Source organism: Salvelinus alpinus, chromosome 29, assembly GCF_045679555.1.
Source record: "Salvelinus alpinus chromosome 29, SLU_Salpinus.1, whole genome shotgun sequence".
Lineage (NCBI taxonomy): Eukaryota > Metazoa > Chordata > Actinopteri > Salmoniformes > Salmonidae > Salvelinus > Salvelinus alpinus.
This window is the reverse complement of record NC_092114.1, coordinates 31722025-31866203: the sequence shown is the minus strand read 5'-3', so window position 1 is coordinate 31866203 and position 144179 is coordinate 31722025. Positions and strand designations below refer to the sequence as shown.

At 44.8% G+C, this 144179-nt stretch overlaps 2 protein-coding genes and 2 long non-coding RNA genes across 7 annotated transcripts; all 4 read left to right on the top strand.

The window, feature by feature from the left end:
- The first annotated feature begins 33701 nt into the window (after positions 1 to 33701).
- On the top strand, positions 33702 to 87272 carry arid1ab (AT-rich interactive domain 1Ab). Of its 2 annotated transcripts, none has more exons than XM_071373584.1 (19): positions 33702 to 34920; positions 51155 to 51382; positions 53694 to 54368; positions 54536 to 54652; positions 71907 to 72147; positions 72378 to 72464; positions 72703 to 72873; positions 74366 to 74684; positions 75576 to 75736; positions 75921 to 76021; positions 76300 to 76509; positions 76737 to 76941; positions 79345 to 79477; positions 79695 to 79852; positions 80105 to 80369; positions 80598 to 80694; positions 80902 to 81742; positions 83531 to 83661; positions 83904 to 87272. In XM_071373584.1, exons 1-19 carry the CDS (start codon positions 34000 to 34002, stop codon positions 85791 to 85793), a joined length of 6951 nt encoding a protein of 2316 aa, XP_071229685.1. In that variant the 5' UTR covers positions 33702 to 33999; the 3' UTR covers positions 85794 to 87272. The 2 variants fall into 2 exon arrangements, with proteins under 2 accessions (XP_071229685.1, XP_071229684.1); XM_071373583.1 differs by having other exon boundaries at positions 75921 to 76030.
- Positions 87273 to 97216: 9944 nt separating this feature from the next.
- Positions 97217 to 99625, top strand: LOC139558447 (uncharacterized). The gene is made up of 3 exons (XR_011671582.1): positions 97217 to 97354; positions 98571 to 98676; positions 98993 to 99625. It is a non-coding gene; the product is annotated as an uncharacterized lncRNA (long non-coding RNA).
- Positions 99626 to 99800: 175 nt separating this feature from the next.
- Positions 99801 to 100708, top strand: LOC139558448 (uncharacterized). Its single transcript, XR_011671583.1, has 2 exons — positions 99801 to 99892; positions 100028 to 100708. It is a non-coding gene; the product is annotated as an uncharacterized lncRNA (long non-coding RNA).
- A 1100-nt stretch (positions 100709 to 101808) lies between these two features.
- LOC139558445 (palmitoyltransferase ZDHHC18-B-like) lies at positions 101809 to 115243 on the top strand. 3 transcript variants are annotated; one of them, XM_071373580.1, is made up of 10 exons: positions 101809 to 103068; positions 104421 to 104581; positions 105952 to 106101; positions 106461 to 106598; positions 106721 to 106772; positions 107004 to 107106; positions 107775 to 107887; positions 108120 to 108213; positions 109887 to 109997; positions 112017 to 115243. In XM_071373580.1, the coding sequence occupies exons 1-10, from the start codon at positions 102818 to 102820 to the stop codon at positions 112437 to 112439; spliced, it is 1596 nt and encodes a 531-aa protein (XP_071229681.1). In that variant the 5' UTR covers positions 101809 to 102817; the 3' UTR covers positions 112440 to 115243. The 3 variants fall into 3 exon arrangements, with proteins under 3 accessions (XP_071229681.1, XP_071229682.1, XP_071229683.1); XM_071373582.1 differs by having other exon boundaries at positions 101817 to 103068; positions 109948 to 109997; positions 112017 to 112152; XM_071373581.1 differs by lacking the exon at positions 109887 to 109997 and having other exon boundaries at positions 101811 to 103068.
- Positions 115244 to 144179: the final 28936 nt, after the last annotated feature.

The window sequence follows — 144179 nt, the reverse complement described above, 5'->3', positions numbered from 1 at the left end:
AGAGAGGGGGACGAGTGGAAAACGGCGTTTAACACTCCGTTAGGGCATTTTGAATACCGGGTTCTGCCGTTCGGTCTCGCTAATGCTCCAGCTGTCTTTCAGGCATTAGTTAATGATGTACTGAGAGACATGCTGAACATTTTTGTTTTCGTTTACCTTGACGATATCCTGATTTTTTCACCGTCACTCGAGATTCATGTTCAGCACGTTCGACGTGTACTCCAGCGCCTTTTAGAGAATTGTCTCTACGTGAAGGCTGAGAAGTGCGCCTTTCATGTCTCCTCTGTCACTTTTCTCGGTTCTGTTATTTCCGCTGAAGGCATTCAGATGGATCCCGCTAAGGTCCAGGCTGTCAGCGATTGGCCCGTCCCTAAGTCACGTGTCGAGTTGCAGCGTTTTCTCGGTTTCGCTAATTTCTATCGGCGTTTCATTCGTAATTTCGGTCAAGTGGCTGCCCCTCTCACAGCTCTGACTTCTGTCAAGACTTGCTTTAAGTGGTCCGGTTCCGCCCAGGGAGCTTTTGATCTCCTCAAGAAGCGTTTTACATCCGCCCCTATCCTTGTTACTCCTGACGTCACTAAACAATTCATTGTCGAGGTTGACGCTTCAGAGGTGGGCGTGGGAGCCATTCTGTCTCAGCGCTTCCAGTCTGACGATAAGGTCCATCCTTGCGCTTACTTTTCTCATCGCCTGTCGCCATCGGAACGCAACTATGATGTGGGTAACCGCGAACTGCTCGCCATCCGCTTAGCCATAGGCGAATGGCGACAGTGGTTGGAGGGGGCGACCGTCCCTTTTGTCGTTTGGACTGACCATAAGAACCTTGAGTACATCCGTTCGGCCAAACGACTTAATGCACGTCAAGCTCGTTGGGCGTTGTTTTTCGCTCGTTTCGAGTTCGTGATTTCCTATCGTCCGGGAAATAAGAACACCAAGCCTGATGCCTTATCCCGTCTCTTTAGTTCTTCTGTGGCTTCTACCGACCCCGAGGGGATTCTCCCTGAAGGGCGTGTTGTCGGGTTGACTGTCTGGGGAATTGAGAGACAGGTAAAGCAAGCACTCACTCACACTGCGTCGCCGCGCGCTTGTCCTAGTAACCTTCTGTTCGTTCCTGTCTCTACTCGTCTGGCTGTTCTTCAGTGGGCTCACTCTGCCAAGTTAGCTGGCCACCCCGGCGTTCGGGGTACGCTTGCTTCTATTCGCCAGCGGTTTTGGTGGCCTACTCAGGAGCGGGACACGCGTCGTTTCGTGGCTGCTTGTTCGGACTGCGCGCAGACTAAGTCAGGTAACTCTCCTCCTGCCGGTCGTCTCAGACCGCTTCCCATTCCTTCTCGACCATGGTCTCACATCGCCTTAGACTTTATTACCGGTCTGCCTTCGTCTGCGGGGAAGACTGTGATTCTTACGGTTATCGATAGGTTCTCTAAGGCGGCACATTTCATTCCCCTCGCTAAGCTTCCTTCCGCTAAGGAGACGGCACAAATCATCATTGAGAATGTGTTCAGAATTCATGGCCTCCCGTTAGACGCCGTTTCAGACAGAGGTCCGCAATTCACGTCACAGTTTTGGAGGGAGTTCTGTCGTTTGATTGGTGCTTCCGTCAGTCTCTCTTCCGGGTTTCATCCCCAGTCTAACGGTCAAGCAGAAAGGGCCAATCAGTCGATTGGTCGCATATTACGCAGCCTTTCGTTTCGAAACCCTGCGTCTTGGGCAGAACAGCTCCCCTGGGCTGAGTACGCTCACAACTCGCTTCCTTCGTCTGCTACCGGGCTGTCCCCGTTTCAGAGTAGTCTTGGCTACCAGCCTCCTCTGTTTTCGTCCCAGCTCGCCGAGTCCAGCGTTCCCTCCGCTCAGGCTTTTGTCCAACGTTGTGAGCGCACCTGGAGGAGGGTCAGGTCTGCACTTTGCCGTTACAGGGCGCAGACTGTGAGAGCCGCCAATAAACGTAGGATTAGGAGTCCTAGGTATTGTCGCGGTCAGAGAGTGTGGCTTTCCACTCGTAACCTTCCCCTTACGACAGCTTCTCGCAAGTTGACTCCGCGGTTCATTGGTCCGTTCCGTGTCTCTCAGGTCGTCAATCCTGTCGCTGTGCGACTGCTTCTTCCGCGACATCTTCGTCGCGTCCACCCTGTCTTCCATGTCTCTTGTGTCAAGCCTTTTCTTCGCGCCCCCGTTCGTCTTCCCCCCCCCCCCCCCCGTCCTTGTCGAGGGCGCTCCTATTTACAAGGTACGAAAGATCATGGACATGCGTTCTCGGGGACGTGGTCACCAGTACTTAGTGGATTGGGAGGGTTACGGTCCTGAGGAGAGGAGTTGGGTTCCATCTCGGGACGTGCTGGACCGTTCGTTGATTGATGATTTCCTTCGTTGCCGCCAGGGTTCCTCCTCGAGTGCGCCAGGAGGCGCTCGGTGAGTGGGGGGGTACTGTCATGTTTTGTCTTTGATCATGTCTTGTCCCTGTGCTTCCCTCTGCTGGTCTTATTAGGTTCTTTCTCTTTCTCTCTCTCTATCGTTCCGTTCCTGCTCCCAGCTGTTTCTCATTCTCCTAACGACCTCATTTACTCTTTCACACCTGTCCCCTATTTTGCCCTCTGATTAGAGTCCCTATTTCTTCCTCTGTTTTCCGCTCCTGTCTTTGTCGGATTCTTGTTTGATGTTTGCTGTTCCTGTGTCCTTGTTTCGCCCTGTCGTGTTCTTTGCCTTCTTCAGATGCTGCGTGTGAGCAGGTGTCTATGTCAGCTACGGCCAGTGCGTTCCCGAAGCGACCTGCAGTCTGTGGTCGCGTCTCCAGTCGTTCCTCTCTATTGACGAGAGGATTTCAGTTTCCTGTTTTGGATTTACTATTGATTATCCAGGAGAATCATTATTTGTTTAATACTGGAATAAAGACTCTGTTACTATTACGTCGCTTTTGGGTCCTCATTCACCAGCATAACAAATATGACATTTGAAGTGTCTTTGTTATTTTGGAAATGCAATGTAAATTTGTATTGTTTATTTCACTTTTGTTTATTATCTACTTCACTTGCTTTGGCATTGTTAACATATGTTTCCCATGCCAATTAAGCCCTTTAATTGAAATTGAAATTTAATTCAGAGAGAGAGAGAGAGAGATGCCCTAGAGTACATGAAGATGTCAAAACAGAAGGTGCCCCATTGACACACACACGCACGCATGAGTCTCTCTCACACACACACTTCTTTATTTTTATTCTTTATAATTCAATAAAGTAATATGAGATATGTATGTAAAACATTTACATTTGACATTTTAGTAACTTAGCATATGCTCTTATCCAGAGTGACTTACAGAAAGTGCATTAATCTTAAAATAGCTTGGTGAGACTACATATTACAGTCAAATATACAAGGTACGAACATTCCATTCCAGCTAAACAAAGGATATATAGCGTTTTGCAACAACAACAAAAATCTATGAATAAAATAATCTGGGAACAGTAATATTTTACACACACATGATGGTACCCATAAGCATTCATTTCTGATGAAAAAATACAAATCTGAAAAAATGTGTGGATATAACATTTTGGAAAGAAACTCTTCAAGATACGCAGGCAGCTAATTCTGGAACAGAGAGCCTCTGGTCAATAGAAAGTGGGCCTTCTACTGTCATACTGTGTCATCTACCACGCTAGTGAACAGTTTAGCTACCTCACTCGTGGAACAGCACCGCCTCAGACACAACAAAAACCTGCATCCTTTGGAGGAATATAACAGAACACTGAAAATGTCTGTAGCCACTTGGTTGGAATCACAGATGTTGGGTTATTCTATGGAGAACCATTTGTTTTTTGGGGGGACAAATCATCACACAAATCAGCCTCAGAAATTCTACTCTCACTTTCTGATAGAATCAGAATAAAGGATCATTTTCAAGGTGAATCGGATGTTGTCTGACAGCTTTTATAATACATATGTGACAGGTTCACACATCAAGAAGAGTTGCTAGCTAGCATAAGCTAATGTATGTCTCCACAAGTCACCACTAAGATGGTGACACACTCTCACCATCCTGACAGGGCCTGTCAACTTAGCTGTGGATAGTTTCACCAAGTAGAACAGACTTGTAAACAAACTGGTCTGTCCCTGTTGAAATAACATCTAGCAGAGACGCAACATGTCCGATGGTATGGCCTATGTGAGAAAGACCCTTTCTCCACCCATTGAGAATAGCATGTGGATGAATTACATGTTGGGGAAAAAAAGAATATCATGTTGATAATCATAAACTATGATGATACTACTAGGTGCTGAGGAGAGTACAACGAACATGTGATACATAGAAACCAATGTCTGCCGCTCTCCTTTCCACTTTCTAAGTTCTTACAGGGGTATCAATACCAGTACTTCTCTGCGATGCCCTGAAAATTGTTCTGTGTATACTGAAGTCTTGCAAACACTTCAACGTAGGACAAATAAAATGTTTTCGTTTTATTCAACTATAAGGTTTCCTGTGGACTGGCTGGCATTTGATCATTTGTTTTATAGGAAAAACCCACAGCTGCCCACTCTGTTTCAAGGTTTGGTGACATTTTCATTGAATTCTCCCTGTCCAAACCAAACGGCCCCGTCCGCCTCTCTTTGTTTACTACTGACTCACTGCCCAGACCTGGAGAGACCCAGGAGGAACACATCTGTACAAACCAGGAAGAGATGAAGGGTTTAAATAGGAAGGGTCCAGCTTAGAGGTGGACTACATCAGAGCAATGTTGTGTGTTCAACAGCTGAAGTAAACAAGGGGTTACTGTGGCACAGATGCTTAGATGTATTTGTTGCATCAGTAACATAGACTCATTTTGAATCTGATAGGCATACGAGGGGCTTGTTCAAAGGATACTATGTTTATTTTCTGTTGTCATCCTTATAAAGATGATTTCTAGATAATTCCCATATATATCCAGTTTCTAGGCATCCTTTCAATTACAATATGAATGGAAGTTACATGATTTTTAGATCAACAATCCCATTGATGATTGCTTGCTCACCAGTGTCCTCATGCGATGCTTGGATGCCCACTTCTGGTAGGATGGAGGTGCCCAGTTGCCCTCCTTCCATTCAGACGAATCTCTTTCCTTTCACCCTGTCTGCAAACTGTGCCATGAATATCAAAAGTCATGAATATTAACAGTGTGAATTAAATGAAAACAAGGCTTGTGAATGAATCAAATAATGCAACTCTACTACTCAAGGATTACAACAGGATATTTTATTCATGAGTCTGTAAACTCTCAAAGGTTCAGCGTCAAAAAGACGAGTACTCTCAAACACAGTCAGATAATCCTATAGATAGATTCCAGAAAGGAGGTTTTCTTATGGTTGAACAACCAATGACTTCAGATGGCTCGGTGTTGTTTTGAACATGACAATACGCAATCAAAGCACCGATTTCAAATGTAGGCTACATTTCAGAGGCAGACGTTTGAGCTTCATGGAGTTCTGTTGGTACCATGTAACCTTGCATCATATCGGACCGGTACAGGGATTGTCATTGTTAAAATGTTGTAAATATTGGAAACATTGAACTGTTGAGCCTTTGATAATAAAATGCTTTATCTTATAAAGTTGTATCCATTAATGCACGTGAGAAAGTTTATTGATTTCTTTTACCCCCGGGAGAACAGGGAGGGAGGGAGGGAGGGAGGGAGGGAGGGAGGGAGGGGGATGTGTTGCACATTACAGACAATTATCTTCTCTGGTTCTGAGAGTGTACATCTTGAAAAGCCCATTCCGAGTTCAGAATGACATGGGTTAGTTCTCTCTCATTCATGTAAAGAATCCCCATCTCTCTTTTTCACTCTCATTTTTTCCAACCCCCTCTCAGATCCACTCTCCTATTTTGTCTTCAACACTTCAGTCCCTCGTTGGCCCTTGAGTTAGCTGGGTTGGAGGCCCTCTTCTGGGTGCTGATGAAATTACCCCTACTACCACTCTAAAGCCGAACATCAATCATGAAAAAAAAGGAGAAAAGCCCAGTGTGAGAGATGCTAGATTGGAGTGGTAGTTGTGTACTGCTCCTGCGTGGTAAAGCAGGTGGCTCTGAATCCATTCTATGAGTGTTGGGTCTGTGAAGTGAAGGGGTAGACTTGCTTTTCCAAACTCATGGGTCATTACACACAGCCACTGTAGGAAGAGAAGAGGGACTTCAGCCCATGCGAACATGTGAAGCCTGTACAGTCTGGTCCTGGATCTGTGTGTTTACCATTGGTTAGACAGTAAGTGATGGAGGTTAACATAGCAAAATGGTTAGTTTAAGACCTAGCAAAATGAAAGAACGGCAGCCCACTGGGAGGTAAGAGCGATCAACATTACAGCATCTTCCCTCTGTTTCTCCTAATGGTTACACTGAACATGACACACATATCAAGACACACGTAACAGATCAGTTTGAGTTTGAAGATAAAAAAAGGAAAAGTGTGTCTTTGCCTTCCCTTTGTCAGAAGTCCATTGAAACAGCATGCCCCCTGCTTGCCTGGCTGTAGTGACTGGTTGTTTAATGAGTCTTACTCTCTCTCTCTCGCTTTCTCTCTCGCTCTCTCGCTTTCTCTCTCTCTCTCTCTCTCTCTGTCTCTCTCTATCTGACTTCTCTCTCTCTCCTCTCTCTCCTCTCTCTCTCTGTCTCTCTCTCTCTGTCTGCCTTCTCTCTACATTTACATTTACATTTAAGTCATTTAGCAGACGCTCTTATCCAGAGCGACTTACAAATTGGTGCATTCACCTTATGACATCCAGTGGAACAACCACTTTACAATAGTGCATCTAAATCTTTTAAGGGGGGGGGGGGGTCAGAAGGATTACTTTATCCTATCCTAGGTATTCCTTGAAGAGGTGGGGTTTCAGGTGTCTCCGGAAGGTGGTGATTGACTCCGCTGTCCTGGCGTCGTGAGGGAGTTTGTTCCACCATTGGGGTGCCAGAGCAGCGAACAGTTTTGACTGGGCTGAGCGGGAACTGTACTTCCTCAGTGGTAGGGAGGCGAGCAGGCCAGAGGTGGATGAACGCAGTGCCCTTGTTTGGGTGTAGGGCCTGATCAGAGCCTGAAGGTACGGAGGTGCCGTTCCCCTCACAGCTCCGTAGGCAAGCACCATGGTCTTGTAGCGGATGCGAGCTTCAACTGGAAGCCAGTGGAGAGAGCGGAGGAGCGGGGTGACGTGAGAGAACTTGGGAAGGTTGAACACCAGACGGGCTGCGGCGTTCTGGATGAGTTGTAGGGGTTTAATGGCACAGGCAGGGAGCCCAGCCAACAGCGAGTTGCAGTAATCCAGACGGGAGATGACAAGTGCCTGGATTAGGACCTGCACCGCTTCCTGTGTGAGGCAGGGTCGTACTCTGCGGATGTTGTAGAGCATGAACCTACAGGAACGGGCCACCGCCTTGATGTTAGTTGAGAACGACAGGGTGTTGTCCAGGATCACGCCAAGGTTCTTAGCGCTCTGGGAGGAGGACACAATGGAGTTGTCAACCGTGATGGCGAGATCATGGAACGGGCAGTCCTTCCCCGGGAGGAAGAGCAGCTCCGTCTTGCCGAGGTTCAGCTTGAGGTGGTGGTCCGTCATCCACACTGATATGTCTGCCAGACATGCAGAGATGCGATTCGCCACCTGGTCATCAGAAGGGGGAAAGGAGAAGATTAATTGTGTGTCGTCTGCATAGCAATGATAGGAGAGACCATGTGAGGTTATGACAGAGCCAAGTGACTTGGTGTATAGCGAGAATAGGAGAGGGCCTAGAACAGAGCCCTGGGGGACACCAGTGGTGAGAGCACGTGGTGAGGAGACAGATTCTCGCCACGCCACCTGGTAGGAGCGACCTGTCAGGTAGGACGCAATCCAAGCGTGGGCCGCGCCGGAGATGCCCAACTCGGAGAGGGTGGAGAGGAGGATCTGATGGTTCACAGTATCGAAGGCAGCCGATAGGTCTAGGAGGATGAGAGCAGAGGAGAGAGAGTTAGCTTTAGCAGTGCGGAGCGCCTCCGTGATACAGAGAAGAGCAGTCTCAGTTGAATGACTAGTCTTGAAACCTGACTGATTTGGATCAAGAAGGTCATTCTGAGAGAGATAGCGGGAGAGCTGGCCAAGGACGGCACGTTCGAGAGTTTTGGAGAGAAAAGAAAGAAGGGATACTGGTCTGTAGTTGTTGACATCGGAGGGATCGAGTGTAGGTTTTTTCAGCAGGGGTGCAACTCTCGCTCTCTTGAAGACGGAAGGGACGTAGCCAGCGGTCAAGGATGAGTTGATGAGCGAGGTGAGGTAAGGGAGAAGGTCTCCGGAAATAGTCTGGAGAAGAGAGGAGGGGATAGGGTCAAGCGGGCAGGTTGTTGGGCGGCCGGCCGTCACAAGACGCGAGATTTCATCTGGAGAGAGAGGGGAGAAGGAGGTCAGAGCACAGGGTAGGGCAGTGTGAGCAGAACCAGCGGTGTCGTTTGACTTAGCAAACGAGGATCGGATGTCGTCGACCTTCTTTTCAAAATGGTTGACGAAGTCATCTGCAGAGAGGGAGGAGGGGGGAGGAGGGGGAGGAGGATTCAGGAGGGAGGAGAAGGTGGCAAAGAGCTTCCTAGGGTTAGAGGCAGATGCTTGGAATTTAGAGTGGTAGAAAGTGGCTTTAGCAGCAGAGACAGAAGAGGAAAATGTAGAGAGGAGGGAGTGAAAGGATGCCAGGTCCGCAGGGAGGCGAGTTTTCCTCCATTTCCGCTCGGCTGCCCGGAGCCCTGTTCTGTGAGCTCGCAATGAGTCGTCGAGCCACGGAGCAGGAGGGGAGGACCGAGCCGGCCTGGAGGATAGGGGACATAGAGAGTCAAAGGATGCAGAAAGGGAGGAGAGGAGGGTTGAGGAGGCAGAATCAGGAGATAGGTTGGAGAAGGTTTGAGCAGAGGGAAGAGATGATAGGATGGAAGAGGAGAGAGTAGCGGGGGAGAGAGAGCGAAGGTTGGGACGGCGCGATACCATCCGAGTAGGGGCAGTGTGGGAAGTGATGGATGAGAGCGAGAGGGAAAAGGATACAAGGTAGTGGTCGGAGACTTGGAGGGGAGTTGCAATGAGGTTAGTGGAAGAACAGCATCTAGTAAAGATGAGGTCGAGCGTATTGCCTGCCTTGTGAGTAGGGGGGGAAGGTGAGAGGGTGAGGTCAAAAGAGGAGAGGAGTGGAAAGAAGGAGGCAGAGATGAATGAGTCAAAGGTAGACGTGGGGAGGTTAAAGTCACCCAGAACTGTGAGAGGTGAGCCGTCCTCAGGAAAGGAGCTTATCAGGGCATCAAGCTCATTGATGAACTCTCCAAGGGAACCTGGAGGGCGATAAATGATAAGGATGTTAAGCTTGAAAGGGCTGGTAACTGTGACAGCATGGAATTCAAAGGAGGCGATAGACAGATGGGTAAGGGGAGAAAGGGAGAAAGACCACTTGGGAGAGATGAGGATCCCGGTGCCGCCACCCCGCTGACCAGAAGCTCTCGGGGTGTGCGAGAACACGTGGGCAGACGAGGAGAGAGCAGTAGGAGTAGCAGTGTTATCTGTGGTGATCCATGTTTCCGTCAGTGCCAAGAAGTCGAGGGACTGGAGGGAAGCATAGGCTGAGATGAACTCTGCCTTGTTGGCCGCAGATCGGCAGTTCCAGAGGCTGCCGGAGACCTGGGACTCCACGTGGGTGGTGCGCGCTGGGACCACCAGGTTAGGGTGGCCGCGGCCACGCGGTGTGAAGCGTTTGTATGGTCTGTGCAGAGAGGAGAGAACAGGGATAGACAGACACATAGTTGACAGGCTACAGAAGAGGCTACGCTAATGCAAAGGAGATTGGAATGACACGAACTACACGTCTCGAATGTTCAGAAAGTTAAGCTTGCGTTGCAGAAATCTTATTGACCAAAATTATTAAAATGATACAGTACTGCGGAAGTGGGCTAGCTAGCAGTGGCTGCGTTGTTGACTTTGTTTGAGAGTGTCGCTGGCTAGGTAACCTCGGTAGCTAGCTATGTAACCTCGGTAACTGGCTCGTTAATTAGTATAAACTACACAATTGTCTTAGATACAAGGACAGCAAAGACAACTATGTAGCTAGCTAACACTACACTAATCAATCGTTCCGTTGATCCGTTGAATGTAATAGTTTCTACAGTGTTGCTATTCGGTGGCTAGCTGGCTAGCGAGCAGTGTTGACTACGTTACGTTACGTTAAAAGGACGAAAAATAGCTGGCTAGCTAACCGAATTAGTCTAAACTACGCAGTTATCTTAGAAACAAAGACAGCAAAGACAACTATGTAGCTAGCTAACACTACACTAATCGAGTCGTTCCGTTGAATGTAATAGTTACTACAGTGTTGCTGTTCGGTGGCTAGCTGGCTAGGTAGCAGTGTTGACTACGTTACGTTAAAAGTTACGTTAAAAGAACGAAGAATAGCTGGCTAGCTACGCAATTATCTTTGATACAAAGACGGCTAAGTAGCTAGCTAAGATTAAACAAATCAAACCGTTGTACTGTAATGAAATGAAATGAGAATGTGAAAATGTGATACTACCTGAGGAGCGAAGCGGAAGGTAGCCCTCTCTCTCTCTCTCTCTCTTTCTCTGTCTCTCTCTCTCGCTCTCTCTCTGTCTTTCTCGCTCTCTCTCTCTGTCTTTCTCGCTCTCTCTCTCTGTCTACCTTGTCTAGCTCTCTCTCTCTAGCTCTCTCTCTCCTCTCTGTCTCTCTCTCTCTCTCTGTCTGCCATCTCTCTCCTTTCTCTTTCCTCTATTTGTCTCTCTCTGTCTGCCTTCTCTCTCTCTCTCTCTGTCTCTCTCTCTCGCTCGCTCTCTCTCTGTCTTTCTCGCTCTCTCTCTCTGTCTTTCTCTCTCTCTCTCTCTGTCTGCCATCTCTCTCTCTCTCTCTCTCTCCTCTGTCTCTCTCTCTCTCTGTCTGCCTCCTCTCTCTTTATCTACCTTTCTCACTTTCTCTTTCTATTTCTCTCTCTCCAACTCTCTCTTGTTTATTTTAGTCCTGGTCTGGAATAGGGAATGAGGCTGATTACACTTCCAAGATTGACAATTTTATGCTGCCGAACTAAAAAAGAACCCTCTGAATTAGTGAGATAATTGTGGCAGACTCTTCTAATGGGCTGTCAGTGATTACCACCCTGCTCAGCCAATCAGCTGTCAGACATACAAAGAGGGGGGAGAGGAAGGGAGGAGAGAAGGGGAGTGAGGAGTGATGCGTGCTGAAATGAAATGACAATCATATTAATCTAAATTAGTAAATTAGCGTGAGTAGCTCATTGTCACAACTGATAAATATGGATGCGTCACCAGCAACCTGGAAGCTACGACACAGTGCTGACGGATGGATGGAGACACTTAGATCAGGGAGCAATAATGACAGACAGACACATAGATAGAAAGAGAGGGAGGAGGAAAGGAGTTGAGAGATGGAGATAAATTGCATGTGAGTATAGCGGATGGTGACATGAGACAGCCATGAACAATTAAATAATCCATTCCATTCAGTCCAAGAGTTGCCATGGCCATGGCTGTTGCTGTTCCCTTCACTCTGCTATATTGGTCAGTTCGCTGGTGAGAGGCTTTTGAAGTGAATGATTGTGACACCAAGTGAAGTGTAATTTTATGTCATGAATATGCAGCATACAGTATAAGAGATATGTTGGGGTCGTTCTTGAATTGAGGTGGAAAACACTTTAAAATGACAAATAGTTACACATCATACATGCTTTGTTTATATTGAACTGTTTACCAATGATAAAACATAATGTAAGTCCTTTATACTGCAAAACCTTATGTTTATGAATTGCTTTAAGTACTTAAGGTAGGTAAATTGGCTTGTCCCAGTAGTGATGTGTAGAGTTGTAGTGACATGTTTTGGAGATTTTGTGATATCTATCAATTATTTTGAATATTAGAAAGTGAACAAAATTATTTAATATAATATATTGTATAATGAATAAATAAGGTTTATTCAAATACATTTTTTTACTAGTATGTCTGTCTCTCAGTTTTATGTAATCGGTGTTACTGCCTTGAAAATCACTCATTACAAAGATATACAAGGACCTTGAGCATTCCCTTCAGTGGCAAACCGTTATCGGGGGAGCTGTCTACATTAAAGAACATTATTAGCTAATTGCACCTTGTTCGCATGTCATACATTTTAGGATTCCATTGATAATTTGGTGTGTCTATGGCTGCGTTTACAGAGGCAGCCCAATTCTGAAAATGTACCCCCCACTAATTGGTATTTGACCATTCAGATCAGCTCTTTTGACAATAATTGGAAAAAAAATCTGAATTGAGCTGCCTGTGTAAACGCAGTCTAAATTCAAAGTGTCACTTGGTGTTACTCTATTTAAATGAAGGGAAATAACATTGTGAGACAAATATTTAATCATATCACTTAAGTAAATTATTGAAGCAGCTGTGGCCTTTAAGAAATTCCTCAATAACCAAAAATGTCTCATTGGTGTTACCATCATTGATGTTAATACTCCTACTGGTAAAAATAAAGAGCGTCACACACCATATATAAACTCCCAGTAATTTATTGGGTGTGCGACTCTCTTTATTTTGATAGTTTATAGTTTATTCGCCGTTAGTCAGCACCTCCACACAAAATAATCGTTCTGGGTGTGTGCCAGGTCATGTTTTTTTATAATACTCCTACTCTTGGCACAATGTTATCATAAAGGTACAAATGATTTAGTCATGAAGCTACCATATTAGTTGATTTAGACTGGGAAGATGTACCCAAATACATTTAAATAAAAAAGGATCCCAAATGCCACCGCAATTCATGAACCCATTCAGGACCCACTGAAAACACTGAACAGGGTCAAATGTGTGTGTCTCTCTCTAACGCATGCACGTACGCACACACACACACACACACACACACACACACACACACACACACACACACACACACACACACACACACACACACACACACACACACACACACACACACACACACACACACACACACACACACACACACACACACAAACCTTGTGAGGATACACAATTCAGTCCTATTTTTCCTAACACCTAACCTGTACCCTTACCCTACCCTTAACCCTAACCTTAACCCTAAACCCCCTAGACATAACAGAAAGAGGAGGAAGGGAAGCGCTACTAAGGTCCACAATAGTACATTTTGGTAGATAGAAGGTGCTCTTTGGTAAAAGGGGTAAATCGGTCATCAAAAAGAAAGGAGGACCAATGCACTCTTCATATAATTAATTAAAATGCCTTTATTAGTATGGCATGTTCAATAGAAACAACGTTTTTTTTAAACCGACGCGTTTCGGCTGCATGGCCTTCGTCAGGGAGTAAAAAAAAGAGAATACATTGTCCTCTTTTGAACAGCTTTTCCAATTAGCCCTAATTGGAAGAGGGAGTGGTTACAAAATTGATTAGACACACCTAGTAAGCAATACTATACACATTAAAAGGTGAAATACTGTGTTACCAACATCATGCAAACAAACAATTCATTTCATGTATTGTGTGTGTGTGTGTGTAATATAATATTATGTTATCATAAAAATACAACTCCAAGCTAGAAGTATCAGAACACTAAAAGGTAGTTCTAACCTTAAATATGACTGGGAGAAGTGTCAAGAATAAGAAAGCAATATATTCCATAGTACACTAGAACACAGCAAAACATGAACAACAACAGTCTAAACATAGCTGAGGGCAATTGAGCAAAATGTCCACTAGATGACAGCAAATGGACCCATCACAACCCTACAGGAAAGGTGAGAAATCCATATCTTAATTTAAACCATTTAAACCCCTAGAAATAGCATTTGACCTTGTGGGGGCCAGCAAAATGTCCCCAATCTTCCCTAACACCTAATCCCAATCCTAAACCTAACCCTAACCCGTGCCTGTACCCTTACCCTTACCCTAACTTTAAGACTAACCCTACCCTAACCCTATTAACCCTAAACCTAACCCTAGCTAATAACCCTAACCCTAAACCCAATTCTAACCCTAGCACTAATTCTAACCTTAACCCTAAACCCTCTAGAAATAGCATTTGACCTTGTAGGGACCAACAAAATGACCCCAGTTGGTAAAATGTGTGTTTGTTTAATATTCTTGTGGTCCCCACAAGTATAGTTAAACACACACACACACACACACACACACACACACACACACACACACACACACACACACACACACACACACACACACACACACACACACACACACACACACACACACACACACACACACACACACACACACACACACACACACACACACACACACACACACACAGTCCTCCCCCTTTCACAGCATTTCCCCCGGCCATGCGGAAGCAGGTTTTAAATCAAGGCAGAATTCCCATAGCTGGACCATTCATTTGTCTGCCAGCCTGTTAGGAGGAAGCATAAAGAGAGGGATCGTGTGTCGGTAAATCATGTGACGTGGCTGTATTTATGCCCACAGCAATGAGTTTAACAAGAAGAGCAGTCCTTCAGGCAATATTCCTAAGTGGCTCTTGGGCCCTGCCTCCCCTCCCCTCACACACACACACACACACACACACACACACACACACACACACACACACACACACACACACACACACACACACACACACACACACACACACACACACACACACACACACACACACACACACAATACATGAAATGAATTGTTTGTTTGCATGATGTTGGTAACTTATACCTTAAAAAAAAAATAATAATAATAATAAATAATCAAGAACCTCAGATGTTTTTATGTGGCCATTTTCTGTGAAGCAATGCAGCTTGTAGAATGGATGTATTTCCAAACTTGTGCTACATACCCTTTGTCACTAGATGGGAGTCCTGAGTTGCTGTTCTGTTTCAAAGGGCCTGATTCTGTGTCCCACACTCTTCCCCTTCACAGATTTAATTACTGTGAATAAAAGGGAGTAGTTAGTTAGATCCATTATGGACCATCATCATTGCTCTGCTTAGCTGCATAGACCGATGCACGCTCTCGTTTTACTGTCAAAGCTTTCCTCAGATTAAGAATTAGGAATAGACTGGTGGTTAATTCATTAAAATGAGCCTGCAATATAGCAACACTAAAAATAGCACCTGTCCCCTTCCTATACACTCCCAACCCCCTCCTCACAGATGTGTCCTTTCTTTCGTTCTTTTGTTCTTTTCTTGTTCAAATACATCTCCGTCAAAGAGATAATGCTATTATGAAAATGTTCTAGAACAAAAAGGGGAACAAAATCCAACATATCTGCTACCTCCCCCATTTTAATATCCAGAAGTGTGTAAAAAATATATTATCTCACAGTTCATTTTCCACAATAATACTGTATATGGGCTTTATTCAAGGTGTATTCTTGGATTGATTAATCGAGCATAACCGTGATTCTGAAATACATGACATTACCATAACCATCATTACCATAATCTGCATAGTCAAAGTGAATTTGTCTTTTTACACTAATGTGACCTGCATCAACAATTATAAAAAGACAACGAAAGAGGATCTGTGCTGTGTATAGGTTATCAGTCTATGAAGTAAAGCACACATCATCATAATGACACTGCACCACAGTGTAATACCACAGCCACAATGACATCGGGATTAGCTAGTGTCAGAGTCTTATACATGGATTCAGACTGATGGAGTCATAGTAAGTCACAGTGGAGTTACAGTAAATGTGATCATCAGTGCCTATGAGAACTGGGTGAGAGGGACATGTGTGACAGTAGCAGAGACCAAAAGAGCATCGCAATTATTCAAACCGCATCTCATAGCCACTTTAATAACTCTACCTACATGTCCATATTACCTCAATGACCTCGACTAACCCGTGCCCCCGCACATTGGCTCTGCACCGGTACCGTCTTTATATAGCCTCGCTATTCTTATTTTACTGCTGCTAATTATTTGTTACTTTTATTTCTTATTTTGTTAGGTATTCTTTGACGGAGATGTTAAGGGCTTGTAAGTAACCATTTCACTGTAAGGTCTACACCTGTTGTATTCAGCGCATGTGACAAAAACTATTTTATTTGATTTATATCTAATGTGCTAATGTAAAGCAATGATTTAATGTGCGCAGGGAATGGATTGTAAAGCATGGGGTTGTGCATGGGTTGTGAACGTTTGATACTCTATTTCAGTGTGGCCACAGAACACAATGGGATCCAAGTTTGCTGTCTATATACTCCATACAATAGTACTCATTACTGTAAGTAATCTGCTGATTAAATGTATGCAAACATACAAAGCATAGGTTGGGAAGGTGGTTGTCAGTGAGACCACAGAGTGAGAAACAAAGTTTCCTCCATACAAAAGCCCTGTGGTGGGGTCGCGGTGCTGACCCCTCATCCATTCCTCTGAAAAGGCATTATGTCCCAACTCAACGCCAGCCACCACGGTGAATCAGGAGCTAAACCAGTCTGTGTCTAATACGCAGAAAGACCAGAGAGGCTAGGTCAGGAAATGTTTTGTGGTGCAGAGTCACAGCCCTCTGCCCTCCTCCTCCCAGGGGTTAAGGGTCAGCTGTCAGCAGGCGTGTGTGTGTTCACCTGGATAGTCTAGCACTGCAGTATCATCAACCCCGGACTCCCTCCCTCCCTCACTCAAACCATGCTCTTTGTACGTAGGACTGCTTTGCCTACGTTGCTGTTACCAGAAGAAAATCCTTAGAATCACACAGAAATGTCTGAGTCCTGTTTTGTTATTTTTTATTAACGTGTTGTAATATTGCAAATGTCAATAAAGAAATTGGTTTTATTGATTCTGTTAATCAGTTTGATTATGCTGTAATATTTCCTAAAGATTAAGGCTTTAAGGTTTTGTTATTAGTCTATAACCCAGGAAACTCAATCTCCTTCCAAATCATCTTGGCCCAGGCTAGATTTATGAATAGGAACTATATAGGAGGGAATATGGAAATGTACAGTATATCACAGCCTATAGATAAAGGGATTATTCCACTTTGACCTGGTTTACTGTATGGGAATACAAACACGGCCTGTGTCCTTTGTTTTTGCAGTGTGACACTGTGTGTCCCATTTCAATTAGGCCATAACAGACTGCTAAACTGCTTTCATCATTTTATATGCTCTCAGTGCAGGCTATATGAAGGAAATATGTACAACCATACAGTATGGACAACATACAACAACAAAAAACATTGTTTAATGCTTATAGCTGAAGAAAAATAACAAAATTGCTATTGATTATTTATTTATTTTATCACCAGAGAGGTCAGGGGAACCATCCACGATGTAGAGATTTTACCCTAAGACATCAATCTACAGCTGAATTCCAGGATGATGTGAAATTAATTCAGTTTTACCGGCCCACGGAACAGATGGCTATTTCATTCAGAACTCAGGCTAGTTTTGTTGCCTGGCAATCTCTCCCCAAACCAAATCAGAGACCATAAAGTGTCACTTACGGCCAGTGGAATCTGGTTTTCCACACTAGTCCGGCTGTGAAAATGTCAGGCATCCCTCACAAACCAAGGAGCCTCGGCTCTATTCGCCTCCCAGACACAAACCTCTACGCAAAACAGAAGCTGACTCAAAATGAATTGACGGGTTATATATGATATTAAGCCAAGGGAGTGGGAGGGAAGTCCCCTTTAAAGATATTGGAAATTAAGAATATGAAAGAGGGGAGAGAATTTGCCTAACAATCACTGTTGAATGAATAGCTTTGCGTATTGGGCCTACATACAAAATAACAGATAGTCATATATGTGTAGAATAGATATTTCCCCCATTTCAATAAATAATATGGGGAAATATGTTTTGAAAATATTATAAACAGTATTTACTCAATGTGCAGTAAAAAACACTAAATTGCTGGTAGAATAACATATTTTATTCCCAGACAATCTTTGTGCATTTATGTATATTTTTCAATTAATGTACCAATTCAATATTTTTCTTGATAAACTATCTTTCCCAAAATTGCATTTTAAACTATATTTTCTACCAGAGCCTTTCCACTTTTCGTTACCCTTATCTTCTATTTTTTTCTCCCTTTCACCCTCTCTCTCCACTTCTCTTCTCTTCTAAGGCGGGAGTTACAGGAACAGCAGCAGGCAGGCAGGCCCCATCACCGGCGGAGCAACACAGGAATGCATTGTATGTGTTAGAAAGGCAGGACAGTCAGGCGAAATAGTCCATAAGTTAACTAAAATCGTAATTTAGTAGATTTTAACCACGATACACACACCCCTGTAAAATAGTGAGTGAAATCCTATATTCCAGCACCATTTTCCAAGGTGAAATGGCCGGGTATTTTGTAGTTTTCCGGCAAAAAACACAGTCACACACACACACACACACGCGCACAAGTGAGCCGCGGAGGAATCCTTAAGGTTGGCAGTGCGTGCTTCGCCGCTGAAAGCGCACACAGTAAATTGAAGCTAGAATCGCTTCGAAAACCCGGAGTGGGATTTGATTTTAATCTAACCCAAAAACCCTTTAAAAAAGTATGCAAACAAAACTCCAGCGTCACATGTCTTCGGTTTAAATAGTGTCTCAATGTGAGAATTTAAATATATATTTTTCTATTCCCACATTTGAACTGTTAATAAATCCCATATTTGTGTTCATTGAGGGCAGGGCTGGTGTTCTGTACTCCAGACTAGAGCTGATATTTTACCTCATGGAACAACGCCCGGGAAAGCCTGCCTGCAACACACAGTCGTGAGGTAAAGATACATGTTTAAGTATCAATCTTTATATTTTGCTATAGTAAAGTCAACTGTATTATTTTGTCCATATGCATTCTTATCAAACATTCCAGTCACATGGTAGGCAACATGAATACTGGAATAGAATAGAATACCATATTTTTTTCAAGAGGGGACTTATGTATTACACCAGAAAGGAAAAAAAGAAATAAAAATTGATGAGTTAATTTGGGTGATCTCAGTCTTCTAATATAGGCTATACATGCTTGATGGCCAGAACTCCCTGACCATAGACTCTCTATATAGCCAACGATCTATCAGAACAACAAGACTATATACTCGCTATGATCCATCTGAACCAGCCTGACCCTAAGTCTATCCAAGCCAACTTTCTCCACTGTCTGCCCTCTGGCCCTGGAATGAGTCCACTGGCCGGGATTCTTCCCTCAAACAACACTCAAGTATTTGGAATGGGTGACAAAACCAACACACCTCCCTATTGGTCTATTGGTTATCCCCTGCTCCTCTGTTCTCCTCTGTCTGATTCTGTGCTCCGAGCATCAGAGGGGCTGTTGGACAGAGATACAGGCAGCCAGGCTGCAGCACATGTGAGAAAAGAAAAGACAGACCGATTTCAAGGAATGAGGCGGCCTCAGCCAGGAGTTTAATCAAACATTGGGGTGCCACTGTGTTCGATGTCAATGTGACATCATTTCAAAGAGATGACATATTAGGGAACACAATAGAGAAAAATCACCTCCTGTTGGAGTGTTGGGAGTCTCTAAACAAAATTGCCTTTGCCCAAGTCTCTGAAAGAGGCTGACAGCAGGGAGGTACATTTAGTTGACATGCAACCAAAATATTTTTTGGGAGGACTTCAAAGAAAATGATGCTCTATCATCACAGACAGGGTCTCTCTCGCTCTCGCTCTCTCTCTCTCTCGCTCTCTTTCTCTCACTATCTCTCTTTCTCATCCAGAAAGCTGATCTTAGTCTTTTTACCTCAGAAAATCATTGTGAAAAAGGCGAGCAGGAGGAGGATTTAATGCAAAATAAACATAGTGGTTAAATTTCAGTCAGTGCCGGTGTAAACTTCAGTAATGGCCACAGTTGGAGAGTGGGAAGAACAGCCTTGGAATTCTAATGTAGACGAACTGTATCTCTGAATGTTTTCCTGATCTCTCGATGACATTCATTGGATGATCTGGAGGAAAGGTCAGCTCAGCATTCTGCACTGGGCCGTGCTGTTATGTTTATTTAGACTGTATTTACATCACTCTGCGACTGGATGGCCCCTCCCGTCGGAAACCCCATGCTACTGTCTAGAAAAAACCCTAACCCATTCCCCGTATTGCATTTACCCATAAACCTTAGGGGCTAGGGGTTAGGGTGCAGGGCTAGTTTCGGGACACAGGCCTTCTCCCCTCAGTCAGTCCCCTGTTTGATTGTCACGTCTGTCTGGTTGACACAGAGAGCGTGCTGCCGTGGCGACAGGGATGGGGCTGGGGATGGGGCTGGGGTTTACCCCTCCCTGTAGCGCCCAGCTGTCGATGGTTACATAATAGCAGGGCCTTGTCGGTCTGCCGGATGGCTTTGTCCCCCTGTCACTGAGGGTGATTGTGGCTGAGATTAAGCTGCGGGCGAGGAGCTGCCGCTGAGAGTTCCCTACCTGATCTCCAGCAGAGAAAACAAGCCAAACAGAGAGTGCATACCAAATGGCACCCTATTCCCTATACAGTGCACTACCTTTGGCCCTATGGGTCCTGGTCAAAAGTAGTGCACTACTTATAGGGTATAGCGTGCCATTTGAGACGCATCCAGAGTCACACATTTGGGGACGGACGCAGCGCTTACAGCTTAAAGCACACAGACCCAGCTAGAGGCTGGAGTCGTTCCCCCTTTCCTTTCATACTGTGCTTTGTGTGGCTAAACACTATTTCTTGTCTTGATTATGTGGTTGATGTTAAATGTATTGCCAGAGTAAAGACCACCAGTAGAGATTACACGGGCTGCCCATGAATTACATTTTCTCATAGCCTTGAATATTAAGGTTTCAAATTACATAAATGGCCAAATGGGAATACAATCTGGGGGTATGATGGCACGGCTAGGCTACTACTACGAAATGAAGTTGATATTAATTTCTTCAGCATGCGTTATATACATACACATTTTCACCTGAGACAAGTATCAAAGCTCCTATATCCTGTAAAATATATAGTAGTTGTATTATTAATAGGTCTGCTAGCCACAACAGATTTGAACAGATTTAAATGCACCACCAGAAGTACAGTTCAAATCAGTACCTAGTTTGATCCAGCTATTATTGTTGCATGTCTGCATTGTATTATTGCTATGACAAGGACATGCATGTGATTCAAGTAAACGTGTTGAAATAGCAGGGTTATTGAGCTTGAAACCATGAAAATCAGAGGCAGTGTGTGTGTCTGGGGGGGGGGGGGGTCAATTTATAGCGTTGAGGCCTGATTTCCCTGGTGCCGGTTTTGTTAATTTAATGCATTATGCCATTGTTTACCCAGCTTTAGAGCTAAGAGATAGTAGTTAAGTTTCAATAGGCAAACAACTCCTCTCAGACAAGTAGTCCCTTCCCTACCACAGAGGAGGATCACCATGGGTGCAGGGCCAGCAATTCCTCTGATTGGACAGAATCCTTTTTGAAAGCTCTACTAGTAGTCTGGGTTTGTGGTTGACAGAGTGACTCTGTGGCAGGCGCCGTTCTCTTTCTCCCTGCTCCCTTCTGTCTCTCGCTCTCTCTGTCTCTGCCTCCCTCTCCTTCCTCGGCCCGATCCAGGCCAGCTTTTCCCTCTCTCTCCCGGTTATAACAGGGAGCCAAGCCGTACATTAAATCTGGGTTTCTGCATAACTGGCCTTGTGCATTTTTTTCTAGTCTGCTGGGCCTCCTCTCTCTCTCTCTCTCTATTTTCTCTATCTATCTCTCTTTCTCTCTCTCTCTCCCTCTCTCTCTCTCTCTCTCTCTCTCACTCTCTCTCTCTTCTCTTGCAGTGGAAGAAGTGCCTTATACAGGCAAACCAAACCAAGCCTCCCCTTTGCCTCCTGCTCAATGTTTCTGTTGCTCTGTGTTCATACAGTTCCCTCTCACACAACAATAGACATAAAATGTTACACAACTAATAGTATTATGATACTGTGATTGTGAATACACCATTGTTTTTGATCCCCCCCTCTAGACACCCTTAATATGTTGTTTTTGCATTAGTCCTCGTGACTGACAGATAGAGGTCTACTGGGGGTGGAGCCTCTTCTTTTCATCTATTATCCACCTCCCTTCTTTTCATTTTCTTTCGAAATTGCATTCTCTAAAAAGGAATATAGTTATAACAGGCTATGATAACAGCTGTATTTCTCCCATCCTCCTCCTCCTTACTGATTTGCTGAAATAAACACGCAAAGGAAGGCAGACTAATGTCTCTCTCCTTGGTGTGTGAAATTAAACATAGCTATTGTCCCTGACTGTCTGGGTTCTTATAAGTCACTTTATTGTAACAGCCCGGTTGAGGGTTGTGTAATGAGGCGCCTGCTGCTATCATAGACACCAGATATCAAAATCTCTCTTTTAGAAGCACTCAGCCAAATCCTCCAGTGGAGACACAGGTTCATGGACAAGGCACTGTCACACATTTCACTCTTACAGCGTTGCACTCTTACTGTAATTAAAATTATATTATTAATTCATTTGTGGGTCCTTTGCTCACCCCTCCAGTTCTGTGCACGGCCGCGGACTCAAAGCAAGAATAGAGTAACAACAGTCTCATCAATCACTTTTTTTCATGAATATTTCCAGCCTCAGACCGAGGATTAATCTCTCTGATTCTCAGAGGTTATTCTCCTGTTGGAGACACGGCTAGGCAGCAGAACGCTACAGTGACACATGCCAAGCAAAACCCTTGGTTAGCACTCTGAGTATGTGGGCATCGTGCCTTTGCCAGCCTCCATGCTGTAGGGGTCTGTGCCAACCTTTTATAAATGCCCTATTTGGCAACAGCTATGTTCAGCTCTGCCCTGCCGTGGCAGCAGTGTCCCTCTCAAGGTTCCAGTTCAAATACCCTCTCCTCTAAACGTGAACATGTTCCAAATCCTACATGTTCCAAATTCTACAAGCTAGTTTGCATTTCAAATGTTATGGTCATTTTTAAAGGAAACCATGAATACTGTTCTGCCACCTCATCTGGCAATAGTTAGCAACAGACACAATGTCATATGTAAACTGAGTTTGCTTTGTCATACATTATAGTAATCAAACACTATAGCCATTTTTTGTTGGTTATCCTCATTGGATTCACTCAATGGATAGAGAGATGGCAGCTTTTGCGTTTTAGTGTCTACTCTCTAATTTCTAGGTTTTCAGATAGCTAATTGACTGGATACGCCTCCTATCAGTCAGCTATAGGCCTACAAAGGAGCACTCTCAACTCAATGTCTCTCTTTCTCTTTTTTCAGCATTTCAATGCAAATATCTCAAATCCTACACCCCTCTTTACACACACACACACAGAGACACAGAGACACAGATACACACACACAGACACAAACACACACAGAGACACACACACACACAGAGACACAGACACACACACAGAGACACAGACACAGACACACACACAGACAGACACAGCCTTCACATTGTCCAGGTCTTGGGGCCAATCATCAGGTCTAGATAATAGTTGTCCTTCCAAAGCCTCTGTGCTCCTTTATCTGCTGTCCCCCCCACAGGGACGTCACAAAGCCAGGACTAAGTTTTGTTTTCGCAGTTGACTGGTGGGTGGTGTCGGACGGTGTGTGTGTTTGTGTGTGTGGTGGTACGGGAACATGGAACCCCCAGCATGGGTGCGAGGGGTCATTCCTGAAGTGTGCCGTCGACCCCACACGGCGGCATGTTCTGTCACACTGTCACAGCTGCACCTCTCCCATGGTGGAGGGGCCACGGCTATGGTCCCCAGGCCCACAGAGGAGGGAGTGGAAGGGTGTGTGTCTCAAAGGAAAATGAGGAACAGAGCCATTGGAGGACCTGATTAGATCCAGAGAGGATCTTGTGGTTGATGTTGTTACAGGCCTGACCAGCCTGCCTCTGGTCTGACACCTCCACACCTGGTTGGTTTGTAACTCGTTCTCCAGCATTCTAACAGCATTGAAAGCATTGCATGCATTCTGTATGTTGACAATGTCACTGCCTCAGTTTATTCCCAATCTCTCCTCCTCGGTCTCTGTATCAGTATGTATGCATGCATGTATTTCCTTATACATCTCGCCCTCCTCTCGCGCTTTCTCTCTCTCTCTCATCCGTCTCTGTCTCTGTTTCAACATGTACCCCTGCACATATCTCTGATCAAACTGTAGCTACTGCTGCTAATATATTCACAGCATTTAGAATTTCCCTTCATCTGTGGCCTCTGAGTTGTTGTGGTGCTCTGGCTCACACTCCAAACAACACAAACACTGTAAAGCACGTTAGAGACTCCGTGAGAGACTCCATTAGAGACTCCATTAGAGACTCCATGAGAGACTCCGTGAGAGACTCCGTGAGAGACTCCGTGGGAGACTCTGTGAGAGACTCCGTGAGAGACTCCGTGGGAGACTCTGTGAGAGACTCCGTGAGAGACTCCGTTGGAGACTCCGTTAAAGACTCTGTGAGAGACTCCGTGGGAGACTCCGTTAGAGACTCCGTGAGAGACTCCGTGAGAGACTCCGTTGGAGACTCCGTGGGATACTCCGTTAGAGACTCTGTGAGAGACTCCGTGGGAGACTCCGTGAGAGACTCCGTGGGAGACTCCGTGAGAGACTCCGTGGGAGACTCCGTGAGAGACTCCGTGGGAGACTCCGTTAGAGACTCCGTGAGAGACTCCGTGGGAGACTCCGTGAGAGACTTCGTGGGAGACTCCGTGAGAGACTCCGTGGGAGACTTCGTAAGAGACTTCGTTGGAGACTCCATTAGAGACTCTGTGGGTGACTCCGTGAGAGACTCCGTGGGAGACTCCGTTAGAGACTCCGTAAGAGACTCCGTGAGAGACTCCATTAGAGACTCCGTGGGAGACTCCGTGAGAGACTCCGTAAGAGACTCTGTAAACAATAGGCTATAACATAGAGATGAAGAGGGAATGATCCTATTGGCAGTGTCTGCAATACTACTGCTACTACTCATTTTCATTGAGTTTCTCCTCACTGTCACACAGTAGCTGTCACTCAGGCAGTTCAGGGAAAAATAATAGTAATGCAATGCAGTAGAAATGTATGACTAGTACAGCAGGACGGAGCTGTTCGGATGATGATTTGTACACTAAAGTACTCAAATCTTAAGATGAATTTCAACCACTATCAAAGCCTAAACTAAATAGATTCTTTGTATTTTCTCTGGTGGGCAACGAGCGGTCCGATTCATCTTCTCAGTCTGTCATGGTTCAGATTGATTTGCACAGCTTCAAGGGCTGTTCTAAAACTGGCAGCTCAATTATTCAATCTGCACTGTGTCAATATGTCCAGCTTGGCATCACATCACTCATACTGACCAGTCCAACTGGCCGGCCGTCCCCTCAATGGACAGGTCTTTCTTCGACACAACAAACTCCAACTCCTTTGTCCCCTACCATTGATTACTGTCCTGGCTCCTCAATCAGTTATCCTCTCTGTGTATCGAAAAGAAACCAAGCAGTCTAATGACTGCCATGTCTGTTTTACATGAGCCAAACAAAATGGTCCATTTTATGTTGCTGTGTTTTCTTTCTTTACCTGCCACTCCTCTGTGCTGCCCATCAGTCCTTCTCTCATCTTTATTTTGGCACTGCGGAGTCCCCTTCTCATGACAGCGTGCTCAGTGTGATTGTCAGGGACCGACTGAGTGTTCTGTCACCAGCGGAACAAGCTGCACGGTATGTTTGTGTGTGTGTGTGTGTGTGTGTGGGCAACCAGAGGAACGAGTACGGTGCGCTCTATGACCCACTAAGGAGCAGTGCTCAGTGTGAGGACAATGATGAGTCCCTACAACTACAGAGATGATTTTCTCCATTCTCTCTCTCTTTTAATCCCTGTTGAAAGACTGTCTGGAGCACTTCTCTGTCCTTGTGAGGTGGACACCATGTTTTGTGAGTGCTCTTAACCCTTCTCTGTGCTTTGTTTAGACTGGGGGTACCCTTCCTTCTCTCTCTCTCTCTCAATTTCAATTTAAGGTGCTTTATTGGCATGGGAAACATATCAAATGTCGTATTATGTATACATACAGTGTTGTAATGATGTGCAAATAGTTAAAGTACAAATAAATATAGGTTGTATTTACAATGGTGTTTGTTCTTCCGTTTCTTATGGCAACAGGTCACAAATCTTGCTGCTGTGATTGCACACTGTGAAATTTCACCCAATAGATATGGGAGTTTATCAAAATTGGATTTGTTTTCGAATTCTTTGTGGGTCTGTGTAATCTGAAGGAAATATGTGTATCACGTTTTAGGCAAGACCCAGATGCAGACAGTGTCAAAGTATCAAAAGTGTATTACTAGAACAGGGGGCAGGCAAAACAACAGGTCAAGGGCAGGCAGAGCTCAGTAATCCAGATCAGAGTCAAAAGATACAGAACGGCAGGCAGTCTCAGAGTCAGGGCAGGCAGAGGTCAATAATCCAGGGCGGTGTGACAAGTTACAGAAAATAGGAGACAAAGGGCTGTGAGACATTGGTTTGATTTTAGACACATGAAAAGTGGGATTTATACGGCGGGTACGGGGCAACAGAAGACGAACAACAGAGGGGTTAATGACCTTGAAGATGGGGAAAGGGCCGATAAACCGGGGGGAGAGTTTGCGGGACTCCAACCGGAGGGGCAGATCCCGGGTGGACAGCAATACCTTCTGCCGGGGAGCCGGGGTTCGGTGGCGGTCCACTTGTTGTCGATACCTGGAGGTGGTCTTGAGAAGGGCTGACCGGGCTCTCCTCCAGGTACGACAACAGAGGAGGACAAATGTCTGGGCCGAAGGTATGCCAACCTCTTCCTCTTTCTCAGGGAAGAGTGGGGGTTGATAGCCCAGGGAACACTCAAAGGGCGAAAGACCCGTGTCAGAGCAAGGAAGGGTGTTGCGGGCGTATTCGACCCATACTAGGTACTGGCTCTAGGTGGTGGGGTTGGCGGAGACCAGGCAGCACAGAGTCGTCTCCAGGTCTTGGTTGGTTCGCTCAGACTGGTCGTTGGCCTGGGGGTGGAACCTAGAGAACAGGCTGGCCGACGACCCAATGAGTGTGCAGATCGCCTTCCAGAACCGGAAAGAGAACTAAGAACCCCGGTCGGAGACCATGTTTACTGGGAGTACATGGATCCGGAAGACGTGCTGCACCATGAGCTGGGCCTTCTCTTTTTTGCAGATGGTAGCTTGGGGAGAGGAATGAAGTGAGCGGCTTTGGAAAACCGATCCACTACTGTCAGGATGGCAGTGTTGCCATCAGACGGGGGGAGACCCGTGACAAAGTCCAGGGCTATGTGAGACCAGGGACGGTGAGGGACAGGCAGAGGTTGAATGAGACCAGCCGGAGCTTGCCAAGGAGTCTTGTTCTGCGCACAGACCATGCATGCGGCGACGAACACGGAGACGTCAGGAATCATGGTAGGCCACCAAAAGCATTGTCGCACAAAGGCCAGGGTCTGACAGGAGCCCGGGTGGCAGGCAAGCCTGGAGGAGTGTGCCCACTCCAGGACCGAGGAGCGCACCATGTCAGGAACAAACATCCGATTATCTGGGCCCTCCCCGGGGTTCAACTGGGAACGCTGAGCCTCATGAACCTGCTTCCCTATCCCCCAGCTGAGTGCCGTCGCCAGGCACGAGGTGGGAAGGATGTTCTCGGTTCCGGTGTTATAGCCGTGGGGCTATAGCGGCACAACAGCGCATCCACCTTGATATTCTTGGATCCCGGTCAGTATGTCAGGGAGAAGTTGAAGCAGGTGAAAAGCAGGGCCCATCTAGCTTGCCTGGAATTGAGATGCTTGGCGGTGCGGAGATATTCCAGGTTCTTGTGGTTGGTCCACACAATGAACGGATGTTCCGCCCCCTCCAGTCAGTGCCTCCACTCCTCCAATGCCACCTTCACCGCGAGAAGCTCACGATTCCCCACATCGTAGTTCCTCTCCGTGGCATTGAGGCGATGGGAGAAGAAGGCACTGGGATGTAACTTGAGGTCCAGGGCAGAACGCTGGGACAGGACAACCCCCAATCCGACATCCGAAGCATCGGCCTCCACCACGAACTGGCGGGACGTGTCAGAATGAACCAAGATGGGAGCTGTGGTGAAACGGTGTTTGAGATCCTGGAACGCCCGGTCAGCAGCTGGGGACCACGTGAACGGAACCTTGGGAGAGGTGAGTGCAGACAGGGGGGAGGCCAGGGTGCTGTAACCTCGGATAAAGCGCCGATAAAAGTTGAATCCCAGGAAACGTTGCAGCTGCACTCTGGACGTAGGCTGGGGCCAATCCACCATCACTCTCACCATCCCGGGATCCATCTGTACACTACCTGCAGCGATGATGTAACCCAGGAAGGGGATGGTGGAGAGATGGAATTCACACTTCTCCACTTTCACAAAAAGCTGGTTCTCCAGGAGGCGTTGGAGAGCCTGTCGGACGTGTAGCACGTGTTCTTGGGCGGAGCGGGAGAAGACAAAGATGTCGTCGAGGTAGATGAAGACGAACCAGTTCAACATGTTGCCGAGAACATCATTAACCAGAGCCTGGAACACAGCAGGGGCGGTGGTAAGGCCAAATGGCATGACCAGATACTCGTAGTGACCGCTGGCCGTGTGGAAGGCAGTCTTCCACTCGTCCCCTTCCCGAATCCGCACCAGGTAGTAGGCGTTCTGTAGGTCCAGCTTGGAGAACACGGTGGCCCCCTGAAGTGGCTTGAAGGCCGAGGAGATGAGTGGTAGCGGTTCTTCAGCGTGATGTCGTTGAGACCCTGGTAGTCGATGCATGGCTGCAGGATTTTGTCCTTCTTCTCCACAAGGAAGAACCCTGCTCCGGCGGGGGAGGCAGAAGGACGGATGAACCCTGCAGCTAGGGAGTCCTCAATGTAGGTCTCCGGACCCGACAGAGAGTACAGTCGCCCCCGGGGCAGAGTGATGCCTGGGAAAAGGTCAATCCCGCAGTCATAGGGTCAGTGCCGGTGGAAGCAAAGTGGCCCGGGCCTTACTGAACACCTCCCGGAGGTCCTGGTACTCCGCGGGAATGACGGAGTACCTGCAATGGCGGCAACTTCCGAGCCCCCAGGAAGGTGTCCCGGAGCAGGCTGCGCTGATTTCAGGCACTGAGAGTGGCAGAACGGGCTCCAACCCATGATGGCACCAGCAGACCAGTCACTAAGGGGATTGTGTCGCAATAAGGGGATTTGGCTCTTCTGCAGGTTTATTTCTCTGTAGGTGATGGCTTTGTTATGGAAGGTTTGGGAATCGTTTTCTTTTAGGTGGTTGTAGAATTTAACTGATCTTTTCTTGATTTGGATAATTAGATAGGCCTCATTCTGCTCTGCATGCATTATTTTGTGTTTTACGTTGTACACTGAGGATATTTTAGCAGAATTCTGCATGCACAGTCTCAATTTGGTGTTTGTCCCATTTTGTGAATTCTTGGTTGGTGAGCGGGCCCCAGACCTCTCTCTCTCACACACACAGTGAGAGAAATTGAATGTTTAGAGATGTGTGTGTGCATGCATGCTTGTCTGTGTTCCAACCTGTGTGTGACTGCAGTTTTCATACAGAATATTCAGGGATTTTCAAGAATGAAAATACATCAGAAAGCAAATGATAACTTCAGAGAAAAAGTCCTTCTCAGATAAAAGTACATTGGGTTAAACTGAATATGTCCTATTAGCTTTGTTGTGAAAGCCTGTCAGGATGCGCGGAGGTGTGTGTGTGTGTGTCCTAGCCTATTTTCACATTAGGAGCTGAGAGGATCCCATCTCTGACTGAATACAGAATACTAGCAACCTCACACTGTTTTCTATGATAGGGATTTGATGTTTGCTTAGTATCTGGTGATAAAAGCTGCTGGTGTGTTGGAGGGTAAAAACACACATGGTTTGATTCCGTTGTATCAAATCAAACTCTTTCTGGTGTGAGTTATTTGGTGCTGAGATTGAGAATACTAACCAAGAGATGATATCATTGATAATAACCTGTTTCTAATATCATCATGATGCATTGTATTCCTTTTTTTTTACAGATTAAGTATTTGAATTGTGTATACACGTATGCAGGTCTGAGCTCTTATGTACATTATCCTACAGGGAGTAAGCCGGACAGCCATTGGACAGTTCTCAAAGTGGTACTTCCCTCCTTCCTATGCACACTCCAGACTATGTGTTCTATTGCTGCCTGGCAACCAACTGGACACAGCCCAACTGCACTTTGTGTGCGTCTTATTTTATGTCTATGTGTGTGTTTGTGCACGTGTGAGCAAGCCTGTGTGGCAGGCCTTGTGTGGGAGTGTCCCTGACATTTACTGTGAGCATGTGCGTCTATGACAGCATGTTGTTGAGGGAATGTAAGTTTTTCTCTCTCTCTCTCTCTCTTTGTGCTTGTGGGAGTATGTATATTTGGCGGGCTGAACATGCGGGGCTGCTTTTTCAGTAATGAATGCAAGTGTGTGTGTGTGTTTGTGTGTCTCCCAGTCACTCCAAACTCAACTCCAGTCTTGTTAAGAAATTCCACTCCACATAATTGGGTTGTCTTGGCGATCAAATGGCTCCATTCCCAGACTAGATCTCTGGGGATTAAAAAAACTTCTCAATGATCTGTCATCAATTAACTTCCTCAAGACTGACACTTTTACCATCGCACGCCTAGGTCAAAAAAGAGAAAAATAAATGTACCATACAAAAACGTCTCTATAGCTTTATGACACAGACTGAAAAATAATTAACTATGAATGCCTCAACAAGGCCTCTGGGTGAACTTTGTTAAATCACTTACTCTTTGGAAGGAACTGCAGAATGTTATTGGCCAACGATGTTGCACTCAGATTGGTGTGGGTTTTAAGCTCATAAAAAAGACCTAAGAATTTGGATTTCATTTCATGATGATGAATATTGAGTACGTATTATTTACAGTTCAGTCTAGTGTACGTGGTTGGAAGGATGCATTGTTAAGTTTTGGATCACGGTCAGGGATTGTAACTGTGGATAGTGGACGCCAGAACAGAGCATTCTCCAGCAATGTGCTTCTTCTTTTGTATACTCTCCTAGTGAAGGCCTGTGATGCTGAGGAAATACTGAGTGGAGGCCCTCTTGCTGACAATTGCATAAATAAATTTGAATAATCTCTTATCATTCATTCCAGCCAATGTCTTCACATTATACATCTTTGTTATCATAGCATTATGTTTCTCCCATCGCCCTACCATTTACTCAACATTTTGAAATAATGCTTTCCCTTGATGCATTGTTTGTTTGTTGTTGTTTTTTCATAGAGGCCTCCAATCAATACTTGATATCAAAAGAAAAAGTAGTTCCTGGCTGTATTCCCCTGGCATGTGTCCAGGTCTGTATCCGTGGTGATGGTGGAGGAACTCAGGCCACCAGGCTTGGGGTGATGCATCATGGTCAGCTACACGGTGGGGTACAGAGTAAATACTCCTAAATCCCCATCCTAGGACAGATGTGACTGTGTAAGGAGTCCAATCTAAGTAGTCTTCATAACATTTCATGATGTCATTTTAACAACTGATTCAACCAGTGTTATTTCAGGTGGTTGATGACCTGAGATTATAAAGCCTAGAGGATGGTTGTAGAAGTTCCATCCAAAGCAGAGTGTTTGCCTCTGGGTCATGACAGTTGAGTGTGTATTTGGAGTGAATCTTTTTATATTCAAATGGTCCAAATAATACTTTATGAAGACTAATAATGTCTGAAGAATACTTTATGAAGACTAATAATGTCTGAAGAATACTTTATGAAGACTAATAATGTCTGAAGAATACTTTATGAAGACTAATAATGTCTGAAGAATACTTTATGAAGACTAATAATGTCTGAAGAATACTTTATGAAGACTAATAATGTCTGAAGAATACTTTATGAAGACTAATAATGTCTAAAGTGCCTTTGTCTTACATGGATTCCACAAATCACTATATGAATTTTTTGCATTATCAATGATTTGTCATTTAGAAGTATATTTACGTTTAATTTTGTTTAACGTGAGCTAATAATACTGTAGCAGGATATATTATAAGGTGTGTGTGTGTGTGTGTGCAACCAGAGGAACGAGTACGGTGAGCTCTATGACACACTAAGAAGAAGTACTCAGTGTGAGGACAATGATGAGTCCCTACAACTACAGAGATGATTCTCTCCATTAGGACTAATTCTAAAAAGAAGTGTGCAGACAAAATATATTTAAAACCAGGTGTAACAAACTATAATATCAGTGAATGGGAGGAGGGTGGAAAATAGGACAGGAGGGGTAAAAAATAGACAGGGCCCCCTTATGATAAACACCAAGTTTATGCTGAGAAGAAAAAAAGAAATATCCCAACCCCCCCTCTCCTCTGTCTGCCTCTCTCTATATTCTAGCAGCACACAGCAACACTCCTCCCTCCCTAGCCAATATAGTCAGTTAGGCTTCTGGCCCCCACCCCCACACCTCCCTCCCTCCTTTTACAGCCTGTCTGTCCTTCCTCCCTTAATGCACATTTCAGAGAAAAAAACTAAACAAAACTTAAACTAAGGGGATCCCCCTTTCCCATGCTAGTCAGTAGTATGAGCCTGGTCGCTGTACCTCGTCGCCAGAAAGCCCTGCATTGTAGAGGAGAAAAGGGCTGTGCTGAGCTGTGCCTGCGCTGCCCATCCCCCACGCGCTGATAGCAAAGTTCTGCTGCTTTTGCAAGCAGAGAGAGGCTGCTGCTGCTAGGAGAGAACACGAGGCAGGCAGGCAGGCGGAGAGAATGAGGAGAGGGGGTGGGGAGGGAGAGAGAGAGAGAGAGAGGGAGAGAGCAGCAGAGTGGGGAAGAGGAGAGCGTGGCTGTTGTCATTTGATTATTTACTTTATTCTTTCTCAAAATCTCCTCTTGATTTATCCTATAGGCTATTCTACGAAACCACACACACATTTTCAACGGTTAATTTCGCTTTAGATATAGCATTATATGTAGTATTTTTCAGTGGCTTACACTGTTTGTTTTCTCTCAATTTCTATTTCAATTTTGTTTTCTCTCTCTCTCACTCTGCTTTTCTCTTTTTTTATCTTCACTTCCTGCTCTGTGACTGGCTCAGTCCATCCCCCATCCTTCTTCCTTTTCTATCCTTCTTTCTCTCGCTCTCTCTCTGTCTCTCAATTCCATTCAAAAGGCTTTATTGGCATGGGAAACATATGTTTACATTGCGAAAGCAAGTGAAATAGATAATAAACAAAAGTGAAATAAACAATAAAAAATGTACAGTAAACATTACACACTCTCTCGCTCGCTCTCTCTCACACACACACACACACACTGTAATTTATTGCTTTCCTCTCCACATATCAAGCCCTCTGCTTATGCTAGTTCTGTCGTTCTCTCTCAGCACATGGCAGGAGTCAATCCCAATCTTAATACTCTGTAACTGTGTGAATATATTGTTGATACGATGCAATTATAAACATAGACTTATATTGTGTGTAGAATTACATAGTCTCCCCGTAACATATTCATATGTGTCTACTCTGTATAAAATGAAAACTAAATGCATTATAACTATGCAGATTGAAGCTTTAAGACAAATCTATATAGCCTGTAATGGAAATAATTTATGATTTACAGATTATGTGGTTGTCCACAAAATAGCCGAAATGCTGAATGTTATGAATTATGTTCCATTTATAAGTCACATTATTTATCATGTTCTACTATAGTCTCTCTAGGACTAGCTCTATAACCCCTTCAAAATAAACAAAATACATCCTTTATCCCGGCTTGTTGTAGCCTAGTCGCCTCCTACCTAATGGTTGAATCCGCTCCGTGTTTTGCGTTCATCTGAACGCTTCAGTAAAATGGCTGTGTCTCGCCGAGCCTCGTGCTGGTTTGGTCGGTTTCTTGCTCACACTCTCGTTCTGTAAGAGAAGCCTTCCCACATTCTCTGTTGGTTAATTTAATTCCCTGGATCTATTCTTCCAGTAACTTTCCAGTCGAATCGGAGACGGGAGTGGATGCCGGATTCGGTCCGGAGGTAGGGGGAATGATCCGGGACACGGGTACATTGTTATAAACAATTGTATTTATGTTTAATGCTATTCAGAGAGCTCGATTGTGAGTGACTCGCTGTGAGAGGCAGAGAGGGATATCATGGCCGCGCAGGTCGCTAGCGTCGCCACTCTCAACACTAGCCCGCCATCCGAACTTAAAAAGCCGGATCGGGACCCACTGGAGGAGTCGGTACCGGGAGAGAAACAACATGTAAATAAAGAACCGGGATCTGACAACGGATCTCCGGGACAGAAGGATCTGCAGGACGGGGCCGATGCTGGAAATGTAGGGGGAGGAGGGGAGCCTGACATGAAGAACGGGAACGGGAATTCGTCCAGGGTGAATAATAATAACAACCAGAATGATACTGGGGGACCGGAGGGGAATAACCACCCCGGGATGGGCCATCACCACCAGGGCTCATTCCCTCCACCTCCTTACGGTTACAACCAGCACTACAGCCGGGGCCCGTTTCATCAACATGGCGGACAACAAAGCCCTGGCATGGCAGCTGCAGCGGGGCCGGCAGTGCAGCCAGGTAACATGATGGACCCATACCCGCCCAACTCACACGAGCACGGCTTCCCCAACCATTTTAACAACTACAGCCCCTTCCCGAACCGGACTTCTTATCAGGGCCAAGGATACGCCATGAATTCCCCGCGTAATAACCAGCCCCCGGCGGCTGGGGGGCAGCCAGGCAAGCAACAGCCAGCAGGCGGAACTACAGCTATGGCTGCCTCGTACAATAATCAGAGGTATAACATAGGAAACCTACAACCCACGTCTACCCCGACATTAAATCAGCTCCTAACGTCTCCCAGCTCAACGAGGACCTACCAGAATTACCCACAAGGAGACTATAGTAACCAGGAAGGGGCTAGCAAGGGAGCAGCAGATATGGCCAGCAGTCAGTATGGTGGGGGCCATCCGGGTTGGCAACAAAGGACCCACCATCCGCCTCCAATGAGCCCAGGGAACACGGGACCTGGGAACACGGGACCTCTGAACAGAAACCAGGTAAACTTTTCTCTCAGTACTGGTGCACTTTGAGCAAGTTGCAGACAGCTCTGTGTAGTAGTGAAGGGTTGCAATGGAACAGCCATTGCCTATGTAGCTTAGCTAGGTAGCTCTCTAAAATGGCTGCCTCTGTTTTCTCCTTACACCACCTCCTATAAGAGTATTTAAACAGAAACAAGCCATGTCTGTGCTAAAATACCAAACTCACTGAGCTGGTAAAGATGTGAAGCTTTTGCCTGGTCAGGGGCAAAGTGGACAAGTTTGAGAGGAGAAATTGGAAGGCTAAATGTGTATTTTTCTTTCTTAGCAAAGCGTGTACTGTATAAAGCCCAATGACAGTTATTTATCCAGCTAACGTTAGCTATGTCGCTAACGAATCACTGCAAAATGTATTTGTATGCTATATCCACTCCATGTAGCCCTGAAGTTTGTTGCAAGCTTTCACACCAATTTTAAACGGCGAGATGTAAATGACACATGACGTAAGATTATATTGGAATAGTTTGTTAGAAGCAAGCAGAACGGATTGTATATCTAAAAGTACACCTGACTGTGGTCGACGTTTGTAAATGTAGCAAATAACTATCCTTCAGTTGCAACATTTTCCCCGCCAGCTTGTTATATTGTATCTTCTGATGATTGTTCCGATTGTTACATTGTAGTTAACGATAGAGAGGCGTTATATTTTGCCCCTGTATTCCGGAGTTGTCTCTGTACCGGTAGTAAACACGGCCAGTGATTTGAGAACGAGCAGATTGCTTTGCTTTGGGATTTGAATTATGGAGGTAAAATCCTTCTGTCAAAGCCAGGAGACAGTTGGTCTTAGGTTGACATGCTAGCTGAGATCTGATTGGCTCCCCATCTCCTGCTCCTGGCCATTTGTAATTGCGTCCAATGTAACGCTGTAGAAATCACCCACATCAGCTCATATACTCTGGCAGTGTCAAGATGACATTACGCATATTATTCACGCGCTTTAGCCTGTTTAACCGTCTGTGCATGACATTTAGCCTACTTGATATGCAAGCAAAATATGTATTTGTATTGTGGTCAGCATGCAGCGGCCTACATTTCAGCTGTAATGCGTGTGTCCAAGCATGCTAAATAAAATAACAATGTGCAAAATATACTTTATGGATGGTTTCATTGAACACATTATGTTGTGTAAGTTCCTCTGCAGTAATTTGCATGATGACTGTATTGCCTGCCACTCAAATAATACAGTACAGCTAAATTTGTTTAGTGTACATTTAGGTAAAATCTCAGCCGTAGCCTTCATGCAAAAATACTGTGTTCATACTTATACATGCATGTACAGCTCCACAGGCAGATTGGAGATGTGGCAGAACTCTAGTGCTGACTCTGGAACAGCAGAGGGAGTAGGTGTGGCTGTTTCCCCCATGCTAGAATAGTGTTCCTAGCTGATCTAGGATCATCTTGTAGAGGAGAGACAGGAGTTATGTGGTTCTGTTTGAGAATCTGACTGGTGCTCTGTGGATCTACAGTGTGTTTCAGAATGTGTTGTATTCTTTGAGAGAAACTGACTGGTGCTCTGTGGTTCTACAGTGTGTTTCAGAATGTGTTGTATTCTTTGAGAGAATCTGACTGGTGCTCTGTGGTTCTACAGTGTGTTTCAGAATGTGTTGTATTCTTTGAGAGAATCTGACTGGTGCTCTGTGGTTCTACAGTGTGTTTCAGAATGTGTTGTATTCTTTGAGAGAATCTGACTGGTGCTCTGTGGTTCTACAGTGTGTTTCAGAATGTGTTGTATTCTTTGAGAGAATCTGACTGGTGCTCTGTGGTTCTACAGTGTGTTTCAGAATGTGTTGTATTCTTTGAGAGAATCTGACTGGTGCTCTGTGGTTCTACAGTGTGTTTCAGAATGTGTTGTATTCTTTGAGAGAATCTGACTGGTGCTCTGTGGTTCTACAGTGTGTTTCAGAATGTGTTGTATTCTTTGAGATAATCTGACTGGTGCTCTGTGGTTCTACAGTGTGTTTCAGAATGTGTTGTATTCTTTGAGAGAATCTGACTGGTGCTCTGTGGTTCTACAGTGTGTTTCAGAATGTGTTGTATTCTTTGAGAGAATCTGACAGGTGCTCTGTGGTTCTACAGTGTGTTTCAGAATGTGTTGTATTCTTTGAGAGAATCTGACAGGTGCTCTGTGGTTCTACATTGGGTTTCAGAATCTGACTTGTGTTCTGTGAGGAGAATCTGATGGCTGCAGTAATTGTAGTGTTTACAAGCAGCCAAGGTGTCAGCCAAGTGTCACTGCTCTGTTCACTGGGTTGCTATGATTACTTTCACATGTGAGGCTGCACAGTGTGTAACCATGTCAACAGACAAATGGTGTATTCCGGTTTTAGAATATCATCAACCACGTGTAGGCTAGCTATAGCGTTGACCTCCTGAATATTGAGTAGCTAGGCCTATTTGTAATTTCTATCCATTGAAGTTTAGATGGAATTTGTTGATTTCCGTTTCTTGGCAATTGTCATTTGCAGTTGTTAGCCCTAAATGTTCATATAATATTCAACATTACAAAACATTAAATCAACATTTTAAACAAGTTATTGGTTAGCTCGGTGGTTCATTACCCTTTTCGATTACTGTACCACCAATTTAATTATTCAGTTTTATTATTCCCCCCCCCAGAGACTCGCATGATGCCTCGTGGAATACCTGTCTTAAAGACACTATCAAAGCAAATTTAATTAACCAACAAAGCAGTTAAAGAAATAGAGTTAAGAAAGTATTTACTAAATAAACTGAAACATAATTTTAAAAAATCAAATCACGTAACACAAGAACATTACATAACAATAACGAGGCTATATACAGGGGGTACTGGTACCGAGTCAATGTGCGTGGGTATAGGTTAGTCGAGGTAATTTGTAAAGTGACTATGCATAGATAATAAACAGCGAGTAGCAGCAGTGTTAAAAACGGGGGGGGGGGGGTGTCAATGTAAATAGTCTGGGTGGCCATTTGATTAATTGTTCAGCAGTCTTATGGCCTGGGGGTAGAAGCTGTTAAGGGGCCTTTTGGTCCTAGACTTGGTAGCTAGATCATGCATCTAGCTTCCAATCATGAAGCGTGTAACATTTAATGTAGCATAAGTGTCAATACAATACAGCTTCAATGCTCCTCATTGTGGCAATGTCATATCAGCTAGTGTCAATTCAGTCAATAATGAAATGGCATTTTTCCTCTAGACGGTCAGATGCCGAGCAATTGCCGTACCAGACGGTGATGCAACCGGTCAGGATGCTCTCCGTGGTGCAGCTGTAGAACATTTTGAGGATCTGGGGACCCATGCCAAATCTTTTCAGTCTCGTGAGGGGAAAAGGTGTTGTAGTGCCCTCTTCACAACTGTCTTGGTGTGTTTGGACCATGATAGTTCATTGGTGATGTGGACACCAAGGAACTTAACTCTCGACCTGCTCCACTTCAGCCCCGTCAATGTTAATGGAGGTCTGTTCGGCCCTCCTTTTCCTATAGTCAACGATCAGCTCCTTTTTTGTCTTGCTCACATTGAGGAAGTGGTTGTTGTCCTGGCACAACACTGCCAGGTCTCTGACCTCCTCCCTATTGGCTGTCTCGTGGTTGGTGATCAGGCCTACCACTGTTGTGTCGTCAGCAAACCTAATGATGGTGTTGGAGTTGTGCTTGGCCACGCAGTCATGGGTGAACAGGGAGTACATGAGGGGACTAAGCATGCACCCCAGAGGGCCCCCAGTGTTGAGGATCAGCGCTGCAGATGTTTTTGCCTACCCTTACCACCGGTGGGCGGCCCGTCTGATGCCCAGGATCCAGTTGCAGAGGGAGGTGTTTAGTCCCAGGGCCCTTAGCTTAGTGATGAGCTTTGTGGGCACTATGGTGTTGAATGCTGAGCTGTAGTCAATGAACAGCATTCTCATATAGGTGTTCCTTTTGTCCAGGTGGGAAAGGGTAGTGTGGAATACGATTGAGATTGCGTCATCTTTGGATCTTTTGGGGCGGTATGCGAATTGGAGTGGGTCTAGGGTTTCCGGCATGATGGCGTTGATGTGAGCCATGACCAGCCTTTCAAAGCACTTCAGGCTACTGACGTGAGTGCTACGGGCGGTAATCATTTAGGCAGGTTACCATTGCTTTCTTGGGCACAGGGACGGTTGGTCTGCTTGAAACATGTAGGTATTACAGACTAGGTCAGGTAGAGGTTGAAAATGTCAGTGAAGACACCTGCCAGTTGGTCCGCGCATGCTTTGAGTACGCGCCCTGGGAATCGGTCTGGCCCCGTGGCTTTATGAATGTTGACCTGTTTAAAGGTCTTGATCACATTGGCTATGGAGAGCGTGATCATGATCAAACAGTCATCTGGGATAGCTGGTGCTCTTATGCATGCTTCAGTGTTGCTTGCCTCGAAGCAAGCATAAAAGGCATTTAGCTCGTCTGGTAGGTTCACGTCACTGGGAAGATCGCTGCTGGGTTTCCCTTTGTAATCCGTAATATTTTTCAAGGCCTGCCACATCCGACGAGCTCCGAGCCGGTATAGTACGATTAAATCTTAGTCCTGTATTGACGCTTTGCCTGTTTGATGGTTCGTCTAAGGGCGTAGCGGGATTTCTTATAAGCATCCAGATTAGTGTCCCGCTCCATGAAAGCGACAGCTCTAGCCTTTAGCTCGGTGCTTATGTTGCCTGTAATCCATGGCTTCTGGTTGGGAAATGTACGTACGGGCACTGTGGGGAGGACGTTGTCGATGCACTTATTGATGAAGCCGGTCACTGCGGTGGTATACTCAATGCCATTGCATGAATCCTTGAACATAGTCCAGTCTGTGCTAGCAAAACAGTCCTGTAGCTTAGCATCCGCGTCATCTGACCACTGCCGTATTGAGCGAGTCACAGGTACTTCCCGCTTTAGTTTTTGCTTGTAAGCAGGAATCAGGGGGATATAATTATGGTCAGAGTTGTCAAATGGAGGGCGAGGGAGAGCTTTGTACGCGTCTGTGTGTGTGGAGTAAAGGTGGTGTAGAGTTTTTTTATTTATTATTATTATTTTTTCCTCTGGTTGCACGTGACATGCTGGTAGAAATGAGGTAAAACGGATTTAAGTTTGCCTTCATTAAAGTTTGTTCTTTCTCTCAGGTGTTTGCAGACTCCTGTTAATTCTCCTGTATGCAGGCTGTGTAGAGGACAATTTAATACCCAGGACTGCAATTTGTGATTCATTCAGCCACGGTTCTGCATGTGGAGATGCTGGAGATTCGAAGAAATTAGAATTATGCAGTTTCAAGTGGCAATCTCCTCTGAGAGACTTGTGTTAAATCAAGTTATGTTGTTAAAATCCGATCTGTGATTGACAGATGTTATTCTTGAATTGTGCTGCTCACATAAACTCATGCTCCAACGGTTGTTACACCAGAATAGAAATGCCTTTTGCCTCTCCTCAGCTTCCTAGATGCCTTTTCATTCATTTGCTGTGCATGCCTAGGCTACAATATCACTATGTTACTGACTTTTAATGCCTTTCAGTTGTTTCTGTATTTGGAGTTCATGTATTTCTATAGATCTGTGGACAGACTTCACCACTGTATTTCCCTGCTCTATGGCCAGGTTGTTAGGGGGGTTTGTGCTGAGACTGTGGGACTTGGAGTAGATGGCAAAATAGTTTTTCCTTTCCGCTGTGCTCGCTCTTTTGGGGTCTAGTCCCAATTACGGCAAAGCACTTTGTGACAAATGTTGCTTTAAATTAATTAATTTATTGATTGATGGAGAAACCAATTGCGCGATTAAGATCGGTTGAGGCAAAGATGAAGCTGTGAGAGATGTCTAACCTAATATCAGTGGGCTAATTGGTCCTTTTGGTTGTAAAACCTAGCCTAACGGTTGACTCTGATGTCTGCCGACAAACAGACCCAGTCCTTTTCTGGGAGAGAATCGCTCGTCAGGCTGAAATCAAATCTGGTTAGAGTCCATTTACTTTGTGACAATAAAAACCTTGAAATAATAGTATCTACCAACGTGGGCATATGCTAGTGATCCACACAGCACATTCAGCTAGAGAAAGGTTGTGTCTGTGTGGTATAGAAGTTTGACTGAGTGCCTTGATGTGATAGTGGACCAAAGTCCAAGTGAAGTCTCCGTTCGACTGGCTTTGGTCTGTTTCCCTGCACTATGAACTTGCCTGCCCATACAGACGGGTGATGAATTCTCCAGTTTGTGGAATCTTATAGGTAAATATTGATAGGAGCATGATTACTGATTTTGAAGGTGAATGTTGTCAATCTCTGCAACCAAGATGTACTGGAGAGGACCAGAGTTGAGAAACACTGCTGTAGCAGGTGAGGTGGTGGGGACTGTGGTGTGCTGTGTAGCCAGTGGACTGGACAGGAGGTGTGTTCTACTGTATTCTGGCTGTGCACTCAAAGATTCTCTCCGCTAATTTCTCTCTCCCTCTGTCTGCAGTGCTGAGTAGTGATTAGCCACACGGTCAGGACAGCACGCTGCCTCACAACACTCTGTTTGTGTTTGTGTGTGCACGCCCTGTGTGACGGGCTGGTGTGTGTGTGTGTGTGTGTGTGTGTGAGGGAGAAAGAGTGTCAGTGATACCCTGGGGGGGAGGGTGTTTTTGTGAATGATCTTTGGCTGCCTGTGACAGCTGTGTGTGTGTGTGTGTGTGTGTGTGTGTCCTTGGCAGTGTGTGTCTGTGTGTTCCTGTGTGGCAGAAGCCTCAGGAGGATCCTCTCTCAGTGACCTGCTCCACGTGCCACCAGCCATCCGTCTCTTCTCTTCAGTAACACAGTACTGAAGTCTTTCTCCATCCCTGAAACAACAGTCTAGGAGGTGGCGCAAACGAAGGATAGTCTCTCGTCTTCATTTTTTTACTGTGACCCTACATTATTCTCTCATTCCACATGTTGTGTCCACCGTTGTTTCCTGCCTTCATCAGTTCACTTTTTACCTGTTTATCCCATCCTCAAATCATTCACTCTCCTTCTTGCCCTTAGAGCAGTGGTAAGGGATTGGGACTATGCTAGTGGTCTACCACTAGGCGAAGCATACAAGATGTGCAGCTTAAAACATAAATGCGAGCATTTATTTAAGACTACACACACAAAAAAAAAAGGGCAAACCCATTGAAAATTTAGTCAAATTCCTCTTGTCTCCCCATGTTTGGACAAAATGTCAAACGTGGGCTGTTACTCTGGTCCAGGTTGGAATGTACAGCTAATTAAAGCATCAAATTGTCCAAAATGTTTATTTATTTAAAATGCACTAGATTAGAATAGTAATATGCTTCTCTCCTAGCTAGCGCAGCGCTGCAGACTTTATTTGCATAACGTATTGTGTGTTTTATGGAGAAACAGGTTAACCTTTAAATGTGTGGCTACTGAGGGGGGAATGGCGTCTCAGTTGTTGATTCTGGGGGGGTAGGTAGATTGTTACTGTACCTCACATCTTTTCATACACAGCTCTGCTCAGGACTCAGGCTAGCTCTCTGTGCTAAAATGCCATTGGCTTCATGAGGGGTGGGAAAGCAGACGTTGGAGGGTTTTCTTGCAATGCTTCTTGGGGAATAACATCATTGACCAGGTTAAAGTTAAACGGTACAGTTACTGGTAGGGCAAGGCAACTACCATTTTCTTCTTCTGAAACCTGTTAGTACCGTTTATCCTTGGGTCTCAGCCTCCACCAGCATGTAGTCCAAGTGTAGGTGTGGCAGGCTGCAGCGTTTATCTCCCGCCATGCATCAACCTCACCACGACCCCAGAATTTGCATGCCTCAAGCCTAACTATGGCTTAGCGAAGTGTGTGTATCGCTAACTGTTGGTGCTTCGTTCCATTGAAGTACTGGATGTGCAAATTCACCAGTCCAACGGTTCTACTCCCCCTCTGAGGCGTGCTTACCTATACCGGCGACCAACTACCGGTACATGAGTCAGTTGAGACTAGGGGGAATGACATCACTGTCAGTCAGGTGTTGTGTGACTAAGAGTGTTAGTGGGTTAGGCTTGTGACCCAGTCAGTTCCTTAAGCACCTTCTGTTCCTCTTTGCTTGCCTGGCTTGGCCCCGCTGGCTTTGTTCAGATGGTTATTTCTGGCATGTAAATGGTTGTATAGTGACTGAGTGACACACTTATTATCGTAAGGTGTCATCCATGCCAGGCCACTGTGGTCATCGTGGCTGACAGTCAGGCTGGTATAAACACTGAGGACGGCATCTGACCTGTGGCCATATGGCTGGGACGTCATGGGATTGTCTTTTTATGCTGATGCATAAAACAGGCACACTCTACGGGTTAAAATAAAGGTTAGCCAAATGTGCCACATTGATTTTAACCACTAACCCTAACCATGACATTACCCCTAAACCTAAGCCAAAATAATTCCTTATTAGCTGTTTATATGTCTTCACTTCTGGGTTGGTGACAATGGCGTGGCCAATGAAATTCGAGCAGAGGTGGGACGTTGGTAGGCCAATCAAAAAGCAGAATTATTCTAATCTTGGGTTGTACTCTATGGCGTGAGCCTGTTTCATTTCTTCCTCAGTCCAACCACCAGCACCCCCAGCCTCTCTTCAGGTCAGGAATGGTGATCTAGCTAGAAGATGGGTATGACAGTAACAGGTTAATGTTCTTCAGTCTTGTTCTTCAGTCTTGTTCAATATCTTCTATCATTGACCTAATACCATGCTGCCTATAGAAGGAAAAAGTCAGAACAAATACTTAACTTTTACATTTTTTAAATTATATTTATTTAACCTTTTATTTAACTAGGCAAGTCAGTTAAGAACAAATTATTATTTTCATTGACGGTTCAGGGGCAGAACGACAGATTTTTACCTAGTCAGCTTGGGGATTCGATCTTGCAACCTTTCGGTTACTAGTCCAACGCTCTAACCACTAGGCTACCTGCCAAGTGAAAGCAACCGGCCCGAATGAAGAAAATGACTGGGCCCCTCTGGACGAGATCAGCTCACAGAGAAGAGAATGGTGATTATAAGAGCCTCCCGTCTTTTATGTAGGTTTTAGGCTCAGAACTTAACTTCTCTAGGGTATGTGGGACGCTAGCGTCTCACCTCGTCAACAGCCAGTGAAACTGCAGGGCGCCAAATTCAAAACAACAGAAATCCCATTTAAATTCCTCAAACATACAAGTATTTTACATCATTTTAAAGATACACTTGTTGTAAATCCAGCCAAAGTGTCCGATTTCAAAAAGGTTTTACGACGAAAGCACACCAAACGATTATGTTAGGTCAGAGCCAAGTCACAGAAAAAGACAGCCATTTTTCCAGCCAAAGAGAGGAGTAACAAAAAGCAGAAATAGAGATAAAATGTATCACTAACCTTTGATGATCTTCATCAGATGACACTCATAGGACTTCATGTTACACAAAACATGTATGTTTTGTTCGGTAAAGTTCATATTTATATCCAAAAATCTGAGTTTTTGGGCGGCACGCTACTGGTCTCACTTGGCCAAAAGCCAGAGAAAATGCAGAGTGCCAAATTCAAATAAATTACTATAAAAATCAAACTTTCATTAAATCACACATGAAAGATACCAAATGAAAGCTACACTGGTTATGAATCCAGCCAACATGTCAGAATTCAAATAGGCTTTTCGGCGAAAGCAAACGATGCTATTATCTGAGGATAGCACCATAGTAAACAAAGAAAGAGAAGCATATTTCAACCCTGCAGGCGCGACACAAAACGCAGAAATAAAAATATAATTCATGCCTTACCTTTGACGAGCTTCTGTTGTTGGCACTCCAATATGTCCCATAAACATCACAAATGGTCCTTTTGTTCGATTAATTCCGTCGATATATATCCAAAATGTCCAACTTGTGAAACATAACTACAAAATATCTCAAAGGTTACCTGTAAACTTTGACAAAATATTTCAAACTACTTTTGTAATACAACTTTAGGTATTTTCTTACGTAAATAATCGATAAAATCGAAGACGGGATGATCTGTGTTCAATACAGGATTAAAACAAACTGTAGCTAGCTTTCTGGTCACGTGCCTCTAACAAACAGGACACTTCGAGTGACCCTCGTTCAAGATGGCCGTACTTCTTCATTACACAAAGGAATAACCTCAACCAATTTCTAAAGACTGTTGACATCCAGTGGAAGCGGTAGGAACTGCAAGAAGGTCCCTTAGAAATCTGGATTCCCAATGAAAATCCATTGAAAAGAGAGTGACCCCCCAAAAAATATATTCTGAATGCTTTGTCCTCGGGGTTTTGCCTGCTAAATAAGTTATGTTATACTCACAGACATGATTCAAACAGTTTTAGAAACTTCAGAGTGTTTCCTATCCAAATCTACTAATAATATGCATATCTTATCTTCTGGGGATGAGTAGCTGGCAGTTTAATTTGGGCATGCTTTTCATCCAAAATTCTGAATGCTGCCCCCTACCCTAGAGAAGTTAAGGCCTGGTAACCTTGTTTCATCCCGTTAGCTTCCAACGGGGTTGAAATGAAGCGTTTTTAATCTGTGGGGTGTGTGACCACTTGTCGTTTTGTTCTGTAAATCTTTAGAGTTCTTGCGAACAGCTGGAGGAATATCTGTGTGTGTGTACTGCTGTATTAGTAGTGTGGTGCCTCAGACTCTCTGTCTGTGTGCTCAGACCATAGGAGAGTAAGCAGGAGAGGTGTTTCTTGTTTTATTCCAGAGTCATGTAGCGGTCAGCTTGGAGTTCTAACCACTGCTGTTGTCAGTGTGGCAGCCGATATGGTGGGAAGAAAAGAGGCTAATTGAGAACATGGCATGGGTTTAACTTTCCTTTTGTTTACATTTAGCTCTTTAACTGATATGGATGGTTGCAGACACGCTCAGACAAATTACTATTTGGCCCACAAGACATATTTTCTTTTAAAAATCAACGGGTAATCGACTGTTAATAGACATTGTTTTTCTTAGCGGTTGCGTTAGTTTGTAAAGTGTTTCACCAACTCTTGCTTTAGGCCTGTGATAGTCAGGGGAACAGGGATGGAGACCGACATACTGGTATAAAAAGTGGTCTTAATGTTGTTCTTGCTCCTCTCTTCATACACTTTTGTGAAAGCAAAGAGTATTCTTTTTCCTTAGCACGTGTGCACACTCATTGGATTAGGCCTATTCAGTAGGTTTGCAAGTTATTTCTTAGGCTCGAAGTAGCCGTTCTAAGTACCCTAACGTCCATGTTTGATATACTCAAAGCCAACCATGAAGTCATGGGGTGTAAGTGACAGTGACGGCCGTCTAAGGGGGCCCCTGAGTGCGGGGGGCCCCTGAGTGAGTGTGTCAGTGTGTGCAGGGCTTTACAACAGAACAAAAGTCTGTGTAGATCCTAGGCCATGTGGCGGATTAAATTAGCAGGACTTGTTTATCGTCTGCCCCTAGCCCATCTGTTTGAGTCCACCGAGAGACACACACACACACACACACACACACACACACACACACACACACACACACACACACACACACACACACACACACACACAGACACACACACACAGACAGCACCTCAAAGGCCAAGAGTGTTCTGGCTTTCCTCTATGCAGATTAGCCATGTGCTAATTGCATTTATTTATTTTTAGGGGGAAAGGGGAAAGAAAGGATGAAGGAGGGAGGAGTTTCCTTAAAGCAATTGATTAGATGACTGGGCAGAGAGCAAGGGAGGGAGAGTGTGGAGTAGCGAGGGAGGGGGACAGTGTGGTGGAGAGGGGGACAGTGTGGTGGAGAGGGGGACAGTGTGGTGGAGAGGGGGACAGTGTGGTGGGGAGCGCCGGGGGACCGTGTGAGGAGCATCAGGGAGAGTGTGGGTAGCGGGAGGGACCGTGTGGGGGGGGGGGAAGAGTGTGGGTAGCGGGAGGGACCGTGTGTGGGGGGGGGGGCAACCAAATCATAAGAAAACAAAAAGGTAATTATTTACAATGTGTAAAGTAATTAACAGAAAAACTGAGCAAACTTGAATGCTATCTGGCCCTAAACAGAGAATACCTGATCACTGTGACTGACCCAAACTTAAGGAAAGCTCTCTACTATGTACAGACTCAGTGAGCATAGCCTTGCTATTGAGAAAGGCAGCTGTAGGCAGACCTGGCTCTCAAGAGAAGACAGGCTATGTTCACACTGCCCACAAAATGAGGTGGAAACTGAGCTGCACTTCCTAACCTCCTGCCAAATGTATGACCATATAAGAGACACATATTTCACTCAGATAACACAGACGCACAAAGAATTTGAAAACAAACCCAATTTTGATAAAACTCTATCTACTGGGGGAAATTCCACAGTGTGCCATCACAGCAGCAATTTTTGTGTTCTGTTGCCACAAGAAAAGAGCAACCAGTGAAGAACAAACATCTTTGTAAATACAAATCATATTTATGTTTTTATTTATTTTCCCATTTGTATTTTAACTATTTGCACATCGTTACAACACTGTATATAGCCATATGAATTTTGAAATGTCTTTATTCTTTTGGAACTTCTGTGAGTGTAATGTTTACTGTTCATTTTTGTCTACTTCTTGCTTTGGCAATATTAACATATGTTTCCCATGCCAATAAAGGCCTTGAATTGAAATTGAAATTCAGAGGGACCGTGTGGGGGAGAGAGAGGGAGAGAACCGTGTGGTGTAGAGAGAGAGAGAGAGAGAGGACCTTCTGGGGTAGAGAGAGGGAGGGAGAGAGAGAGGACCTTCTGGGGTAGAGAGAGGGAGAGAGAGAGGACCTTCTGGGGGAGAGAGAGGGAGGGAGAGAGGACCTTCTGGGGGAGAGAGGGGGAAGGAGAGAGGACCTTCTGGGGGAGAGAGAGGGAGAGAACCGTGTGGGGGAGAGAGAGAGGACCTTCTGGGGTAGAGAGAGGGAAAGAGAGAGGACCTTCTGGGAGAGAGAGAGAGAGGGAGAGAACCGTGTGGGGGAGAGAGAGAGGACCTTCTGGGGGAGAGAGAGGGAGAGAACCGTGTGGGGGAGAGAGAGAGAGAGAGGACCTTCTGGTGTAGAGAGAGGGAGAGAGAGAGGACCTTCTGGGGTAGAGAGAGGGAAAGAGAGAGGACCTTCTGGGGGAGAGAGAGGGAGGGAGAGAGGACCTTCTGGGGGAGAGAGAGGGAGAGAACCGTGTGGGGGAGAGAGAGAGAGAGAGAGGACCTTCTGGTGTAGAGAGAGGGAGAGAGAGAGGACCTTCTGGGGTAGAGAGAGGGAGAGAGAGAGGACCTTCTGGGGTAGAGAGAGGGAGGGAGAGAGGACCTTCTGGGGTAGAGAGAGGGAGAGAACCGTGTGGGGGAGAGAGAGAGAGAGAGAGAGGACCTTCTGGGGTAGAGAGAGGGAGGGAGAGAGTCTCTGACTGTCATAAACCGTTGAACGTCTCCAGCCGCTATCTTTTTACTGTCGTTCTCACCAGTCAGTTTAGAAGTGAACACACTTGCACATGAACTCAGAATGAAGGCTACACAACAGCAACAAACATGCCTCTGCAAACTCAGCTGACCTCACAATACCATATCACGATACTTAGGTGCCGACACCATGTATTGCGATTTGATGTTCCAAACATATTGCTCACCATATGTCTGCTGTAGAGAGACAAGGGAGCATGATAAAACAAGGTTTGATCAGTCAGGGAATGCTGAAAACATGTTGGCTCACTATTTAAAAAAAAGATGAAGAACAAGCTATAGGATGGAAAATAACACTGTTTTGGTTCAGGTAGCGCCAACTAGCGCTAGCTAATGCTAGGCCTACCTACAGTAGCACCATTCATTTTTTTGTGTGCAAATTAATAGTTTGAGACAAATATGAAAATTGTAGGATTTATTAACGGCTATTGTAAAATGAATCATGACGAAATAGGTAGAGGACATCAATTGATTTATGACGCGTTGAAATACCAACCTTCGTGTGTCTAATTCTATTCAAAGCAACGCGTTTCATTCAGTCACTAGACTGTTGCTCAGGTGTACAGTACTCCATATGTGAGTTAAGGAGCAGAATGCCATAACAATCCTTGACCTCCATCCAGGAGAATGAAAAGACAAGTATCTCTCTCGCACACGCCTCAAGGGGATCCCCGAGGGCCTCGGACTCAGAGACTGGGCAGTATGTGTGTGTGTGTGTGTCAGACATTTGAACAACTTCAACAATATAAGGAAATGCTTGCAAGTAAACCGATCAATGAAAGAATGGTATAGATGATGGTCAGTCACCTGACGGGGGTTGGATGACACTCCTGTGAGGATGGTTAACTAATGACTGTGATTTAGTTTTTACCTCATTTGAATGAATGAATGAAACCATTTTAATACGTCAAACTTGAAAGTGGTTGCAGACAGTATTTACTTTTTCTAGTCAGAGGACAGCTAGAGGGTCGTGTGGCTGGCTGCCTCTGCACATCCAGTCAGACTCCGAGAAAGACTGGGTTAAAAGTGCGGTCACAGGAGAATCGCTCCCTGTGGTGGGGTCCTGTAATGACCCTAGGGAGTATAGTAACACACATACTCTCTGTCTGTGAACCTGGGGTAGCCCTGGAGAGAGAGGCCTGCCCTGTGGGTGGCTGGGCTGGCTGGAGGTAAAATGTGGAGTGGATGAATGTGTTATCTCCTTATGCTGACCCAACCCCCCATGGGACCAGTTCCCTAGCCTCTCCCACATACCGCCAGTGTCATTCATACGGTGCCAAAACGGCATTATTAAAGCAGGACAAGAAGAGAGGAGAGGAGCCAGTCTCTGGCCCAGGTTCAAACGTCATACAGCTGGGACCTGTTACGTTTCAGGCACACTGCCCTCTCCCTCCTCTCTGGTCTGGGCTATAAATACATTATAGTTGTCTTCCTATAACCAGGGACTGAGGTTTGGTTTGGCAGGGGAAAACATGACGGATGAATAACCGTGGGAAGCAGTGAGAAGGCCTTGTGTCTGTGTTGCCCACCTGTCTTGGGGTCCAAGAGGCTCAAGGTGCTGCTGCCTGGTACTTCAAAGCATCCTCTCTCTGTACTAGTATCCTCTCTCTGATTGTATGCTGGCGGTCACCATCAGTGGCATTTACATGAAAAGAGACAGACTGGCTCAGATGTATAAGAAAACAACAGGTATTGAAGTCAAATCAAGTGTTATTTGTCACAAGCTTCGTAGACAACAGGTGTAGACTAAGAGTGCAATGCTCTCATATGGGTCCTTTCCTTTTCCAACAATGCAGATAAGAGTGGAGCAATACCAACTAGCCACCCTTAGCTCTCAGTAGTAGGGGAAACACTGCTGGTGGTATTCCACCAGTCCAGTCAAACTGACACTTCGAACACACCGACAGCGCCGTTGCATTTTGGTACACCAGAATTACATTCATTTCCAATGAATCACTGCGTTTGCCTTGCAGCATTGCGTTGCAGAGGCAGTTGCAGTACGTTCGTGGTGTGGTGCATTCGTTAGATTTATAGAAGGTAGGCGTCAAACTGTACGCGTAGACGGCTTGACAGAAATAGTAGCAGAAGGTGAATGTTGAACTTTCGTTGCACACATATCCAGATGATGCTGCATACTATTTTGCACTATGACGCTGTCGGTGTGTTCAACGCATTACTGAGGTGACTTTGTGTGTTTATGTGTGTGTGTGTGAGATGCTGCCCCAGCCATGTGGCTCCCCCCGCCACTCCACCCCAGGTACAGCCAAGGTCAGGCTCCTCTCCCATGATGTCTCTCTCCCCTCCAGTCCTCCAGCTGAGAGGTGGGCAGGCCTCCAGCCACCACAAACAGACGGACACTTCCATTTCCTCCAGATTATTTTCCTAGGAACTTTAACACTCCCCAACGTCAGAACGTAACTTTATCCTCCCGCTGGCATTCTGATCTCCTGGGCAGTCAAATGCTCCTGGCGGAGGGATGGAGGGAGGATAGACTGGGCTCATTCATTCATGGCCAAGTTTTTTTTTTGTGGGAAACTAATCCTGTTTTGTTAGCATTCTTTAGCTATACCCTCATAGGTTTCACTTTTCCCACCGGTGGCATGGCTTAGTTATGGGAATCTGGAGTGAGATCTCATGCAGTTTGTTTTTTATTTAATAAAAAAAAAATGTACTTAGCTTGTCTACAATTTATCACAATGTCACATTTTAATGAGTTCAGTTGGTTCAAATGATTTTATTCAGGAGTACAGTTATTGTAATGTTTGTTAAAGAGGGAAATAAACGTATGAATGTCTTAAGTTTGGTTTTTTACTAGCCCTCTCTCTCTCTCTCTCTCTCCAGCCCCCCAGCCCTATGGACCAGGCAGGGAAGATGCGAGGCCAGGGATACGGTGGAGTCAACCCCTACTCTCAGCAGCAAGGCCAGGGGCAGGGCCCTCCTCCTCCAGGGGCTCAACAGGGTGCCTCCTACCCAGGCCAGGGCTACGGACCCCCAGGGGCTCAGAGATACCCAATGGGCATGCAGGGACGCACCCCCGGCGGCATGGGTGGCATGCAATACGGACAACAGGTTGGTAACGTTTTTCTGTTGATCCTGCTCTCTTTCGCTCGCTCTCTTTCTCGATCATCATACCCTCTCAGTCATCACACTTCCATGCAGTCACCGCTTAAATGGGTCTGTTAGTTTGATAGACAGTCACACGCAGGCCTGTTGGGTGTTCTAAGCACCCTGTAGAGAAGACAAGTCCTGTCTCATTGTTACCTCTCACACAACCGCCACTTCAGGTGGGTTTGAATGCAGGTCTTTTCTGCAACTCCTCATGTTTTCTTTGAATCCTTGAGAGGGTAAGTGCCCTGCTAGACACCACACGGCTTTTGTTTTCATTTTTTCCCTCATTGTACTTGCTGGGCAAGGTCAGCTGCTCTTTCGAGTTACCAGAGAACAATACAACACCAATGTGCTGTGTTGTAAGTGTTTTTACGTACAGGAAAGCCTCGCAAGACCACCAAGTGCCATTTTAAAGGGCAGCTATTAAAAATACATGTTTTATGTTAACTGCCGAATTTGATTGTTTTTCTTAAATCAATTTATTGTATTTTGTTAATTACAGTTGAAGTCGGAAGTTTACATACACTTAGGTTGGAGTCATTAAAACTCGGTTTTTCAACCACTCCACAAATTTCTTGTTAACAAACTATAGTTTTGGCAAGTCGGTTAGGACATCTACTTTGTGCATGACACAATTAATTTTTCCAACAATTGTTTACAGACAGATTATTTCACTTAATTCACTGTATCAAAATTCCACTATGTTGACTGTGCCTTTTAAACAGCTTGGAAAATTCCAGAAAATGATGTCATGGCTTTAGAAGCTTCTGATAGGCTAGTTGACATCATTTGAGTCAATTGGAGGTGTACCTGTGGATGTATTTCAAGGCCTACCTTCAAACTCTGTGCGTCTTTACTTGACATCATGGGAAAATGAAAAGAAATCAGCGAAGACCTCAGAAAAACATTGTAGACCTCCACAAGTCTGGTTCATCCTTGGGAGCAATTTCCAAACGCCTGAAGGTACCACGTTCATCTGTACAAACAATAGTACACAAGTATAAACATCATGGGACCACGCAGCTGTCATACCGATCAGGAAGGAGACGCGTTCTGTCTCCTAGAGATGAATGTACTTTGGTGCGAAAAGTGCAAATCAATCCCAGAACAACAGCAAAGGACCTTGTGAAGATGCTGGAGGAAACCGGTACAAAAGTATCTATATCCAAAGTAAAACGAGTCCTATATCGACAGCAAGGAAGAAGCCACTGCTCCAAAACCGCCATTTAAAAAAGCCAGACTACGGTTTGCAACTGCACATGGGGATAAAGATTGTACTTTTTGAAGAAAAGTCCTCAGTTCTATTTTTGTTTCATCAGACCAGTTTAGCCATAATGACAATTATGTTTGGAGGAAAAAGGGGGAGGCTTGCAAGCCGAAGAACACCATCCCAACCGTGAGGCACAGGGGTGGCAGCATCATGTTGTGAGGGTGCTTTGCTGCAGGAGGGACTGGTGCACTTCACAAAATAGATGGCATCATGAGGGAGGAAAATTGTGTGGATATATTGAAGCAACATCTCAAGACATCAGTCAGGAAGTTAAAGCTTGGTCGCAAATGGGTCTTCCAAAATGGACAATGACCCCAAGCATACTTCACAAATCCTGACCTCAATCCTATAGAAAATGTGTGGGTAGAACTGAAAAAGCGTGTGCGAGCAAGGAGGCCTACAAACCTGACTCAGTTACACCAGCTCTGTCAGGAGGAATGGGCCAAAATTCACCCAACTTATTGTGTGAAGCTTGTGGAAGGCTACCTGAAACGTTTGACCTAAGTTAAACAATTTAAAGGCAATGCTACCAAATACTAATTGAGTGTATGTAAACTTCTGACCCACTGGGAATGTGATGAAAGAAATAAAAGCTGAAATAAATAATTCTCTCTACTATTATTCTGACATTTCACATTCTTAAAATAAAGTGTTGATCCTAACTGACCTAAGACAGGGACTTTTTTACTAGGATTTAATGTCAGGAATTGTGAAAAATTTAGTTTAAATGTATTTGGCTAAGGTGTATGTAAACTTCCTACTTCAACTGTATGTGTATACAGGGCTTCCTTGTAAAATATATCTTGGTCTCAATAGGACTAAAATAACCACGTCTTTATGTAGCCCAGGGGACTCAACCACCCCCCCCCCCACACCTTTTTTTTGGACACATATTTTGCGGTGGGCTGCATTAAATGGGTCCGTGGACCATGAGTTTGAGACCCCTGATATAGATTGTAAAGACTCTAAATCTGTGATTACATTGCTGTTTGTCCTCTCTAGATGGCCGGCTATGGGCAGCAGGGTCCAGGGGGCTACGGTCAGCAGAGCCAGGGCTACTACGGCCAGCATGGCCCCCCACCACACGCTGGTCAGCAGCAGTCCCCCTACCCCCAGCAGGTCCACCCCTCACAGGGTCAGCCCTCAGCCCAACACAGCCAGCCTGGGGCCCCCGGCCCCTATCCCCAGGGCCAAGGGCCTCCGCAGGTGGGTCCACCTCAGATCCAGCCGCCCTACAACCAGGGACCGCAGCAGCCGGGTCCCCAGCAGGGCCAAGCCGTGCCTCAGGGTCAGGGCCCCCAGCCCAGCTACCCTCAGCAGCAAGGACCCCAAGGGCAAGGGCAGCAGCCTCCACAGCAGCAGCTCCCCTCGCAGCAGCAAGGACCCCCCCAGCAGCAAGAAAGGGCGGCCCCTCCACAGGCCCAGCCACCCCCGGGCCATCAACAACCACCAGGCCACCAACCCTCTCCAGGCCACCAGCCACCCCCTAGCCATGGTGGGCAGCAGCCACCCACAGGCCATCAGCCCTCCCCGGGCCCCCAGGGCCACCACCCTTCTCCAGGTCACGGTGGACCCCCCCAGCAGCAGGGTCAGTCTCAGCAGGGCCAGCCCTCACCCTACTCCCAGACCCCACCCCTGCAGCAGTCGCCCTTCCAGCGGTTTCCACCTCCGCCGCAGGTAAAACTCCACCCACCCGTTAAACTAAGACCTAGGCATTAGCTTGGGGAGCTAACGTAAGTCGGCAGGACGATGTCGTTTTGATATGGAAAAAGGAAGTGTAGGTTCCTCAGTCTACAGACAGTCATCAGTTTTTTCCTCACCCTTTTCCCTCCCTCTCTCTTCAGGAGCTCTCCCAGGACTCGTTCAGCTCCCAGTCCAGTGCTCCCCCCTCCAACCAGCCCATGACTTCCACAAAGAGTGGAGCAGAGGACAGCATGCAGGGACGGCCTTCTAGCTTACCGGTGAGCCCTCCCAACACATTAACAGTCTGTCACTCAACACACACGTACATGCACACATTCTATCATTCTACCACTACAACAAACACTACCTCCCTGACTGTCAACTCAGCAGACCTCTTTCCCGGCACCTTATTTTAGCATATCCACCTCCTCCGGGCCAGCCCCCTCTTTTGGACTGGCTGCTGGCTGAGTTGACCTTGACTGTTCACATGGTAATAAGCTGGAACACAAACACACACACGTCACGGTCTTTATAGACTCTCTCCTGGGTTGACAGTTATTCTGACGTGAGCGTTCCCTTCACACTGCAGGGAGAAGCGGTGAATCAGGTTTCTGAGAGGAGAGGTAAGGAGAAAGGGCAGGTTGGTGGAGCTGTGGGACGAACAGAGGAGTCGAGTTGCGTAAAAGGCCACATTTACTGAAGCACAATTAACCTGTCTCAAGAAGCAGGTGAAAACATGTTCATGAGGTAAATAAAAGGTGATTTATATTTGATATTTTTCACTTTGAAATTGACCTTTTATTTCACCCCTAATTAATTAGCAAATGCTAATTCAAAGATACCGGATTATGAAAGGAAAGGGTTTTGAACTTTCACTACTTCTCTCTGTGTGAAAGAGCATAACACTCCAGTTGAAGTCAGTATCTGTGGTTGTTTATAGGTTGAGACAGAGAACACATTTGACCTCATTCAAGGCGGCAGGGATAGAAAGTGAAAAATGAGATTGTTAATGAGATATAATGAAAGTGAGGGAGGGGGAGTGATTGAGCAACACGCGCTAAGGATGTGTTTCCCTCTCTTATTTATCCTATTTATTTATCTCGGGACTCAGCCATTGGCCAAGGAGATTGTGTTTCCTGGGGATTCCCCCCATCGGCTGTGTGTGATTGGCTATGAGAGCCATTCATCTGGCAGAGGTCTGGACAAGCAGATTCCACATTGCCTGCCGCCCCCTCCTCCCCCTACCTTCCCCGTGGAGTGCACATGACAGAGTGTGCAGATTAGTCCCGCCAACTTTAGCCATGCTGCCTTTCAGCCAGCCAGCCACACACACACGCACACACACACACACACACACACGGCTGGCTGGCTGGCTAACACCTCAGCCAGAACAGTGGAGATAAAACACTGATCGCCTCAGCCATATCATAAAGCCAGTGTTGCCTTAGCCAATGCCAAATGATAGCCCAACCAGAACAGAGCACATTGGTGGTTTATAATTATGCAATGTCAGGTAGGTAGCTTTAGGATAGTTTAGGTCTACTGCCTTTTTAAAATGATACGTTTGAAAAACTTAATTGTTCACACAATGTGGAAATTTCCATTTGGTTTCACCATAACATTTCTGGTGCATTTATTTAACTTTAGCAAGGCCACACCTCCTCAGCCGTTGTACATGCAGACTGGTCTGTTTGATCCAGGTGCTGACAACCAGTGTTTCTGTCTGCTGCATATTCCTGTGGGAATTCACAAGACTAACTGACAGACGGTAGTCAAGCCCTGGTAGCACAACAACAACCAGCATGAGAAAATAGAAAAACAGCCAGGCAGCGAGGTTGAAACCAGATGGACGAGTTGAGCTGGTTCCTCGTTTGTTTTCAGCCAGGTTGCTAACGGAACTGCAAACACTCACTCACTCACTCACTCACTCCCTCTCACTCACTCACTCTCTCTCTCTCTCTCTCTCTCTCTCTCTCTCTCTCTCTCTCTCTCTCTCTCTCTCTCTCTCTCGCTCTCTCGCTCTGTGTTCAACATACTGTTATTCCACATACCGCACTCTTCTTATAATCATGTTTTTATTACACCGTGATATCAGATCTTCAACCAAAACCTAATATTAGATGAAGGGAACATTTGTGAACAAATAACACAATGTTGATTCTTATTTTATTTATTTAATAAACAAAGTTGTGCACCACCACCCAATGCCCCAGTGTGAAAAGTAATTGCCCCCTTACACCCAATAACTAGTTGGGACACCTTTAGCTGTCAATGACTCCAACCAAACGCTCCCTGTAGTTGTTGATCAGTCTCTCACATCGCTGTGGAGGAATTTTGGCCCACTCTTTCCATGCAGAACTGCTTTAACTCGGCAACATTTGTGGGTTTTCGAGCATGAAATGCTCGTTGCAGGTCCTGCCGCAACAGGTCTGGATTTTGACTAAGCCATTCCAAAACTTTTGTTTGCATTTCAGCCATTCTTATGTAGACTTATTTGTGTGTTTTGTATCATTGTCTTCACTTCAGCTCATACGGATGGCCTGACATTCTCTGATGCAGAGCAGAATTCATGGTTCTTTCAGTGATGGCAAGTCGTCCAGGCCCACAGGCAGCAAAGCATCCCCAAAACCATCACACAACCAACACCTTGCCTGACTGTTGGTATGAGTTCATTTCTGTGGAAGGCAGTTTTGGTTTTCACCAGACATAACGGGAACCATGTCGTCCAATAAGTTCCACTTTTGACTTCCAGGAGTCTTGACGATCATCCATGTGCTCCCAGGTGCTTTTTGGACTACATGGGTCCCGTCATGCATCAAGACAATGATCCAAAACACAAGCAAGTCTACATCTAAATGTCATAAAAGCAACAACATTTTAGTTTTGTAATGGCCTAGCCAAAGTCCTGACCTAAACCCAAGATGACCACGAGGTGAGGTCGTATGGGGACTCTTTCCAGGCCGTGAGGGAGAGGATTTGACCCTGCTTAGGTGGCTCTGACCCTGGGTCGGCTTGGCCTCGGGTTGGCTCCAGGCACAGAGTGTGTGTGTGTGTGTCTGTCTGTCACTGTGTGTCTGTCACTGTGTCGCTGTCTGTCTGTCTCTGTGTGTCTGTCTGTCACTGTGTCACTGTGTCTGTCTGTCTGTCTCTGTCTGTCTGTCTGTCTGTCTGTCTGTCTGTCTCTGTCTGTCTGTCTGTCTGTCACTCTGTCTGTCACTCTGTCTGTCACTCTGTCTGTCACTCTGTCTGTCACTCTGTCTGTCACTCTGTCTGTCACTCTGTCTGTCTGTCTGTCTGTCACTGTGTGTGTCTGTCTGTCACTCTCTGTGTGTGTCTGTCTATCACTCTCTGTGTGTGTCTGTCTATCACTCTCTGTGTGTGTCTATCACTCTGTGTGTGTGTGTGTGTGTCTGTCTATCACTCTCTGTGTGTGTCTATCACTCTGTGTGTGTGTGTGTCTGTCTATCACTCTCTGTGTGTGTGTCTGTCTGTCATAGGGGTGTGTAGAGGGGGAGGGTAGCGGTCTCAGTGTTGTCAATGTCAGGCAGTTCTTTCACTTTCCCTGGAAGTGACACTTCCTCTCCATGTCAGCCCTCTGTGGGAATGGGAAAGTCTCTTCCCCCCCTCTCTCTTTTTTTAATCTCCTCCTTGCCCTCTGAGAGTTTCTTTTGTACCCCTCTCCCAACGTGGGGCTAATCCCACTGACACTCCCACTGGTCTTGGTCTTTTGCCCCCGCTGCTAAGGATCCTAAGGACTCGGTGTGTGGGCACTGACTGACTGAAAGAGCTCTGGACTAGAGAGAGGAGCGAGAGAGGAGAAGGTCACATGTTGGTCACACACTCGCTCTCTGTTGTTTTTCCGCCCTCTCTCTTTTCATCCCTCCCTTCTGCTTTTCTCCTTTTCTCATTAACAAGCGTTCCATCTGAAGTAGTTGATTCAGAATTTATACGATTCAGGGTCTGTGTTGTCCAGCGTGTTTGTGTGCAAGAGGAAAGCCCAATTGGGCCCCACCCTTAGATTCCTTCACACAGGAACTTGTGGCTTGCATCACTGTTAGCGGACCACCCGCATCTCCCAAACAGCCCCCATGACCTACAGTGTATGTTCCAAGTTCTCTCTACTCCTCTGCAGCAGTACAGCTTGTTTGTGCGACACAGCTCTGGCGCATTCTGCCTAGCTAGGCCGGACCACTTTTTCTCTCTCACCCTACTCAGCCCCAACCTTTCTTTTGCCTTTTGTTGGTTTGGCCAATTTTAGAAATTTGAATAGTAGGCAATGTAACCAATCACAACCCTCCTTTTACATCATTGCAAATCCTGCAAATCACCAGCAGAATGTGAAAAAAATCGATTTTCACATTCACTCTGTTGGTAATGCAGACAAATCCGATCATAACTCTAAAGGTAGCAGAGAGCCTACTATGGAACTTCAATTAGCCTGTAGATTATATTATGTTCAACAAGATGTTGAAACATTTCCCCATTCAGAATGTCCATATTTTCAATAAATTAATATAAGATTTTTTAAATTGAAATCAAAATACTACTCTTATTACAAAGCAAGCCGTAAATGTAACCTTTTATTTAACTAGGCAGGTCACATAAGAACAAATTATTATTTTACAATGACGGCCAAACCCTCCCCTAACCCGGACGATGCTGGGCCAATTGTGCGCCGCCCTATGGGACTCCCGATCACGGCCGGTTGTGATACAGCCCGGGATCGAACCAGGGTCTGTAGTGACACCTCTAGCACTGAGATGGAGTGCCTTAGACCGCTGCGCCACTCAGGATTCCATATAAAGCTTCATATGACACAAATGTTTGCTTTGTAGCACCTACTCCATCAAAAATTGAGTCTTAAAGGAGGCCTGGGAAGGCCAAAATGTCATAAATATGCTAACGTAGATTTTTTCTAAATTATGCTTTTAGATACAAATGTCAACAATCCTTCCTCTAAAGGACCATTCTATAGATTAAATGTTGTGATAAACCCCCAAATCATGGTCTTTTTGTTGTCCTGGTTTTGTAAGGAATCACCCTCTGTCTCTGTGTGTGTAAATCAGCTTCGGCTCAGCCTTATTTTGCGAACCTCTCTCTCTGCTCTGCCTGTCGTTGCAGTATTCAGTGTCCTGGGCGTATTTCCTGTTGCTATTCTGGGGCCAGAGCTTCCTGTGCCCACGTGTCTTATTCAGATTCCTGGGTTGACTGCCTCTCGGTTTCTCTACTCTTTTTCTCTCACCCCCCCCCCCCCCCCCTGCTCCATCTCATTCTCTCTCCCGTACGTACATGGTTTTTAATTAATGTACTTGAGAAAATTCAATCTGCTGATAATGTATTGTTTGAATTTGCCTCAGTGAATTGTTTTGGAGCTGGCTAACCTAGCCTGCTTTTTGCTCTTGTGCACACATACGTGCACACTCTCTCTCACAAGCACGCCCCTCCCCCCTCCATTTCTGCTAGGCTGAGCTAGTTTTTCAGCACAAAGGCAGTGGCTGACTGCAGCACTGTCTATCCTCTCTGCTCTCTCTTTCTCTGTGGTGGTTGCTTGGACAGGGGGATTTAAGATGCACCAAAACAGCTCATTAAATTTTAAGTAATGCTCTTTTAGATTAAACCACCTTTTGTTGTTCTGCTCTGAGAAACGGTGGTTGGGTCAGCTTTGGCAGCGCCATCTAGTCTACTTTGGGTTGTTGCTGGGTGTCTGTCGTCGGTGGGAGGGGCGTTGCTCTGGAGAACAAGGCAGAGAAGCAAGCAGTCTGAATCAAATAAAATCACATTTTATTTGTCACATGCACCGAATACAACTGGTGTAGACTTTACCGTGAAATGCTTACTTACGAGCCCTTCCCAACGATGCAGTTTAAAAAAATTAAATGGTAACACATGGAATAAAATACACAAGAATGAAGCTATATACAGGGAATACCAGATTAGTGTTTAGTGGTAGGAGGTAGATATGTACATGAAAGCAGGGTAAAGTGAGTAGGCATCAGGATAGATAATAAGAGTAAAATAAAGAACAGAGTAGCAGCAGCATATGATGAGAATAAAAGTGTGTGTATGTATTTGCGTATGTAGTGAATGTGTGTGGGAGTGTGTAGGTAGATATGTATGTGTACCAGTTAAACAAATCCAAATATATTTTAGATTCTTCAAAGTAGCCACCCTTTGCCTTGACTGCTTTGCACAGTCTTTGCATTCTCTCAACCAGCTTCATGAGGAATGCTTTTCCAACAGTCTTGAAGGAGTTCCCACATATGCTGACCACTTGTTGGCTGCTTTTCCAACTCATCCCAAACCATCTCAATTGGGTTGAGGTTGGGGGATTGTGGAGGCCATGTCATCTGACGCAGCACTCATCACTCTCCTTCTTGGTCAAATAGCCCTTACACAGTCTGGAGGTGTGTTGGGTCATTGTCCTGTTGAAAAACAAATGATAGTCCCAGTAAGCGCAAACCAGATGAGATGGTGTATCGCTGCAGAATGCTGTGATAGCCATGCTGGTTAAGTGTGCCTTGAATTCTAAATAAAAACCAGACGGTGTCACCAGCAAAGCACCATCACACCACCTCCATGCTTCACGGTGGGAACCACACATGCGGAGATCATCCGTTCACCTACTCTGCGTCTCACGAAGACACGGCGCTGGAACCAAAAATCTCAAATTAGGACTCATCAGACCAAAGGACCGATTTCCACCGGTCTAATGTCCGTTGCTCATGTTTCTTGGCCCAAGCAAGTCTCTTCTTATTGGTGTCCTTTAGTAGTGGTTTCTTTGCAGTAATTCGACCATGAAGGCCTGGTTCACACAGTCTCTGAACAGGTGATGGTGAGACGTGTCTGTTACTTGAACACTGAAGCATTTTTTTTGGGCTCCAATCTGTGGTGCAGTTAACTTTAATGAACTTATTCTCTGCAGCAGAGGTATATCTGGGTCTTCCATTCCTTTGGCCTTCCATGAAATCCAGTTTCATCATACTGCTTGATGGTTTTTGCGACTGCACTTGAAGAAACTTTCAAAGTTCTTAATTTTCCGAATTGACTGTCCTTCATGTCTTAAAGTAATGATGGACTGTCGTTTCTCTTTGCTTATTTGAGCTGTTCTTGCCATAATATGGACTTGGTCTTTTACCAAATAAGGTTATCTTCTGTATACCACCCCTACCTTGTCACAATGCAACTTAATAGCTCAAACGCATTAAGCAGGAAAGAAATTCCACTTATTAACTTAAGGCACACCTGTTAGTTGAAATGCATTCCAGGTGACTGCCTCATGAAGCTGGTTGAAATAATGCCAAGAGTGTGCAAAGCTGTCATCAAGGCAAAGGGTGGCTACTATGAAGAATCTCAAATATAAAATATATTTTGATTTGTTTAACACTTTTTTTTGGTTACGGTGTTATTTCATAGTTTTGATGTCTTCACTACAATGTAGAAAATAGTAAAAAATAAAGGGAAACCATTGAGTGAGTAGGTGTATCCAAACTTTTGACTGGTAGTGTGTGTGTGTATATGTGTATATAAATGTGTGTGTGTGTATGTATAACACACACTACCGTTCAAACATTTGGCGTCACTTAGAAATGTCCTTGTTTTTGAAAGAACATTTAAAAAATGGTCAATTTTAAAATAACATCAATTTGATCAGAAATACAGTGTAGACATTGTTAATGTTGTAAATGACTATTGTAGCTTGAAACGGCAGATTTTTAAAAATAGAATATCAACATAGGCGTACAGAGGCCCATTATCAGCAACCATCACTCCTGTGTTCCAATGGCAGGTTGTTAGCTAATCCAAGTTTAGAATTTTAAAAGGCTAATTGATCATTAGGAAACCCTTTTGCAATTATGTTAGCACAGTTGAAATGTGTTAATAAATAAATAAAACTGTCCTTCTTTAGACTAGTTGAGTATCTGGAGCATCAGCATTTGTGGGTTTGATTACAGGCTCAAAATGGCCAGAAACAAAGAACTTACTTCAGAAACTCGCCAGTGTATTCTTGTTCTGAGAAATGAAGGCTATTCCATGCGAGCATTTGCCAAGAAACTGAAGATCTCGTACAACGCTGTGCACTACTCCCTTCACAGAACAGCGCAAACTGTCTCTAACTAGAACAGAATGAGTGGGAGGCCCCGGTGCACAACTGAGCAAGAGGACAAGTACATTAGTGTCTAGTTTGAGAAACGGACGCCTCCCAAGTCCTCAACTGGCAGTTTCATTAAATAGTACCCGCAAAACACCAGTCTCAACTTCAACAGTGAAGAGGCAACTCCGGGATGCTGGCCTGCAAAAAAAAAAAAAAAAACTACTGAATTAAGTATTCAGACCCTTTGCTATGAGACTTGAAATTGAGCTCAGGTGCATCCTATTTCCATTGATCATCCTTGATGTTTCTACAACTTGATGTTTACCTGTGGTAAAGTCAAATGATTGGAGGTGACCAAGAACTCGATGGTCACTCTGACAGAGCTCCTGAGTTCCTCTGTGGAGATGGTTGTCCTTCTGGAAGGTTCTCCCATCTCTGCAGCACTCCACCAATCAGGCCTTTATGGTAGAGTGGCCAGACGGAAGCCACTCCACAGTAAAAGGCACATGACAGACCGCTTGGAGTTTGCCAAAAGAAACCTTAAGACTCTGACTATGAGAAACAAGATTCTCTGTTCTGATGAAACCAAGATTGAACTCTTTGGCCTGGTTACCAAGCGTCATGCATGGAGGAAACCTTGCACCATTCCTACGGTGAAGCATGTTGATGGCAGCATCATGCTGTGGGGATGTTTTTCAGTGGCAGGGACTGGGAGACTAGTCAGGATTGAGGGAAAGATGAACGGTGCAAAGTACAGAGATCCTTGATGAAAACCTGTTCCAGAGCGCTCAGGACCTCAGACTGGGGCGAAGGCATCGTTACATGTCCTTGAGTGGGCTAGCTAGAGCCCAGACATCTTTGGAGAGACCTGAAAAAAGCTGTGCAGCGACGCTCCCCATCCAACCTGACCAAGCTTGAGAGGATCTGTCGAGAAGAATGGGAGAAACTCCTCCAAATACAGGTGTGCCAATCTTGTAGCGTCATACCGAAGACTCTAGGCTGTAATCGCTGCCAAAGGTGCTTCAACAAAGTGCTGAGTAAGAGGTCTGAATACGTATCTAAATGTAATATTTCAGTTTTTTTATTTTTATAAATGTGCTAACATTTCTTAACCTGTTTTTGCTTTGGTATTGTGTGGAGATTGTTGATGGGGGGGGGAAATGATTTAATCAATTTTAGAATAAGGCTGTAATGTAACAAAATATGTAAAAGTGAAGGGGTGTGAATCATTTCTGGATGCACTGTATAGTCTAGTGAGTTTATGTAGCGTCAGTGCAAATAATTTGGGTACCATTAATTGACTATTTAGCAATTTTATGGGTTCGGGTTAGAAGCTGTCTCGGCGCCTGTTGGTCCGAGAACTGATGCTCCGGTACCGTTTACCGTACGGCAGCAGAGTGAACAGTCTGTGGCTTAGGTGGCTGGAGTCTTTGGTAAGTTTTCGGGCCTTCCTCTGACACCGCCTGATATAGAGTTCCTGGATGGCAGGGAGCCCTGCCCCAGTGATGTACTGGGCTGTCCGCACCACCCTCTAGTGCTTTGCGGTCAAGGGCGGTGCAATTGCCATACCAAGCAGTGATGCAGCCAGTCAAGATGCTCAGCCCCTGGTATCAGACAGGCTGTGGTTCCTCCCTCCCAGCCCCCAGATCAGCCCCTGGTATCAGACAGGCTGTGGTTCCTCTCTCCCAGCCCCCAGACCAGCCCCTGGTATCAGACAGGCTGTGGTTCCTCCCTCCCAGAACGCAGATCAGCCCCTGGTATCAGACAGGCTGTTGTTCCTCCCTCCCAGCCCCCAGATCAGCCCCTGGTATCAGACAGGCTGATGTTCCTCCCTCCCAGCCCCCAGATCAGCCCCTGGTATCAGACAGGCTGTTGTTCCTCTCTCCCAGCCCCCAGATCAGCCCCTGGTATCAGACAGGCTGTTGTTCCTCCCTCCCAGCCCCCAGATCAGCCCCTGGTATCAGACAGGCTGTGGTTCCTCTCTCCCAGCCCCCAGATCAGCCCCTGGTATCAGACAGGCTGTGGTTCCTCTCTCCCAGCCCCCAGATCAGCCCCTGGTATCAGACAGGCTGTGGTTCCTCCCTCCTAGCATGCAGATCAGCCCCTGGTATCAGACAGGCTGTGGTTCCTCCCTCCCAGCATGCAGATCAGCCCCTGGTATCAGACAGGCTGTGATTCCTCCCTCCCAGCCCCCAGATCAGCCCCTGGTATCAGACAGGCTGTGATTCCTCCCTCCCAGCCCCCAGATCAGCCCCTGGTATCAGACAGGCTGTGATTCCTCCCTCCCAGCCCCCAGATCAGCCCCTGGTATCAGACAGGCTGTGATTCCTCCCTCCCAGCCCCCAGATCAGCCCCTGGTATCAGGCAGGCTAGGCAGACCCTGGTCCCTCCCTCCCAGCCCCTCCTATCCCAGCACCCCTCACCCAGGCCAGGGCAGCTGCCTGCCTCACTGGGGCATCTGTGCAGAGCTTTGGGATTCTCCTCTACCATTGTGATATGTACAAAAGCCCCCCCTCCCCACACACACAAACACCCTAGCCCCATTATTCACAGCAGTCAGACCCCCCCCCCCCCCTGCTCTGTATTACACACAGGCTGCTGCAGTGTGTGTTTCTACCAGTAGAGAACCTCAATGTTCAGGTGTTGAATGTTTACAAACCCATCTAGTCAGGTAGACTATTTTTTCATGACTAAACATGTGACCCATCCGTGCTCGTAAGCATAATCATCTAGAATTCTGAAAAGAACACCTGAGCAATATTGATTTAGTTTATTATGCCGTTAAAAAAACTGGATAGCAGTCTGTTACCTTTTTATACGATGTCCCCTTCCCACGTTGCCTCCTCTACCTTTTCCATTAATTACAATCCCCATATGGCTTTCTGTATTAAGTAGCAGGCTTATGTTGGTCTCGGGGGAGATGGGACTGGGAAGGGACTAGGTCTGTAGAGGGAACATACCTTTTAGATTAGGAGGGTTCAGAGTGGCGTGTGGTAGGGGAGAGAACAGCACGTAGGTTTGGGGTATACTGCCTTGTATTTGGCTCTGCTGCCCTACCTGCCGTCAGGGCAGAGACTAGCGGGTGGAATGGTTTTCATTTAAATGTATTTAGATGTAATCAATTATCCCCCACGCTCTTACATTGCTTGAATATTAGGATATTCTACGATAGTTTCGGTCTAAGACCGCAGTAATGCGTTGTAGTCGATTCTATAGCGCTGTGTGTATGGTTGGCTTTATGTTGTATAAGGTACCATTGGTGGTAGTGAGTTTCTCATGCTGCAGCCTTGTGTTTCTGAAACAGTAATGGCTGCTGTGCTGTATGAGGCTGGGGCCTGCCTCTTCTCCTCTCTCCTACTCCTCTCTCTCCCTCTCTTTCTCCACTGTGGGATGGGAGTGCCCCCTTATGGTGGAGCTCTGCCTAGCCAGCCCAGAGCTGGGGAGCTGGGGCTGTGGTTCTCCATCTCTACACCCACACTGGGTAACCCAGAGCACCCTAACCTACCCTGGACCTGCACGCAGGGGACATTCCTAACCCTCTACTCAGACCATGGAGGGTCATCTCCCCTCCCCCACTTCTCCTGTTCAACACCAGCCTAACGCTGGTGTCTGTATGTTCAGATGTTACGAGGGTCTATGGTGGAGCCACATACTCACAGAATGCAAAATGGCCCCCAACAACTACTGAACCAAAGGCAAATATGAAAATAGGTATTTGTTGTCATATTTAACCTATAAAATGGCTGCAGTGCAGTCGTCATTTGACTACCATGCATCTGAGTCCAGGTAGTGGATATGCACTGAAGCAGTGAGGAGAAAACACTGGAAGTGAAATCAGGTGAGATGTTGTTTTGATAGTGAAATGTGTGGTCTTTGGAAAAATAATTCCACCTCTTCTGAGAAGATCAGAGACGCACAGTACCATAGTAAGCAGGCATTACCCATAGTAACCGGAGGTAAAGTACGGTTTAGTGTTCAGTTAGTAGAGCAGCACTATAACTGATGGAACCATAATGCAAAGCTGGGAGGAAGAGGATGGCTTTGGTTTATTTGAGCTTCCTGTAACAATGACGCCACTTCTTTGTAGTAGCTGACTGCAGCGTGACCCCTACAGGCTCACAGGGAGGCCAGGGGGGAGGGGCGGTGTCTGCACTAATGTGTTAATGTGTCAACACACGTGGAGTACGGTTACCATGGCAGCTCCAGAGATGCAGCAAGCTTTTTTTTCTTCTTTCTCCCCCCCCTCACCCACCCCCCTCACCCATCCCCTCCCATCACCTCTCTGGAGAGGATGACAGAGCATATGTGCAGGCGTTCGTGTTCCTATGCCCTATCTACTGTCTCTGTGTGTGTATTATCCCCAAAGCCTGTTTGTCTGTGTGTTTCTGTGTGTACTGAGGTCTGAGAACAGAACCTAGCAGGCAGCGAGTGGATGAGCTAGGGTGAGCAAGCAAGCCAGAGGGAAATGGAGAGAGGGGGGCGTCATTGAGAGTGGGTGACTGTGAGCTGAACTCTTCCAGGACCACCAGCCCACTAGTCCCCAGATCATGTTGCACTGCTGGCCCTGACCCGGTCACAGCCTAGCCTCCAGATAGCAGCTAGGTTACTGACTGACTGGTGATGTCACAGCACACTCACACTAACCACTTTCTCTTTCCCCTACTTTCTGCTTCTCATGGGCTGTGTCTAAAATATACTACTTTTGAACTGGGCCCCATAGAGCTCTGGTCAAAAGTAGTGCACTAAATAAGGAATAACGTGCCATTTTGGACTGTAGTGTAGACTAATGTTCTGGAGTTTAGCCTGATTGATTCACTGAAGTAATCTGCAAATGGAATACATTAGACTGTAGAGTGGATGGGAACAGGAGACTGGAGCTGTATGGCTATGCTAGTGGCTGCTATAGAAACAACATGGACACTTACTATAAGACTATGAAAACTGGTTCAAATGAGTCTTCTAAGACTGGACCTTAGGAATTAATTATTTTATATATATTTTTACATTTTTTGTCTCTAGAATTTTAGATTTTTTTTACAAGTCCTTTTCTATTTTATTCTGGCTGTTTTCTTGTTTTAAAAGATGGAATCAAGCTCTATGGAAGTTCCCATGTTAGCTGGAAACACAAAATGGCTGCCACCGAGCAGAGGGAGAGATGGTGCTATAGAGGAGCTGCAGCACTGGCTTCCACTCTCTCTCTCACCCACGTTGCGCTAGCTTAGCCTTAGTACGTAACATATGTGGATTGTTGTCAGGGCTCGGATAGGGGTCTGTTTTCTATTTTTGGGTCATTTCTATTCAATAGTCTTTTCCCCCAGCCCCTCTGTACTGCACCATCCTCTCTCTACTCTCCCTCATTCTCCATCCCTCTCTCTGTCGCTCTATCTTTCTCTGTGATGAGTAGCCATCTGGTGAATGGCAGCAGTAGGTAGTGCTGCCACCCCCCTGTTTAAGCTCTCTCTCTCGCTCTCTCTCTCTCTCTCTCTCTGTGTCCAGGCAGCCAGCAGATCTGTGCAGTCAGCACAACTGAACAGAGCAGAGCCTGGCTCTCGCTCTCGCTCGCTCTCGCTGCTGCTGCTAATATCGAGTTGGGGAAAAAATCAATGACTGGCTGCAGAGTAGGAGAAGTATAGCTAGGCAGAGGCTCTGTGTGTGTGTACACAGCGCTGGCTGTATCCAGGGATCACAGCTGACAGTTTTGGTTGGGGGAGATTATTGGGGAATTTTAAAGAGGTTGTGTGCGCGTCGTGCACAATAACTGGTTATTCAGTTGTTCTCTCGCTAAGCTCCACACTGGTAGGACCATACCTCTTGTCACATTCAGTGTCTCCCTTCCCATTTTCCCAGGTACTTTTCTTGGTGTAGCCTAATTTCCTCTGGTAAAATGCAAGACGTTAGGAAATGTAGCATTCTTTCTATGTTAAACATTAGACATATGAAGGCCATGCATTGTTTTTGTGAGAAAGACCTTGCTGTTTCATTGTAAGATCATTGACTTGTGTGGCTGCTAGCCAAATAGCGTTGCACTTCTGTTGTCACATGATGGAAATGAAGCTAATGTTTGCTGAATGTGTTGCACTAATGTATTTTCTGTGAAGGAAAACTATAGTTGCACATCCCTGATCACTCTGAAGAAAATAAACACTGTTGACTTTCAATATAAAACCCAGGTGAAATGGTTTTAAATGCTGATTTCCAAACTCTAACGCGACCGCTGTTTCCTTGTCTTGCTAAGTTTCTCCATAGTCCTGATGCCTGTCTGTTTAGAGTGAGCTTCAAAAGTATTGGGACTGACACATTTTGTTGTTGTTTTGGGTCTGTACTTGAAATGATACAATGACTATGTGGTTAACGTGCAGACTGTCAGCTTTAAATTTGAGGTATTTTCATCTATATCTGGTAAACCGTTTAGAAATTACAGCGCTTTTTGTACATAGCCACCCCCCCCCCCCCCCACTTTAGAGGACCAAAAAATTGGAACAAATTAATTTGTGTATTACAGTACTAAAAATATATTTTGTCCCATATTCATAGCATGCAATGACTACATCAAGCTTGTGACTCTACAAATGTGTTGGATACATTTGCTGTTTGTTTTAGTTTTGTTTTAGTTTTGGTGACATTTACTCCTGAGGTGCTGACCTGTTGCACCCTCGACATCCGCTGTGATTATTATTATTTGACCCTGCTGGTCATCTTTGAACATCTTGGCCATGTTCTGTTATAATCTCCACCCGGCACAGCCAGAAGAGGACTGGCCACCCCTCATAGCCTGGTTCCTCTCTAGGTTTCTTCCTAGGTTCTGGCCTTTCTAGGGAGTTTTTCCTAGCCACCGTGCTTCTGCACCTACATTGCTTGCTGTTTGGGGTTTTAGGCTGGGTTTCTGTACAGCACTTTGAGATATCAGCTGATGTAAGAAGGGCTTTATAAATAAATTTGATTTGGTTGTGTTTCAGATTATTTTGTGCCAATTCGAAATGAATGGTAAATAAAGTATTGTCTCATTTTGGAGTCACTTTTATTGTAAATAAGAATAGAATATGTTTCTGAGCACTTCTACATGACTGTGGATGCTACCATGATTACGGATAATCCTTGACTGAATGGTGTATAATGATGAGTGAGAAAGTTACAGACTCGTACATATCATACCCACCCAAAAAATGCTAACCTCCTACTGTTTTTTATATAATTTTATACCCCTTATATTACCAGGTAAGTTGACTGAGAACACATTGTCATTTACAGCAACGACCTGGGGAATAGTTACAGGGGAGAGGGGTGGATGAATGAGCCAATTGTAAACTGGGGATGATTAGGTGACCATGAAGGTATGAGGGCCAGATTGGGAATTTAGTCAGGACACCAGGGTTAACACCCCAACTCTTAAGATAAGTGCCATAGGATCTTTAGTGACCACAGAGAGAATCAGGACACCCATTTAATGTACCATCCGAAAGACGGCACCCTACACAGGGCAATGTCCCCAATCACTGCCTTGAGGCATTGGGATATTTTTTTTGACCAGAGGAAAGAGTGCCTCCTACTGGCCCCCCAACACCACTTCCAGCAGCATCTGGTCTCCCATCCAGGGACCGACCAGGACCAACCCTGCTTAGTTTCAGGAGCAATTGTATTGGTGAGAGGTTAGCATGATGTTTGTGTCTAACTTTCTCACACATCATTATTCAAGATTCATTCAGGATTATCCATAATCATGGTAGCATCCACATTCATGTAGAAGTGTTTAGGAACATTATTTTCTTATTTACAGTAAAAGTGACTCCAAAATCGCACAATGCATTATTTACCATTTAATTTCTATTGGTCATAAAATAGTCTGAAACACAACCAAATCAAACAGAAAATGCATCCAACAAGTTTGTAGTCACAGGCTATGTACAAAAACTGCTGTAATTTCCAAAGGGTGTACCTGATATGGATGAAAATAGCCTCAAATTAAAGCTGACAGTCTGCACTTCAACCTCATAGTCATTGTATCATTTCAAATCCAAAGTGCTACAGTGCCCCCCCAAAAATGGTCACTGTCCCAATACTTTTGGAGCTCACTGTATGTGACCTCTCAATGAGATGACTACAGAACACAGCCATAGATGATTAACCCCTCACCTCTGACCTTTAAAGTCTGCGTTGTGGCCTTGTGGGATGGGGATGTAGTTTCTCTTCCTCTCTCTCTGAGACAGAGTGGGGTCCTCAGGCAGGGAGATGGGCAGGGATGCTGGCAGGACTGGGGCTGGGCCCTGGGCAGAATGCTACAATGCCTGCTTTACCTGAGCTGCCTCTCTCTCGCCCTGCCTCCCGTCAACCCTGCTGTCAGATGACTGGTCTTGTGATGTGTGTTCTGTGACCAGAGTGGGGGAGGTCAACTAACACGGTTCAAATCCTGACATGGCTCTTTAACCAGGGATGCCTCCTCACTTTTTGGTCTAGCCCCCAATCTGAGCATTTTTCTTTTATTATCCACTTGCACCCCCCTGGGTTGCTTACAGAAAAGGGGACACATATATACACACACACACACACACACATTCTCGTAAAGTCCAAGGCAAGGCCACTATTATAGAGTGGAATTGCATACAGACACTCCCCACCTCTCCTGTGGGTTACACACACGCTCACGATGCCATGTTCTTGCGTGGGTCATGGCACTCACAGTTCTGTGCTGGCAGAGAGGCATAGAGCGAGAAGGAGGGAGGCGAGGGTTGCTGAATCATCGTCCTCCTTCTGTCGGCCCCTCTCGGGTGCCTCCGTCAGGTCACGGCCCAAAAATAGCACCGGGCTCCGTTTCAACTTGAAAACCGCCGGCTTCGGGGCCGCAGCCAGCCTCTCTGCCTGCCTGCCACAGAGTGTGAGATTTTTGTGGGAATACTTGGCTACCTTCCAGTGAGGTTTTTTCTCTCTTTTTTCTCCACCACCTCCCTCCACTTTTTTCCCTCCCTCCCTCCCTCCCTCCCTCCCTCCCTCCCTCCCTCCCTCCCTCCCTCCCTCCCTCCCTCCCTCCCTCCCTCCCTCCCTCCATGACTGTCAGATGAACTAGCTAGCTGTTAGAGAGGAGCACATGGGATCCACGTGACTACAGACAGCGTGTGTAAACAACTGAACTTCCTGCTCGAACACAATGATCAGCCCACCTCTTCTGACAATGTCATTGCCACAGCATAGCATTAGGGCCTTCGTCCCTGGAATCTGTTGATGTGGATCCCCTCTATAGACTTTGGACAGATGAGACGACTGTTGACTTTTGCTGCCCAATATGTTTGAACCGTACAACCCACAATATCCAAGTGAACATCACGCGTTCTGTTGCATAACCAAAACCATGTCTTCCAAATAAATAAATACTTTCTCGATTCATACTTCCTAGTGTTCTATGTCATTCTATGGTACTTACTCTCCTCTCTCGCCTTCTCTTATTCCAGGACCTCTCTGGTTCTATAGATGACCTGCCGACGGGTACGGAGGGAGCTCTGAGTCCGGGCGTCAGCACGTCGGGGGTGTCCAGTAGCCAGGGGGAACAGAGTAACCCCGCCCAGTCACCCTTCTCACCCCACACCTCGCCCCACTTGCCTGGCATCCGCGGGCCCTCCCCCTCCCCCGTGGGCTCCCCTGCCAGCGTGACCCCCTCCCGCTCTGGACCCCTTTCACCTGCTGCCGTGCCAGGTGGGTAGAGAGAGAGAGAATAGAGCTACCACACGTTTATGATCGCATATACGAGTGGTCAATAGAGCCACTGATGTTGGTTTCCAGAGAGAAGCAGTAATATCCTATCACATAGTACACATCCAGCTTCCTGAAACCGGTGTAAAACACCACTTTGTTGTAAGATGTACGCATGATCTGTTTGTTATGATGCCCAGTGGGTCTGAATCTCTCTGGTGATAATCACGCAGGTATCCAGATGCCTGCCCGGCCACCCAGCGCCCATTCAGACAGCATCCACTCATCCATGAACCAGTCAGCCATGGGCCAGGACAGGGGTGAGTAGGATAAGAGAGAGGTCGTGTTTGAGATCAAATACCCTGGCGCAGGCGACTGCAGCCTGCACCATCTACAAATCAACTTGCTCATTTATAGTTTGTTTGGACAGATTGACGTTCAACACCCGTCCCTCGATGGGCTTTTAGGAGACGAAAACGACTCTTCTATGGCTGCTGTGTGTGAATGAGAGTGTGTAGCTAACTTTTCCTCTCCTCCATCTCACTCTCTCTTTTGTAGTGTACATGCGTAACCCCCAGATGCCTCCGTACGGGTCGCCACAGCAACCTGGCTCCGCCTTATCCCCCCGCCAGTCGTCGGGAGGCCAGATGCATCCTGGGATGGGGCCCTACCCTCAGAACAACTCCATGGGGAACTACGGCCCTCAGGGCGGACAGTACGGACCACAAGGTGAGGCCCCGTACACACAGCTCGTACACAATGAAGTCATCAGGTTGGTTCTGTCCCGCTTAATGGGGCGGCAGATAGCCTAGTGGTTAAAGCGTTGGGCCAGTAACCGAAAGGTCGCTGGTTCGAATACCCGAGCCAACTATGTGAAAAACCTGTCGGTGTCCTTGAGCAAGGCACTTAACCCTAATCTGCTCCAGGGGCGCCATACTACTATGGCTGACCCTGTAGGTTGGCCGTCGTTGTAAATAAGAATTTGTTCTTATCTGACTTGCCTAGTTCAATAAAAAATAAAATGATGACCGGCCTAAAGATTCCAGGTCTCTCTTGAAAAGGAGACTAACCTGGTTAAATAAATGTTTCGGAAGATACGGTCACAACTATGTAGACCTCATACAAACAGATGGCAGCTATGCAAAGTTTTTTGCCGCTCCATGTAAGTAAAACCACTGATGGAAGGCTACATGCTGAAGCACCTTGGATTTAATGGGATACACAGGGGGAAGAAGATAAAGGGCTTCATTGCCAAAATCCCGAAGTATCCCTTTAACGATGTCCGTTAAGAGCTGCTGAATGGTTTTTCTCCCAGCTTAGTGAAAGGAGTGGGAGAAGAAAAGGGGAAATAAGTGTCAACAGGGAACATATGATCCTCCTGTTCTAGGTCTTACTGAAGCGCGGTAGTAGGAGCCACGTGCTCCCTTTCCTGCTTTAAAGTGCTATTGCTGTAACATACACACGGCTCGTCCTGATTGTAAAGCCATTGGTCGTCGAGATAGTAGGAGCACTGTACTCTCCTTTTTGTCCTCTTTTATAGCCTAGTATTGCTCTCTGGACCTTTGAAAAAGATCAGAACTTTCTAATCTTTCAAAAGATTTTTAAATTGTCATCCTACAACCATCACAGCGTTTCTGAGGTAGCTTAGATACAGAGAACCCTTTGAAGCTGTATTTTAAATGTAGAATAAAATGTAAAACGTGTAATTTTCTCTAGCTCTCTCCCTCAGAGGGCTTTTTTCACGGTTTTTGAAGAAGTAGGGAGATAGATTAGTCATCGAATCAGACTCTCGCCCAGCGTCTACACCATGTTTCATCAGCCAGCCTGTCAGAACAGAGACCGACCATATCTGTGGAGTTAAATTTAGACGTGGACCACTGAAACTCCCAGGCAGGTTTCTATATGCCGGAAGCTAGAAAGTTTCTGAGGCAGACTAGGTCTAGGTTCACCACAGGCTGCATACAACAGGCCTAAAGATACACCACAGGTATCGATATATCTGCTTGAATCCAAACCACCTCCTTTTTAAACTCAAATAGTAGGCCCAGCTGTTAAGTCCTTTTTCTTATTTAGGATTAGAATGCTTGCTGTGTTAGAGTAAGACCTGGGTTGTATTCAGTTAAAATAAGACGTTTGGAAATGGTGAAATAGGGAGGTACTACATGGACAAATGACGTATGCCCTCTAGAACCTGATGCATCTCTCTCTCCTCACCCTCCAGGCTACCCCAGACAGCCTGGCTACAGTGGCATGCCCAACGCCAACTACCCTGGAGGTCCAGGAGGCATGAACCCTATGCCAGGCCAGGCTGGTGGGGCGCCGTACGCAGGCATGCCCCCCGGCAGGATGGGTCCAGGTCAGATGGGTGCTCGCCCCTACGGCCCTGGGATGGGCCCCAATATGGGCCCTGGCATGCCCCCACAGGTGACCTCTGGGATGTGTCCCCCTCCAGGCATGAACAGGAAGGTCCCCGGGGGCCCTCCAGATGCAGCCTCCGCCATGCACCACGGTGGCCCCGGAGCCAACTCTATACATAACAGGTAGGTCGCCTGGTCTGCACTCAACGACACAGTATTGCTGCTTTAGGAGACATCTTCACGTGCCATTCAGTGTTACATGGTTCATCTCTTTGTTGGAAAGAAAACCCCATTGTTTGATTCTTCCCACTCCCAGCGGGTGAGAGGTCAGGTGTGAGCCAACCTGCTAAGATGTAGACCATTCAGTCTACCAGTCAGGCAGGGTAACACAGAACACAGGGACAGAGAGGAAAGAGAGGTGGCTTATGAAAACATTGATCCAGGCAGTGAGTCACACAGTTGTTCAGTCAGGAAGTCAGCTGAGGCTCAGAGCAGAGAAACAGCTCCAGAGACAGACAGACAGGTGGAGAAGCCCGGAGAACCAGACGGGTATATCAGGAGGTAAGACAGGGCCCTGTTCAGTAGGGAGTATAACGTTTTGAAACAGAGAGAAATACTCTATTTTATATATATATCTTTTTTATAAGAGTGTACCCTACTGAACACAACCCAGGTGTCCACTGAGGATGTTGAGCAGACAGGGAAGGGGAAAAAAGGGACGGAGATAAGGGATTTTAGGCAGATGTTGGCCTCTGTAAGAAAAGGGAGTGATGAGAAATACAGTATTCAGACATTTAGTTGGTTTTGTTTGTGAAAAATTATTCATATCGTCAGATTAAAACCTCTGATCTCAAACAGAAACTTGTCAGGAAATGGAATAAACTGACATATTTTCCCATTGACGAACATACAATTCAGAAACGTCAGAAGCTATTTTGAATACGTTTTCGTTATGAGGTTTTCATCCGACAGCGCCGATATTCTTCCGCGTATGTTTTGAATATTGCCATGTTGTTTTATAACTGTGTCATGTATCGTAACCATTGTGAATGGTTTTATATTGCCCTCCCTCAGGCCTCCAGGCTACCCCCCCAACATGCCCCAGGGGATGATGGGATCAGGGTCTCCGTACGGCCCGGGGCCGGGGGCCATCAACAGCATGCAGGGCATGTTGAACCAGGGAGGACCCTATGGAGGAGGGCCCATGGGAGGGAACATGGCCAACAACACACCTGGTGAGTCTGGAGGACATATCCAATCTGTTGCGTCTCGACATTTTATTATCACCAAACTCAAGTGGACAACATTTTTGCTTTTGGCATATCCTCTGACGTGATATTTGAAATCGTATAGAACTGTCAATGAACTGGATTGAAATGTTACTTAACTAATAAGTAACATTTGTTCTCCATCTGCCAGGCATTGTTCCTAGCCCTGAGTTTGGCATCGATGTCAAACTGAACCCAGCCCAGAAGATGAACAACAAGGTGGACGGCACGCCCAAACCTGAAACCAAGAAGGTAAAGAAGGTTTGTGGTCACTGACTTGTGGTACTGAATGATACAGTCAGAATGAAAGCGCTGCATGGTTGTGTTTGTGCATAGAAATAGAATCCCTAGAACGGCCAAAGCCCCTCTGACCATGGCAATTTGACTGGTAACGTCATGAGCACACTCAAAATGGCTGACCTAGTATTGGGATTCTACTTCTGTGGCTTAGTGAGTGGAAGTAAGTTGATGTCAATGGTGAATATCAAGCCAAATCCTCATCTCTTCCTCCTCCCATCTCTCTCTTTCAGAAGTCAAACTCTTCGACGACGACCAATGAGAAGATAACTCGTCTGTATGAGCTGGGTCCAGAGCCGGAGAGGAGGACGTGGGTAGACCGGTACCTGGCGTTCACTGAGGAGAAGGCCACGGGCATGACCAACCTTCCCGCCGTGGGACGCAAACCTCTGGACCTCTTCAGACTTTACGTCTCGGTCAAAGAGATAGGAGGCCTCACACAGGTCAGTGGGATACCGGTTTTGCAGTACTTGGTGTATAGCGTGTTAGTGTGTCTTTACCTGTGTGTTTTAGTATACCGACATGTCATCATTTGCCTGATAATCTTGTCTTATCGTCACTTAATGTTTCTACAGAAATGTAGAGTTATTCTATGAACACATAATTACCTAGTCTGGACTGTCTGGGAGCTGTGGTGTTGTAAGCTCTCCTCGTTGCTTCCGCCCACCAGGTGAACAAGAATAAGAAGTGGAGGGAGTTGTCCACCAACCTGAACGTGGGCACGTCCAGCAGCGCCGCCAGCTCCCTGAAGAAGCAGTACATCCAGTGTCTGTACGCCTTCGAGTGCAAGATCGAACGTGGCGAGGACCCGCCCCCGGATCTCTTCATCGACGCCAAAAAGACCACCCAGCCCAAGATCCAGCCCCCCAGCCCAGGTCAGTGTTGTGTGTGTGTGTGTGTCTTTGTTTGTGTGTGTGCATCAGCCCTCTAGCCCATGTCAGTGCCGGACAGTCAAACTAAACCTTTACGTCCCCTCCCTCCCATACCGACTCTGTTCAGTTTGACTTATAGTCACATTGATTCAACTGGAATGAATGAAAGAATGTTTCATTTCTCCAGTCCCTTGAGGTTGGTGTGGTTACTGTGCTATTTATCACATGGATCTCTCGTTTCCCTCCTCGCCCCATATAACTGGGCCATGAACTAGCATATTTTACTGTATCCTATTCATTTTAAAGTTAAAAGGCAATCTTCCAACGCCGTTTGTCATCTCTGTATGAGCTGCTGCCTTCTATAAATCACCGCTGTTTTGGCTGATAAGTGATAGCGTTGCTAAGGTAGTAAGTCACGGGTGTGTTTGTGGTGTCCTCCGACAGTTTCATGAGCATATCTGGGGGAATACTTCCTGGCATTTACCAAAGTGTGTGTAAAGACAGGGGGGGGGGGGTCGATGTGTCCTTTAGCCTGGTATGTGTTGGTCTGTTTGGTATGTGTCCTGTCCTGGATGTCCTTCTGCCGCCTCAGGCCACAAACACTCATTCAGTTTATTCTAAACATATTGGTATGCTGAGGCAGTCCTGTGGTTGTCTGAGAGGCGCAGACCGTGTGTGTTTGTTCTGCGCTTCCTCATCGTCTAATGCTGGAGGTTAAAGGGGCTGTCCTCAGTCATCTGCCCTACGCTGCTTCTCTCCTCAGGGGGGTGTTGTGTTCTGTCGATGTTCTCACCCTAAATGCTATTTGTTTTGGAGAGGCTGGTCTCTGGTATCCCCCAGCCTGCCTGGCAGACACACCATGATGACATGATGCCAGAACCAGCCACGTGCTCCTCAGCAGTCTGCTCTGCTGGTCTGGTCTGGCGTAGCCAAGCCAAGGATAGTCAGTCGTATCTGGGGGTAGGGAGTCAGTGCTGGGGGGGTGGGGAGTCAGGGAGTTGGGGGGCAGAAAGGGACGAGGATGAAGGGGGATTGTCTGTTGATACCTCCATTACTAGCTGCTGCTGCTAATACTACTACAGTGCATGGTGTCTGGTTCCTGGCCCACGGCTTCAGACACCCTCTCCCTCCCTCCCTGGAGCTTTGTGCTGAGCCAGAAAATGATGAATGGGAAGAGGGGTGGGTGTGTGTGTGTGTAAAGTGACACACTTTTTTTTTTTGCTCCCTCCCTTGACTGCTCTTTTTTTCCCTCCCTGAGATTCTGCCCCCCTCCTCCTTCTCTTCAGCTGTAGTGGAGGGAAATCCCTGCCCCAGGGGAGGGAGGGAGAGGGGCAGGGATTTCCCTCCAGCTGACTGATGTGAGCAGTGCTGTATGTGACAAGTGAGAAAATGTGAATAACTGTGACCTGCCAATGACCTCCTGTGTGTGTGTTTGTGTCAGTTAATGAATGGAACACATGACTCATCAGACAGGCGTGAGCTGGGCAAAGGACGAGAGCCACCCCATGCCATGCAACACAAACACACTGGGCCATGTGGTAATCTGACGAGAGCCACCCCCCCATGCCATGCAACACAAACACACTGGGCCATGTGGTAATCTGACGAGAGCCACCCCCCCATGCCATGCAACACAAACACACTGGACCATGTGGTAATCTGATGAGAGCAATGCCATGCAACACAAACACACTGGGCCATGTGGTAATCTGACAAGAGCCACCACATGCCATGCAACACAAACACACTGGGCCATGTGGTAATCTGACGAGAGCCACCCCCCCATGCCATGCAACACAAACACACTGGGCCATGTGGTAATCTGACGAGAGCCATGCCATGCAACATAAACACACTGGGCCATGTGGTAATCTGACGAGAGCCATGCCATGCAACACAAACATACTGGGCCATGTGGTAATCTGACGAGAGCCACCCCCCCCCCCCATGCCATGCAACATAAACACACTGGGCCATGTGGTAATCTGACGAGAGCCATGCCATGCAACACAAACACACTGGGCCATGTGGTAATCTGACGAGAGCCATGCCATGCAACACAAACACACTGGGCCATGTGGTAATCTGACGAGAGCCACCCCCCCATGCCATGCAACACAAACACACTGGGCCATGTGGTAATCTGACAGAGGCTGACTTTAGATCATTGTTTCCTGGTGACTTGGTGATGCCGGCAGCTAGGCATGCTGAGATGAAGGATTCCCAAAGCCAGCCTGACTCCTCTGTGCACTGTGTGTGCAGCATGGGATTTGAGAGAGGTTTAGCCTCAACACTGCTGAGGTGGTCTCTATCTCTCACTGTGAGCCTCTATTACCACTGAGGCTGTGTGGGATTTAGCCCCGTGACGTGTGCCTAAAATGTGCTTATTTCTACTGTGTGTTGCAGCTGGGTCTGGATCTCTGCAGGGCCCCCAGACGCCCCAGTCCACCAGTAGTTCCATGGCGGAGGGGGGGGACCTGAAGCCCCCCACCCCAGCCTCCACCCCTCACAGCCAGATACCCCCCATGCCAGGAGTCAGGTACCTATGATACTCTCTATTACTGTCTCAAAACAGCACTCTACCACACCTGACAACAATCTCCTACCCTTCCTTCTTCCACCGAAGAAGTGTTGGTAACAAAAACAGAAGAGATTTTTCCATCCAAGGGGAAGGAAACTCATTAACACAATTGAAAACTCTATTTAGCTTTTTTTTTTATTGTGTGGGTAATTAACTCTCTCTCGCTTCCCTATAGGCTGCAGGACCCGTTTGCAGACGGGGGCGACCCGGCGTTTGCCAGACGGAACTCTATGACCCCTAACAGCTACCAGCCTGGGATGGGTGGTCCGGAGATGATGGGGCGCATGGGGCCCTATGAACCCAACAAGGACCCCTTTGGTGGCATGAGGAAAGGTGAGCAGTGGGTTAACTGGCTTTTAGACATTTTATTTGGAGGTCACAGGAAATTGTAGAAGAATACTGTACGAAGACTTGGAGTATATTGTCTATCATCCTGTGTGATCATGCGGGGCTCAGTTGGTTAAGACTGTGGCTTTGTGGGTTGTGGTGGGTTCTAACCACCTGCTAAGTGGCCTAGACAGACTTGTCCCGTTCAATATTGAGACACTGTTTAGTGTTTAACCAGAACTCTTTGTGTCTCTGCAGCTGGAGAGCAGTTCATGACTCCAGCGTTGGGCCCTAACAGTGGTATGGAGGGGCAGTTCAACAGAGGCCCCCCAGGGCCCATGGGCCCCAACATGCAGATGGGTCAGAGACAACAGTACCCCTATGTACCTGGATATGACAGGAGACAGGAACCAGGGATGGGTCCTGACGGCAGTATGGGTCCTGGAGCTCCCCAGCCCAACCTGATGCCTTCAGGGGCCGATTCGGGGATGTACTCCCCCAGCCGACCCCCACCGGTGCAACGGTCAGTACCTCAAACTGGGCTAAGTCACATAATGGATCTTATACATGTTAAATAATTACTGTATTTTGTCAAGAAGGTGTGGATCTTGGTGTGAGTTTATGTTATCTATTCAAACGTTTACTTTCTCTTATTTTGTGTTGTTTTCTGTGTAGTTTATTTGAGTTAAGTTCTGCTGCATTTTCAATAGCCAAAGTGTTAGTTTGTTTACCTTGTTGTATGTTGTTTCAGGCATGATTCCTATGGTAATCAGTATCCTGGCCAAGGAGCGCCACCTGGTGGCCCCTACCCCAATCAGCAGCCAGGAATGTTTCCACAGCAACAACCGGTAAGAACATTTTGTCCACTGCTCTTTGTATACCCATATCTGCTTCAGAAGCCTTGTAAATGTGGAGTTAAAATGGACTTGCATTTATCAGTATAACTTCCGTGTAATGAATGTGGGATGAGATATATATTTAACTTGAAATGTATTGAATTCATAATCAATACCATTGCTTTGATATTGAGATGCTAACAATGTTACTGTCTTCAGAACTATAAGCGTTCTCCAGGCGACGGGGCCTACGGTCCCCCAGCGAAGCGTCATGAGGGGGATGGGATGTACAATGTCCCCTTCAGCGGTCAGCAGCAGCCAGGGCCCCAGCCCTCTGGAGCCCCCCAGGGCCAACAGGACATGTACAATCAGTACAACACAGGTTACCCCGGCTCCGACCGCCGACCACCTGGACCCCAGGGCCAGTTCCCCTTCCCCTTCGGCCGAGACCGGGGGCCCTCTAGCGGTGGCCCAAACTCCCAGTCCCCCATGCCTCCCCAAATGATGGGCAGCCCAATGCAGGCGGCCCCTGACGGCCCTCAGTGTCCCATGTGGCAGGGACGCAACGAGATGGGCTACCCCAACTACCCCAACCGCCAGGGGCCTCCAGGACCTGGCCAGGGGCCACCCCAGGGGTACCACGGCATGAACCGGTCTGAGGAGATGATGCCAGGGGCAGACCAGCGGATTAACCACGAGGGCCAGTGGCCGGGACACCCCAGCCAGAGACAACCCCCCTACGGGCCGGGGGGCTCGGGTCCCCCCATGTCCAGACCTCTGCAGTCCAACTATCAGAGCTCCCAGAACCACATATCCCAGGTGTCCAGTCCTGCCCCCATGCCCCGCCCCATGGAGAGCCGGACGTCACCCTCCAAGTCGCCCTACATGCACTCAGGCATCAAGATGCAGAAGGCGGGGCCCCCCGTGCCTGCGTCCCACATAGGCCAGGCCCCTGTGCAGCCCCCTCTCATCAGGCGGGACATATCCTTCCCCCCAGGGTCGGTGGAGGCCTCCCAACCCATCCTCAAACCCAGAGGAAAACTCACCATGAAAGACATCGGTACGCAAACTTGCCATTTTCAGGAGATTAAATGTTAGCAGACCCTTTGCACAAAGTCACTTACATTGTTCAAAAACATTATACACTACCATTCAAAAGTTTGGGGTCACTTAGAAATGTCCTTGTTTTTGAAAGAAAAGCAATTTTTTGGTCCATTAAAATAACATCAAATTGATCAGAAATACAGTGTAGACATTGTTAATGTTGTAATTGACTACTGTAGCTGGAAACGGCTGATTAAAATAAAAAAGAAGGCTATTTGATCATTAGAAAACTCTTTTCCAATGATGTTAGCACAGCTGAAAACTGTTGTTCTGATTAAAGAAGCAATAAAACTGTCCTTCTTTAGACTAGTTGAGTATCTGGATCATCAGCATTTGTGGGTTTGATTACAGGCTCAAAATTGCCAGAAACAAAGAACTTTCTTCTGAAACTCGTCAGTCTATTCTTGTTCTGAGAAATGAAGGCTTCCATGCAAGAAATTGCCAAGAAACTGAAGATATCGTACAACGCTGTGTACTTCACAGAACAGCGCAAACTTGCCTCTTCACTGTTGACGTTGAGACTGTTGTTTTGCAGGTACTATTTATTGAAGCTGCCAGTTGAGGACTTGTGAGGCGTCTGTTGCTCAAACTAGACACTCATGTACTTGTCCTCTTGCTCAGTTGTGCACTGGGGCCTCCCACTCCTCTTTATGTTCTAGTTAAAGACAGTTTGTGCTGTTCTGTGAAGGGAGAAGTAGACAGCGTTGTATGAGATCTTCAGTTTCTCGCATGGAATAGCCTTCATTTCTCAGATCAAGAATAGACTGACGAGTTTCAGAAGAAAGTTCTTTGTTTCTGGCCATTTTGAGCCTGTAATCAAACTCACAAATGCTGATGCTCCAGATACTCAACTAGTCTAAAGAAGGACAGTTTTATTGCTTCTTTTTTTTTTTTTTTTTTTTTTTTATCCCCTTTTCTCCCCAATTTTCGTGGTATCCAATCGCTAGTAATTACTATCTTGTCTCATCGCTACAACTCCCGTACGGGCTCGGGAGAGACGAAGGTCGAAAGCCATGCGTCCTCCGAAGCACAACCCAACCAAGCCGCACTGCTTCTTAACACAGCGCGCCTCCAACCCGGAAGCCAGCCACACCAATGTGTCGGAGGAAACACCGTGCACCTGGCTCCCTTGGTTAGTGCGCACTGCGCCCGGCCCGCCACAGGAGTCGCTGGAGCGCGATGAGACAAGGATATCCCTACCGGCCAAACCCTCCCTAACCCGGACGACGCTAGGCCAATTGTGCGTCGCCCCACGGACCTCCCGGTCGCGCCCGGCTGCGACAGAGCCTGGGCGCGAACCCAGAGACTCTGGTGGCGCAGCTAGCACTGCGATGCAGTGCTCTAGACCACTGCGCCACCCGGGAGGCCCCCGGACAGTTTTATTGCTTCTTTAATCAGAACAACAGTTTTCAGCTGTGCTAACTTCATTGTAAAAGGGTTTTCTAATGATCAATTAGCTTTTTAATATGATAAACTTGGATTAGCTAACACAACGTGCCATTGGAACACAGGAGTGATAGTTGCTGATGGAGTGATAGTTGCTGATAATGGGCCTCTGTAGATATTCCATTAAAAATCAGCAGTTTCCAGCTACAATAGTCATTTACAACATTAACAATGTCTACACTGTATTTCTGATCAATTTTATGTTATTTTAATGGACAAAAAAAGGGCTGTAATGCTAGTAAAGTGGTGCCATCCTCCTGTATCAGTCACTGATGTATTTTCTGCTGTGTTCTCTCAGGCACCCCAGAGGCCTGGAGAGTGATGATGTCACTGAAGTCAGGCTTACTAGCTGAGAGCACTTGGGCCTTGGACACCATTAATATTCTACTGTACGATGACAACAGCATTTCTACTTTCAACCTCTGCCAGGTGAGTTACAACAACAGGCCTTAGAATGAAACACCCATAATACTTTTATTATATTAATATTATACTTAAATTTTTTTACCAGATGATAGTGTTTTTCTCTAAGAAGCATTCTAATAAAACTTTCAAATGTCTATGTATTGTATGACATTATCCTCCATTCAGATTTTCTAGGTTGTCACATCTCTGAATAAAGAATTCATGCATGATTACAGCCTGTCCTCTCATATCCTGTCTCCTCTCAGCTGCCTGGGTTCCTGGAGCTGGTAGTGGAGTATTTCAGACGCTGCCTCATCGAGATCTTTGGCATCCTGAAGGAGTATGAGGTGGGAGACCCTGGCCAGAGGATGCTCATCGACCCGCATGCTGCCGACGAAGACTGCTCTGACGAAGAGCTACCTGAGCAGGAGGACATGGAGGAGGACGAGGAAGAAGAAGAGGACGAGGAGGAGGAGGAGGAGGAGAGGAAAAGCAACGCAGACACCACCACCTCGTCGCAGCAGGTCCAGGTGAAACAGGAGGGGGTGGGGAAAGAGGAGAAATCCACAACGGAGAAGTTGACAGCAGAGGAGGAAAGGGAAGGAGGAGAGTCTTCTTCCTCCTCCCCAGCCCCTCAGGACTCTAGCCTCCCCCAGGAGAAACCCAAACAGGCTAGTAAGTTCGACAAGCTACCCATCAAGATGGTGCGTAAGAAAGACCCCTTCCCCGGTTGCCGTTCCAGTAAACTAGGCCGGCGGCAGAGCTTTGACAGCGGACTGATCCACTGGAGTATCGGCGGGGGGGACACCACGGAACACATCCAGACCCACTTCGAGAGCCGGTCCAACCTCCTCAAGCAGCGGAAACGGGTGCCGCCGTCAGTCACCGAGAGCAGGAAGAAGGTTGCCGTGACTGTGTCAGAACACCCTGAGAAGACCAAGCCTGGCAAGGAGCAGACCACCTTCCCTGCAGAGAAGACCACCAAGACCTCCGCCCCAACCACACCTGCCCCGGTCACCGCCACCATTGACGACGTCCTGTCGGCCCGGCCGGGCTCAGTGACGGAGGAGGCGGTGCGAGGAGCAGCCGAGGAGCAGAAGGAGAACGGGGGAAAGTTCTTGTTCTCCATCCGCCAGGCGCAGCAGAGCCGACGCAACATCACCATCCTGGAGGACGAGCCTCACAGCAAGGACGAGACCCCACTGAGCACGCTGTCGGACTGGCAGGATGCCCTGGCCCGCCGCTGCATCTGCGTCTCCAACATCGTCCGCTCGCTGTCTTTCATCCCCGGCAACGACTTGGAGATGTCCAAACACCCGGGGCTGCTGCTGCTGCTGGGCCGTCTGGTCCTGCTCCACCACCGTCACCCAGAGAGGAAACAGGCCCCCGTCACCTACGAGAAGGAGGAGGACGAGGGTGTGAGCTGTGAGAGGGACGAATGGTGGTGGGACTGTCTGGAGGTCCTCAGGGAGAACTGCCTGGTCACTCTGGCTAACATCTCCGGCCAGCTGGACCTGTCCATCTACCCAGAGAGCATCTGTCTGCCCCTGCTGGATGGCCTGCTCCACTGGGCTGTTTGTCCCTCAGCCGAGGCTTTGGACCCCTTCCCCATGCTGGGGCCCCACGGGGCCCTATCCCCCCAGAGACTGGTGCTGGAGACCCTCAGCAAGTTGAGCATCCAGGACAACAACGTGGACCTTATCCTGGCCACACCGCCATTCAGCAGGCTGGAGAAGCTGTACGGGACGCTGGTGCGTCTGGTCGGGGAGAGGAAGGTGGCTGTCTGCAGGGAGATGTCTGTGGTCTTACTGGCCAACCTGGCCCAGGGAGACAGCATGGCGGCCAGGGCCATCGCCGTGCAGAAGGCCAGCGTAGGTAACCTCCTGGGCTTCCTGGAGGACAGTCTAGCAGCCACACAGTACCAGCAGAGCCAGAGTTCCCTGATGCACCTACAGGGGGCTCACTTTGAGCCCACCAGTGTGGACATGATGCGGCGAGCGGCCCGCGCCCTGCACGCCATGGCTAAGGTGGAGGAGAACCACTCAGAGTTCACCCTGTATGAGTCCCGCCTACTGGACATCTCTGTCTCACCACTCATGAACTCTCTGGTGTCCCATGTGATCTGTGACGTACTCTTTCTGATTGGCCAGTCATGACAGCCGTGGGGGTTTCAGCTTCGCTTTCTCATTCTGTTCCCCCACCCCGTTCTTCACCCCCCCCCCCTTATTTTTTGTGTGTGTCGAGTGGGAGAACTAAGAGCAAAACTGACTGTCCTAGTTTTAATTTATGCAAAATCACCTCGGATTCCACTGTCTGTCCTTTCTACTCCCCTGGTTCTCACTTAAAGGACAGATTTACTGAAGTAGCGGTGGAGTTAAACATTCTGGAACACAGAAACTGAGAAACTAACGTGGATATGTGATAAAACAGATTAAATGGGACCCTGGCTTGGGAGGGAGGGAGAGCGCTGCCCGGCGGGAAACAACTTTTTTAATGAAAAGATTTTTAAAAATCGACACAAAAAAATAAAACATAAAAACTGTAACCAAAGTTGCTGTCTCGTTTACAGTGAGTTTGGGGGATATATGTGCCCAGGTTCTCCTCCCTTGGAGTTGGTGGTGAGCAGGGCGGGCATGGACGGGGAAAACCTGTTTTTGGTTAATGTACGGTGAAATAGACTCCTGGACTCTGGTTTGGTATACTGCTGTAACTTGGACGCTATCTATTCAGCCCTACACGACCCAGGTTATCAGCTGTTAACAGACAGACGGACATCTTCAACGGGGAGGCCTGTGCAGTAGATTGTAGGACTTTTCCCCCCCTGTACTGTACACCTTAAAAACAACTGTAAACATACTGTAATAATACTGTTTCACACTGAGATACGCTGGCTTGGCAGCAAACTGTCGTTTTTAAAAATGATTTTAGTTAAATGTTGAACTGAGAGAGATGACAAAAGGCTTTCCCCCCAAAGTATCGTGAACCTTACAACACCCCGACCTCTTCTTTGTCCCTCGATTGTATGACTTGACCCTTATAAAATAAGTCACCTCTTAGGACTGCTCCTCTACTTTAGACGCAGTCCCGACTGCTGTGTATATATGATGTTGTACATTACACTTCTCTCTCTAACCCTTCTGTTGCTCTTCACCATTTTTAATCTTAGATTAATTAAAGGTTACACTCAAGTGAAATTCCCTGCATCAAGTTCGCCATGGAATTACCTTTGACCCCTCACCCCTGACCCACCCGCCTGTCTCTCGCTACAGGGACTCCGCTGCTGCGACTCCCTCGCAACGCCTCATCCCACTCCCACCCCCACGACACACACTGATCAAGTTTGTCTCCAGTACCACTGAGTCTAACATGACAGAAACCATGTCTGCTACAGTTCCATTTCAGCTCCTACATCAAAGCAAAGCAAGACCCCTGATGAAGAAATAAACCGTTTGAATTTTGTTTGTTTTTCCAGTGATATGGATTCTGCATATTTGTATTTCAGACGATGTAGCTAAAGACTTGATGTAAATTCCTATTTTTTTTCCCTTTTTTTGGCTTAATGAATATAATTTCTTCATTATGAAATCTTTATACTATATGTTCCACGTGTTACGAATAAATGTACATTAAATCTTCGTAAGACGTTTGATGGATTTATTTACTATGGGCTTTTGAATGTGTCTGTTATTGGTAGCCCTGCAGTCATACACCACAGGTGTATTCACTAGGATCCGAACGTGCCGAAACAGGGCAGAAACTCTCATTTTGTTACAAAGCGTTTTGCTACAGTGTGCCACACGTCTTTTGGATGTTGGGATCTCTGCTGTAGTCAAGTTGAGGCATATATTTTTTACAATGCTATTGATCTCTACCATATGTATAGTTGATAATCTCCTAGAGGTTGCTGATAGTGTGTTATGAGATTGAGCATAGCACACTTCCTGTATGTACAGTTCTATCTACCTTCAACTCATAAGGCTTTTGTTAGCTACCTCAAATTGGGTTCAGCCAGGTTCTAGTACCGTAGAGGCCAGTACATTGCTTAAAAGTAGACTCAGTGAACTGACGTTTCCATGAGCAGCGCCGGTGATATTGAGCTCGTTTTTGAGTGGTAAATCAAAAGCAACTGACTCGACAAAAGTCGAGCACTGAAGTCGGGGGAAGTGCATCTGCAACAGCTGAAAATCGGACACTGATGTGATTTTCCAATAGCAAGGCTGTGCAACATGGCCGTGTTGACATTGTTTATAAAAGTTGTTCTTTATATTGTCGAAATTAACATGTCTCCACATATCACACTCACAAACTGAATATATGTGTGTACATTGTACAATTAATTGGTGAGAGCGCTTCAAGTATCGCATTAATTTATACATACTGTGCCGGGGAGAAGTATTTGCCCCCTTTCTGATTTTAGTCTTGATAATGAATGTTAAGATCTTCAACCAAAACATATTAGATAAAGTGAACCTGAGTTTACAAATAACAACAAAAAATACTTATTTTTATTTAATTAAAGTTAAGAAATGCCAAATTTCCCTGTGTAAAAAAAAAAAGTCATTCCCCCCTTACACTCAACTGGTTGTGCCACCTTTAGCGGCAATGACTGCAACCAAATGCTTCCTGTAGTTGTTGATCAGTCTCACATCGCTGTGGAGGAATTTTGGCCCACTCTTGCGTGCAGAACTGCTCTAACTTAGCGACATTGTGGGTTTTCAAGCATGAACTGCACATTTCAAGGCTTGCCACATCTCAATTGGGATTAGGTCTGGACTTGAACCATTTTCATGTAAACTTGATTGTATGTTTTGGATCATTGTCTTGCTGCATGATCCAGCTGCGCTTCAGCTTCAGCTCAGACGGATGTCCTGACATTCTCCGATAGAGCAGAATGCATGGTTCCTTCTATTAAGGCAAGTTGTCCAGGTCCTGAGGCAGCAAAACATCCCCAAACCATCACACCATGCTTGACTGCTGTTTGGAGTGTTTATCTGACTGAAGAAAAACAAAAAATAGATATATCCCCCCCACGTCTAAACCAAAGTTGTGCCCCTGGTCAAAATAACTTTTTGCATGACATGGGTCCCATTATGCCTGGCGAAAACCAAACACAGCATTCCACAGTTGGTTCCAGTTTGTCAGGTCTTTGGTCACATTTGCGTGGGTCAAACTAAACACCCTAATGATTGGTTGACAATAGAGCCTCCCACAATGCAGGATGAAGTTGGTGAAGAGCAATAACTGTATATGAATGGACAAAAAGCCATCGATCACATGATACCATTCCTATGTGAATACTCAACAGCATATTGAAGCCAAATGAAGTCGGTTAATATGGCGTCTCATGGAGACAACTTTTGCAGTTTGAACTACTCCAGGAAGTGACATTGCAGGCTTGCTCAGTGCTGCCCCCTCTCATTGACAAATGTAAGTTCAATGCAAACTGGGGTATTGCAGGCTGCCATTAGCAACTAAACTATCCTAATAACTTCTTCTGTGTGCGATTTAAAATAATCGGTTCAAGGACACATCTGGTGTATTAGAATACATTATTGCTACCATGATTGTCTTCAAATGTGTTATTTATTTTCACAAAGACTGACCATGAAGCATTTTTCCATTCACTATCATGGGGGATCCTGTTTTCTGCTAACAATGCTTGCAGTACCGCGATTGGCCTTGAACTTCTGTGTCTTCAATGAGAGGGGGTAGTCACAAGATTCAACATTTCACCACAGAGTTTCTAAACTCAGAGGTGCAACATAGCAAGACTTCAGGGAACACTTATGAAATAGACCAAACAGACCAGGCTGAGGTTTGTCGTTTGAGAAGTCAATGAGAGAAGTGAAAAATTCTTCCTTAGTTATTCATTTTCTCAATCTAAAGGCACAACCTAGATTTGAGGCAACGTCTTAAGTAGTTGAACATGTTATTACTCCAACCTCGTGAAAATGACATACTGACACGTTTTAATTTTTGTCAAAAACAGCTTTATATCAAAGGTGTGCCTTTGATTTGACGGCCTGCAAATGCGGTTCGGTGCGAGAGACAGTTATAACCGATGACGTGTTTCTACGCATGAGTTTAGATTAGTCAACGTCGCCATGACATCGCCTACAAGTGTGATTGGGGATTTCTATTGGAGAAGCAGTTTCTGCCTATCTTCATACTGTAATGTCTTTGACTTCACTCTCACACGGTATCTGCGCATGTGCGCAGGTTTGCTTCACAGCGTTGTAGCCAGGGGACCAAAATAGAAGAGAAGTTGAGCCTCGTGCTTCAACAATATGCTGTTTACTTTCTGCATCTACGTTACAGCTGTCAGAGCTGCTCATAGATCACTGCACCTGTAAATGGCCCATCCAACTACCTCATCCCCATACTGTATTTATTTATTTATCTTGCTCCTTTGCACCCCAGTATCTCAATTTGCACATTCATCTTCTGCACATCTATCACTCCAGTGTTTAATTTGTATATTGTAATTACTTCACTACCATGGCCTATTTATTGCCTTACCTCCCTTATCTTACCTCATTTGCACACACTGTATATAGACGTTTTCTACTGTATTATTGACTGTATGTTTGTTTATTCCATGTGTAACTGTGTTGTTGTATGTGTCGAACTGCTTTACTTTATCTTGGCCAGGTTGCAGTTATAAATGAGAACTTGTTCTCAACTAGCCTACCTGGTTAAATAAAGGTGAAATAAAAAATAAATACAAATAGTCTACCTTTAAGCAAGGTGAAATGACAGTGCTTGCAGTTGCCACTATCAGCTACTTTTGTATAACATTGTGAAGATTACATTTCTTCATGACTGAAAACCACTCAAGATAAGAAGACACATCTAATGGTTGGTTCTCTTTCATGCTGCTAGTAGTTTTCATATCTCATACTGACACCACCTGATATAGAGGTCCTGGATGGCAGGGAGCTCAGCCACAGTGAGGCTAATAGATGCATGATGTGATTGTACATCATAAGGCCTAATGGACAAACACAACATGCAACCAACATTCTATCTCTGACACGCAACCAATGTTATAAGCAATAAGACATTTATTAACACATTATTTAATCTTGCTTCTAAACTAGCATTTGATTTCCAACAGTGATGGTTTGTATAACCCTTGCTGTCAGCCTGTCTGACCTCGCAAACAATGTTTCACTTCTGAAATTCGACCTTGCCCCTCTACAGAGAATGCTGTGCACGAACGAGACATAAACTTTTCTGATCCATGAGAAATAATGAAACAGTATTATTATCAGTGGCGATTTAAGCATGTCAATCTTGGTGGGGCAAAAAATAAAATGGGATGCATGCCAGCAAAGCCGCTACACAACACTAAACAATACATTGCACTATAACGGTGGCAACGGTGCCAACAAACTGTTAGGGCCTACATAAAGCTGTCCCAACAGCAGTCCGTACACCTTACCACTGCTACACCTGGCTATCAGCAGAGCCTTGTCTGACAGCGAAACAGTTCATTCAGCCTTATTTACTGCCTTTAAAAAAAACACAGCTGATATGGCTGACTTGCTTAAACAAATGTGGTTTCTAATGACAATTGAGATGTACAAACTATGGCATAAGGGGACGACAAGCGGATAAGAGGCAATCCGTAATTTTGATTAAGACATTAATGAGCGAGCTAGGACGGACGTAGTGAATATAACTATTTGTTTAGCACTTTTGAAATGTACAGCGACAGAATTCAGAACATGGGCCGTGTACACCAAGTCTTGGGAAAAATAAAGGGGGCAGATACAGTGCCTTGCAAAAGTATTCATCCCCCTTGGCGTTTTTCCCATTTTGTTGCATTACAACCTGTAATTTAAAATGATTTTTATTTGGATTTCATGTAATGGACATACACAAAATAAAATGGAAAAGTGGTGCGTGCATATGTATTCACCCCCTTTGCTATGAAGCCCCTAAATAAGATCTGGTGCAACCAATTACCTTCAGTAGTCATAATTAGTTCAATAAAGTGTTACATGATCTGTCACATGATCTCAGCATACTGCTAAAGCAACACTCGAGTGGTTTAAGGGGAAACATTTAAATGTCTTGGAATGGCCTAGTCAAAGCCCAGACCTCAATCCAATTGAGAATCTGTGGTATGACTTAAATATTGCTGTACACCAGCAGAACCCATCCAACTTGAAGGAGCTGGAGCAGTTTTGCCTTGAAGAATGGGCAAAAATCCCAGGGGTTAGATGTGCCAAGTTTATAGAAACATACCCCAAGAGACTTGCAGCTGTAATTGCTGCAAAAGGTGGATCTACAAAGAATTGACTTTGGGGGGTGAATAGTTATGTACGCTCAAGTTTTCAGTTCTTTTGTCTTGTTTGTTTCACAAGAAAAAATATTTTGCATCTTCAAAGTGGTAGGCATGTTGTGTGAATCAAATGATACAACCCCCCCCAAAAATCTATTTTAATTCCAGGTTGTAAGGCAACAAAATAGGAAAAATGTCAAGGGGGGTGAAGACTTTCGCAAGCCACTGTAAGCAGACAATGAAAGCTCTTACAATATTCAATGATTACATTGATCTAAAACAGGTTATAAGCTACATGTGCATCACTTAGTCAGAACAGTAGGTGAAATTAAGAGGGAGAAATAGACCAAATTATTAGGTTGAGGCACATGGGCTACTAACATCTTACTACACAACATACACATAAGTAACGGATTTACTTAGTGTTACTTTCTTAGCTACAGTATACATATCTCCCTGGCATGTTACATCATTTATGCAGCAGCATACAATACATTTTTGAACTCACCTTGTTATGCTGTGCTCATTTGAACAGGAAGGTGGCGTGGTGGTCCTTCGTGGGTAAATTTTGTCATCAAAGTCTGGCATTCTCTGGATTTATGGTGCTTTCAAAACAACTAGGAACTCGGGAAAAAACAAGGTCTAATGATGATGATGTCATTGATCTTCAGGTTGTAGCTCTAGAAAGAGGCCGGATTTACAATTCCGAGTTGGTACAGTAGCTTTGACCGTTCAAAAGCTACTGACCGTTCAAAATGTATTTTCCCAGTCGGATCTCGTTTATTCCTGACTTCCCAGTTGTCTTGAACTCACTGAAGTCAAGTTCACAGTTCCGAGTTAACAGTTGTTTTGAGCGAGGCACAAATCATGCTTCATTGACAGCATGGCCAATGTTGAATGTTTATCATTTTAAACTTGGAAAGGCCCTTAATCCCAGATTTAGGACCACACAGTCACTGTCACTGATTCCTTCCAAACCACTCATTGTTGAAAATAAATGTGCGAACTTGTTGTGTAATGATTATGTCCAATGGCCGATGAGCACCAATACATTTTATCTATAATTTCTCTTCATTATTTCTCTTCATATGACAAGGATTAAAAAGGATTTGCCAGTAGATTATTGACTTGATTCATGATGATGACTGCTAGCTAAGATTTTGAAAGTATGATGTTGACATGATCAGTCCAATCAAAGCTACTGTACATGAACTCAGCAAAAAAAGAAACGTCCTCTCACTGTCAACTGCGTTTATTTTCAGCAAAATTAACATGTGTAAATATTTGTATGAACATAACAAGATTCAACAACTGAGACATAAACTGAACAAGTTCCACAGACATGTGACTAACAGAAATGAAATAATGTATCCCTGAACAAAGGGGGGGTCAAAATCAAAAGTAACAGTCAGTATCCAGTGTGGCCACCAGCTGTATTAAGTACTGCAGTGCATCTCCTCCTCATGGACTGCACCAGATTTGCCAGCTCTTGCTGTGAGATGTTACCCCACTCTTCCACCAAGGCACCTGCAAGATCCCATACATTTCTGAGGGGAATGGCCCTAGCCCTCACCCTCCGATCCAACAGGTCCCAGACGTGCTCAATGGGATCGAGATCCGGGCTCTTCGCTGGCCATGGCAGAACACTGACATTCCTGTCTTGCAGGAAATCACGCACAGAACGAGCAGTATGGCTGGTGGCATTGTCATGCTGGAGGGGCATGTCAGGATGAGCCTGCAGGAAGGGTACCACATGAGGGAGTAGGATGTCTTCTGTGTAATGCACAGCGTTGAGATTGCATGCAATGACAACAATCTCAGCCCGACGATGCTGTGACACACCACCCCAGACCATGACGCACCCTCCATTTTTTACATTGTTTGCAAACTGATATGTGACATGTATTAATGCCAAAACAGATGGGTCTCTGGCCCACCTTCCCTGAATGACGGGTCGCCACTGATTATTATCATGGCTATATCCAATTAAATGACAGTAGAAAAGCTATGAAAACAGCGTTTGCTGTCCTTCCAGGTGTAGAGTGTATAGCTTATGTTGGCTAGGTGAGAGAAGACATTAGCTAGCCTAATGCATAGCAAACATTTTTGTTAGGCATAGCAACCAATGATTTTGCAAGGATGAAAGTATTTGTTTTTTTGTCCTCAAATGGAAGGATGAAATAGTATGTATTTACTTATCAAAATAACGTGCAGAACGCATTACAGGCATCATAAGCATATGTAAATTCATGATAGTGCAGCTTTTGTGATTGGACAGTGAGCATTCTAGGTGTTGTTCTTGACCCTGTTTCACACTGGCTATTTTGGCACCTTGTTTCTGGGAGCAGGGCCAGCTAGATGGGCTAAGGTTGGTGCTAGCGCACTTTAGAATGTGCAAGTGTGAACATTCGCTTGGCCCCGGGCTAAAATCTCCCTTAGCCCAGGAGGCTCTTAGCTCTGGGCTAAGGTGCAGTGTGAACGTGCCTAACGAGGGTAGTAATTGTATATGCTGCTGTCAACGTGAAAACCCGTGCATTATTATGCATTGGGTAAATAGCTAGCTGTTTAGCATGTAGCCCCCTCTAGCGATCAGTTGGTGGCCATGTTCAAGAATGGATCAAAACCTGTATCATGGGTAAATCGTGACGGACTGATCTACAAATAACAATGATTAGTTATTTATGATGCAAGGTCCTTTGTAGATCAGTCAGTCGCCTGTGGGAAGATTTTTTACATGACAGCCTACACTGTCGGCTGCAATGTCCAACAAGCCCAACCATTTGGACTATGACGTCATATTTAGGGTTTATGACATACCAGGTGATGATGCGGATTCTAGAATTGCAAAGTGTAACTCAAATTTTTGTACTGTCTGTTTGTTTTATACCCTAACATTTTTTTATTTCATTGAATAATGCCACTGGAAATTATCCAACTTTCATCATTAAAATGAGAATTATATCAGAATGGAACATATGGTATGTAGGTGTAACGGCTTTCTTCCTGGGATGAAGGAGAGGACCAAAATGCAGCGCGGCTAGTGTTCAACATGATTTAATAAAGAAGAGACAATAACGTGAACACTATACAAACTACAAAATAACAAATGTGAAAACCGAAACAGTCCTATCTGGTGCAGAACACAAAGACAGAAGACAGGAAACAATCACCCACAAAATCCCAACACAAAACAAGCCTCCTATATATGATTCTCAATCAGGGACAACGATTGACAGCTGCCTCTGATTGAGAACCATATTAGGCTGGACACAGAAACAGACAAACTAGACACACAACATAGAATTCCCACCCAGCTCACGTCCTGACCAACACTAAACAAGCAAAACACATAAGAACTCTGGTCAGGACGTTACAGTAGGCTATTATATTTCAGTAGTTACAGCTATTTCTTGAATATTCAACGGCTTTTTTTAGTCATTGTCCGATTTCTGATTAGGCCAGATAAGACCATGGTATTTGCACAGTGTGGTTAGTTTAATCTATAAAATGAGTTTGAGTTTGAATGTACAGTAGCCTATTAGGCCTATATTCCAAATGAAACTTGAGTAAAGAAAAAAATGGGTCTTTGTTCTCACCGGCCTTCTTATTCGCTATACTACAGTGCTGATTGAGAGGTTTGCATAGCCACTTCAGGATGGTGGTAAGCAGACCACCCCCCACCGTCTGGACCTGCCAATCCAAGGAAAGATCCCTACTATCTCTGGGGTCTCCAATGTCTACCACACAACCAAGCTCTGTGAGAGGGTAAGCAGCACTAAGCATTATTGTTAGCAGCGCTAAGCACCAGGGTAAGCAGCACTATATCTATTGTTTCAAGAACTTTGAAAATTGTAAAGGGTTCAAGCTTTAATTTCCTGTGCATTTGCATGTTTTACAACCAATGCTTACACTCTCCCAGTCAAATGGAATTGGATCTATCTCATCAATGATAGTAGGCTATTTCATGAGAGAGGTCAGAGAAACTTAGCACTCATCATGTCAGTTGGTCCAGCCGAAGAATGACTTTGACCTGATGGACCCTAATGGCTACCTGTTGAGTTCTGGGTACAACAGCCTCCATGACCCCAACCTCAGAAAGCACCTCCACCACAAAGACATCCACCAACACCTCGTTAACCTGGGCTTCATTACCAAGGATGAGAAAGTTACTGATCTTTCAGTCTTTTACAATGTGCCCTGCTGATTCCTTTTATGAACTATTGTTACGGGTGTGTACTGGAGGCGAAGTCAGGTTCAGGAGAGCAGAGTGTAGTTAACAGGCGCACTTTTTATTCCGGTCCAAACGAAAGCACATAAGAACATAAACGTGCCCAAAACACGGAACATAAACAAAAGTCTGGCGCGTGACAATACTCACATAACAAAAAACAATTTCACACAAAGACATGGAGGGGAACAGTGTCTTATAATACCAAAAAAGTAGCAAGGAAAAATTCCCCATGGAAGTTCTCTGTATTGATTTGTTATGTGAGCTATGGTGAATGTGGCTGCACATGGAGAAAAACTGACACTTATGACTTTGATATGTGAAAACCCTTTAGAAGGTTCTCTTTCAACTGTAGGCTGGAGGAGGACTGTTCTCTTGCAAGACTGCCCAGAATCGCTATGAAGAGCAACATGGTAGATCTAGATTTCTGCCCTAGCTCCACCTGCAGGTCGGAACTGGTAAGACATGAGGGCTACTGTTATTATGCCGACTAGAATGGCTGGATTGATTTATTGGTTGAATTGAAAAATAAATGGTATTAAAATATAGCCACAACATCAGTAATAAAAGCAATACATAAAAGTTCATACACATCTCTATATTCCACTGAATAGGTGAAATAAAGTTCTCATATACTGTAGCATTTTGTAACATAAAAGTCAAAATAACTTTTGGTACATTTATATTCAGTCACTGACTTGAGAACCCTCTCTCCCTGGTCTTAGTTGTGGAATGCTAAGGGTCGTGCATTGCTGCAGGAGGTCACCAAGGAGGTGAAGAGAGAGATGAGGCTGGAGCGAGGCTGGGTCACAAACCAGCAGGAGAAAGAGAAAATGGTAAGGCTTTGGGTTTTCATTTTACGTTTCAAGTCTCCTTAGTTGTGTTCACCATACACTTACTAGTTTAAAGTGATGGTTAAGGATAGCCCTGGGCTAAGAGTATGCAGTTGGAAAATACGTTGTGTTTTGTTGCAAAAAGCATCAATGCCTTCGCCAACAGAAACAAAATACATGGATCCCAGCCTAACATGATTTTGTTTTGATCCCTTGCTCACAGAAACGAGAGAGACAACAGAAGAGACTGTGTCTCAAAAGGCCAGAAGAAAGAGAGGCATTCCCCAACCAAGACAGATTCACAAGACAATCCGGAGAGCATGGAAAACATCCTGATATCAGTATCGGATCCTGACAACACCCAAGGTGAGACTTTCCTACTGATGTTTGCTTTGAACAGACAAGTCCTGAAGTATGGTGCAGTACATAAGCTCTTTGTAAAATAATTTAGCCAGTAAGAGACGCGTTGATGTTTTGATCCCTCATCAGTCGACCTGGTTGGCTCCATTAGAACTAATCCCTCTGATCATCAACCCTCACCTTCTCCTCTGGAACAGAATTATGACGTAACGAGAGTAAAGAATCTTAATTGAGTTTGAGTTTATTTTATTTTTACAGGGACAGTGCACATTAATCAACGTTTCAGTAAAAGTGCCGGTTTTAGCCAGCCGGCTAATTTTCAACCGCAGTCCCTGGGCAGGTTATTAGGTAATTAGTGGAGCCAATTATTCTGGATAATGTCGGAAATAACACCCTATCTGGTCAAAACTAGGGCACTACATAGGGAATAGGCTGTAATTTCAGGCAAAACTTGTGTGTTTGTATGTGGTTAACATATATTACTCATGAAAAGTTGTATTTGTGTTATAGAAACTCTCGGCTCTGTGTCAAAACATGGTCGAAGCAGTGAATCATAAATCCATAATCTCTGCCTACAACCTCTGTAGTAGGAGGCTGGGCTTCCTCTTAAATTTTTTGGTTTAAAAGATTTTTTGATTTAGTAAATTAGCATTATAATGAAACTCCACACTTAGCTGAAAATCTCTTAAGTATCCGCCCCTTTAATGTATTATTCCAGACTAGGCGCAATTTAGATTTTGGTCATTAGATGGTAGCAATGTATGTGCAAAGTTTTACTGATCCAATGAACCATTGCATTTCTGTTCAAAATGTTGTATCAAGACTGCCCAAATGTGCCTAATTGGTTTATTAATAACTTTTCAAGTTCATAACTGTGCACTCTCCTCAAACAATATAATGGTATTCTTTAATTGTAATAGCTACTGTAAATTGGACAATGCAGTAACAAGAATTTAAGCTTTCTGCCAATATCAGATATGTCTATGTCCTGGGAAATGTTCTTGTTACTTACAACCTCATGCTTATCGCACCGATCCTGTAGAGGTCAATCACAATGGCCATTTTGTTTAAAACATGAAGGTTTGTTTATAACAATCTTATAACTGTAGCTTCAATTTAGAGTGAAAAAAAGTATCATAATTTCTTGCCTTAGGTGACTTTAAATTATTTATTCTATACTTTATGTGTATGGTATAACGAGTGTTTTGTTCATGTCTTGTAGGCACTGAGGGCCCAGGGCTGGTTGACTCTGTCTTCTTCACCGTGGCAACCTGTGGCAGTCTGATTGGACAAGCTGGCTCCCTTCAGTCCATCACCCAGTCTGAAATGTAAGTCTGCACTTTCAAACATTTGTAAATGTTTGCTTTAATATGTATAAACTGTGCTGTTGATTGATGGATTGACATGTATGGTCCACTGAGTCCATGAGTTTTATCTGTAAAAGCTCTGGTTCAGTCCGTGTTTCCATTAAAATTTTGTTCACTATAAATGGGAAGGCTGAGGTGGCGTCTATGGCAGACACAACAGCCAAGACTGAACGTCTGACTATTGAAGATACAATGGCTAAACTGGAGATAGTGAAAGTAGAGATTATTGCTGATGTGATACCCAAGACTGAAAGTAAGGAGGTGGCCACTGTTGCAGGTACAACAGCCAACATTGAAGTTCAAGAAGTGGAGACAACTGCAGATGTGATGGTCAAGACTGAAGTCAAGGAAGTACTTGGACTCTTGAACCGTTCAATCTAGAGACACCAAACCAACTTTCACAGGTTCAGGCTGTCCAAACCTCAAATTCTTTAAAAACTTTTATTAACTAATAACTATATAAATGTGCACACGTTTGCATAACATAACCCACCAACAGTAACTCTTAAACCGTTCCAGCTACATACACCAAACCAACCCTCACATGTTCCGGCTATCCTAACTTCAAATTCTTTAAAACTTTTATCAAGTATAACGATCTAAATTAGCATAAAATAACTAATCAACAGTAACTCTTGAACTGTTCAAGCTAGATACACCATACCAACTTTCATATGTTCAGGCTATTCTAAATTTTTCAACTATAACCAGTCACCACCATTACTACTGCAGACACTACCACTACTATAACGTTTTCCCAAACCATACATACTTTAAAACTGATTTAAAGTAAAACTTTTTAAACTTCTACCACAATAATACTTTTAAAGAGTTTAATCCAGTCCCATCAATTGTACTTGAAGTACAATTACCATCTAGTCCATGGTATTTTTATTATTAAATGTATAATAAAAACAAATAATTCAGCCTTTGGCGCTATTGATAATATGCAATGTTTCCTAATTGTAAATAAAATCACTCTCTCTTCTATCACAGAGAACCTGCATAGGCCACAGTGTTCAGAGGAGATTCACTGCCGAGTCTCCTTCCGAGCTCTTGCCGTGAAGCAAACTGAAATGGGTGGAGCTGATTAGTATGCTGTGTATACTGATGACCAAATCCATTAGCTCCTTGTCTCTGGATAGAGCTTTTCAGGTTCCAGTTGATGCAGTCTCAGGTAGGGGTCCTGAATACCTTTATCGATCCTGTATGATATTCATAACACCTCATTTTAGATTGAATTTGGTGCAAAATATGCTATAGGCTACTGTATATTATTTCATAAAATCCTGATGTATTTTTCTTTCCACAGATACAAAGGAAAGCAAAGCTTCTGCTGTGAATTTTGGTAGGAATACCAGAACACTGGTGCCAATCCCCTCCTCGCCCCACCCATACTAACAGCCAGAGGGATAATAAGCCTGTCCAAGACGACAGCAGGAGGAAAATCCGACCTCTCCAGACTGCCAAGAGGAAAGTATCCCAAAGGTTAGAGGCAGACCTGTAGCCAGAAGGTCACTGGTTCAAATCCCGGGCAGGACAATGAAAATGTGGGAACTGAAATTGCAACTGAAGGGCTGGTGGTTTCAGAGAACATTTTGAATATCCTTTGCAAAATGGATTAATAAAGTTATATTCTTTCTTCCCTTATTCTCTAAAAAAGGGTGGTCAACTCCATGGACTTGGACATTTCCAAGACCACTAGTAGAAGCAGTGGGATGGTGGCTCTGCTGGGTTGTCCAGTCAAGAGCAACAACAGTCTGTTCAGTGAGCCTCCAAGCCCCTCTGCAGCCACCTCAAACACATCCCTGGCAGCCTCTGAGATCATTGCGAATCTTGTGTGTAAACTGGATTCTCCAGACTTCATGTCATCCAGTAGCAACACCAGCCCAAGCCCCCCAAAGGAACAGTAGTGACAAAAGTCAACTAATGGAACTGCAGAAACTTCGTTTTCTAAATATCTAGGCTTAATAAAAGTAATTTTGCATTGACATTATTGGGTCACTTGTTCATGATTTAATATGGTTAATATGATAATAATACAAAGTAGACTACCTGGATTCTGCCTTTTGAGGTGTAAGCAAAGATACTGGTAACTTAATTTACATTTTAGTCATTTAGCAGATGCTCTTATCCAGAGCGACTTACAGTTAGTGCATTCATCTTAAGATAGCTAGGTGGGACAACCACGTATCACAGGCATAAAAAGTAACTTTTGTCCTCAATAACGTAGCTGTCAGTAGAGTCAGAGCTAGAAAGGGGTGTGTGTCAAGGTGAGGAGGATTATTTAAGATAATGTTTGAAGAGGTAGGGTTTTAGATGTTTTTGGAAGATGGGCAGGGACTCTGAACCAGGTTCCACCATTGGGGTGCCAGGACAGAGAAGAGCTTGGACTGGGCTGAGCGTAGCGGTGGGAGGGCCAAGAGATCTGAGGTGGCGGCACGGAGTGCTCGGGTTGGGGTGTAGGGTTTGAGCATAGCCTGAAGGTAGGAAGAGGCAGTTCCTCTTGCTGTTCCGTAGGTAAGCAACATGGTCTTGTAGTGGATGCAAGCTACAACTGGAAGCCAGTGGAGTGTGCAGAGGAGTCGGGTGACATGAGAGAACTTGGGAAGGTTGAAAACCAGACAAGCTGCTGCGTTCTGGATAAGTTGCAGGGGTTCGGCAAAAGCGGGGAGCCCAGCCAACAGCGAGTTGCAGTAGTCCAGACAGGAGAGGACAAGTGCCTGGATTAGGACCTGCGCCGCTTCCTGTGTGAGGTAGGGTTGTACTCTACGGATGTTGTAGAGCATGAACCTGCAGGAGCGGGTCACCGCTTTGATGTTTGCATAGAACAACAGGGTGTTGTCCAGGGTCACGCCAAGGGATTTTGCACTCTGGGAGGGTGACACTGTGGAGTTGTCAACCCTGATGGAGAGGTATTTGAGCGGGCAGGCTTTCCTGGGGAAGAAGAGCAGTTCCGTCTTATAGGGGTTGAGCTTGAGGAAGCAGAGATGCGTGTCGCCACCTGGGTGTCAGAAGGGGGAAGGAGAAAAATAGTTGACTAACCCAATAAAGGTTTCCACGTTTGTCGTAATTCCTTGACAGCAAATCATGAACGCCGTACAACAATTTAATGTGTCGTAAACATTCCATAGCGATCATGACCAAATATTATATATTATATTGACAAGATAGCCCAGGGACCGCTTTTACAATATAAGTGGAAATACATGTGATGTCAGTTGGGGAAAAAAGGGCTTATTCTCACGTGGATAGATTTTGGGTGGAGTAAATCCTCTCGCTTCGCCTCTTCCTCTCGGTCATAACGCTGGATGATGGAGAGAAGTGCGCCTGACCTGTACGCTTTCCTGAATGTAATAGACTACACGAGACCAACATAAATGAGAATTTCGATTATGATGTTTATTAGTATAACAGACGGTCTGCAGTTGGTTAGCGTCGATTCGTAGCTACGAAAACCCTCATCTACATCACCACCGGGAAATTCCAACATCACTTTGCTTCATCTGCCTGGCTGAAAGTGTAGGAGTTGGTGCTTTCAAATAGGGTCATATTGAACCGTCCGTATCAAACAGAACCCTGGTATGGTACTGATACCTATTTTTATGCTGTGCATAGGATATGCTTTCTACTTAGCTACTATTCACTAACGTTAGTCTGTTCATAACTGTTTTTTTGGGCTAACTAGGTAGCGTTAGCCTAGCTAGCGCGTTAGCCTAGCCAGCTAAGCGGTCATACGAATGTAATGGGTCACACACACACACACACACACAGCTGTTCTTTAGGATGATAGACCGAAATTATGGATAATATCATAGTCGAATTGTTCTCCTCATGGAGTGTATATTTTGGGGACATTGTTTGCATACACTGGATACGCTTGGTGACGTTGTTGATTCAATGACGACATGCACCACTAATTTACCGGTACTGGAACATGTTTGTAGCTAACGTTACTGGCAACACGCTAGTCGATGTTATTGTTAGGTAACGTTAGTTAGCCAACATTAGCTAGAGAATTAGCAAGTTGCTGCCTATGTAGATTGCGGTGGCAAGCACAAGACAGCTCCTCTATTCGGGAAGCTCCAAAATTTCGTAAATCATGAAACATTGCGAATACCAGCAAATCGACCCGCAGGCACTTTCAACGCCAACACCAACCCCGACCCTGCCGCTGCAACACGCTGTTGTTCAGGAAGAGAAGGGGGAAACCGCACGGAGAAAATGGGAAGTTTTCCCCGGCAAGAATCGCTTCTACTGTGATGGACGGATCATAGTGGCTCAGCAAAGCGGTGTCCTACCACTCACCCTCGGCCTCATTTTGGTCACCACTGTACTGTTCTTTGTTTTCGAGTAAGTACAAGTTCTCGTTTTCTTTTGCATTGCTTTGACACAAAAATGTTTGCCCTAGCCATTAAAATTATGCCACACAGGTTTCAACAAACCATGGTAAGTTTGGTTGTGTGTCTAGCAGTTTAACCAATACAGTAGATTATGGTCACAACAATAGAGGAATAGTTTTAATACCAGAACATGTCCTTACATATTCTTACAAGTGTCTTGCTGAAATGTGTGTTACATCTCCTGAGACTATGCTACAGTAGTAATTAAAAAGTGAAAGTTGATTAAAACCACATCCTCTCTGGGTGGTTGAGAAACTATTGCAATATTGTACTATTGTGTTTGACAGCGTTTTCAGTTTCTCATGTTGAAAATGAGAACTAGTCCTTCATGTGGCTTTAGTCAGGGTCCTGATTGTCGCTGCAGTGCTCAGCAATCAATCTTGACCTCTTTAGTTGTTCTGGTGACAAAAAAATGACCTTAATGAAGCCAGGCTGCATTAAGTCAGCCCAATTCTAATTTTTATTTTCGGTACCCGACACACTGACGTTACGCACGGATGCGCACGATTTCTGGTTGCGGAAATGAACTTGGAATAACCACACATTGTCAGTCAGCGCGCATGTATTATCACCCACTGAAATAAGCTATTATATTTTCTGGGGGGTGGGTTCTCCTAGGCTTACAATGTTGTTTTGATTATTGCTTGAACAGTCACTAAGATTATATTTGGTTGTGATAGTTGCAAAATACCTATTTTGGATTCAGCAGTTGTTAGATAGAATGCTAACGCTCATTGACAGGCTTGTAGCAAAGCTAGCCAAAGAGCCATTTTACTGGTTGACGTGTTTAAGTATAATGAAATTGATTGGCGAGGATGACACAAACTTTATATTATGCAGAACATTTATACAAGACTCACAATCCAATTTATAATCCAAAGGTAGTGTGAAATATACTCATAAGCAACATGTAAATAAGGCTTTTTGTCTAATGAGATTTTCCTGAAGAAGCGCTCCTGATCGTACGCAGATAATGCACAGTAATATTGTGAAAAACGAATACTTAAGCTCACCATTTGAGCTCCACACGGATTTACTGCGTTTGTAACTAGCAGTTTACATATTAGCAGGGAGGGGTTTCTGCAAATTGCACGCACATCGCCCTCTTGTGGCACTTTGCAAACGCAGAAAGGGGCCTATTGGTCTTTTGATTAATCAGGTCCGCTCTTTTGCCTATTAATTGGGCAAAATATCAGAGTTGTGCTTCCAGTGTAAACACACCCTTAGTTTTAACATATAAGGCAGTCCACTTTAATTGTTGCTGAATATAGTCCTCTTTTTTTCTTTGTCCTGTCACCACAGCTGTCCCTTCCTGTTGAAGCATCTGACTGTGTTCATCCCAGCAATTGGAGGAGTGCTGTTTGTGTTTGTAGTCATCTCCCTCCTGCAAACCAGCTTCACTGACCCTGGTATCCTGCCCCGGGCCACACCGGACGAGGCCGCAGACATTGAGAAGCAGATCGGTAAGGGCAACACATACACACCGTAAAGAACATTCTTCCTTTCCCACTCACTTTCCCAGCTTTGTGTACACGTTCACCATTTGCTTTCCTGCTCCATATTCTGCTCTATTTTTGACCTTTTATCACCAGTTTGTTTGCGCTGGTTTTTGACACACTGTAGTAGCAACATATATGGTAGTTTCCTGCCTTTTTTGTTTGAAGCAATGCATTATTCAGCCAACAAATGGTTGAACCACACACACAGTCTCTTCTGAACGGGCATGGAGGGAGGGAGGGAGGGATGGATGGAGGTCTTTGAACTGTTAGTGGCACTGCTTGTTTCTGTGTGGGTGGTCAGTCTGCTGTGTGGGTAGTTAACTCTGCCGTTTAATTTTGTGAAAAATTCAAAGACACTGGCCCCATTGCAGTGGGTTGCCACTAACACCTTTCTCTCGCTCCCCCTCCCTCATTTTCTCTTCATCTCTTTCTCTCTCTTTGTTTTTTGTAGAGTGGAAACTCACTTCACGTAGGGGGGGTTGTGGTTTTAAATAGAGTAATTTCATTGTGTGGCACCAAAAGTATAAAAAAAATGTTATTGAGTGATGATATTCTCATGCTCTTGTGACGTGTCTCTGTTAGGATGACAGAGCGTGATGTCCACTCAGCTTTCTGCAACATGGTTTAGGCCTAAGTTGTGCATATCTGCTGGTTAGGCCTATTTTCCTAAACCAGATGAATACTTCCAGAAAGTTATTATCAAAAGTATCATACTTAGTTCTGACTAGCTGCCTAATATTCAGCTGTGTATCAAACATTGTGACTCCGTTGTTATCTTGAACGTACCTTACACTTTACTATTAATGAGCTCATGCCATGTAGTGATAGAGCCAGTCTAATACATCAAATCATCACTCAACTGAAACCTGATACTCAACTGAACCATCACTCAACTGAAACAAAAAGATCAGAATTGGACTGCCTGTCTAAACGCAGCATATGGGACTGCCAGGCAGGCAGCGCACTTTCATACATTACACAGAGCCTGTGTTGATTGATTGCCTCCCCCATGAAGCCGCCTTAATGGACACCACTCCGCCAGCAATTAGGCCTAAAGCTACTACTGCCTGGATCACAACATGGACACATGCACACAAAGCATAGGTTTTTACTATACTAGTGGGGGCCAAAAATAGATTTCCATTCAAAATCCTATTTTCCCTGACCTCTAATTCTAACCCTAACACCTAAGCCTAAAATAAGGGAATTTTCCTTGTTTTACTATCTTTGTGAGGAATTTGGGGGATTTCCGGTACCCAAGAGAATAGTAATACACACACACCTTGTGTACTATATCTCTTGATATGTCCTCCCTGTCTTTCTCTCCTCCTCAGATAACTCTGGCTCTTCCACCTACCGACCCCCTCCCCGCACCAAGGAGGTGATGATCAACCAGCAGGTAGTGAAGCTCAAGTATTGTTTCACCTGCAAGATGTTCCGGCCACCGCGCACCTCCCACTGCTCCCTCTGTGACAACTGTGTGGGTAAGGACTGGTGACAGAGGTGGACGTTCAACACGGAACGTAGACAGAGGGACACACTGACATTTATTAGACTGAATTATTTAGACTATACTACACAGCCTGTTACTGAGATTGATAAATAAAGACTGTTCAACAAAACAGTCTTATAAAGATGATTTATTAGTGTTGGTATCCTCCATAAATATGTTGATCAACTCTGAAAGCAGGCCTTCATTTTCTTTTTAGACTTTTCAAAATTTTAATTCACATTTATTTTACTGTTGAAAGGGTCTTGAGAGCTTGGCCTTCATGTCAATGAGATGTCCTTTGTAGATATTTGTAAATGTTCTTCTTCCTCACTCTTTCTTCCTGTCCTCCAGAGCGATTCGACCACCATTGTCCCTGGGTGGGGAACTGTGTTGGGAAGAGGAACTATCGTTTCTTCTACACCTTCATCGTCTCTCTGTCATTCCTGACAGTCTTCATCTTTGGCTGCGTCGCCACACATCTAGCACTGAGTACGTAGTCTACACAGAAGACACTGCCCGGGCTTGTGATTTTGTATGGAACGGTTGCGTATATCCTGATTTATCATCCTGTCATGGTTTTCTGTATCAATTTTCAATGGTTCTGTCCTCAGGGGCACAAGGAGGGAGAGGCCTGATGTTTGCTCTTCAGGAGAGTCCAGCCAGATATCCTTTTACCAAGACTGTGTGTCTATTGTAACCGATCAGATCCCCTCATAATACCACTCCCTGCCTCGAGTAGTCTGCTGTTAGGGCACCTAAACTGTCATTCACTTCAGCTTCTTGGCCGTATTGCAGAATATGAATGGGTCTCTCAATCTGTCTGTCCAGCTGACATCTCTGGTGATATTTAGATACTCAAACCATAAATGTTGTCCTTGACTTTTCTTCCTGCACTGCTGTGGAGCTGGTGATTTGCTTCTTTTCAGTTTGGTCCATCTTGGGCCTCTCAGGCTTCCATACCTACCTGGTTGCTTCTAACCTGACAACAAATGAAGATGTGAGTAAATGTCAATGAGTGTGATATCTCTGTCTCTTCTGGGATATGTATAATAAACATATAGGTATTATACACTTTAAAGGTTCAATGCAGCTGTTTTTATCTCTATCAAATCATTAAGTATCTTACTGTGATTGTTTTCAATTAAAATAGTCAAAAAGAAACAAATGGCATCTTAGTAAAGGGCAATTTCTCAAGTAAGAATTTAGCTAGGGCTGTCTGTGAGTGGTCTGAGTGGTGAGGGGAAAATGGAAAATTAGCTGTTATTAGCAGAGAGGTTTGGAACTCTTTCTTATTGGCCTATAAACTCATTTACCACATAGTGTGGCCACCATGGTAGGCCAAAACTCTACCCCACCAAATTGGAAAAATTTCAGACGGGCTTTTCCAACAGCTCTTACACTATGAGGGCATTTTCAAAATGTCATAGTATTACTCCAACCTTATAGTGTGGAAATGTATATGAAACCCAGGAAAATCACATGTTTGACTGACTGCAGATTTTGCGCTTTAAACAGTTAAGTGACCCTTCTGGTATGTGCAGATGGAAAGTAGCCATGCAGCTTAACCTGGTGTCATGTTTGTTGTGCCTGGTCCCTGACAAATAAACTAAAACTAGTCTAGGTCGAGGACTGATGGTCAATCTTGTGTTTCTCTCTTGTTCCCAGATCAAAGGCTCGTGGTCGGGGAAGAGTGGGGCGGAGGATACCGGAAACCCCTACAGCTATAACAACATCATTACTAACTGCTGCTCTGTACTCTGTGGACCCATGCCTCCCAGGTGAGACTCAGCCTGGTTTATAATGTTTCTTTGATAGAGTTTGAGTCAGTTCTTTCTTCAAATCAGTCTATTTAGGAAGTGTTTAAAAATGCCCCATTGATTTCTGAGGATTTTCTCCAATGCATGAATTTAATTTCTAATCACTCCTTGATTTGACTAAGAAGGAAACTGAATTGACCTGAAGCCTGAACTATTTGACTAACCTGTTTCCTCCATGTTGTCCCGTGTTCAGTTTGATTGACAGGCGAGGCTTCATGCCAGTGGAGGAGTCGTCCCAGACAGTTGCCACTGAGATAGAGCTGGCCGCTAAGAAGGAGATAAACGTGGTAGGAGGGCCCACGCCGTCCCAGCTGCCCCCTTGTGCATTACAGGTTCCCCCCTCCCCTATACCGCTACCTGCAACCCCAAACCACCTTCAGCCTGACTTGCAGACCCCAGTTTAGTTGCCTTTTCCAACCGAACCCAACCCCCTTTGACTGTTGCCTGACTGTCTGTTGTGTATGGGTCACCCCCTCATGACTTAGTCCCTCATACCAGTGTACTGTAGTACTATTGCTAAGGGTCCAGGATCCTGTTGTGGTCATTACATATGTTGTTGCCTGGTCCTGGTAGTCCAGTCTATACCAGACTGTTGACAGTAAAAGACTGTCTGTGGCTGGAAAGAGTACGTGAAGCTGGCTGCTAGGCCATGTTTGACCTGGGTGTAGCTCAACCGCTAGTTACTTACGCCATTCCATGCCCTAATGTTATAATCAGGCAACTCAGTGTTATTTATGTATTTCATTTCAGTGAAAAAGGGAACAGCGAACAGCCTACATATGATTCATCCACTTCCCAGCTGGGTTAAATGTTTTGCCCTTGTTTTGCAGTTAAGGAGAAACGTAGGAGATTTTATTAAAATGTTTGTTTACAAAGTGTGGCTGCCACTGGGTTTTTAGTTCAGTCTGACAGCAGTGGCACTCTCCAACTCTTCAGACTATGCCTTCCTTCTGTTTACATTCAAGCAATAGGGACAAGCTAACCTAACCTTGGTTTACTTTAACGATACAAGGGCACTGTCATGTCTGCTGGAAGTTTGCGGATTAGAATTGATTTGCACATAAGGAGTTAGACCAGAGTGAGAGACCAAGCACATTATTGGTTCAGTATTTATACTTTTAGCAACCACATGCTGGTAATGGAAGCGGTTACTGCTGGGAATTTACCGGTCGCAAATACATCTGTACCCAAGCGCTGTTTTCATTTGTCTCAATCTGGACACCCTCCCTCACTGATATTCAGTTGGTCAGCTGAAAAAGCATGGAAGAGGTATTTTATTTATGCAGATGGAATTATCTGTGTTTACAGAGTGAAAACACTTATTTGTCTTCCTCAGTGTTCCTGTTGTCTGTATTTGTCTCTGACGTGACTGTGTGTGTGGTGTTCTGTGTGTCATACCATCATGTAATGGTCATGGTAAAAGTGACATAAAAGCTACCTGCATTTACATTTGAAATGTTTTTAGTAATTTAGCAGACACTCTTATACAGAGCGACTTACAGGAGCGATTAGGTTTCAGTGCCTTGCTCAATATCACATTGGCACATTTTTCACCTAGTCGGCTAGGCGATTTGAACCAGTGACTCCGACGCTGGCCTACCACTAGGCTACCTGCCTGCCTCAAGCCAGTCAAAATCATCTCCCTCTTACTGTTTTGTTATGCTTTTAAAAATATTTTTTATATTACAATCGTATTATTTGTCTTTTTGTTTATTTTGGTCATCTAAATATTTATAAGTCATTTTGGAATAAATTATGTTCATCTGAAATGTACAGTAATAAATATTGCATTTTAACAATGAAATAAATAAGTTTTATTTCCAAATGAGTTTAATAGACATGCTTTCCTTTTTTAATTCTCACCTGTGTGTTACAGTTAAGATGTAGCATAATCATACGTGTGAACAGTCCGTATGTCATCATTGTCACTAAGCCTTACCCCTGTGTGCCTATTCCGTAGTGTCAACTGGTATTGTGTCTCTCCGTATTTGTGTGTATGGCCCATCACCACCCCCCACTAGGAGGACAGCTGTCTGGACTTTGCTCTGTCCTGTGCTGGCTGATGAGCAAGGTTAGTGGAGACAGACAGGTTGGTGAGATGACCCCAGGTAGAGTGCAGTAAGAGTGTTTGGCTGGCCTTACCCGTCTCTGTGGCTACTGTGTCTACATCTGCGTCAATTGAATGCCAATTCACTTATTTGGAAGTACTGAGTTGAAAACTGATTAGAGCCCAACCCTGGTGCAGAAGGGAGGTTTTCTAGGGGTCCCTCTCTCTGTTGCTGCCTGCTTTGTTTTCTGCCTGCCTGGCTGGCTTCTCTCAGTGCTACTATGCTTTTCCTTTAACATGGCTGATTTCAACCACGTCAGGCTGTATCCCATCACACACACAGTCAGCCTCTCTAAACTCCAGACCTGTGAGGTTTGGAATATCAGACCGTCAAACTGAGGAAAAGATAATGGCACATTCGTTGTACTTTAATATATTTGTGTTTTCTTGTCAGCTATGCCTCAGATACACTCATGCTTGCTTAAATGCACAGATGGTGAGCCCCAAAAGTATTGGGACTGAGTGTGTTGTTGTTTTGGCTCTGTACTCCAGTACTTTGGATGAAATGATGCAATGATGGGAGGTTAAAGTGCAGACTGTCAGCTTTAGTGGACCAAAAGTATTGGGACAAATTCACTTGTGTATTAAAGTAGTTGAAAGTTGAGTATTTGGACCCATATTCCTAGCACACAATGATTACACCAAGCCTGTGACTCTACAAACTTGTTGGAAGGATCTGCTGTTTGTTTTGGTTGTGTTTTAGATTATTTTGTGCCCAATAGAAATCTATGATAAGTATTGTCATCTTGGAGTCACTTTTATTGTAAATAAGAATATAATGTTTCTATATACTTCAACATGAAGATGGATGCTACCATGATTACGGATAGTCCTGAATGAATGATGATTGAGAAAGTTACAGATGCACAAATATCATACCCTCCAAAACATGTCTTGGGGGTATGATTTATTTGTGCGTTTAACTTTTTCACTAAACGTTTGACTATTTTAATCCACGTAAGTGAATTTGTCCCAATACTTTTAGTCCCCTAAAATGGGGGCAACTATGTACAAAAAGTACAGTATTTTCTAAATGATTTATGGATGAAAGTTGTGTCTGCACTTTAACCTACTTCATAGTCATTGTTTCATTTCATATCTAGTGCTGGAGTACAGAGCCATAACAACAAATGTCACTGTCCCCATGCTTTTAGAGCTCACTGTATATGTACACACCAGACAATGATCAAAATAACCTTTTCAAGCAGTAGACTCGTTAATAGTTTATAGCGATTCAGTCTTTCCAACTGCTTCTTAAATTTGGAAGCATAAATGAAAATTGTTCCACATAGGCGAGAATGCAAACACTTCTAAATTCCCCTCGGCGGTCAGGTTCTGCATGTGTTAAATGTGCGCTGACAGCTACGCCAGTCCTTTACATAACATCATAAGAGCATCTCTCTCTTTACTCAAGCAGTCAGACATGCAATCATCTCCACACTACAATGTTTATGCTCTGGTGGGTTTTTGTTGACCTTTGTTACTTCATCTTTCAAGTAACTTTCATTTATCTGTCACTTTTGCAAGCGAGAATAAAACCCTCAAAGGACCATCCTTCAAGGCAATAGCCTTGTACCTTTACCGTGTAGGGGTCTTACCTTACTCGAACGAGAATTTGATGTGATCTCTGGTGCTGTGGAAATACCGTGGCAAGATTGATACAACAGCACTGTGTTACTTTGTGCTTCCAAGTTACATTTTTTATCATCTGCATGGTTACCCCTTACCAAAATGACAGTCTGCTACCAAGCATCAGAATACCTGCATGTCCTTCTTGCACCACCTCAATTACCTATAGCTTGACCTTTGACCCATAGTTTTGCTCTGCATAGCTGTCTGAGTGATCTCTCCTCCCCCCTGGGGGATTTCTGTTCTTTTTTATTTTCAGCTGAGCTAATTGTTCTTGGTTCTTCTTGTCTTTTCTGCTCCCCTTGTCATCTCTTTCTCTCCGCCACCCTCTCCCTCTCTCCTTCTCCCACCCAGTGCACACAGGGAACTAAAGATCTGTTGGAGTCGGCATCTCGCTCTCCGTGTCCCCAGACAGGGAAACCCCAGACCGTCTCTACTTCCTGTCCAGACAGCATTGACCCAGCTGACCCGGCGGTGACCTTTAACCCTGCTGTAATCTCTGACCCTGACCCTGTTGCAGTGCCCTCTCTGAAATGTGGAGGCCGTCACCACAGCCACACCACCAGTCCTCCGGACGAACCCCGCCAGCAGCACCACCACCATAACCGGCACCACAAGACGCGGTCGGCACGGAGCAGCAGCAAGCGGGCCGCTCTCCACATCTCCAACCCGGCTTACAGCGTCAGCCTCAGCCCCCCCACCTCTCCAGGCCTTGGGCCTAGTCATGGTACAGGGGCAGAGGACCACGTAAGGGACAGCTTTGCAGCATTGCACTGAGTCAAGCAAACTAACTCCCTCTGAGTGAATGAACCTGCGCCTTGCTGCCTTCCACAGCTCTATGCTCTGCATGTTGTACAACAGTTTAGTCCCACTTGCCAGACTCATGGAGCACGGCTATAGGAAGAGACTACAGTCAGGTGGAGCTGGTCCATCTTTTATAAGAGACTACAGTCAGTCACACTGGATGCAGTCAGGTGGAAGCTGGTCCATCTTTTATAAGAGACTACAGTCAGTCACACTGGATGCAGTCAGGTGGAAGCTGGTCCATCTTTTATAAGAGACTACAGTCAGTCACACTGGATGCAGTCAGGTGGAAGCTGGTCCATCTTTTATAATCTATGTAAGTCCACAAGTCCTCTGAGAGAGGTGGGACATGACTGAAGCATCACCAACACCCTCTTTACATCCTGGGTCTATGTGGATGGAGACAAGGATGTGTGACTGTTACTTTGGAGCTTAAGGATGTATTACCGAGGATAGCTATGGGGGTGTGACTGTCTGGGGAAGTCACTGCACGGTGGCCAGCTTTCACTAGCTAGGCCTAACTCACATCTACTACCGATTTGTATAGCCTGCTTGGGCCTTTACTAGACTGCAAATTAATGGAGATCTAGAGCTACATTACAGCTTCCTATCAGAAGAGGGCACTACCTGCTGTGAGTTGCAGTGAGAGTGGAACGTGTGATGTGAACACTTATATAGGACTCCTAGACAAACCTCCAAATGTAATTGAACTGAATAGCCCCTTTGTTTACAGCGAAAAGCACAACGAAAGAGCTGGTGTTTTGTGGCGCAAACTTCTATAGCCACTCAGTGAACCATACATTCTTCTTTTGACACACTCAAGCAGAAGAGACCTAGCCAGCACTGCAGGGCCTCATACAGACTCTGTTATTATTCTGGGCGGACAAAAACTAGCCTAGCATCCAAACTGATGTCGCTATGTTTCATAATGGTGAGTGCAGCGTTTAGTCTGGCTTAAGGCTTGACAAACTTTGGGGATACCTACCTACTGATTTGGGATGGCTCTGTTTATTAGAGTAGCTGGCTTGAGACCCAAAAACCTGGCGGTGTGAGTGCCAAACAACCCAAATCTTTTTTTTAATCTAAAAGCAGAACCGGACGGATGAGCTTGAGTTAGTTTGTGATAGGCTAGCATTAGTACATAGACCTTTCTATATATCAATGTCTCTGAACTTGAAGAGACCCCCCCCCCCCCCCACATCGATAAGAGTAGCTCTCGTACTTAGCCCTAGACCCAAAGACAATAGTAAGAGTGACTAGTATTCACAACACGGACATGACTGAAATGCACTGGCAGATGAGGACGTCTTGAAAATCCTAACTGCTGTTTTATGGTTCAAAACCAACCGTTCATTCAACAGTAACAACTCAAGACACCCCTACAGCATACCTCAGAAATGCTTCACCTCACACAGGAATGTTTTCTTACTAAAGCAGTGTTTCTCATGATTCATATACACCTCTATAATAATGTACCTGAGACATGTTAGCAGTATCTTGCGTTGCATGTGGTTGCCTCATGCCATGTCCAAAAGAGTCCTTCCTCCTTGAGTTGCTTGTACTGTTAGTCCAGACAGGATCACCTGCACTAATTGCTATTCCATAATCCACATATTAGATGTGTGAATCTGATCCCTTCCTTGATTTTGAGCAGTGATACTAGACCAAATTAGCCTCTTGTTCATTTGCACCTTTTTGTTCTTTGTGTGGTTTGACAAATCTAATAGGTTACTGTGTGATGTGAGAAGGCACACTGAACCAGGGCATCTGCATAGGAAGAATTCAGAGTGTGGTTTCAGATTGAGACCTGTCTTTGTGTTATAGGTTTATTTATTTGATATGCAAGTTAAAATGTGAAAGTTTGTTGATCCACTTCGTTACGCCTCTAACCCTGCAATCATTTGCACAGAAAACGCAATGAACTGCCACTGAGCATGAAACCTGAGCACACTGAGTAGTAGGGACACACAAAGATCACTTAACACTGACAGTCCATTTTATATAAATACAATTATATTCCTATTGTCCACTTGGACCTAAAGTATTCACATTCACTAGAGCAGAGAAGTGAATTCACTGCACTGCATTTTGTGTTTTAAATAAGTGTTTCCCTTCATCACAACAACTTAGACATACTGTAGATCAGTGGTCATCCACAATGCATTTCACATTTGATTCTAAAGGGCATTTCCTGTTATTTCAGCCAATATTCCTCAAAATGAAAAGCACTGACTTTATAATGGTTTATTTCATGTCAATCATGGATCCAGAATGATTGGTCTGTTGAGCTCTGTGCTTATTTATGTTCAACATTATTGATTCTTTATGGAAAACCGTAAAAACATTTGTGTGTTTATAACCCGAGTGATACGCTTGTCTCCATACAGTAACTGGAATTGATGCTTTCTGTTCACGTGTTACACACCAAGGCCACCAGATGGCGATGGTTACAACTAAATGGAGATTTTCACACCATGTTTACACACTTTCAAAAGAGCTTTCTTCCTAGAAATAATCCAATGTTTGTTCAGTCAAGTAGTTACATAAACAAAGGCTCTCAGACAATACTATGTTTATCTTTTGTTTTTGTTTACTGGCAAAATGGCCCAAACATGTGGACGAGTCTCCCTTTAGATGTTGATATTATAACAGGGTTTTGTCATTATTAAGCAATTCAAACAGATGGCCAGTGCTTATATTGTCCGTAAAAAAAGAAATGCATCTAATGTAGGCCAACTGAATCGTGGGGAATATTGCACAATAAAAGATTAACTCAATGATATTACTTCTTCCTTCAGCAACAGGCCCCTGCATGTCCCTTAATTGTAGCTTGTCTGTGCTGTCTGAATGATGTTGAGGGCATGTGCTGTGCGTATGACTGGAGGCTACCCTTACCCTTTCCCTGTGTATGCACGGTGTGTATGCACGGTGTGTATGCCTTGGAATATCACGTTGTTGAGTTAGTAGCCTAAAGCCATAGAAGTCTGTCTTGTTTTAAGAAGAAGAACAAACGTATGTTTTAAAGAGAGACAGCAGCTAGGATCAGATACAATATATACTGCTTAGTAGGCACTTTCTTCCTAAGCGTCCTACAGCACAGGGAGTGTATACATTTGTATGTGATTCCTGAGGGAATTGAACCCAAACCCTAGCACCATGATGGCTTATTTTCTTCCCCTGTCCATGTATTACAGTACCATGACATAAAGAGAGAGTTGTCAGGGACGTAGGCAGGGAGATCCCCACTCTAGCTGATGATGAGAGGGTCTTTATCTTAGTGGTAGGCTGCAGGTCACAACTTATCACTATTTATTATAAAACCTCTCTGGCATGGGGTCATGCCTCTGTTTGATATGATACGATCAATTGTTTGATCTAATAGGTCTGATTTTCAATCAGGATATGCATAAAGGGACAACTTTTGATGACAGGTTATTGCCGACCAACCCCAGTAACAGGTTACTGTGTCTGTAATGATGATGATAACCTCTCTCCTATTTCAGTGATGATGTGGCCACGTCAATTGTTTCTGGAGAGAATGATTGCAGACAATCACAGTGATTCCCATTCCACTGGTCCATGATGGACCATGCTACAAATACAGAGTATCATTCAGTGCTGCTGCCCTATTTCAAGCAGAGCAGTAAATAAGTGCCTCTTCACTGGAGGATCCTGATGGGTGATTATTGGCAAAACACTCTAATTATCCACTCCTGATCTCCCTCCCTCACACACACACACACATACACCTGATAACACAAGTGTATGGGGGAGTAGTTACCCATAGTTCAGATAGCTGATAGGCCACTAGTTTTGGGGGTTGAAGGGGGTCAGAGCGAGACAGACCGAGACTGAATGGATCGCAATAACATCTCTGAGTTCCACCAAGTTCTACAGTGAGCCAGATAAGTTTATTGTTTTGGGCAACCCTTCTAACCCTCTGTTAGCCTGTATTTTGAAGCAATTTAAACCTGGTTCGCCGGTTCATCTTGAGCTACCATCTCCTCATTCTTCTAGTTAGCTAACTGGCTGAGGAGTGGACCCTCTAACGCCACATTGGTGTCAGAAGTGGGATGGAGGCCGTGGGGCCATCGGAACATACAGTCCGGGATGTGTGAGGGGGCTGAGGTTAGTCGAAGCACGGGGACGTGCCTTGCCATTCGGAGGGGGAAATGTACTGATCCTCGCTATATGAACCACGTTACAATTCCCACCAAGTGGGTTAACCCTATTGGCACGATGTGTATGGTGTTTGCCTTTCACTCCAGCGACCTGGGTTTGCTATAGTATCATTAAAGGACCTGAACCCAGGTCTCCTGCATTACACAAGACTGTGCTAGCCTGTTGAGCTGAAGCCTAAGTATGAGCTTGGGGACTTTACTCTCAAGCAAGGTTACTCATCACGCAAGTGTGGTTCACCAAACCATTTCCACATGAATGGAACAAACCTGCTTGTATCCAATTGACTCTGACACTGTAGCTGTCAGCCTTACAGTGTTTGCCATGTTATGCCATGCTAATTAATTGGCAACTGAATATGACTTGGAGCAACAAGCCTTTTTAATGGCCGTATAATCGGTTCATCCAGCTGTCCTTTTAAACTGATTTGGGCTGAGATGAACTATAAACCAGTCAGCTGTGGCCATATAGACCTTATGTTAGCTCTCCACGCTGCCATCCTTTCCCTCAGCATTTACTGCAGCCAACTACTGTACTATAGCCAGAAAATTGTTAATTACAGAGCAAAGCTTTTTGGATGGCAGAGATGACATCATTCAGAAATATGAATGAATGTATTTGTCTCTCAGAGATGTAGTGGCTATAGCGGCCATGTTAGGGATTCAAGTTATGTACCACACCCATGTTCTGTCAGCTCAATGTATTAACCCCTATAAAGCAAGTGCTTGTCAGACTGACACACATATGCACACCCTGTATATACAAACGCATACAGTATAAAACAAACGGTTAGTGTGGAAACTAGGAGTTGTACTTTGTTTTGTCTTTTCATCTTTGTTTTTTTGTGCTCTGTGCTGTAAAATTCTACACCTCTCCATCATCCTTATTTCTTGTTGGCATGAACTCTTTACCTCACTGTCCAGCATGGCTCACCCTTCTCTTTTCCTTTATCTCTCCCATGCTTTCTCCTCCGTCTCCTGATCCTCTCTCTGTCCCACATCCCTCCGTCTCTCCCTTCACCAGTCCCTGCATGGCCACAATGTTCTCTCTCTCTGTCGCTTTCCCTCTCTCACTCTGTTTCTGTCTCTGTCTCTAGGCCTGTCTGTGAACAAACTGCGGTTCTTTGCAAGCTCCCTATTTGACCTTCTCCGCTCCTTTCCTTAGCACTCGTAGCACATTGATAAGTGCTGGGAACCCAGTGCCAAGGATATACAGAGCAGAGTAGAGAGGGGACAGGGACAAGGCCTTTCCAGTGCAGGGACACAAAAGCCTGCTTGGCCATATTCACTTCTAGCCCACAGCCAAGAGAAGAGTAGTACTGCTGGAAGAACCATGCATGGCCATTCTTGTACTTCTGCACTCTATTCTGCATTTCTGCATTGCATGAAGCGCTGCCAGTCGTAAAATACTGCCAAATGTTTACAGTTCCATTGTGTGGGGTGTTGGAACACACACACACACACACACACACACACACACACACACACACACACACACACACACACACACACACACACACACAGGGACAAGGAGGCACAGATCCTTTCACACACTGACAAACTAATACACATGCAGATATGTAAAGTAAACACAGCAAAATAACAGCTGTAGGCTGTTGACTTGTTCACAATGTTTATTAAAACTCACTCATGGACTCGTGGAGACCAAGTGCTGTTTTTGTGAGCAGGAGTGTGTATAGTTTATCTACTGGTAAGCCAGTGCAGACAGGCTGAGTGGAGAAGAGCTGAGAGGGACTGTGTCACTGTGTTAATACCTACTTGGTCTGGTTCCGCCAGGGCGGCCCAGCAGGATGAGTAGCTAATCCACCAAAGAAGAAAGTGTCTGTGATCCACTTAGTCCCCTGAGGAACCTGCTCTTGTCCTGTCGTCACTTTCCTTCATTGCAGATCAAGAGCTTAACGCTGATTCTACTTACCCTATTTCTTGTTCCTCAAATAGTACTTCCTGTATGGTTGCCAAGTCACAAGGAGTTGGATCATTGATTACACTGCCATTTTCTTTGATTACACCCAGTCCTTTATTAATTGTAGCTCATTGAAAACTGTAAACATTTGATTTTGTTGAGAAAGATAAAAGCTCATTGGAAACAGGCGTCTTTGAGTAAGATTTCAGTTTGACAATTATTTCAAAATACTTGCCACAACTTATTTTTTATTTTCTTTTGTTTGTTTAAAAAGTGAGGCTGGTTACCATGTCCACAAGCACAATGGGGAATATTGATGGGATAGTGACCAGCAATTTCTACATAGACACATCTGTGTCTACACTTACATACAACTTCTGTTATTAGAATACGAAGATCGCATTGTGGTCGGGTTGTGTTCAGATCTGTTCAGATGATCTGTCTGATTTCTTCAGGAGGTCATCAGGGGCCTAGACTTGACAGTTCATATAGCTCTTTTTTCTGATCATGGAATTCCGAACATGTAATGCTTCTACACCTAAATCTATCATGTCCACATTGTTTCCGGATTCCCTTTTCCCGCGCTGTATTCAAATGTATTATTCTTTTTTATTCTTTTTATTTATTCTAGTATGCACTCTGCAAACTGTGGAACACGCTAAATCTGATAAAACAATAACTTAATGGGAGTAGCCTAACTAGCCAGCTAACCTCTGTAACTAGTCACCAAGCTAGCTAGCAAAGCTGAAGGGATTGCAAACAGGTTAGCATAAGTAATCTAAATAAGCCAGCTAACTGGCTAGCATTTATAAAGGCAGCAAACACGTTCCTCACACGCTAGGAACGTATTTCCTAGAACGTTTAATAAAAAAGGTTCCTCTCGCTCCCAAAACACAGATTTTCTGGAGACTTGTGGCCTGATTACATCGCCCATTGTATGCGCTTTCGGTAGCCTGATTGTGTCCAGACTGAGGAGAAACCCATCCAGACTGAGGAGAAACCCATCGAGACTGAGGAGAAACCCATCGAGACTGAGGAGAAACCCATCGAGACTGAGGAGAAACCCATCGAGACTGAGGAGAAACCCATCGAGACTGAGGAGAAACCCATCGAGACTGAGGAGAAACCCATCGAGACTGAGGAGAAACCCATCGAGACTGAGGAGAAATCTGCACGTGTCCCTGGCTGTGTCTACACTTGACACTTACATGCGACTTCTGCTATCAGAATAGGAAGATCGCATTGAAAAGACAGGCCACATTGTGTTCAGATCTGGCTGACCACTTCAGGAGGTGGTCAGGGATGTATTGTGTGCGGATTTCAATGCGACTTTTGTGCATCTAGACCTGTCTTTTCAATGCAATCTTCTTATTCTGATTGCAGAAGTCGCATGTAAGTGTCAAGTGTACACCCAGCCAGGGACACATTGTGTGCAGATTTCTCCTCTTGAAGCTTTATGTCCACCAGATGCATCAAACTCTTAGCGTTCTGGCGGAAGTCATTCATTGTCAATGGAGAGCATTCCGCAACGCTATGTTTAGGATGCCACACTAGGCTCTGGTGTTCTGTGTACCGCATATGTTCAATATTTAAAATTTGTGATGCATTACCGTGTGGTGGTATAAACAGAAGTTCACCATACAGAGGCCAAATGATAATGACTATTGTGTAGTTGGAGACAAGATGATACCGGCTGAACGACTGGAAACTGTCTCCTGTAAGAATGACAATGGGACAATTGATCATCACTACACTTAGGTAGTACGCCCTGTAGGGTAGTTTTCAGGAAACCAGCCAACAGAATGGCGAGCAAAATGAATATGCACACAAATTAAGTGACACCGAATGCGCATACAATGGGCGATGTCATCAGCACTCTGCCTACAAGTCTCAAGAAAACTTGTGTTTTGTGAGCGAGGCACCTTTTTTCATTAAACTTGGAGGAAATATGTTCCTAGCGTGTGAGGAATGTGTTTGCTGGCTTCATAAATGCTAGCCAGCTCGATAACTTATTTAGAAAAACGCTGGCTAGTTACAGAGGTAAGCTGGTTAGTTAGGCAACTGCCACCAAGTTGTTGTTGTGTTATTATCAGATTTGGCGTGTTCCACCATTTGCAGAATGCATTCTGGCATTTGAATATTACACTGAAAAGGGAGTCGGAACACAATATGGACATGGTAGACACATTTAAATGTAGGTGTAGAAGAATTATGTTTTAGGAATTCCATGATCAGAACTCCATGATCAGAATACAAAAGCTGCATGAACTGTCAAGTCTAGACAAGGCCTGTGTTTGTGTACTAAACATGCATGGAGCATTGTAAAGGGGATCTATCCGGTTTATTATAAGTTGCAACAGAGAGACACCTCCAGAACAAAAGCAGAGACAATGTTAATCACACAGCAGCGAATGTTTCGTGAACACCAGCTTGAGAGGTTTGTAGGAAGTCACAGCCTCAGCTGCTACAGAATCGCACAGTGTCACAAACATTAGGGTCCTTCCGCCACTTCGGTGCCTTTTGAGATGTGTAACTTGTTTTTTTAAATTTCACGTCATTTTAACATTCTGTCATAAAGAGCACATGTTCAACTTAAAGCATTTTTTTATTCATAAAAAGTGAAATAAAGACTGTAGTAAATGCCTATCAAGTGCCAATTAAAGTAACAGGGTTGACAATTTCATCTTAAATCAGACATAAATCCCCTTGTGACAGGGAGAATTTTCAAAATTTCTATCCATTCTATCTATTGGTAACAGGGTTGACGTCTTCTGCCCGACCCACTCAGTTTTCCACCGCTAAACACCAGAAATGACCAAAAAGAGTGGAACCAGCCCACCTGCTTTTACACTATGATTTGACTATCAGATGTTCAATGTTTCTTTTGATTAAAACGATAGTTCAGTTCATGTAACAGAGTTGACCTTTAAAATGAGGGTCATAAATGAATCACTAATCACATGAAATAAATTAGAATCTTCAGAAATGAAAATAATTAGGACTTTATGGTGAAAACCACAATTTGTTTTCAAGTTAAGTGGGTTAAAATCTTCCTGGAAGTCCCAGAGGGTGCATGGAGGAGTAAGGAGATGAAGAGACTAGCCAGTCAGTCCCTGCTATCTGATGGAGGGGAAATAGGCTAGTGTTGACCCCTGCTGATCTGCCTACTGCCTACACTGTATCTTAATTGTACAGTAATCTTATACATGTAGACCTGGAGGTTAGAGTTAGTCGTGGTCATACACATGTAGACTAGGAGGGTCAGCTCCCGTCCATGAGGACCAAAGTATCAAACGACATTTGGGTTGTACCGTGTCCACTATTTTACGTGTCAGATAACACTACCCAATTAGAGGACGCAGTACAACCCAAACTGCGTTCGATACCAAAGTGTCCAGTTGTCATTTCAGCTGTTTGCGAAGCCTTGCTGCCTGTCCTACTGGTTAGCCCAACAGTAGTCTCAGCTTGGCAGCTCTCCTAACACTCATAACAGCGAAGAAAGACAGTGAAAGCAATAGCATTTCAGAAAATCTCAATAGCGTGTAATGCCTGCCATGTCTTGATTCAGCTCCAAAAATCATTACTCTTTTCTGACAGAGTTTCCCTTTTTGTTTACAGTAAATACCAAAATGGAAGCTGAGATTTTATCTCCAGTCTATATTAAAGCAGGAAACCAAGAGCTGGACTTTTTCTCGATAATATGTATCATGTGTTGGTTGTGTGATCTGGTACCAGGGAGGGCAGTAAAGAAAGGGGTCTGACTGCGAGCATGTCATCTGTGGGGGGTAGTTGACTGATTTCATGTTTGTCTGTTAAGAGAGGCTTCCAACGTCTGCTCTGCTGTGAAAGACAGGTCACAAGGTACAGTAAGAGAAAGATGAAATGATATTTGACTCTCCTGTTTTACCATGTAAGTGGTAAAGGTGTTGCTTCTGTGCTATCTTATCTTCTCTGTGTGTGTGTCTCTCGCCCGCAGTCGCTCTGTATGTTCATGTGTGCGTGTGTGAATGCCGACACGTCTGTGCACGTCCATGCGTTCATGTGCGTCTCACATTTTCACCTCTGTTCAGTTTCTTATACCTTTTTCTGCTAGTGGAGTACGAAGTCAGTAGATGAAACTGTGTAGAAGTTAACGACGAGATAAATATCATCTAGGATCACTTTCATAACCCGGGTTGTGTCCACAATGACACTATGTTCCCTGTTCTGTGCACTACTTCTGACCAGAGTTCCTATCACAGTAGGTTGGTGGCACCTTCATTGGGGAATGGTATCAAACACATCAAACACATGGTTTGTTTGATGTCATTCCATTTACTCCGTTCCAGCTATTATTATGAGCCGTCCTCCCCTCAGCAGCCCCCACTGGTTCCTATGTACCCTGGTCAAAAAGTAGTGTACTATACTGAACAAAAATATAAATGCAACATAAAGTGTTGGTTTCAGGAGCGGAAATAAAATAGCATTTCTCCTTTGCCAAGATAATCCATCCAGCGGACAGATGTGGCATATCAAGAAGCTGATTAAACAGCATGTTCATTACACAGGTGTACCTTGTGCTGGGGGACAATAAAAGGTCACTCTAAAATGTGCAGTTTTGTCACACAACACAATGCCACAGATGTCTCAAGTTTTGAGGGAGCTTGCAGTTGGCATGCTGACTGCAGGAATGTCCACCAGAGCTTTTGCCAGATCATTTAATGTAAATTTCTCTACCATAAGCCGCCTCCAACGTCGTTTTGGCAGAATTTGGCCTCCACATCTGTCTTCTTCACCTGCAAGATCGTCTGAGACCAGCCACCTGGTAAGCTGATAAAATTGTGGGTTTGCACAACCGAAGAATTTCTGCACACACTGTCAGAAACGGTCTCAGGGAAGCTAATCTGCGTGCTCATCGTCCTCACCAGGGTCTTGACCTGACTGCAGTTCCGCGTCGTAACCGACTTTAGTGTGCAAATGCTCACCTTCAATGGCCACTGGCACGCTGGAGAAGTGTACTCTTCGCGGACGAATCCCGTTATTTTATGGTATGGGCAAGCATAAGCTACGGACAATGAACACAATTGCATTTTATTGATGGCAATTTGAATGCACAGAGATACTGTGATGAGATTCTGAGGCCCATTGTCTTGCCATTCACCCGCTGCCAGCACCTCATGTTTCAGCATGCTAATGCACGCCCCCTTATCACAAGGATCTGTACACAATTCGGCCCCACATCTCCTGGAAGCTGAAGATTTCCCAGTTCTTCCATGACCTGCATAGTCACCAGACATGTCACCCATTGAACACGCTTGGGATGCTCTGGATTGATGTGTATGACAGCGTGTTCCAGTTCCCGCCAATATTCAGCAACTTTGCACAGCCATTGAAAAGGAGTGGGACAACATACTACAGGCCACAATCAACACCCTGATCAAGTCAATGTGAAGGAGATATGTCACGCTGCATGAGGCAAATGGTGGTCACACCAGATACTGACTGGTTTTCTAATCCATGCCGCTACCTTTTTTTAAAGAATATGTGACCAACAGATGCATATCTGTATTCCAGTCATGTGAAATCCATACATTAGGGCCTAATAAATTTATTTCAGTTGACTGATTTCCTCATATGAACTGTAACTCAGTAAAATATTTTAAAGTGTTGCATGTTATGTTTATATTTCTGTTCAGTATAGTTAACTCATAATAACACTGTATATATAATGTTCATTGCTATCATTGCTGCTGAGGTTATGGAACTGATAAGTATGGTGCATGTTCTGCCTGTCTGCAGGCAACAGATTACGTTTATATAGTAGGATGGACAGTGAAGAGAAAGGGTGAGGGGTGAGGGGGTGAGGGGGGGGGGGGGGGTGAAGAGCAGAGTATGTATCAAATAGGTGGAATGTAAAAGATGTTTGAGTAAGACTTCACTTGGTAAACTGTTTGGGATATGGAGGGAGAGAGATAGAGAGATAGAGAGACCGGCGTCTGAACCAGCTTGCAGGAGATTAGCCCACTTATGTCAGGCCTGGTTTCCAGGGTCACAGTAAGCAGCTAGATCCAGGTTGCCGTAGCGATGGCATACAGTAGTGTTATATCACAGCGATCAGCCTGTTAGGTAATGACAAGCTGTCTGGTTATCACACTCACACTGATCTGATTCCCCCAACAGACGACACATAGGGAAAACACAACCTGCTAGCCATGGGAAGGCAAGGCCAACAACCTGAGTGTGTGTGTGTGCGTGTGTGTCAGTCAGTCAGACACTTTCCCTACACTCTTAGGAAAAAACGTGCTATCTATAACCTTAAAGGGTTCTTCAGCTGTCCCAATAGGAGAACCCTTTTTGGTTGCAAGTAGAACCCTTTTGATTCCAGGTAGAATCCTTTTCGGTTACAGGTATAGACCTTTCTACAGAGGGTTCTACATGGAACCCCAAAGGGCTACACCTGGATCCAAAATGGGTTCTCCTATGGGGACAGCCGAATAACCCTTTTGGAACCCTTTTTTCTAAGATTGTACAGACAGAAAAACATGTCTGATAGACTCTGTAATCGTTCTGTAACAGACAGACCACAACATGTTTGTCTATGTCTGCAACACATTGGCCGGGCCCTCTCTCCTCCACATGCATCATATATTCGCTCTCTCTTTTATATACAGTGCATTCGGAAAGCATTCTTCTCTGCAGATCCTCTCAAGCTCTGTCAGGTTGGATGGGGAGCGTCGCTGCACAGCTATTTACAGGTCTCTCCAGAAATGTTGGGTTTAAGTCTGGGCTTTGGCTGGGTCACTCAAGGACTTTCAGAGACTTGTCCCGAAGCCACTTCTGCTTTGTCTTGGCTGTGTGCTTAAGGTCATTGTCCTATTGGAAGGTGAACCTTCGTCCCAATCTGTGGTCCTGAGTGCTCTGGAGCAGGTTTTCATCAAGGATCTCTCTGTACTTTAATCCGTTCATCTTTCCCTCGATCCTGACTAGTCTCCCAGTCCCTACCGCTGAGAAGTTGCTTCCGTTTGGCCACTCTACCATAAAGGCCTGATTTGTGGAGTGCTGCAGAGATGGTCGTCCTTCTGGATGGTTCTCCTATCTCCACAGAGGAACTCTGGAGCTCTGTCAGAGTGACCATCGGTTTCTTGGTCACCTCCCTGACCAAGACCTTTTTCCCCCGACTGCTCAGTTTGGCCAGGTGGCCAGCTCTAGGAAGAGTCTTGGTGGTTCCAAACTTCTTCCATTTAAGAATGATGGAGGCCACTGTGTTCTTGGGGACCTTCAATGCTGCAGAAATGTGCTGGTACCCTTCCCCAGATCTGTGCCTCGACACAATCCTGTCTCGGAGCTCTACGGACAATTCCTTCAACCTCTTGGCTTGGTTTTGTGGGACCTTATATAGACAGGTGTGTGCCTTTCCAAATCATGTCCAATCAATTGAATTTACCACAAGTGGAGTCCAATCAAGTTGTAGAAATATCTCAAGGATGATCAATGGCAACAGGATGCACCTAAGCTCAATTTCGAGTTTCATAGCAAAGGACCTGAATACTTATGTAAATAAGGTATTTCACTATTTTTTTTTTTTTTACATTTACATTTCTAAAAACCTGTTTTTGCTTTGTCATTATGGGGTATTGTGTGTAGATTGATGAAGACAAAAACATAGCAAAATGTGGAAAAAGTGAAGGGGTCTGAATACTTTCCCGAATACACAGGTATGTCAACAAAATACCCAGGGCCTCTAATGTAAGGAGTTATAGCTGTATATCTGGTTGTCGCTATATGACTGAGTTATGATATGTTATCTAGAAGCTTTAGCTCCCATATGTTACCATCCAGCCGTGGTCACTGATCAAGCCAAACATTCTGAGACGACAATCCCAAATGCTGTAAGCATTTCACTGTAAGGTCAACACCTGTTGTATTCGGCGCATGTGACAAATACAATTTGATTTCTTTTGATTTCATTTTCCACTTTTCCACTTTTTTCTGCTTTTCCCAGCTCTGTCTGTGACACTGTAAACAAAAGTAGTCCTGGTCATAAGTAGTGCACTTTATAGGAAATAGGGTTCCATTTGGGATGCAGCCGGAGATTGTGATTCCTGGAGATTTCCCCCTCTCTTTCTGAGCAGAGGTTGTTTTATGGTCGCGTTTCGGCGTTTAGGAGCAAGGAAAGTTCCTTCTTAATTAGGGGTGTGATCAGGGAAAGTTTCTAGGAAACTGGGAAAACTGCGAGCTAGTACACATTCTGTTCCGACTTCAACCACAGGAGGGGAAAAGATCTGAGGATTTCCTGGGAACCACTGACCATATCACGCCTTTATAAACTAGACTTGTTTATTGGGGTGTGGATGGTTCTCTCTCATTCTGTGTGTGTGTGTGTAAATTTGTGTGTTCAATATGAGAGGAATTTTAGGAGATAAACCTCTAGATGGCTAGACTAGTCAAACATGACTGCCACTGTGGTTGTCTGTGCCCAACGAGAGGCCATTTATACTGCCCTTAAGGTCCTTTAGGGCAGCATTCAATACAGTAAAGGGTTCATATATGCTATCGAACACTCTCTTTCTCGCCCGCTCTCTCTGTCTCTCTCTCTCTCTTTCTCTGTAACACTGATACAGACAGAACGACAGGCTCTAAGTGCCATTGATAGGGTTAGAATGGCTCCAACAGTGAGTATATTATCCATGTCGATACCTCTTGTCCAAAGTGTCAATGGAAACTTTCTGGACCCAAATGTTGCTCACCCAGCCATCCACGCTCATTATTAGAATCCTTGGTTACGGAACGAACACAGGCTGGCTGGGAGGAATATGAGAGGGTGTTGCTGGGTAACCGTGACCCTATTGAAGACGGGTATTAACAGCTTGAGTGGAGAGGAGGAGAGGAGAGTAGCGGAACAAACAGCTGTAAGTGGCCATAAAGTGACCTTGTGTGTCCATACTGTCCACAGCTTCCATCAGGGGATGAAACGTAAGAGTGTGTCCTGTGTTTCTCCAACAATTTCTCTCTCTTTCTCTCTATCTCTCAATCCGTCTCTTGTTCGGAAGCGTGAGTGCATGTTTACCTGCCTATGTGTGTGTGTTGAGATCCCATGTTCCCTTGGGCCCCAATGATGAATGGATATGAACGGTAAACAGTCAGAGAAGAGCCACAGTAGCAGATCACTGCAGGGATAGGATAATAGTACATAGAAGGAGGACAGGGAGAGGACTGTTCCCTCTACCACCAGGTTCAGTGTTACCCTGCAGACAGCAGACTGGGGCTGGGACAGGAGCTGGTGGAATTTGCCACTGTGGTGATGTAGGAGGCTTTTGCCAGTCAACTGTCAAGTCTACTTATTAAGTCTGTCCTTTTTCCTTTTTATTTCTCTCTCACATCAATGTATCATCCATTTTAAAGTAAAGTAGAGGCTCAGTATAAAATATTGAAATTAGTGTCCGGCTGGTTTTTTCATACTGTCTGGCTTCCTAGAAGATGGAATGTTTTTTCTAGTATGTAGCAGGGTCATAGTTGGTCTGTGGTCAGAGTTGGGCTGCTGAGCGATGGTCTTGGTTTGACAGGGTCACACCGAACTATGTGACGTGCAGACCAGAACAGTGTGGGTAAAACACTGACATACTACACACTACTACACAGATCTTCTGTGACCCTTATACACTACACTAACCTATTCCAATATCCCCACTAGCAGGCTATACTCCTCAGAATACTTGCCCAATACATTTCTTAGTTCTAAGTAGTATGCGTATATAGACATTATAACATAGCCTACATCCTGAGATTTAGTACGTAGTCATCATCATCTGTTTATCATAACACTTAGGCTAGTTGGACATGAGATTTAACTGAGCGACGTCCCCCACCCTCACCTCCTCCACTTCCATTCCCTATGGTCGGTAAGGTCCATGCTGAAGATTTTACAGCAGATGGAAATGACCTTTGAACACAGTTGAGACACAGTGGGGCTTATTTAGCAAATGTCCTGGGTGTGTTTTCACACATTTGAAACTGTCACCACAAGCTAACAATTATCAATAGTGCTCAATAAATATTTTTCTAACTTGAAATCTTATAGGCTATTAGGCAGCTACAGTATATTAGTGAAGGAACTCCTGTATGTTGATAAATCACCATCAGCAGTGAGAGAATGGTCAGGAGGAAGAAAAGCATGAAGAAACACAATCACACTGTATGGAAGATTTGATGAGCTTCTTCAGACCGAGCAGTAGGACGGCGGTACTGTTGGTATTCTGACTGGGGGTGACAGTTCTCCCCCGGTGCCTGTGAAGCAGCAGAGAGACAGCTCAGAGACAGGGGTTAGCTTTGTGTCTCCTGCCCAGCGGTGTTGGTGCCAGGGGTTAGCTGGTCAGTGGTGTGGTGCCTCTAGTCCCCTCACACTCAGCTGAGATGAGGTGGTACCAGTAGCCGTGTCAAACCACCAGGAGCAGGCACTGATAGACAGGACTGAGAGTTGACCAACTGAAGACACTATGTTTGCGATTCGGGCACTGCCTAGTCCGCTGTGCCTAGTCCCCTCACTGTCTGTTTGAGTCTATAGGGGCTCCATATTAGGACGGATTACTACTATGGGCTGTAGAGCTACTGTGAAAAGGGTTGCAGCCCAATGACACAGAGTCAAGGGCAGGCTGGGTCGCTGGTGGGGAGCTCAACTGAGGACTTTCCGTCCTTCGATCCTACTGTATCTTCAGTAAATACAGGCTTGGACGGCACACAAGTAAGATGTCTGGCTTTGTAGAAACCATAAAATACACTGTGAGGGATTGAGAGAGAGAAAGAGATAGAGAGAGGAGAGAAACAAAGCAGCCTGGGGGACTGAAAGGATCAGGGTGTTTCTTGATGCTTGGAGTTGTTTAATGAGTGTCATGTGTGAGCTGTTAGACTGGGGGTTCTGGGGGTTCTGGGGTTTGTTGGACAGGGAGTTACATTATATTATTTGGACAGAATGTTTCTAATATTATTACCTACAGCCGAAAATAACTTTTTGGGATATTAGATCAGTCTTCACTCACCAGAAATCAAACTTCCCTGACTTGGATCCCTTGTTTGAACTTCCCGGAGAAGAGGGAGGAGAAGTGGGGTTTTGGTCAGACTCAGGCGGCGAACAAACCATCCACCGCTTCCGAGTATATTACTCTCTAACAGTCCCTGGACAATAAAGTAGACGAGCTCAGGGTGAGGATCTCCTTCCAGAGACATGACCCACTGGGCAAAAACTGGTTGAATCAACGTTGTTTCCACATCATTTCAATGTGATGACGTTGAATAAACGTGGAACACTGATAGGATTTGCAAAAAGTAATCAACGTAAGTAATGTAGTATTTTTTTCACCCAAGACAGAATGCGTCTCCTTCTTGAGCGGTATGATGGCTGCGTGGTCCCATGGTGTTTATACTTGCGTACTATTGTTTGTACAGATGAACGTGGTACCTTCAGGCGTTTGGAAATTTCTTCCAAGGATGAACCAGACTTGTGGAGTTCTACAAAAACATTTTCTGAGGTCTTGGCTGATTTCTTTTGATTTTCCCATGATGTCAAGCAAAGAGGCACTGAGTTTGAAGGTAGACCTTGAAATACATCCACAGGTACACCTCCAATTGACTCAAATGATGTCTATTAGCCTACCAGAAGCTTCTAAAGCCATGACATAATTTTCTGGAATTTTCCAAGCTGTTTAAAGGCACAGTCAACTTAGTTTATGTAAACTTCTGACCCACTGGAATTGTGATACAGTGAAATAATCTGTCTATAAACAATTGTTGGAAAAATTACTTGTGTCATGCATAAGGTAGATGTCCTAACCGACTTGCCAAAACTATAGTTTGTTAACAAGAATTTTGTGGAGTGGTTGAAAAATGAGTTTAAATGACTCCAACCTAAGTGTATGTAAACTTCCGACTTCAATTGTAGGTCACTCTAATATATCTACTGCTGTACATATCATTCTTAGTATATCTTATGTAAATTAATCCGGTGTACATACGTATAGATTGCATTTGGATTACTGTTGCAGTGCTATTTGGGTTGTTAATTGGATTAATTCCGCCATTTCTTGATTTCTTGTTATGTTTAAAAAATATTTGCTGATTATTTGTGTACTTGTTTGACATTTGAATGCATTGTTAGGGCTAGTAACATAAGCATTTCACTGAACCCGCAATAACATCTTCTAAACTGTGTACACAGCCAATAAACTTGGATTTGATTTGGAAAGTGTTGCTGAGGAGGATCAAGGAAGATGAGTTCCATAGGCTCCTGCAGGCTCAACACCAGGCATGACAGGGTAGGCCATGCCGTGCCAGATCATTCTGCACCAGAACCCAACCATGAGGCCCTTAGCAGCCAGACAAAAGCAGAGTTCCAATACTTCAGATAGGTATCATTCCTTTTGAGCTATCCTTCTGGATTAGTGAAATTAATGGGGTGGTAGACTTGAAAATCGGTGCTTACCTCAAGTAAACAAACAAGGAAGGAAGAATGCATTTCAAAAGCATTGAAACAGAGATGGCGACAGACCTGAGAGGAGGATCCTCAGTGGACAAGGATTAATCCAACAGAATTTGGCTCAGATTTTGGAAAATCCAATCAGTGTAAATCTGTGTAAAGTTTCCTGACAGACAAACCCCATTTCAGCCCAAAGTCAACATGCACCCCTCTTGCTCCAAAAACACAATCCTATGCCCGGTCCCCCTGTCTGAGATGGGATACTAACGTCTGCAAACCATTAACAGATTAAAACTCAACTGTGTAGTGAAGGAGTATCATACTGTTTTCAGCTTTCAAGTCAAAATAAGATGTTTAACTGCATGAGATAGTAGCCTGTCAGTTCAACTGTTGAAGGACAAAATAAATTAGCTTGTTGACTCAATTCTATTTTGTTACAAAAATGCATTATGAAAGACAGAAAAAACGGCAAGGCAATCTCGCAGCTAATTTGAGCAAGGTGAATGGCTGAATGACTTCACTGTTCACTCACTGTACTCTTCTTATTACATTAGTAAGACCCGCTTAACACTGCCTTAAGGTTAAGCGCTCAAGGCAGAAACAATTTTTCAATGTACACATTACCTGTATGGCAGGATGAATATGGTAGTCATGACAAAATATCCCTAAGTCCTTTCCGCAGACAGGTCACAGTCTGATATTTGGGTCTTAATAGGGAGGCAGGCATTTATAAATTGTCCAGCAAACTTGGCTGTGAAATAATAGATTCTGCTTTTAATTAGTCATTATCACATCAAACACTGAGAGATGGATTTGATTTGTTTAACCTTTATTTAACTAGGCAAGTCAGTTAAGAACAAATTCTTATTTACAATGACGGCCTACCCCGGCCAAACCCTAACCTAGATGACACTGGGCCAATTGTGCGCCAGTTGTGATACAGCCTGGATTCAAACCAGGGTCTGTAGCGACAGCTCTAGCACTGAAATGCAGTGTCTTAGACCGCTGCGCCACTTGGGAGCCCGAGCCCACTCGGGCAACTGGGATGTAATTACAGAGGGAAAGCCCTGCGATGGCACATTAGGCAGGACGGGCAGTCATGGATACAGCTACTGTATATGTTCCCTTTAATTTCATCAAAGCACTGTGTGTTTGCTGAGGAAGGGGCCTGGGGCTGAGGAAGGGGCCTGGGGCTGAGGAAGGGGCCAGGTGCTGAGGAAGGGGTAATTGGCTGAGGAAGGGGCTGGGAGCTGAGGAAGGGGCCATGGTCTGGGGCTGGAGGGGACTAGGGGGGCCGAGGAGGAGAGGGATAGGCAGGGAAAGTGGTTGTTACTCGGTAGGTATTTCTGCCATATTACCCTGATTAATCTGGAGCTCTGTTTGAAACATGTTGGGCAAGCTGGCCATCTGACGCGTGCTACCGCTCTAGTGACAAATGATTGGGAAGATTTTAACGCTAATTGATGTCTATAAAGTATCATTAGCCAAATCAATAGCCTTTGTGTTTGAAACTACTGCCAGTTTATTTTCCTTTCATTCATATCAAACACAAATCTGCTTTCAAATTTGCTAGACCGTATCCATGGGCTCCTGAGTGGCGCAGTGGTCTAAGGCACTGCATCTCACTGCAAGAGGCATCACTACAGTCCCTGGTTTGAATCCAGGCTGTATCACATCCGGCCGTGATTGGGCGCACAATTGGCCCAGCGTCGCCGGGGTAGGCTGTCATTTTAAATAATAATTTGTTTTTAACTGACTTGCCTAGTTAAATAAAGGTTAAATGAAATAAAAATACCCCCATATCTCCCATATCCCCAGTCCCCCTGCTGTATCCCCCACAAGCCCCCTTCTTCCCTCCTTCCCCCCATCCCCCCATACCTGACCTCAGCGGGAAGCTAGAAGCCAAGGTGGAGGGGTTTAGGGGTTTGGGTTGACGAGGATAGGGGGGTTTAGTTTAACAAGTAAAGGGCACAGAGGTATTTCATATAAAGTTGTCCCACAGGGCTCCTGTAATTCTTCCCACCTGACACCATGAGGGGGCTGTTCTGTCAGCCTTGCATGAGGGGAGCACGAGGGGGGACCAAAAAAAGTGTGCGCGTTGACAGATCTCTCTACAATGAGTCCCAATGTGTGGATAAAGTATGGCATGTGAAACCATGTAATACGCCATGTGGGAAGGGGGCTTACTAACGATGTGAGGAAGTATTACATAGACATCTCATAAACACTTCCTCCACCACGTAGTCAGTCAGTCATATAGACCATACCTGCTTTATGTGCTGAGGGCAGCTGAAAATGACTTCAATAGTAGGTTAAAAAAAGAACTACCATCTAACCACACATTTTCAGAAACTGTACTATGAAACAAAGATAAATGACATAAAAGATCATAGTAAAAAACTTTGTAGCACCTTAAATGAAATTTGGGGTAAAAAGGTGAACTCAGCTCCATCCTTCATTCAATCAGATGGCTTATTCATCACAAAACCATCTGACATTGCCAAATACTTGAATTACTTTTTCATTGGTAAGATTAGAAAACTTATGCATGACATGCCAACAACAAACTCTGAACTTTCATGCCTAGAGGGAAGCAAAAGTCATTGCCCAAGAATAGCAAAGCACCCTTTACTGGTTTAAACAGCCGACCAATCAGCCTGCTACCGTCGCTTTGTAAACTTTTGGAAAAAATGGTGTTTGACCAGATACAATGCTATTTCACAGTATACAATTTATCAACTGACTTTCAGCAAGCTTATAGGGTAGGGCACCTAACATGTACGATCCTAGCACTAACACAATGACTGATGATTGGCTGGAAGAAATTGATAATAAGAAGACTGTGGGAGCTGTTTTGTTAGACTTCAGTGCAGCTTTTGACTTTATCAATCATAGTCTGCTGTGGAGAAAACATAGGTGTTGTGGCTTTACTTCCGCTGATATATGTGGATCGAGAGTTACCTATCTAACAGAACACAGAGGGTGTTCTTTAATTGAATCCTCTCTTACATAAACCAGGTAGAGTTTGGCATACCTCAAGGTAGCTGTCTTGGTCCCTTACTTTTTTACATGTTTACTAATGACCTACCACTAGCATTGAGTGAAGCCTCTGTGTCTATGTATGCTGATGACTCAACATTATACATGTCAGCAAGTGAAATAACTGCAACACTTAACAAAGAGCTGCAATCAGTTTTAGAATGGGTGGCAAGTAATAGGCTAGTCCTAAATATATCAAAAACAAAGCAAATCATTCACTAAACCCTAAACCTAATCTAAATCTTGTAATCTTGTAACACAATTACTGTTGTTGTTTACTCAATCCAAAAACGGTCCATTATAAATCGCAATCTGGATCAGGTGGGCATGATTGGAACGCTTGTTATATTGCCAACATGACTAGCTAAGTTTAAAATACTATCTTACAGTGTTATGCTTTCACCAAAAAGTGTGTAAAGAAAGGACTGAGGATGAGTGCATTCTGGTGCGTGTGCCGTGGCAAATTGTTCTTCACATAAACAAACATGGGCTCATACTGTTCAGAACAACCCAGGGTATGACACCATGTCGTCTTCTAACTGTACATCAAACATGATGATCATAAATGTTGAAACTGTACATGGCATGAGTTTTATGATTTGGAAATGTGAAGTGCACATTTGAACTAACGGGTTTTTGGCTTGCTTGTATGACATCAAAGCGGTATACTCAACGTCTCATCTTTTAAAATAGATTGAGTCATTTAAATATACAGCATTTCCCTCACTCAGACAAGCAAATATTTACCCAATTACCGGGAGGGATGGTGGCAACGCGCAGTGCTCAGGTTCAGAAAAGCTGTCAGTCAAAACCCACACAGCTCTGTCAGAGCTCCGATGTCATGTATAGCATGTTACTGTACAGCCACTATCTACCAATTACCACTTATTAGTGCTAAAATCTGCTATACTGATACGAGAGCTACATGTACACAGAGGGCTAATTCCAATAACATGTATGTCAATCTCTCCTCGCTCAAAGTAGAGGAGAGATTGACTACATCACTACTTGTCTTTGTGAGAGGTATTGACATGTTGAAGGCATCAAACTGTCTGTTCAAACAGCTAACACTCAGCTCAGACACTCAAACATACCCCACAAGACATAGCACCAGAGTTCTCCTCACAGTCCCCAAGTCCAGAACAGACTCTGTGAAACGCACAGTACTACACAGAGCCATGACTACATGGAACGCTTTTCCACATCAAGAAAATCAAGCGAGCAGTAAAATCTGATAAAAGAAAACAGATAAAACAACACCTAGCGGCACAACACGGACTGTGAAGAGACACACACACACACACACACACACACACACACACACACACACACACACACACACTGCAATGTTGTGGTATTGTGTATTTTATATTGTAAATCTGTAATGTTAGAGTAATAATGTAATGTCCTGTATGATGTATATTTTTATTAATAGGCTGTTGTTGTGTTTCGTTGTAATGCAACTGTTTTAAACAGTTTAAAAACTTTAAAAACTGTTTGGACCCCAGGAATAGTAGCTGCAGCCTTGGGGATCATAATACATACTAAATGCATAGTGCCCCATTGAAACACCCACACTAGATGCATGATAGTCACACCACAGTAGACTATAACATTCAAAAAGAGACATCTCAGCAGGCCAAACTGGTTGTCATTTCAACCTGTTTTTCCCACTGGGATGTCACTCGATATGTGACCGACCTGCTCGTAAAGGTCTTATGTAGCAAAATTTGAAATTGCGTTTTTTAAATTGGATAAAAGTAGAGACGCAGAGCTAGAAAATGGAATATCATACACTATAGTTGAGGAACAATGGAAAAGTAATTCTGCTTTGAAAGTTGATAAACTTGTAACCTCACTTTTGAGAAAATGGTCCTTGAATATCTTCGTACCTACTGGAGAGCTCTTCTTTGTCTACACCCATTCAGCATCGTTCACACCCTCTTTTAAGCTTTAACCCCACCCATCTCTTTAAGGATTCACATGTGAGGCTATGCACTAAACAACCAAAGATTTCAATACTTAAGGCTGGCTTATACAACAGTTATGTTCGTAAATGTAATTTTTTAATGCCAGAGTGTTCTCTGGGAGTTCGTGAACTCAGAGCGTTTCGCTCTCGGAGCGTTCAGAGTGCACACAACAACAGCAGTCAAGCACCCAAGCTAACTGGCTAACGTTGGCTAGTTTCCTAGCTACTTCCAGACACAAATGAGAGAATGGCTCACTCTGACCATTTTAGACCAGAGACCAGAGCTGGTTAGACCAGAGCTGGTTAGACTGTTTTTATGTTATCCAGAGCGTTGGTGACTGCAACTGTGCTGCTGGCAACAATTTAATTACGCTTTTTTGCCAACGTTTACTGACACCGGCCATATTCAACGGGTGTTGAGCGTTCCTAAATTTGTCAATTATTCTGCTCTCTGGCACACTCAGACGAGAGTGCTCTGAAATCAGAGTAGATAGCCAGAGCGAATTTACCAGCTATGTCTATCGACAGTTGTTGCAGTGTCATCATAAACATTGTATTGATATAGTTACTTGCATAGTGGTGTCTTTTGTTTAGACATGTAGCTAGCTAGCTAAACAATGAACCATAATCCCAACTCATAACATTACTACCCTGCATGAATCTGCAGGTAGCTAACCAACCAGGTTCATTGTTAGCTAGCTAACATCAGGCTATAACTAGCAATGCAAATGGCTCTGAGATACGAATAATATTACTACACAGATCATACACGTAACATTAGCTAATTAGCCAGCCAGTTAACGTTAACTAGCTAGCTAACAGTATACTTTAACTTGAAATCAAAACAACTTTCTGACAAAATTAGAAACGTGTAATATCTGAAAATGTAGCTAGCTTACCCGTATACATTGATGGACGCTTCTCCCTCTCTGTCATGGATGCCATGGTTGCTCTTAATTTGAAGATGTAATCCGGAGACAGGTGTTTTATACAACAGCCTTCTGTGTGTTGTCTTTTGGACTCTGTCTACATATTTGCAATCAAACGCCAGAATTTTCTCCATCTCCTTAGCTATCATACTCTAATTCCACTGATTTTAATACTCAGTCCTCCAGAAAGTGGAGAGCAACACTTATGCAGTTCTATTACGTGATATAAAATAAAAAAAAGCTGCGTTAGAAAGGATTACCTACACATACCGACCAGCTCATATTATAGACAGAAGCTTACTACATGGTAGACCAATCCAAGCTCATCTCTCGGTATGTCTAGCCAACTCATTATCTCAGCCAATCATGGCTAGTGGGAAGGTTGCTGTTTTTTTCCGTGGCTAAACCTACTAGGCTCCTAATTTAACAATTGTATTCATATTTACAGATGACATACAAGTTTGTTATTAAGGCACATGAATGTTCAAGTGTTCCGGGAAGGAATTTCTGCCAAAAAACGCATTTTGATTTTTAAATAAAGTTTACGTTCAAGTGGTGCTCCTGTGAAGTAGTGATGCGCGACATACGCCTAGTTTCCTGAAACGAGTCACATATGTTCTTCTGTTATATTTCCACATTCTTGTTAGTGAGGCCTCTTAGTGATTCCCATAGCCACCTAATAGCTGACTTGATAGTGTTGCTGAGCCCTTTCACTAACAGACCCAAATCACCAGTCAGTCTGGGTACTCCATTAGTCCATTCCTTAATCTGTCACTGAGCTGGTGTGAGTATCCGGTCTCCGTGACAGTAAGGCTGTTATAGTGCTGACTGTAGGGGCCCTCTATACCGCAGCCTCTCCCTGGGGTCTCAACACACACTGTATAGCATTAATCTTACTTTTCCTCTCCACTCCCCCTGCTCAGAGAAAATATATCAAATCAATAAGAAATATTTGTAAGGAATCCCCAAGAGCATTCTCAAATTCACCCCAAAGTACTCCAAGAGCTCCATATAGGCATAAATTGAAGTCTTTCCCCTATGTGCACTTTGGCCAAAAAAGGCCCTGTCCATTAGCGTGGTGAAAAGCCATATACCGGGGTGAATCCATGTTCTACTCTCAACCCTTCTCTCATCGCATATTTTATTTAACGTTAAAGCCACTGTGGCGTGACCCAATGGGTTAGTACCATCATACACCCTTCTGACTGACCTCTACTGTTATTTCACATGGGTTTTTAGAGTTTAAGTGGAAGAAAAGACCCCAAAGAGGTCAGGAAGAGAGACAGACACAGACAGTTCCACAAATAGTAAATTGTTTCCCCCTTTGAATCATCTTTTAATGTATTATCATGGTGATTCTCTTACAGGTCACCTGCTTTAGCCATTACAGCTCTGTCATGCGCTCCCATTGGCTGCAGGGCTAGCCATGCCAACAGTAACACCTCCTCTCATTGGCTACAGGGCTGGCTATGCCCCCAGTAACAGCTCTTATCCCCGGTTGAGGGGAATAAAAGGAAACAAACAGGTTTTCTCTCAAGTGTTAAGTGGTTCTTTGGTACCATGGTGACCATGTTCACTGAATAATATGGTGTCAAAAGCATAGTGACCTGGTAGATAACAACATAAAAGCATTAATTCACAAATGTTCATAAACACAGATACAGTACAAGGCCTCCGTCTTCAATCTACAGTACATAGACACAACTCCCTTTCTTTGTCTTTAATAAACAATATCTCTGAAATACTGCTGATACGTGGCCATTAGTCGTAGTGGGTGTTACCATTTTGTATTTTTCTTTGGTGAAAGTCACCCAGTACATCCTACTTGAGTAAAAGTCTAAAAGTATTTTGGTTTTAAAGATACTTAAGTGTCAAAAGTAAATGTAATAGCTAAAATATACTTAAGTGTCAAAAGTAAAAGTATAAATCATTTCAAATTCCTTATATTAAGCAAACTAGATGGCACCATTTTCTTGTTTTTTAAATTTACGAATAGCCAGGGGCACGCTCCAACACTCAGACATAATTTACAAACAAAGCATGTGTTTAGTGAGTCCGCCAGATCAGAGGCAGTAAGGATGACCAGGGATTGATAAGTTTGTGAATTAGACAATTTTCCAGTCCTGCTAAGCATTCAAAATGTAACAAGTACTTTTGGGTGTCAGGAAAAATGTATGGAGTAAAATTGATATCATTTTCTTTAGGAATGTAGTGAAGTAAAAGTAAAAGTTGTCAAAAACATAAATAGTAAAGTAAATTACAGATACCACAAAAAACTACTGAAATAGTTTTTAAAAGTATTTTTACTTCGGTACTTTACACCACTGCTTTTGGATTACTTTCCTCTTAAGAGGCATTAGAAGAAGACAAAAAGGATCAATCAAACACATCATAGTGGTCTCTGGTTAGACTCGATCAGGTGAAAAAAATGTTAACTTTTTTTAATGCTAAATTGAATGTATTTGAGAAAACAGAAAGGTGTCAATGTGTAATCATCTAGTTTTTCTAAAGAATTTGAAATTATATATTTTTGCTGGTAATGTAACTGATTACAGTTTTTTAAATAATGAAGTAATCAGATTACATGTAACTGATTACTTGTAATGTAATCAGTCACTCCACAACCCTGTCTGAACCATTTGTGTAAGAGGCAGGTATTTTCTTCAGGGCTTTGAGCCCTCTCCAACTGGCCATTACTGCTAATGAACCACATAAATCACACATATCAATTGTGTTTTTAGGCATGCCTTGCCTTTACTCAAGGTCCATTGTATTGTGCTTCAGCCAGCTCTCCTCTCCTATAGCGACATGGGGTTTTGCCATGTGTATGGTTTATACACATTTCACTCTTGGTGCTGTACTTTACCTGTGCCAAGTAAAATAGCTTTACATCTGATTTGACTTGCATCACAAGTATGTGAGAGACTATATGTTGGATCTCAGGTCTGAGCTCTGATAGGCCAGCCACCACCACAGGCCTTGGTGGAAGCTGCCAAGTTCAACAGCTTTCTATTTGATTTCACCAGAATCCCATGTGAGCAGAAACAAACACGTGATGGGCGTGAGCAGAAACAAACATGGTCTAGTTCCAGTAAGGCCTTCAACTGGGGTCAGACATCAAGACAACATCGAGGATAACACTTTATTTCTATAATCCTCTACAGATGGTGTATACAGTAGATGTTCAACAACTATCAACAGACTGTTCAGCAAACTATTCGCTAAACATAATTCTAACCCTAAAAAGTAGCAAATCAGCAGAGTAGCAGTTGATAGTTTGTTTAGACCATCTGTGGCCAGCCAAACAGTGCGGCAGTGTCCCCTTACTGAAAGGCTTTTGTTTCTGAACAGCTTGGCTATATTACAGGTTCTATTCAGCCTTTTGTTACGTAGACCAGTGGTTCTCAAACCTCTCACCCTTTCAGGGCTACAATAAAATTGTGAAACGTCTGTGGGTCCCCGAGGAGAGGCTTGAGCCTTGTAATATAGAGCTTTGTTTTTCAACGCTACTCTGGTTTTCCATGTTTTATAGGAAGTGGCTTTTTGAAAGCTGGTCCACTCTAACCACAGCATTAAACATAAGTACTTCATATATATTTCCAATAATACGCTCTCTAACTTTTACTGAAAACCTAAAGTATTCTTCCAAGCCTGGCTTTCTGCCTTTTGTTCTAAATCTGTAACTTTAACTATTCAAAAAGAGAGCACCACCGTGCCAGCGTCAACATGCTTAACTTCCACTCGCCTCAAAACACTAACTATCCTTTTGGAGCTAAATGGCCTGTTCACAAATAAACCAGCCTGCTCTGAGTGTCAGGTGTGTGCGTACTGGTAGCGAAGTCAGGTGCAGGAGAGCAGAGATTTGTGAACAGGCGCACACTTTATTGAGGCAAAAGTGCAAAACAGTCACAAGAATTATGTTTAACAATAAACATCTTAATTTATTATTTAAAAAACAAACCAGTCTGGCGCGTCAACAACAAACACGTAACACAAACAATCTTACACAAAGACATGATGGGGAACAGAGGAATAAATACATGTAGATTGATTGGGGAATGAAAACCAGGTGTGCAGGGAATAAGACAAAACAAATGGATACATGAAAAATAGAGAGGCGATGGCTAGAAAGCCGGTGACGTCGACCGCCGAACGCCGCCCGAACAAGGAGAGGAGCCGACTCCGGCGGAAGTCGTGACACTGAGTTTGATGTGAGATGAACAGGCCTCCCCCTCTCCAATAAGGCCCCGGCTGACTGACGAGGGCCTGTGCAACTACACGCTAAGCTAATATTACTCCCTCTCAGAAATTGGGTGCATTCGTTTTAGCTCACCTGGTTCCCCAGGTGGGCCGTTTATTCACTTTAGCGCCAATGGAATTTAAAAAAATGCTCCCCGGTCGAGGGTAGAAGGAACACATCTTCTGGCAGTGCTGCCTTGCATCATGACCCCAGGTCTCTGCCTAAATCTTGTTTTGTAACTGTATTCCGGGGAAGGCTAGTATTGTGTTTAGCGGTGTTCAATGAGCAGTGGCCTTTGTAAAGCAGCCTGTTCCAGTGGCACCCTGATTGAAACCCTGACTGACTGTTATAAAGGAGCCTGTTCCTGATTGAACGGGGACAAAGGAGAAGCCTGGGAACTGACACACAGTAGGCAGGGTGGGCAGCGATACAACACTAGATCCATGATACTCTCCCCAGTCCCTAGTCACAGGGAGTCCCAAATAGCACCCTATTCCCATATAGTGCTCTACTTTTGACCAGAGCCCAATGAGCCATCTGGAATAGACCATGGAATAGGGTGCCATTTGAGACGCAACCACTGGACTGTGTTTGTCATTATAGTCCTCTATAATGTATCAGGGCCTCTCCTGCTGAGGGTGTAGGTGTAGGATCATACAGGCTCTGTTTCTGCCTCTGCCTCTGAATCTGCCTCAGCCTCTGTCTCTGTTTCTTCCTCTGCCTCTGTCCCTGTCTCTGCCTCTGTTTCTGCCTCTGTTTCTGTTTCTGTCTCTGTTTCTGCCTCTGTTTCTGTCTCTGTTTCTGTTTCTGCCTCTGTCTCTGCCTCTGTTTCTGCCTCTGTTTCTGCCTCTGTTTCTGTCTCTGTTTCTGTCTCTGCCTCTGTTTCTGCCTCTGTTTCTGTTTCTGCCTCTGTCTCTGTTTCTGTCCCTGTTTCTGCCTCTGTTTCTGCCTCTGTTTCTGCCGATGTTTCTGTTTCTGCCTCTGTTTCTGCCGATGTTTCTGTTTCTGTCCCTGTCTCTATTTCTGTCCCTGTCTCTGCCTCTGCCTCTTTCTGTCCCTGTCTCTGTTTCTGCCTCTGTTTCTGCCGATGTTTCTGTTTCTGTCCCTGTCTCTATTTCTGTCCCTGTCTCTGTTTCTGCCTCTGCCTCTTTCTGTCCCTGTCTCTGTTTCTGCCTATGTTTCTGTCACTGCCTCTGTTTCTGTCACTGCCTCTGTCACTGCCTCTGCCTCTGTTTCTGCCTCTGTTTCTGTTTCTGCCTCTGTTTCTGTTTATGCCTATGTTTCTGTGTCTGCCTCTGTTTCTGCCTCTGTTTCTGCCTCTGTTTCTGTCACTGCCTCTGTTTCTGTCCCTGCCTCTGTCACTGCCTCTGCCTCTGTGTCTGCCTCTGTTTCTGTTTCTGCCTATGTTTCTGCCTCTGTTTCTGCCTCTGCCTTTGTTTCTGTCGCTGTTTCTGCCTCTGTTTCTGTCTCTTTCTGTCACTGTCTCTGCCTCTGTTTCTGCCTCTGCCTCCGTTTCTGCCTATGTTTCTGTCTCTGTTTCTGCCTCTGATCCTGCCTCTGATCCTGCCTCAGTCTCTGTCTCTGCCTCTGTTTCTGCCTCTGTTTCTGTCTCTGTCTCTGTCTTAGCGTGAAAAGGGTCACAGTGAAGCTACACACATTCTTTCTTTGTGTGGGTAGTCTAACTGAAGGACTGTGTGTGGGTTAGAGAAAGGTGAGACCAACTATGGTTCAAACCCTAGTGGTCTCTAACACCCACAAGATTGTGTTAGCCCACTGAGATAAAACCTATCAATCAATCAAATGTATTTAAAAAGCCTCTTTTACATCAGCAGATGTCACAAAGTGCTGTACAGAAACCCAGTCTTATACTCCAAACAGCAAGCAATGCAGATGCAGAAGCATGGTGGCTGGGAAAAACTCCCTAGAAAGGCCGGAACCTAGGAAGAAACCCAGAGAAGAACCAGGCTCTGAGGGGTGACCAGTCCTCTTCTGGCTGTGGCGGGTAGAGATTATAAGAGTACATGGCCATTAAGGCCAGATTGTTCTTCAAGATGTTCAAATGTTCATAGATGACCAGCAGGGTCAAATAATAATCACAATGGTTATAGAGGGTGCAACAGGTCAGTACCTCAGGAGTAAATGTCAGTCGGCTTTTCATAGCTGAGCATTCAGAGTTCGAGACAGCAGGTGAGGTAGAGAGAGAGAGAGAGTTGAAAACAGCAGGTCCAGGACAAGGTAGCATGTTCGGCGAACAGGTCAGGGTTTCATAGCCGCAGACAGAACAGTTGAAAGTGGAGCAACCCTGATTACCTTCCCTATATATCTCACTCCCCTTGGTTCCTTCCCCAGGCGTCATTGTTTCTGTTCCAGTGTCATGTCTGTGTGTTGTTTGTGTTTCTTATTTTGTATTATGTTGTGTTTATTTATTAAAACACTCCCTCCATGAACTTGCTTCCCGACACTCAGCACACTCCTTACAATAGGCATTGATCTGAAACCTAAAAAGAAAAGGTCAAGTATTGGATTCTTCACACAGCACAGTAACACATTATCCCATTATGCTTCTTATTAAATATCTTATTAAATGAAAGCAAGCTTTGCTTTTATACTTACAAGACCATCAGGCTTGATTGAGCTGTTTTGTCTTGCAGTAATGTGGTACATGCCTGTATTTCCTTAAACCTTTATTTTAGCAATACATGTAATTGAAAAAAAATTAAAATAACATCCCTTTTTGGTCAGTAGGTGCCCAACATAACAACAGGTGGCGGTGTGTTGGACACAGTAGCTCAGAGCCTGTCTGCAATCCTGATTTCTGTAACTGTTAGCTTACCTGTGTAATATTGACATAAGCTCAGAACCACTTGTTTCAAACATGATCCTGTTTTATCAATTGCTCTGCTGATCAATGGACAGCTCATTACCTCTGTCAAAATAATGTAGCTTAAAGTTATGTTTATACTTGTATTTATTTTTGCAATAAAGATGG

Coding starts and splice junctions, on each gene's coding strand:
- arid1ab (XM_071373583.1), top strand. CDS start 34,000: ATGGCCGCGCAGGTCGCTAGCGTCGCCACTCTCAACACTAGCCCGCCA. Junction 72,148..72,377: donor TTCACCTGCTGCCGTGCCAG/GTGGGTAGAGAG, acceptor ATAATCACGCAG/GTATCCAGATGCCTGCCCGG. Junction 80,695..80,901: donor TGTTTCCACAGCAACAACCG/GTAAGAACATTT, acceptor TACTGTCTTCAG/AACTATAAGCGTTCTCCAGG.
- LOC139558445 (XM_071373580.1), top strand. CDS start 102,818: ATGAAACATTGCGAATACCAGCAAATCGACCCGCAGGCACTTTCAACG. Junction 107,888..108,119: donor TGTGGACCCATGCCTCCCAG/GTGAGACTCAGC, acceptor TCCCGTGTTCAG/TTTGATTGACAGGCGAGGCT. Junction 108,214..109,886: donor CTAAGAAGGAGATAAACGTG/GTAGGAGGGCCC, acceptor CCTATTCCGTAG/TGTCAACTGGTATTGTGTCT.